A 144,179-nucleotide genomic window follows, 5' to 3' on the forward strand; every position below is an offset into this window, starting at 1 on the left:
AGGGTTAGAAGGCCTATGTCTTATGTCGATGTAGATTTTGTTACTCTGGCAGTGGAAAATTAGAGAAAGGAAAACGATTGTGGATAAAAAAGTATTCAAATATAATTAAGGTCCCTGAGACAAATAACGCCATGTATATCTTTAACGCCACCCTATTAATTCTTGTTAACGCCACAAGATTTTGTTAGTGTACTACTGTAGCCTGCGTTCGCTTGCCATGTAGTGATGAAATGAGTTACTAGCTGTCCGCTGACATTTACGAGTGACATGATATTCCACCATTTTTCTTTTGTGTGTCGATAGTGAAAGGCTGTTCTTATATCAAGATAAGAGACAATATTTTATATTGTGTGTTGAGTAAATAATAACTATATTACACTATATATTTTCGTTATCCTTAAGCATTCTTTTATGCAGAGAAAGTATTTGCTATCTATAACATTTGAAAATATTAGAGAAACAGGCGTGTAATGTACGCCATGTGGCGTTAAAGGTCTACAGATAAAATTTTAGGTTATGTTAGTACGGTACTCATTTGTTTAACGTTAGTCCTCTGTTTTAATAATATTTTAATTGCTGTTATATTCATATTGTGTGAGGTATTTACGTGATTAGTGTGGAAACCTCAGGAAAACACTAATCTTTCAACTTACAAGTGACAAAAATGTGCACAGTGATGATATTGGTTCATTAGCTTACCAAATTCTTAATTTTTTGCTTTACTTTTGGGAAAACATTGATATTTAACTAAGGCTAATGCTTTTGTGTTTATAAATTTCTACTGTGTCTCGTTTCTTTTTTCAAAGTAAGAAGTTACCGGAAAACATATTTTCCTAATCCATCTGGTGTTTCAGCTTGAGATCAAGAATATTTCAATAGCATTGAGTGATTTTATACCTTTTATTAACAGAAACTCAAATTTAGTTGCTTAGTTCAATTTGTGTTGCTTAGGAAAAATAATTTCTTAATAATTATAAGTGTATAGGTTACTAGAAATAGGTGGCGTTAATTGGACATGCTGTTCCTAATAACGCCAGTATACAAAGTTTTCTTATTGGAGTTGTAATTCTTCTCCAGTATCTAACATCGGCATTTTCATTGTGCAATTTTCTAAAGATAAAATTAAAGTTTCTTTATCATCATTTTTGTGTTTGTACATAACTTACTTCCAGAGCAACAGTGATTTAAGTATTAAGGTGGCGTTATTTGGTACGTGTACCTTATATAGTTTTTTTAATGTTCAAGGAGGCTTCAAACTCGCTAACTCCCTCTTGCGTACGCCCCTGCTGTCAGATTTGTTCGTAGCAAGGTGTACGAAATGGCAACATCGCAAGGCTTACATTCTTTTCATTAAAATTAACATTAAAATGTATAGAAGTGGCGAATAAAATGCAAGTGGGAGATTTGAATGAAATATGCCATCAGATTTCCTTGAATTTATCCTTACGTGCAGTAGCCACGTATGAAGGGCTACGCAGTTATTGTGAACAGAGAAAAAGAGGCGGAACATTCTAAAGATGGGTTTGCAGCATCCTTGGATTTCCCAAATATGAAGTTGGAGGTCGAATCACACGTTTGCATTTTGCGTTAAAACATCATAAACCTGCATACACCAAAACTCTGTGTTCAGACAATCACGCCTTTGGCATTTGTAATATAATCGGACCGTGACGAGAAGATTATCCTTTGCGGTATTTGACACAGCCATGGTCAACCACCGTGGCACTCTGAACGACAGCCCAGGGGCCTGACTGTGAGATATTACAGCGAAAATACCTGCCATCTAATCGCCCGGAGCATTCCCACTGCGTTGTTTATAATATCTCCAAGCGTAAATTAGGTATTATTTCTTCTTCCACTTTTCGGACAAGGACAGTAATGTTCATTGGTATAAGATTTATTATCTTTATCTTGTCAGGCTCTGTGAAAATTCAGGTTTATGGTTTTTTATGGTCAGCACTGTGAACTCGAACTGTCTCTTTGCTACGAAAATAACGATAAAGTAACTGAAATAGTAGGAATGCTTGTGTCAGGTTTGTCTGTTACTTTCCAATGAAGTTTATGACTTGGCGTAACTTTATTACTGTACTAGAAAAATGAATTAACGTAAAGTCATGCAGTCCTCTGTGCTCAAGTGGATTATGACGCTCGCCTGTTCAAACCCCGCGCACAGCCATGGATTTGTAAATGACGAAAAAAAATCTTTAATAAACAAAAACCATGCATCTCGTGTCATGGGCTTAGACATGTAGAAAAAATCTGTCCCTAAACGAGAGGGCTCCTTGCAAAATCCACCGGCCGGCTCTCACCGTAAAAGTTTTCTTTTTCAGAGGACAGATTTCTCTAAAAATAAAATCTTATGTAAGTCTCTCGTATTGCAGATTCTTGACATCGCATCCTGAGTGCATTAGTGTATCAACACAAAATTGCTAGTTTGGAGAAAAGTGACTTCTAATTTTCAAATGATGAATTAAATACATTTCAGGTTACTTGCTACCTCCTATGTATTTAATATACAGGGCATATCAAAAGTCCGGTAACACTTTCAATATTTTATTACACAAAAAATACTAATGATAGCACTTTCAAACACACGTCAGTTTAAAGTCAAACTCTCAAAGTTCTGTTTACACCTTACAGAGATTCAATGTGTGAACCACGAGTGACTCGGCAAATGTCCAAACGGTAATCAAACTCTTCCTATACCCTTTTCAACATATCCTCTGTGACCGTGGCGGCAGCTTCTCGAATTCTGGTTTTTAGTTCCTCTAAATCACGTGGCAAAGGCGGTACAAACACACGGTCCTTTAGTTACCCCCATAGAAAAACGTCACATGCAGTCATATCAGGTGACCTTGGTGGCCATGTCATGAACCATCTGTCCCTTACTCCACGCCACGGTCACAGAGGATATGTTGAAAAGGGTATGGGAAGAGTTTGATTATCGTTTGGACATCTGCCGAGTCACTCGTGGTTCACACATTGAATCTCTGTAAGATGTAAAACGAACTTTGAGAGTTTGACTTCAAACTAACGTGTGTTTGAAAGTCCTATCATTAGTAGTTTTTGGTGTAATACAATATTGAAAGTGTTACCGGACTTTTGATATGCCCTGTATAAGAGGTAGTAGGTAACCTGAAATGTATTTTATGTATTTTATTTAATGCATTTCAGATTACATGCTACCCTCTATGTATTTAATATATAAGAGGTAGCAGGTAACCTGAAATGTATTTAATTTAATAAATTTAAGCTTACCTGCTACCTTCTATGTATTTAATATATAAGAAGTACCAGGTAACCTGAAATACATTTAATTCATCATTTGAAATTTAGAAATCACTTTTCTCCAAACTAGCAATTTTGTATGGACTTACTAGCACTGATGGAGCGATATAAAGAAGAATTCTTCCCTGAGCAAGAGGATTTTTAGCAAAATTCACCATTCCTTTCAAACACAATAAGCTTTTCTCTCCGGGGGCAGATGTCTAAGTAGGTCGACATTCTGTGAATCTGTGAAAATAAAACAGGAAACGTAAACCCCCTACCTCTCGTCCTCTAACAGCGAATCTCGTGTAGGCAGATGCACCCATAGTCATACATCGAATCCAAATGTTTTTTGCCTGATAGAATAAGAATTTTCATAATAGTTTGGGGAGTGGGGAGATCTAGAGAATAAACCGATATCTTTCCTGCACTGTATGGAGAAGATGTTTTTACAATATGGAATATTTATAGATGTAAACAATAAGGCAGATAAATTTCAATAATATTTTGAAGTAAAAAAAGAATACGTAAATCGCAGTAGTCTGAAGATCGCGGGTTCGATTCTAAGTGGGGTCATGGATTATCTTCATTGATCTAACCCTTTCAATTGCACTCTGGCTCTCAGCCTCTAACAGAAATGACTACCAGAGGCATTTCCTTGGGGGTAAAGGCAATGGGTACGTAGAGCTGACTTCCCTACTTCTGGTAAAGCCTAATGTCTGTAAATGTAGGAGCCTAGTCCAGCCGCCGTCATGGTCCATTATTTTGTCCTGTAATGGGCTTGACTTGACTTTTTGAAAACAACGTTCTCAAAATGAAGACCAGTGAAAAATAATAAAGTAGGTCTATACTTATTATATGTTAGTGACATATGGATATAGAAAAAACCAATATAATAGAAGTAATTCAGTCTTAAAGAAAAACTCCTAGTAACAGGTCGAACAGAAAATTATACTTAGAACAGAAGTTTCATCGGATAAATTTCCAGGAACAATGAAAACATGCACGAGAAAAGATAAAACTTGAACAGAATTCAGAAAAAAGTTCAGTACAGCAGAAAGAGGAAGTGAATAATAAGAAATATAAATTAACACGGAATTGACATATATGAAAATAATGCCAAACGCTCGAATTCCTTGCAAAACATTACGAGACTATCAGAAAGAAGTAATGTTGACAGATCGGAGAAGTGATAGATTATGAAACTATAACAAACAGCTAGCCTAATGTGCAATGAATGACGAAGAAGGTGAAAATAATAAGGACATTAGTTACAACCCGTAAACCTCATGTGCTAGCTGTTAGATTTCGTCCATTTTCGTCTTTCACCTTCAAAATTCTCTAATGATTTTTTTATATTAAACGACTAAAATAGGAATGAGACAAGTGGCCAAGAGGCTTGGAGCTCACATGAATACTTCTTCTCAGCCCCATTCCCCTTGTAAGGATGCTTTTTTTGCGTTCCTTTCAAATGTTTCTCGTCCCATTTGCCCCATTCATTTATTTATTCTGCAAATCTCGGCTTGAAAAGAAGTCATTTTCAGCACTTGACCACGGAGGACAACTGTGTTTTCAATTTCTTCTGAACAGACTTTACGAACAGGCAAATACACAGATGAGTGACACAGTACTGTAGCGTGAAAATGTCATTTACATTGTTAGTGAAATATGGTAGTGAACTTAATGAAATCGTGATATTTTTGCTAACCTAGTTATTGTGGTTTCAAAGCAGCATAATAAAAAGAGGATGAAAATATTCTTTTTTGTTACTGAGAAGACAGATTTCCAAACAGGAATCTGCCTTTGTTTAGATTTACGGCTGTCTTTCAAAGTGCTAGATGGTGAAGCTACTCAGAAATAGAGACGAACGTATTCAAGTGGTCTGGCTGACAAACTGTTTATCCTTCATCTGTTTTGAAACTGAAGTTCACACCGACATCTGGTCTCATCTTTGGTGTTATGTTCACAATCATCTTAAAGTTTGAAAAAAGTAAGAAATATAAAAACGTTAGGCATGTTTAATAAGTCATTTCTTTGTCATATAGTCCAAATCAAAACAGCTTTTAATAAAAATGACTGAAAATGGCTACTGGCTACGTGTATACGCCACGTAATTTTCGCTGAAATTCCATAAGGCAAAGACTTGTAACTGCTTTGCTATTTATGTCTTCCCTTACTGAAAATACGTAGTTCAGGCTTTTTGTTATAATTTTCTTTTTTTGGCTGGTAGTCTCGTCTCTTAGAAATTAGTTCCATAATTGAAGACAAGGCGGGAAAAACGCTTCATGTCTACTTTTCGTGCAAAAGGAGCTGATGTTGCCATCTGGTGGCTTAGCAGAATTTGAGGAAATCTCCATTATTGCTTGCAACGTTTATACACGAATTAGGATAATGACATAAGAGTAAATCAATACAATAATAATTAAAAGTATCCAATAAATGGAATGAAATAAGCTATGGATAACAGTCAATCTCCAATAATAATAATAATAATAATAATAATAATAATAATAATAATAATAATAATAATAATAATAATAATAATAATAATAATGTATTAAGCAGAACGTGGGCTACGGAGGATAAGTAAAGAACTGATTTTGAGCCACAGACAATGAAAAATTAACTGGTATACTGTATTTAAACACACGAGAATATCCTGTAAATATTATTATTGCTATTTATCGATCTGTATGTGAGTATTGCCAAGGTTGTATTAACTTTCTGTACTTAGGCCTACGTATGCATTGTGCACGCGTCGGTTTCGTGTCCATGTCAAAGAACAACTGAATAACATTATTTTATAAAATAAATATATTGCAACTTCCCCATAAATGCTTCAAAGTTGGTTATCTATAAGGATGAACTCGTTCACTTTTTTGAGTTTATCGTATATGACATTAAGCATTTTTATATCTCTCTTTGGTTATAAAAAGATAATTGAAAGAATTAATGAAATAAGTGGAAACGAATGAGTAAATATTAGATTTAAAAATGCTTACTACTGTACTTTGGTACTATTTAGAAATATATTAAAATGCAAATAGTCTCAAGATTTAATAAGAAATAATTACATAAATTTATTTTATACGCTTGTTTTGTGTTATAGATTTAATGAAGAAAGAATCAATTGTTGCAGTATGGAGAAATTGGAGGCAAGCCAGGATCTCTTTATAATGAACAGGTATACAGAAACCCCGGATAAAATAGCTGAAATAAAAAGTAAAAGAAAGGAGTTATTAAATGATAATAAAGTCACAGAGTTAACAAGCAAATTCAAATTTGGCAGATATGCATTTTCACGACTTGCTGATAATAACATTTTTGACTTGGTTAGAAACTACTTAGCTATCCTTTTTATTTCGAAATTTAATATTTTTGAAGGAATGTCAAAGGAATACTATGAAATTAAATTAAGAAATGAAGGCTTGCCAAATAGAGAGAGCTTGTATGAACTGTATTTCTGTTGCGAATGAAGAATGGAGGATAGTGTAATAGTTAATGATTTGTATATACTGGCTGCATAAGGTAGAGTCAAACTAGAATTACAACTTAGGCAATCAAATAAATAATAAGAGCTGCAACATACTAAGGTGGTTGAGTGTTGCACTGAAACTAGACGTAAGTGCAAGACAAGACATAATTAGTTATATGATTTTAGAAATTGTGTTAAAAATTGTAGCCTATATTTAATGTGTAAAATTATAAATTGCATATATGTTAGCTTTAATTTTTATGTATATGCACGTTTCTGTGAATTTTTATTTAATAAATTCACAGCCTATGACATTAAGCATTCTATGACCACCAAAGTCGAATAACGTCAGTGTAATCTCCGTTCCACAAAATAGTTTCAATTTCTTCTATTAATAAGTCGAATATAGATGTCGCACATCAAGTCCGGTATGGACTTAGATCAAAAGACTTTGTTTACTGCGGAGTGATTGTGGTGTTGATTTTAATTGTAGTAGTGATGGTAATGGTAGTTATTGAATACTGTTGACTACCTAAGGTTCCTGGTATGTTTAACAAAGATATATAAGGGACAATCAATATGTTTCCGGACTGCTCTGAATGTAGGCAACACACAAGACATAGAAAACTGAGATGTTATTTAGAACCAGGGAAACGCCTGGAATCTATACCATATGCATCACTTGAAAGTCAGAGAAGAAGACTAGCCCTAAGGCTATATGGAAAGATTCCAGGAAATATCGCATTAGGTCCTTGACTTGTTTGCACAAAATCACGTGCAGAAGCTCAGTTCTTAAAGACAATCTGTCGCTGTTTGATAGACTAACTCAACAGGCATGGAAGCAATGATCTTCAGTCACACGCTCATGTACGTTTAACGGAACATTAAGTACAAGTGCAGTTCGGAAATAAATTGATTGCATATTATATCTCCTACAGATTTGAATTCGACTTGTGAGATAGGAGCATATTTAACATGGCAATTATTTTCCACGATAAAGTGTTAGATGAAGATACAGAATGGTTATATTTTTGACATGGACGAAAAATGCCTGACTAATTTTGCCTGAGCACTCTGGGTCAAGGAGAGGCGTTGTCGGTGTATTGAAATGGGCATAATTTATAAGGTATCAGTCGTGATAGCCTTCACCCCATAAATGCGGGGTGTGGTTTATTGAAAGGACAAATAAATTTGCGGAATTTAATAATGTAATTATGACGCAAAGTAAATCGAACGGCTAGAGCGTCAACTTTCATCGCAAATAACCCGGATTTCAACCGCGGTGGGTGCAAGAAGAATTTGTGGTAGAAAAAGACTCTGTTTGATATTGAACTATTGCTCCATCAATCCTCATAATGTGTCTTATGTATCTAGTTCGACTCTCTTAGTGGATCGAAGACAACGCTTACGGCGGCGGAAAAAGGAACTCATCTTTGGATCGTCGCTCATAAATGGGAGTAGTTGGATAAAGGACACAAATTCGAATAGGCCTACTCGCCACCTGATAAAAAGTAATTTAACTGTATTCTATAAATGAACCTGTCTTATGTTATAGGACTTACATTACGCTGCAATTTTGGGGAATATAATCATTATTCTGTAAGGGTTGTAACTTTGTCTTCATTTCGTTTTAATGTTATGTATTTATTTGAAACGATTTTGAATTATGAAACATTTTTAAAATTATTTTTTCTTTACTCACTAAAATTTCCCTTCAAATTGGTTATGATTTAAACCCAGGTTTCCGGTCAAAAGAGTATTTAAAAATATATAAACTTTATATTCGTTTATATTCTAAGATGGAAGAACAGTTGGAAGAAGAGGAGTTTAACTTCAGAAAGGGAAAAGGTACGACAGATGCAATTCAACTGCTAAGAACAATCGGCGAAAGACACCTAGAGAAGAATAAAGAAGTGTATGTAGTATTTGTGGACCTAGAAAAGGCTTTTGACAAAGTGGACTGGAATAAACTGATGGGGATCCTAAAGAAAATAGATGTGAATTGGAAAGAGAGAAGACTGTTCAGTAATCTTTATATGAAACAACGAGTCAAAGTCAAGATAAGAGAAGAAATGTCAGAAGGAAGTGAAATAGGGAGAGGAATACGTCAAGGATGCCCTTTATCACATACACTGTTCAATATCTACTGGGAGGATTTAGTGAGGAACTGTTTTCAGAACATGTGAGGAGTGATAGTAGAAGGAAGAAGAATAAAGTGCATAAGATTTGCTGATGATGTAGCTTTGTTAGCAGAAGAGGAGGTGATACTAAGGGATATTCTACAGGAGCTAAATGACAGCTGTGAACAGTATGGGATGAAGATAAATGCAAACAAGACGAAGACTATGGTCACAGGAAGAAAAACAAATAAGGTAAACATGCAAATTCTAAATGAGGCAGTAGAGCAAGTAGACATCTTCAAATACTTGGAGTGGACTATAAGCAGTAACATGAGCTGCTGCCAGGAAGTCAAAAGGAGGATATTAATGGCCAAGGAAGCTTTTAATAGAAAAAGGAACATCTTGTGCGGACCTCTGGAGAAGGAGCTAAGAAAGAGACTAGTGAAGTGCTTTGTGTCGAGTGTGGCATTGTTTGGAGGCAGAAACATGGATATTGCGACGAAGTGAAGAGAAGCAAATAGAAGCATTTGAAATGTGGGTATGGAGAAGGGTGGAGCGCGTGAATTGGACAGACAGAATAAGAAACGAAGCTGTATTGGAAAGAGTGGATGAAGAAGGAATGATGCTGAAACTGATCAGAAAGAGGAAAAGGAATTGGCTTGGTTATTGGTTGAGAAGAAACTGCCTTCTGAAGGATTCACTGGAGGGAATGGTGAACGAGAGAAGAGTTCGGGGCAGAAGAAGATATCAGATGACAGACGACATTAAGATATATGGATCATATGAGGCGACAAAGAGGAAGGCAAGACATATGAAAGACTGGAGAATGCTGGGTTTGCAGTAAAAAACCTGTCCTTGGGCAGAACACTGTGAATGAATGAATGCAGGATCAAGAAACGTATAGGCTTACTCGCTGAGTGAATTACGTGCTGTGTTACGAAGGTGAAATAAGATAATTTCTCTGCACATTAAAGTGATAATGAACGACTGTTTATGGATGTTTACAAACACCGATATGGACTTTATATGGAGGCATTGCTCATGACTGATTTACCTCAGAATAAACACTTTGTTAACATTTAGGATGTTGCTGGCAGCTGTCCATAATTTTGCAACGCAGAGATTGAAGCATGCAGTGAAAGTGATGGAACACTCGCGCCCCACGACGCTGCAGCTTATCGAATAGTTTATTACTACGACACACAGCGTGCAGCTCGCACGGCCTTCAGACGTACTAATGTCGGTGTAAATCACTCCGTTTTAATATTGGTAAAGACAGTCTGTGAAATTTCTTAGTCGTTAATGTACTGTGCCATTCTTATCTCTCCACAGGTTTAGGCCTATGGTGTCACGGTTAGATGGTAGTAGCTGTTTAGAAGTTCAGAGGTTCAGAGTTTAGGGTATATTTCAAGGAAAAAAAAACTGTTGGGAGTGCCTATTTTCGTAAGCCAAAACAATACACTGAGAAAGATATAAAGGACAATTGAAGGGCTCCCCAGCGAATAGGGATTATAAAGAATGGACACTGAGCTAATTTTCCTGTGTTTTGTTTCTCTGTGCGCCAGCGTTTAGTTCCACTTTCAAGCGCTAGAGGTTAGTGTAATCGTGCATACGCTAAGATAATAATTGAGTATAGAGTTGAGACACAGGATCCAAACATCGCCTACCTTATTGCATAATCCAGTAACGCTTTGCTTCAAATAAATTCAAGTTAACAGCTTTTCCTTATTTCTCAGTGACAAATTAGTTGTAATATTAATATTTTATATTTCAGATATAATAAATTATATTATAAAATAATATAATACATTATAAAGTTAAGTATAGAATTCGTTTAATATTTGTATATAATATAATATAGGTATATGGTTTTACTTCTCATAAGAGTTTTGTTTTTCCATTTTCAGCGCTATCAAATCATTACATATTTTAATTGTTGTTGGGGTCAACGTCTCAACTCTCGTTATAAAGGAACTCTACAGTAGAGTCTAGACATTACATTTAATGACGGATTTATTATTTTATGGATCCAATTTATTTTATTTGAGTACATAATGTACCTAGATGTATTAATTATATGTGTTATATTTCCGCTGTGTCGACTGCTAGCTGGTGTGATGTCAGCGCCAACTCTAGGGAGAAAGCAGAATATGACGCTTTAGCTGGCTTGAAGGTCATTGAAATCAGTCCGGCTACAGCAAAGGTACCGACGCGAAGTGTCCATTCTTTATAATCCCTATTCGCTGGGCTCCCTGTAAAAACAAAATAGCTTCATTTTTACAAAGTTTTGGAAAACAACAAAAATCATTATAGAAATTCAAATTTTAACCGAACTTCTTTCCTTTTCGGAGTACGCCTTAGGTACCTAGGAGTTCCATTTCATCACTAACTCATTTCATAAATATGAACAAATAATGGAGCTACCCCTTTTTGCAATAGAATTGGATATAATTAGCCACATTTTGCACTGAATACACATTTACTGTGCGAATATCATGAACTACAATACGAGATATAGCTTATATACATGTTTCGAGAAAAAAATGGTTTTAAATGAAATATTTAATAGTGTGTTTTGAGGAAACCATTGATTTAACTCGAAATATGGTCAGTCAATTTAAGAGAACCGTGTATTATGGTAATAAATGATTGAACGAATTTTAGTTTTGTACAAATTTATTATTTCTTAAACTTAAGCTCCTAGTTCACATTTAAATTTGGCTCATCTATCTTACTGTAATCATTAGTATTCTTACATGTGTGTTATTCTGTGTTTTTGGCAACCCAGGATGCCTGGGCAGACTATTTCTTGAAATAAATTATATATATGTCCAGAAATTTGATCCGAACATATGTAACATTTCAATTCCTTTGCGAAACGAAAAGTTACATTTGTTCTGATGAAATTTATGCACATTTGAAAGACAAAACTAAACTTTTTTCAATCACGTATTGTCATAATACACTGCTCTCTTAAATTGACTGAGCATATCGGGAATTAAATCAATGACTTTGCCAAAACACACTATGAAATATTTAACATAAAACGATTTTTATCTCAAAAAGGAAGCACAAAGGAGCAAAATTATATTAAACTTTTATGTTTGAACTATCTCAAAGAATAACTCCCTGAAATTAATGCTATTACTTTCGGTTCATCTGTATATAGCTCCAGGAGCTGCCTGCTTTTTGCAACGAAACGATTGGGAGCTCAGCTACAATGCCACTGTAACTTAATACCAAATGCTCGGAATAACACCGTTCTTGCACTAAAAGATCACGCATAACATTAATTTGACCAAAACGTGGAGCCATTTTTTTTTTGTAGGGAGCCCTTCAATTCCTACAGTACATTGGAGACGACATTTTAAACTGAAAGAAAACGGGATAAAAACGACAGATGCATAGCTTTACATAAAACAACATGTGGGTGAGATCATTTATTAACAGATGTATAGCTTTACTGTGCTGCATATCTTTACGTAGAAATAAAATGTTGGTTCGGTCACTTGTCGACAGGTGCGTAGCTTTATTATGTCACATATTTTTACGTAGAACTGCTTGTAAGTGGTATGAGAAAAGAAACACGGAGAAAAGGAGGATTACAAAGAGAACGAAGAGAACAAAAGTAGAACAGGACAGCAGGGGAAATAAAAGGAGAATAAGATGAATAACAAGGGAAATGTGAGAGGAATAAGAGCAAGGAAAATAGAACACGGGTGATATAAGGATAACAAGGGAAAAAGAGAAGAACGTGGGGAGTACAAAATGTACAAGGGGAATGCAAGGAGAACAAGTGAAATTGGTTACAAAGAGAATGGCGAGAAGGAAAGGAGAACATGTGAAATATGTTAATAACAAGGGGAATACAAGGAGAACAATCGGAAGAGAAGGAGAACAAGGGGAAGAGAAAGGGAACAATAGGAAGATTAAGAGATGGGGAGAAATATAAGGAGAATAAGGGAAAGAGGGGGAGAATAAGAGGAAGACAAGCAAACGTGAGGAATATACCGTAAACAGAAAATTGGGAAAGAGGGGTTTGCATTTTTCATAACGATCAATTGTGAATAATTTCAAGAGAAAAATTGTTCCTGGGCCGGGTATCGATCCCGGGACTCTTCGCTTAGCGCACGAATGCTCTACCGACTGAGCTACCCCAGGAACTATACACGACACAGTCACAATTCTTCCCTTTATATCCACAAATTCAAATGGGCTAACAAGACGCCAGAAACCCAACTTTGAGTGCACACTTTTCTGTGTGACTTAAATTGTGGCTTTCTGTTAACGTACCTCCAGTAACGAACAATTTTTCACTTGAAATTATTCAAGCCTGCTTCACAGGGAGCTTTTACTGAAAGCTAGATTTGCATGATCAATTGTGAAGTTGCCCCCTAACCAAGTAAGAAGAAAGACTTAGGTCTACGTGAAAAGAAGAATGAAAAGAGAACAAAAGAAAGACAGTGATAAGAAATGGAAAACAAGGAGAACAAGAGCGAGGGGAGATTGTGTTTTTGTGTGGTGTTCAATTCCCTAGTTACTTCCCATACCAAGTGAAGTGAAAGGCGCAGTTCTATGCTAAATAAAAAAGAAATCAGCCGATATCAAGTTGTACAGAGTGGAATGAGACCGCATTCAAGTCAGAAGGTTCACATTTTGAAACCGCCATTGTGACTCAGTGCTAGTGCCCTGGGCTTGTAAGCTAGGGAGTCCGGGTTCAAATTCCGATTGGTCCTGAATTTATAACTTATGTTGGACAAGTCCGTCGTCCAGGCAACACAGAGGTTTTATCCGGATACTCCGGTTTCCCTGCGTCATCCCAATAATTCTCCACTATCACCACCACTCGTTAACGAGTGTAATGTAGATTCACCGCCCGCGCTGCACTCTGGATAGTCTCTGACGAACTAAGTGGTGTATGCTTCTCAACACTAGCGACATCTATGAACCACGCTCGTAGAGTCGGGGCGAATAACGACAAGTTGAAGGCCTGTCATTGAACAAAAAAATAGGTTCACATTTTGAGTGAAGTTTTCAACAGTAATCTCACTAGAGGTTTGGATTTATCTACAGAAAATCAAAACTCGAGTGGAATTTAATTGACTATCACACGATTACAAGAAAGTATATAAAGATTAGAAGAAATAAAGTACTCTAATACAATAAAATATTAATTGACTTACTAAAATTCTATTCACTAATGTTAACGTCACCAAAAGGTTCGAACGGAGCCGCCATTTTGAGTTTAATGTCTATGCGGCAAACAAATGACGATCGAAAAGTATGTTTTATAGTACCGTAAAGAATTTGCAGTTTGAAACGTTAGCAAACAAAGAAACAAATGGTAGGGAGGTGATAAAAACAGAAGTACAAAAATATTAGAAGAAATAGATTACTCTAATACAATAAAATAGGTGTTAATTGACTTACTAAAGTTCTATTTCACTAATGTTAGATTCACCAAAACGTTTGAACGGAGCCGTAATTATCAGTTGACTATCTATGCGGGAAGCAAATGACTATCGTAAAGTATGTTTTATAGTACCGTGAATTTGCAATTTGAAATGTTGGCGAATAAAGAAAAACTGCAAGGGAAGTGATAAAAATAAACAAATGCTAAGGAAGTGATAAAACTGTAGCGAGAAATAGCCATGATTGGTTGATACACATCCTTTCGTATCGTTTTATTGGTCAAATGTAGTATGACTTAGTAAAAGTGTAATACAGTAGTCAATTAAATTTCATTTATGTACGATATTAAGATATACATCTTTAAGCATTTTAGGTGCGTACCTTATACTCAGGATTTGACAATGAAGTCTTAATATCTCTAATTTTTAGAATATATAATTATTTAATATTAAGAATGTTAATCATTGGACAGATAGAGAGAGACTGATAGGTAGAGATAGGTGGGTGGTGGAAGTACTGTCTTAAACAGTTAGTTTTTTTCTCTACTCTTCCACAAAATTACTTCCCCAAAGACTTCATTTCCACAGCTTTCCGGGATTTTCTATTTTGGAGAGGTTTTAACTATTTGATGTAGCTGTATATACAATATATAAACGTTTCGGAGCCACCGACGTAGCTCAGTCGGCTAAGACGGTTGCCTGCCGATCCAGAGTTACACTCGGGCGCGGGTTCGATTCCTTCTTGAGCTGATTACCTGGTTGGGTTTTTTCCGAGGTTTTCCTCAACCGTAAGGCGAATGCCAGGTAATCTATGGCGAATATTCGGCCTCATGTCGCCAAATACCATCTCGCTATCACCAATCCTATCGACGCTAAATAACCGAATAGTTGATACGATGTCGCAAATAAAAAATAATAAATAAACGTTTCGGATATGCGTACTTCGCATTTCATTTGTTTTCCTTGTCCACTTACCGGCAATTTATCCACAAAAACCTATAAACTTTAATGAATTACGTGCTATATTTAATAACGTTTTTAATTATTGTAATTTGGTCGTAGATTAATTCCAAACTAAAGTGAAACCAATTACACAATATATATATATATATATATATACACTGTCAGTCAAAAGTTCCCGGGCACTAAGCAACAATATATTAATCAGTATATAACTTCTTGTCAATTTACTTTACCACACATGTTTATGACTATTTCATGTTCTATAACAATACACTTTCATTTTGTGTCCAAAAAATCCATTTGGTTTGCTGAAAAAAATATAATGAAGGTGTTTCGTAATACGTAACATTTTTCAGTGTTTTTAGAATTATTTTTAGTTTGAAATATGATTAGCTCCCACTTATGGATAAACGTGCGGTATCCTATAACCCTCTATATATAATCTCTCTCTCAATACTTGTAATGATTGGTCGTACTTACTTCCAGCACTTTTTATTGAACTATTGCTTCTTAAAGACAAAACATATTACATATGTAAAATTCAATTGCACACTCAAAAAGCCAAAATATGTAACTTTTTATAGAAAGTCGAGGGAATAATGTGTAATTTGAGTCAAATATGTTAAGTCTGTATCAGACAGAATTTTAATATAAGGAAAATAGTGACCAAATTTGTTTCGTAGATTTGTGGATGAATGTAAATAGTACAATAAGAAAGTTCGGTCTCTATTCATATATATCAGTATTGTTAGATAGTATGAAATGTTCATGATAGGATAGCTCAAAAATGTGTTCATGATTATCGCGAATCTTCCCTTTCCAAGCATTTTAAGATAAAATGTACGTTACTTAAAAAGTGCGTTCTCTGAAAAGTCTCAGGATTGGTTGGATTCTACTCCTAGTAACGAATTACGTAAAGCCGATAAGTAGGTAATGACATCTGTAAAGGCCCAAGGTAATTATCTTGACGCCTGTGTTATGTTGACTAGGCTATATGTAATACACATGTGTCGAAGAAGTTGCCGCATGGCTGTAGGCGTAATTTGAATTTCACACTATCAATTTTTGCACAATATTAATCTCGTTGGTAGATATCGATATAAACAAATCCACGTCATGGTAATTCCACCATATAGTTATCTATTTCAGGGTCGAGAAAAGCCCATATTTAGTAAGCTGCCATGGAATTCTAGTTTACTTACAAATGGCTTTTAGAAAATCCAGAGGTTCATTGCTGCCCTCACATAAGCCCGCCATTGGTTCCTATGCTGTGTAAGATTAATCCAGTCTCTACCATCATATGGAAACTCCTTCAAATCCATTTTAATATTATCCTTCCATCTATGCCTCGGTCTTCCCAAAGGTCTTTTTACCTCCTGTATCCCAACTAATATTCTATAAGAATTTCTGGATTCACCCGTAAATGCTACACGCCCTGCCCATCTCAAACGTCTGGATTTAATGTTCCTAATTATGTCAGGTGAAGAATACAATGTGTTCTTTCTCCATTCTCCTGTAACTTCATCCGCCTTAGCCCCAAATATTCTCCTAAACACCTTGAACGCTCGTTAAATTTATTAAAATAGTTATAATAATCATAATTCATAATGCACATATCAAATTACCTGATCGGGCTCTCCTTGACAACGGAGTCTACGACACTCGACATCTCTTGCATTGGTCGACATGTCTTCGTAAGGAATTTGGACAGTTTGCAATGTAACTGCCACATACTCTATTGTAAGTTACATCTTACTGTATATCATCGCCCTATTCTCGTCATGTATGATTCCATAAAATCAGTAGAGAGCTGTGATTTGTCGTTCAGCAAATGATGATTACATATACAATCTCGTTTCATTTCTAGCACCATCCATACAAGATATGCAGAAAATTAAAGATGTGCACCTGTCGATAGGTGATCGCATCCATACATAAATGTATGCAGCAAATTAAAACTATGCACTTGTCAAGAGGTGATCGCACACAAACGTAGTTCTACGTAAATATTTGCACCATACTAAAAGTTTGAATCAGTCGACAGGTGATCGCACCCACACGTAGTTCTACGTAAATATTTGCACCATACTAAAAGTTTGAACCAGTCGACAGGTGATCGCACCCACACGTAGTTCTACGTAAATATTTGCACCATAGTAAAAGTTTGAACCAGTCGACAGGTGATCGCACCCACACGTAGTTCTACGTAAATATTTGCACCATAGTAAAAGTATGAACCAGTCGACAGGTGATCGCACCCACACGTAGTTCTACGTAAATATTTGCACCATACTAAAAGTTTGAACCAGTCGACAGGTGATCGCACCCACACGTAGTTGTACGTAAATGTTTGCACCATAGTACAAATTTGAACCAGTCGACAGGTGATTGTATCCACACGTAGTTCTACGTAATATTTGCACCATAGTAGAAGTTTGAACCAGTCGACAGGTGATCGCACTCACACGTAGTTCTACGTAAATATTTGCACCATAGTACAAATTTGAACCAGTCGACAGGTGATAGTACCCACACGTAGTTGTACGTAAATGTTTGCGCCATAGTAATGGTATGTACGCATAGATTTCTTCAAACGAATTCCTCGTGTTTTACAGTTCGTAATGGCAAATATTTCTGCTTATTGTGTTTATACTTAGGCAAATATTGAAGGGGGATAAGGACGTGATCGGTGCAAGTTCTCTTGGAAGGGAAATTATAAATCTGAAGCAAGCGAAGTTTTTCTAGTTGTTTCCCCCTGGAACCTCCCCAATATATTCAGTGGCAAACTTTAGGATATTGAATGCTGTTTTGAACTTAACCTCTTCAATATTTCGGGACTGTGTACAGGTTTCATCTCCTGCGCAGAGTAGGTTCCCTTCAACTAGTATCAATTTTCTCTGTATGAAGTTCTTAAACATTAGATTTAGTACATGATGATATACCCAAAAATCTGCTTCTGTATATAATCAATGTGAAACTTCGTCTTATATCTCCCCAACATATTGTAGCTCTGATGACGTGACCAACCCAGTTGAAGTGTTTTAGTCTTAATTTAGGCAAGAATACCATAGTTTTTAATCTTTCGAGGTTTCTCAAACTACTGTCAATATTAGTTTCTAGCGCACATCGTTCTGCATTCAGATTCCAATACAGCAACATAGGACAACATCAGGACCGGATGTTTATGGAGATGGCGAAAATTACGACATAATAGATATACAATAGATTTTTACTATTCTTTACGAATTAAGTGAATCTGATTAATAATATGCGGATAAAACAATTGCGACAAATCGCGAAATAGAGTTCCAATATCGAAATTATTACTATACTGTCGTTTTTAGCGAATTTCATATTCTGGGGTTTTTCGGTGTTTTTTTATCACTTGAATTTATTATATGTCCAAATAGGCTACATTACATGGTATTCCAGGTGTTCTGATTACATTAGTGAACTCAAAAGACGGAGAATTCAGCATTTCACTAATATTTTGAAAGTGTTAATTTGAGGGCTGCAAGTTTTTTTCGTTTTTAATGAATGTGTATTAAATACACATTCATAAACTGTATTAAATACAGTCTCAGCCCAACAAATATTGTCTATTGGCCATATCGCACCTTTACCAGAATCCAACGAACCTTTAATATTAATTATTTGGAAAGTAATATTTCATACTGAGTTAATACTACAATTCCAAAATTATTGTATTTTCCAAAATTTCCATTAATCTCCGCCAAGAGTACAAATCAATCTCCAACAATCCCCGCGGTACCAATATTAAAAAACACAAATGATAAAATTAATCTTTATAAATACCTGCCCCAGGACATCATAGGATTAGCAACTGATAAACTATCAAGCCCTTCATGGGATTCGAATTCAGATCTGCGAAAACATCTCTTACAATATTAGACTTACAGTATATATTATCCAAGAGTTTTTGTTTTACATGTTGAGCCAAAATAAAATATTAATTTACACAAAATTTTCAGTGATAAACATTTTAAAGTAATTATGAAGATTTTAGGTTGCATATTTTGCTTTTGTACTGTGCTCGTCATCAATAATTCCGTAAGAAACAAAGGGAGATTAATAAAATATAAAATAAATGATAAATCGTCATGTTAGTTTTCGTTCTCATTTCTTTAGTTTCCTCAACATTGTCTGTCAAATATTCTATTTGATTTCCATTCATTCTTCCTGGTCGTTGTTCATGTTTTGCATTCTTAAATTACATTAAAACAATGACGTAGTAGACGAGACCAGATGCCGGTGTGTCTTACCTTCCTGATGAATTGCTACTTTTAAATACAAGAACAATACATATTGTAGCAAGTCTCTACACTTGCTTGTAATTAACAAATTATACAGTGAGTTACAAAATTCAGCACACGAATTAAAACAATTATGTAAACATTAAAGACAAGAGAGACTAGTATAAGATAACAGAGATCATTACAGCCAGAAATATGAGACATTTTAATAATAGTGAATAGTTCCTGGTACTTATAGAAAGTGGTGTTGTCTTATATATTATCATTTACATTATATAGACTTTTTAATATAACTTTATGAAGCACAATATCTTTAACCCTGTTTCTCCAAGTACATAAAACAACGTAATACGTAAGATTACTTTCAAATTACATAACACAATTTAATACGCAAGATTTATTTTCTCTCTCTGCACATAATGATCAATATTAGTGCAGTTTCTGTGTGTGCATTGCACTTTTCCGATATCTGTACACCCAAGTTTTCATGCATTCTAACTCCACTGTGTTCGACCAGCATGTGTGTTTTAGTCTTTATTAGCTACATGATAGCTTTTAGCCCATGTTTTAGCTGCGCGGTCACGTAGCAACTGCAGTGATTCTGCACATATTAAATTGTTGCCAAGGAGCTGAAATTTATTTTTGAAACGCTATTGGAAGCACTTTTGAAGTACCATGCAGCCCTCAACTAATGTTCTGAATTTTTTTGTGCTCAGCATTAGCAAATTCGTTCAGATAAAGGACGAAACTTTAGTGATAATATATGATTCATTTCTAGTACACTGAATGTTCTGGAGCTTCGATTTTCCGTGCTGCAGATCCAAGTTTTAATCATGTCTTATCAAATCAACCTTTACATCATTTTCATGCTTTTCCATCAGTAAAACTGTAAGATTCAGCTAATAAAACGTTGGAGTTGTTCACACAAAGCGGTAAATGAAGTAATTAAGTTGTGTTGATCATGTTTGAGCCACAAAACAGCACCACTCGGAAGCGCTGTAAATGACTGTGTGAAACTATGCTTAACGCTTGTAGAAAATATAAAAGAGTGCCGATAGATTTCGACGTTTTGAGACAATGTAAGTGAAGTCCATTAAACTTGAATTTGAGAAAAGAGATTTACGTTTCTGTATTGTAGTGAAATCCTTTAGTGTTCTTGAGTGATAATATGTCCAGAAATATTGAAAACAGGCATTTGGATTTTTATTACATTGAATGGTATTACACTTGTATGTATTGGAATACTTTTATTAAACGTGTGTTGTGGCTACTTTAACTCTAAACTCTCCAAGTTTTGAGTATCATTGCTACCAGTTTATGGCATAATAGATTAGAATTCGAAGTAATTCTCATTAATACATTTTAAATGTCTACCGATCGACTCACAAATGTAACTGTTCTGCATAAAATGAGAAACTTAAGTTGTGTCCACCAAAGATGAAAAAAAAAAAAAAAAAAAACATAGGCGAAAGATACTTATGATGCAATAAAGATTGTACCAGACTACAGTAGACCATATAAAATCAGGATATTACAGGCGAATTAAAAGTTAATACAAGTTAGTTATACTTTACTACAAAGATAGGTGACTACAAAACAAGTTAGTTGATGCACGTCTAGATAATGCAAAGTAATAGAAATGTTAAAATGTTATGTTTTATTTAACGACGCTCGTAACTGCGGAGGTTATAAGCGTCCCCGGATGTGCCGGAATTTTGTCCCGCAGGAATTCTTTTACATGCCAGTAAATCTACTGACATGAGCCTGTCGCATTTAAGCACACTTAAATGCCATCGACCTGGCCCGGGATCGAACCCGCAACCTTGGGCATAGAAGGCGAGCGCAAAAGTAATAGATTAACTGAGTAAATTTTATATTGCAAATCTAGAGGAAGGAGAAGTAAGGGTCAACCTTGAAAAAATGAACGAATGAGACTAGATTGAATTTTTTTAGTACCGAATTTTATAAAGTGAAAAAGAAAGATAAACGAAAACGAGAACATTTGACCGCTAAAAGAAGAAAGGTAGATTATTTTAGAATATAGAAATAACAATCAGTTTTTCAATCGGTCCAGACAGCAGCCATTACTTCGGTAGTTAATAGCGCGCGTTATTCAAACTATCTACTACCCGTTCGTTATAAGTTGACCGGTGTTGATTTCACGAACTACAGAGTGAGTCATGCCCCTCCACGAATGCTTTGAATCCCTCAGTGCCACGCGCCCAGTAATCGTCTACGATGTCTTGTATACGACAGTGGCGACATCAGCGCTCAGCGGTCATGTAACAATGAACGCGTAGTACAGAATAAGTTGTTATATAGATATTATAGTGAGTGTCATTAATGAAGAGTTACTGGATAAACGATGAAACACATGCAGGAACTTGTCTCATTTTCGTCAAATATATTTTTGTATTGCATTACATAGAGATTGATTGGCATATGCACTATATCTTCTTAGTAGTTCGATAGTTGATTCAAGGCCTTGAAAGAATGGATCTTAAACACAAAAAAGGTATAAGAATATGAGGCATCTCTATTGATAGTCCTCGCTTTCTGTCTCACACTGAATAAACAAAAATATTATTGACTTCAATTTATTGAGAGAAAGACTGAAAGAAATGTAGTCAAATGTCATGATTACGCAACGTAAAATAGTAGGCACGCTTGAGAATGGTAAAAAAATGATTCATACCGCGACAAACCTGGAAGAGTTTAAAGAAGTGATCACGAACATCCATTAGCTGAAAAGCAGCAGAAGAAGATCATTCTGTCATTGTCAAACAGCAACAGACTTCACGATCAACAACAGGCGCAGCAATTACCAACGAAAATACCCATAGATCTGATCTATAGCACTTCAATTATACTGGGTGTTCATTTCAAAGTGTGTCATGACGTCACTGTTGTTGGGTCACCGATTTGAAGCGAGTTTCAGTTTATATGTTAGAGAAGTTGCCTATTATTTAAGGCGTTCTTCAATCTGAACTTGAGAACGTGTACGGTATAACTTGAAAGTCGTAGCAACAGATGGCGGTCTGTACGGTCTGTGTGCTACCATAACCTCTTTCGAACTGTGTTTTGCGCCGGCAAGTCGTACGCAGGATATTTGTTATCATCGGTTGCGTACGGTAACATTCCACAACACAAATCAAATGCTCCGTGTCCATGTTGACCGTCGAAGTTAATGTCAACAAATACGTAAGTAATCGTCTTAACCCTCTCCCCATATCCCGACAGTATGTATTTCCAAACAGTTCACATTCCTGCCACTACCGGCGTTACCGTACGTATCGGCACGTACTCTTCAGAATGAACGCCGTACTTGCTAGCCAACTTCTCTGCCTCTTAGATTATACACCTGAGCTGCGGAAGTGTAGGAAGATTGAATTCTCTAGGCTCATCAGCTAGCCACATGACGGCATACAGCGAGCTAAGACACATTTTGAACTGAACACCCAGTATATACAGAGTAAAAAGAAATGTATCTAATTATTATCAGCTCCAGATTTTCAGCGTGCCAAAAATATATTTAAAATCAGTTATATTAGAGCAGGAAAAGATTGTTAAGAAGAGAGCAGAGATAAACTTGATGTGAAGTTCATGGCTCGATCAAACACAGTTGAGTTATAGTCCCACATTGCCTCTGTGCAATTATAAATTGGCATTAAACAAATTGTATTATCATGCAACCTTTAAGTACACTGCAGGTGCTGGGAAGCACCAGTTATTCTAATTGCACTAAATATAACTTTCTCTTACATTTTTATAAAAAAATCTTGTCTTCCTGTCTACTGCAATTCTATAGCAGTCCTAAAACTCTCAATTAGGCCATGTTGTAATGTTTTTTTGATAAAAGAAGTGCGACATCAGCTGCTTTTTGAGTTGGTTGTCAAAGAAAATATGTTTCTTATATGCTTGATTGTAATATGATGCAGAAGAAATAAGGTTTCATTTTTTGATAAAATATAACTATCTGTTATTAATTCAGGTAAAATGAGAAGACATTAAAATGTCGAGAAACGCCAAATGTTTTAATTTGATCTTATACCACCGAAGTTAACAGAAATAAATTTCATTAAGAATATTTGCGAAATTGTATTCAATGCTTCTGTTTTAAAATTACCAATACTTTTAGATTATTGATAAGCATTGTTACACTGAGAAATTCACGAAGCTTTACAAAGCGACACTAACAGAGCTTATTCCTGGAGTTATTTCGTGTTAAAAAAATTTCTAAACATGTGTCCAGAGCTCAATAATTTTGGTATTATATTATGAAATAAACACATATTAAAAGGAACTATAACCAATATTTATAACTCAATAATGTGAAATTTAATGTTATTGTACAGAAAATAAGTCAACAGAAATGTAGTATATTTCTTTAAGAACGCACCTCGATACTCTAAATTAGGTAGAATTATAAATTGTACGTTTCTAGATAAATTATTAACTTTAAAAAAATATTATATTATAGGCTACAATTTGTGGAATCTAAACAATTACAATGGTTTGGACTTGTGAAAAAAAGATGGCTGCGAATAGGTTGGCAAAGAGGGTCACAACTGAAAGGAAAAGAAGCGTAAGATCTAAGAAAAAATGTCCGGAGATTGTTATTGGGATTACGGAAACGAGAAGGTTACTGGTTAGTGGCTGGAAAGATAGAAATGGATAATGGACACAGGAAGAAGTATTTGCATTTTGTTATCTATCCAAGCCAAGTACCATACTAATGTATCACTACGCCGTGTAAAAAAGGAAATATAAAATACCGGTACACATTAATGTATAGGTAGGACTACATTAGGGTTCTTTTAATTTAGAATAACGATTTGAATTGACATAATATATGTAAAATTGTTACTTATAATAAAATATTTATAGGACTATATTTTATAGTGTATATTGGTTTTGGTTTTCAACCAATCTCAGATCAGTCGTGACATCATATTTTTTTCTTTTTGGTTTTAGTACTGTTCTTGACTGGATAGGCTTAAAACCTGTATCATAATGGATATGTTAATCTTTACCTCAGATCATATATAAAAGATTGCTCAGCCTTATAGCCTTTGACGGCAACAACTTTTATCAATTTCACTATGCTGCCATTTAGCCACTGCATAAGAAGTCACTTTATAACTCTCATTTGAATTGCATGAGGCAACTTCCATCTAGCGGTTGTTCTCAATCGACGGTGGCGATCCTGGTGGTTGTTCTCTTCCACATGTTACCGATTTTAACATGGGGATGGTCAATCTGTTATACGATCGTATATGTGATCAGGGTCTTTACTTAACAGTGATAAAAATAGAAGACAAACTAAAACAAATATGCATTTGTTGGGAATGGTATAAGTGGACTAAGAAAGGATTAGACGTAGCTTGTTTTAGAACTGAACAGTGACGTCAAACGGAAAGAGGTGCTATGAGGTACAGTACACAGCAAGGTATTTTACGCATATAGCATTGATAATATTAGTTGTTGTAGAGCACATAGCATAATAATAATAATAATAATAATAATAATAATAATAATAATAATAATAATAATAATAATAATAATAATAAAGGATTCTCCCTAACTGAGTAGGGAGCTGTTACCCAGCAGGAATCTGCTGATCTTTTCATATTTCATATCATTCAAAATGGAACTCAGGTTCATATAAATTTTTTAATCGAAGTAACTCCAATTAAAAGCTCCGAAAGTGTTGGTAGAGCTTCATGATAGACTCTATACAGGGTGTTTCAGAAATACTTTGACAAACCTTGGGGCATGTTCCTCACACCAAACAAGGAAAAGAAGTTCATATAAACATATGTCCGAAAATCCTTAGTTTTTTAGTTATTAATGAAAGAACATAATTAAACATCTGTTAGATATTGTCAGGTTGGTAGCAAGTGTTGCAACTTTAATCAATTCAAAAAGTGATAACAAATGTTCAAAATGTTCTCCTCTTGCTTCCACTTTCATTGTTACGAGTTTCTGAATTGAATAAAGTTGCAACACTTGCTACCAAGCTGACAATATCTAACAGATGTTTCATTATGTTCTTTCATTAATGACTAAAAAACTAAGGATTTTCAGACATAGCCTATGTTTATATTAACTTTTTTCTTGTTTTGTTGTGAAGAAAATGTCCCCAAGGCTTGTCAAAGTATTTCTGAAACACTCTGTATATATTTTGTTGCTTTCTATGTAGTTTTTATAGCCTGCGATCAATTTTAAAGCTATAGAACTAATGTTCACTTTATCGTACCGATCAGGATTCTTCGTGGCACTTTCTTGGGTGTAACTGTAATTCTAACAGTTTAAATGCTTGACCAACTTCAAGAAAAAAATTGCAGAATAACAGATATTTGCTCGAGTAGAATTTATATGTATAAGATGTCTAAATTCTTACACAAGAGATCATACTTTCGGAAATAATAACCATTATCTCACTGATATATATTAATTTATGTCTCCATGTTCAACACATTTTTTTTCCATATTACAACAGTTTGAAAACTGTTCAAGTCATTAACGGAGAAAATATCTGCATAGAAATTTTACACGGCCGAAGTCGCACTTCCGAACAAACAAACTGAAGAGTTTGAACATGATCCTAAGATTTGCTTACAAAAGGCAATGTTCTAATTTGATTATTTATTAAATAATTCAAACTTTATATTTTATGTTACTACAGCAGATTAATAATGGCTGAGCTGTTACGTGAAAACACAAATATTTGTTTTATGTAGTAACCTTGCAAGTAGCATAATATAAAAATAAATTCAAACAATTTTTTGCGAGAGCAAAAGTGGTCAGAGAATGAAAATAAATTTAATGGTATCAACTGACATATTATTTCATCAAATTCTACAATAAACAGCAATTGAGTTCTATTTCAGTTTTCAGTTATGGCTTATTTATTGCGTTATTTTTATTTTTAGTAATATTTTTGATAAAGGAAATAGATTGATCTCTTTGCTATGGCGATCTGCTCACTTAAGTTGGGTCTTGCAACTAGTGCTAAATAGACGACTGTGATCACTTGATAGCAAATGGATACCGTACTAGGAAATTTTATGTTTTTTTTTTCTGGATTTAATGATCTTTTGTTTAGTCGTCTACAATTATTTATAATTGTGTTATTCCTTTTTCTTTTCCTTCTCCATTGTTTTTTTCATTATAATTGTGTACGTACCATTTAATAAAAAAAACAACAACAATTTTTTGGTAAGCTTTGTCTTCTAGGCAGCCTTCACTTGGAGGAAGCTGAAAAAAACAATTCAGAATAAAAAATAACATTTCTTTGCTCAATATTTTAGAGTTTAGATTATGAAAATTATACATAAAAATGTTATTACATGTTCTCCAATGGAAATATAATAGGAATATTTTGGTTTAGGCAAAGCATTTATGTTTACGATTTGTTAAATCTGTATTAATATTTCAAATGTTATCCTGGTAAACATTTTTAAATTCTATTAACATTAATTCGTTTTTGACAGTAATGATATTGACTTATCATTTAAATTATTTTGGAAGAAAATAAACATATTTGACTTAATATGTAGAATATGTGATGTAATAAATGCAATTGAAGCGGTGAGATCAATAACCATTCAAGTCCACTTCTGGCCATTCATTTTTTGTAAATTTGAAATTAAATTTAGGATATTTCCACAAGTGTTACGACTTTAAAAGTTGGTATACTACTTTGTCATGATCTCTAAAACAACCAGAAATATTGTGTACAAAAATATAATAATTAGGTAAGAAATAAAAAAATATATTTTGCATTTTTCTCGAAACTTGTGTAAATGGACTTGAATGGTTATTGATCTCACTGATTCATTTACTTTTGTGAATAAAGCGAAACGCTATATAGCATGTTAAAATAAAATTGCTTAGTAAATAAATACAAACATTCTCTGAAAGTTAAAATTTTCATCAATTTTTGGTCAGTTATATTAATATAGAATTCAGTATAGTGTTAGACTTGTATGGATTTCAACATAATGAGAGGTTATTGAATTTCCGCACTGTATTATAGAAATAGAAAAATACAAAGTTTATGAACTGCTTATGGACTGTTATCGCCATGAAATGCAAATAGAGTGGAATTTATTTGATGGTTTTATTATGTAGACCTAGTGATGCACTCAAAAGATAAATGTTTTCCTTGATGGTTGCAAAGCATGACTTCGATTTTTTATATTTTTTATATTAATGACAAAGTGCAAACATCCATTATTCTCATACAAAAATATAGACTTGAATGAAAAGGTTTTGTTATTTGCGTGATTGGATTTAGAGTTTCACATGAAATTCCTGAACAGTTGTAAGGAAAATCTAATGGATTATGAAATATAAACAAAAGTCCCACTGAAATGTGATTTGTTTCAGGAAGAATTAATTTCATTTAGTTGAAATAAATTTTGTATTATTGTACTTAAATGTCTCATGTGTGATATTTTAATTTATTAAAATTAATTTAATACTTTCACATTGCAGATGACATTGAATGAATATTAAGAACAGTATTTACTATTGTCTTGTTTTTACTAATGAACTATAAATTCATTTTCCTTCAAATGTGAGAAGAATTAAGAAAATGTTATTGTCTGAAGACTAGAACACACGCCACTATACAAAGAAAATAATAGTAACATACTTTTATTATAACAGCTCTGCCATGTGGGTTTCTGCAGTAGTAAAGCAATATTTCACTTCCTTTAGGCACAAAATGCGGTAGCTAAGAGAAACTAGTTCACAAATTCAATATAAATAACTATGCTAATGAAAATTGTGTCGCAACTAATAAGTGAGAATTTATTTCAGTGAGTAAATGTTTCTCTCAGCTTCCTTCTTATTTGTGACCTATTACAACATAAATGATAATTCTGTAGGATACGTCCTCACTAAGTAGTATTAATAGTGTTTGCGAAATATTTAATAATTATTTCTTTACGTATTAAAATTTAATTTCTTGACGGAAACGTTATTCACTATTCTATTCCTTACATAATGTTTGCTGAGATAGAAGTGTTTAACCAGTAATATTTGAAATAAAATAATTACTGTACAAATTAAAATGTGCATGCATATGCTATTGAAGCATACAACATCGTATCGCAGTACTGCCAAGTTTTCTGGACCTCTGAAAGAAAGGAAGTCAGGAGATCGCTACGGCCGCTCATGAGTCCCCGAAGTCGTTTTGAATGTTTAGGCAATATAAATAATTCTACACCTTTATGGATATTTTAACCCGACTCTTTCATTCTGTAAAGTCAGTCCTTTTACATTTAATACGAGATTAGTTCATGATATATGTTACTGTACATGAAAAAATAATTCTGTGGACAATGATAGTGAAATTCAATGTAGCCTTGAGAATAAGAGAAGTTTGGAAGAAGAAAAATATAAAATATGATCTCTCATCTTTGAAAATGTGTTCTCGGACTGCTTGGAGTATGTGTGAGCTCAAAACTTGATGGTCATTAATCTCACTCCAAGGTTCGCAAACCACTGCAAGGAGTCATATATTTGTGTACAATAAAATATCTCCATTTTTCGGAGTAGATTCATTTGTATTATACGTGAACAACGGATTTAAACATTTTCGTGTCTGCAGTTCCTTTGTTGTATACTTTATTTGTCTCGTGGTAAAGGTTTTATGAATAGAATAATATAGCTCTTAAATCACGATATGGCTATATTCTTTTCGATTTACAAAATAAAACCAAAAACATTTTATGAACATACATTTTATTTGAATTTAGAATATAAACGTAAACAAAGTTGAATATAAATGTAAAAAAAATGGTATTATTATATATAAAGTAAAAATATTTTTAAATGCAATAAAAATGCCTGCACTTCAGAAAGTAGCTTCTCAAATTTGGACTGTGTATTCGATAAGTAGGCTACACAGTGATATTTTCAAAGTCAAGAAGATTTCTCGTATTTCCTTCTATGACAATCAAAGACGATAAACTTATTTTTAGTACATGCTCTCTAAAATAGTTGCTTTTCGGATTGTTATCACTCCGAGAAATTGAACTTTAGTAGGGTTTTAATATGACAACATTGACGGCAGTGAGAATATGACAATTGACTAACTAGGACTTTTATACTTCTTTAATTTATTTTACTTCTATTTTATTTGATTTCTTATAATTTAGAGAGCTTTCACTAAAAACTATTGTATGCACCACGTACGACAAAACCTTTAGCGGACTCATCCCGTATTTTGGACTCGGCTTATGCCTCGTCCAAAAACACTGAATTCGTCCGTGCGTACTTGATATATAAATAGCTATTGTATAAATACAAGTTTACATATATCAAACATTTACGAGCTTCTTTTGCAAGATTGACTTATTCTTACATTATTTTGATCTAAATCCGGTCTACATTGTGCGAAAAAATTCTAGTTTCGACATTCCATTTCAATGAGTTCCTTCGTCATTATTTTTTTTTTATTTCAGCTAGTTGAACGGAACTGTCTAAAAACGGATTTAGTATCCATCTATGACTATCGTAATTGTTTTTGAGTTTCTTCCAGAAATATTCAAAAGCTGTTTCAAATTGTGCAAACTTGATTGCATGTCCGCAAATTGAACTCAGGTTTTGTCGTAGTAATACGTAACTAAATTTTCCACGATTTATTTAATACACTAGAATGAATCAAATTTATTTTTATCAAGTGATGTTAATCAGAGATCAAGTTTCTTTATGAATTCGTTTTTCGAAATACCGTAAATATATTGCTTTGGCGTTTGGTAGTATAATGCAATGGTATCTATAATAAACTGCTTTTTATTTGTTACTATGACAACAGATAATTTCTGACACTCCTTTTGTGGCACTTCATCTTAAAGAGGGTTTCCTCGATGTACAGAAAGTTAGATCGAGATTACGAGATCTCGAATTCAAGAAATGGTGTAAACTACCCCACAAAGGAAAGGGCGTTGAACTCTTCGCGGAACATCCCCCTGCTAATCGCTGAATAACTCATCATAAAGGCCTAACATGCAGCGAATGGCGAGACACTTTTAAGATGGCTGGTAACGTAGCAGCAGTTCGTGCCATACCTGGAAGAACCATGGACAACAACGCTGCCGTCATTGCGGCAGCGAGGTAGAAACTCTCCCACACGTCCTCGGTTCTTGCCCGCATGGCGAGGCTTTGCGCAATACCAGACACCACAAAGTAAGAAACACCATTGTTTAAGCACTATGTAATGTGGGGTTTACTGTTTTCGAAGAGGTTCATGGTCTATCAACCACCGGCAGTACTCGTAGGATAGATATGATCGCTTTCCAGGACCATCGGGGAGGTTTTATAATTGACCCTACAGTTCGTTTCGAGACTTGCAAGAGCCAACCGCAAGATGTCCATAAGGAGAAGCAATTCATCTATGAACCAACAATCCCGTATTATTAAGAGAAATATCAATTACAACAGATAGAAGTAATAGGCTTGAAGGTCGGAGCAAGAGGATCCATCCCGAAACAGTTTGTTGATTTTTGCAAGGCTTTTCATTTGCCATCATCTTTAATTATCAATGTTTGTTTACTTGCGTTGAAAGATTCGATTGCATTGTTAAGAAATCACCTTAGATAAGACATTTCACTGTAATTTATTTCTTTCTTTTTCTTGCATTGGTTTTTATATTCATAACAAATTATCCATGTAATATGTACTATTCAAAATTTTATTTTGTAAATGGCATACTTTGTCTTCTAGGCAATCCCTGTTTAGGGAAAGTGTTTGATAATAATAACAATTATTAAAATACTATACATTTAACATACTTGAGTGTGGACGTATCCTTGGTTTCACAATGTAAAGAAAAGCAATGAGTTTCAATGTTCTTGATGAGCACCTACTTTTGCCATATCTTCCTTACTTTATCTTTAATGACTGTACAAAATATCTCTCTACGTGAAAATGCTGCAACATGAACTATTCTTTGGTACAAATTTTAAATATATTAATTACACTTCTCTGTTTTTTTCTTTCATATAATATCTTTAATCAATGTTTACGTAAATCCTAAAACATGGGAAATCAATTCGATTGGTGTTGATCTACTGTTTTAGTTTATAAAACACGATATTTTTTCTCAGTTATCGCTGAGTTCGTGGTGTATAATTGAGGCCCTCAATTTTCTTCATGCACCAACAATTAACACTAAACACCTCTACACCACACTCTGACACTCTTTCATTAATATCTGTACACAATATATGAATTCCTTTTTTTTTGTGACCATTTTATAGGTTGACATCGTTAGTTGTTTTTTTTTTAAGATTATAACTTTTGCCTGTTAGTTAATCAGGAACAGCCATCCGAAAATAAAGAACAATTGTTTTAAATATCCATGGGCTCTGAAATTAGTAATTTTCGCGCAAATGAGTTCTTTAAACATTTAAGAAAGGATGCATACGTACAGGCGCAATTACAATTAATAACTTATTCAACTGTAAGTTTTTCATTTGAATACAATCCCCTTGGCATACATAACATTTCGAGACAACTATTTTGAAGTAAACTAAACAAACAAAACATATTAAATTTCTCTGTGTTTTTCGTATAGGCCTATCTATTAGACCATAAGATTTTACTGATTGTTTAATAACGAAATTTTACGCCAAGGTATGTGAAAACTGATTGAAATTTGCAGTTTATTTGGTCAAATTGTATTGAAGAGATTTATTTTCGATATTAATTTGGAATGACATTGTAGAATACCATTGATATATACTACTTTTTGATAGCTGTTCCATGCAAATACATTTGAAATAACAGATTTGTGAATTACTTTAATGAAAATTTATTGTAAAATGTAATCCGTAAATCTTCTAAAATAATGCATAATTAAAATGAGAAACTATCGTTTAGGAATGTTACTCTATACGCAAATTCAATTCGAAATCCACGTAAAAACAAAATTAAATTTCTTTACGTGTGAAAATAATTTTTTTACTACGACAGATTATGTAATCAAATAATAAAATTAAAAATAATATTTTATTGAGTAAAATTCTATGGCCGGGAGGAAAAAGGTCTTACGTAAAAATTTCATACTTTTCAGGAGAGCAGTAGAAAGATTGGAATTGGTGTCAATTATAGAGTTTTTTAATTAAGAAGTTTTTCCTAGAGATTATTTGTTTATATTTCTTCTAAAATAGGTAATATTGCTCATTTAACAATTTTCTTGATTATTTCCAAAAATAGCAGTACTTAAGCTCTTTTAAGACTAGAACCCAAACTGAGTAGAAGGTACTATTTAAACATAAGACCTTTTTCATTTCAAAATAAATGAGAAATGTAAATTATTAGGAATGCAAAATGGGTCTAAAACAATTATACGACTGTTTACCCCGGTGCTTAAAGTTTTAAAAGGAAAGGGCATCAGTATGTGATAAAATAGTTAAAATACAAGTTAAACCTTTTTAATAGGGAAGCATGGAAAGTAAACATGTGATGGTTTGTAAGGAATAAAGTATTAAATATTCTTAAGTTCTTTATTCTGTGTGTGCTCGATTCAAAAAGTACTGTACTTAGGACATTTGGTAACGCTCTATAAATCCAGTCAGGAGTCTTATTTGACTTTAACCATTTTGCCAGATTGTAGAGAATTGTTTCCGCTTTCAAAATATATAAAAATCTCATTTTCACAAAAAACTGACTTAAGACATTTTTCCTCCCGGCCACAGAATTAATGGTAGACATGCATGATGCTGAAATTATGGTGAACTATCGGAGAAAATAGTAGTGAATGTATTTTTATAAATAAAGAATTAAAAACATGGCGAAAATCCAGAACAACAATTTCAAATATATGTGAAGTTAAATGCTGAAATAAATAACCTTCAAATGCGAGTTCGTCTTAATTATTTTGTGTTTGCATAATTTACTTCATATATTTACACAAATCATTGCACTCCAATTTGTTTCCTGCATTTGTACAGATGTCGACAGTGAAATGTGCTAGCAGCTACATTTCTTTCAATAATAGTGGAATAACTTTCTTATAGTACTGAAAACACACTGACCTCGAAAATGTTAATGCGAGAAGTGTTATAGCAATGTGATTACTTCATTTTAAGTTATTCGCAGGAGCTTTTGCCGATGTTACTGTGAGAAGCCGTGCCGAGGCTTTCTAAAGCATATTTAACCAAAATATTTGCCCATAAAATGGCCTCGGAATGGGTATTAATATTCCACATTACATAATACTTGAAGTGTAACGTTCTCAATAAATTCCGGTGGTAACTAATTACGACGAAAAAGTGTCACCATTGCTACCTTATTTTATTTCAAGGAGTGCAGTTCGGTAGCTCATTTGAACACCCACTTAAAGATTTATGACTTCCTACACAAACAACTCTGACAATTCCATCCTGTCCCCTCGTCCCAACATTGCACAGTTGTCATAATCCTGGTGACCCTCGAAATTATGCAGTGAAACTGACGGGATTCTTGGAATTCGGAAAAGATGCGACAACTCTGCCTTCACGTGGATTTGACGGGAGCCTGTCAATTCTTCTGAACGAGGGTTGTGATTGGTTACTGACAGGAGAAGACAAGATTTTCGTCACAGTAAGGAAGACATTTATTTATGACAACCAATTAGTAGTGGGCAGTAGAAGGTCTATCGGCAAAGTCTTTTCTATGAAACTGCACTCCATGAAATAAAATAAGGTAGGCCTATACTTTCTCCGAAGTGTTCCCAATGCTCTGCTGAATGTTCTATGTACCAATTCCGAGACTTTGTAGCGACAAATTACATCTCCAGCTGTGGTGAATATAAAGATATTCTGATAAAATTTGAGTGTAATCATCTGATGTAAAGAAGATAGAAATTTTATGGTCACATGGTTTCCGCACGCTTGTCTGTGAGTGTGAGGTGATTTGTTGTGCCGACCAGCAGATGGCAGCAGGCAGCAGCAAAATTGTGGACCCTTGGTTGGCAGTGATTGGTGTATTGGTGCACGCAGAGTTAGCCGGGAGGAGCCTTCGCAGTGAAGCTTTAAATGTAGCGTCCGAGAGCTGTGTAGAACTCTTGCAGACATGCCAGCAGCTGTACGAACGTTGGTCTCTCCTCAGGCACTCCCAACCAGCAACACGCCATCAGAGCGAACCTAGAGATCGTACAACATGCGTTAGTTGTGAAGTCTTTGGTATTACAAGTTCTTATAAAGACACAAGTATGTTTTATTGTGTTCTCCAATTTACATAGATTAGTCCTGACAGCTCAGCGACGACAAAGAAGGGAAATAATAGGAGTATTGGGGAGAGCTCCGGAGTAGAGATAAGGGCGAGCGGTCGGTAAAGGAATGCAGTACAGCTTAATTGTACCATAAACATATCGCTCTATAGCACGCAAGACATCCGATCGCTCCGAAGGCAAGTGAGTAACTAACCCAAACACCCCTTGGCGTAGCTAAATGGACTCGCCTGACCCAGGCGCACATCTCCGGCGACTGTCAGGACTAAATAATCATACTGTATGCTTCGTTTAATTATAATTGAGAGGCGATACGATGATGTACTATTCAGATGTTTAACTTCAAATTTGTCCATTACTTGTAAATGTAGAGGTGTTTCATATGAAGCCTTAGAAAAGGTACGAAGATGAGACAAATGACTTAGGGTGCCATTCATAGACATTTCGCTAGCCCGGGCTACGAGCGTGCTAAACAGGATTCATATCATATTATATCGCTGACACTGGTTTATGAATACGAAAAACGTTAGTTCGCTGATCATCCACCGAAAGCCCGCGCAGAGGAATGTCTATGAATACGACCCTTATTGATTAAACTTGTTGATTATTTAAATTGATACAGTAGCTTACTGATCGGTTTTTGATACACCTCAGTTAACTCTTAGTTACTTAACTGCTCCTATAAATTTAACTACACTGATAGCTTTCAGTCGGCGTGGCTAGTCGGTTAAGGCGCTTGCCTGCCGGTCTGTAGTTGCGATCGGGCGCGGGGTCGATCCCCGCTTGGGCTGATTACCCGGTTGGATTTTTTCCGAGGTTTTCTCCTACCGTAAGGTGAATGCCAGGTAATCTATGACGAATCCTCGGGCTCATCTCGCCAAATATCATCTCGCTATCACCAATCTCATCGACGCTAAATAACCTAGTAGTTGATACAGCGTCGTTAAATAACCAACTAAAAAAAGATAACTTTCATGAGTTTCCGGAAAGTTAAATTCAGATTTTATCAGCGCTTGTAACTAACAGTTGAGGTAACTTCATATTTAGTATTTCTTGTCGTCCATAGATGTTTCCACTAGTATTTTATTAGTGATATTTTTTTAGTTATTTATAGTTATTTTTGTTTGCAGAATTTTTCATACGGCTGATGGGTAGGCCTACACGATGAGCTTTATACTAGTAGGTGCAAGGTTTTTTTTTTAACTTAAGAACCGTGTGATAAATGATAGTGCACATGTAAACCTATACTTCCATCTCAATGATAATAACGAGAAACTAATATTAGGAGCTAGATGAACTCCCGCTACAAAACTGCAACCGTAGTCAACTGTGGCGGCTCTAGCAGCCATATTGATAGGCATGTAAAAATACTTTATATTCGTACATATGAATGCTTTAATTTAAGTGTTTAAATGGACTTTTCGGAGCCCGAAATACCATTGGCATTGGTAGAGCACACAAGGATAGAATATTCCTTGACTGACGACATAGAATCTGAAGTAGATGAGGAAAATTAAGCTTTAGATATCCGAAATTGTCTTTACAAACACACACTTGTCCTAAAATGTCACATTTACCGTAGGCCTAAGTTACGTAAATAAAACGCCATTTTTTCAACTATACCGATAATATAGTAAATCAATTTATTGTGGTCTATATTATTATTTAATATCAGTTGTTATAGTTTACAAAACAATAGTGCAGTAGCGCCGCCTGTCGGTATTTGTTCGAATCAGTACTAACAGCCAGGTAACTACAGGCCGAGGCACAGTTGCCAGTTGAAGCAAGGTAACTGTAAAGATGACGATAACTGTTGTTTCGGAAACTCATTTCAAATATATCAGCACGTTAAATCGTAAATAATTCTGTATGTCTTTCCAGAAACCTGGCATACATATAGCTCTTCAGAGATCGTCTATGTGTGTTTTTTGTGAGAGCAGCGCTATTCACAATGGAGCGACCAATTCTTCTCTTGTGTTAATTTTTGTGTTGCTTCGTTTTTCATCCATCTCAAAGACAGTAATGCAAAAAGACTAAGGTCTGGGGACCTTGGTGGCCAATGAAAGTTACCACTACGGCCGATTCGTTCGGAGAATATTCGATTTAGATAATGTTCCATCTGAGGCCTTTAAGTACATGTAAGATTTTCAATCAATCTATAAATGCAATCAATTTCATTGACTACTCATACTTCTTCTAAGATTCGTTATTCGTAACATTCAAGCAGCTGTATCTCCACGTACATTGAACATTATGAGTCTTTTATTTTTCATAAAATAACGTAGCATTTCAGGAAAAATAGTAAATATATTAGGAGATGGTATGGATTATTCCGAAGAAAACAGTTTATAAGGCTAAACACGAATCTTCTGATTCCTGAGGGACGACAGTATTATCTACATGGATTATTATGATAACGACATTAAATTTATCTCCATTGGCAAGTTTTGGTTGCGTTAAATGCATGTGTTTGTACTTACAGCTCGTCGGGGCAGTTGATTGGCTGGGCCAAGCGGTAGCCATCCCGCAGATAGGCGGCCATCTCGAAGGGGTCCACCTCCACGTACGGCTGCTGAGCCAGCGTCGTCAGCTCCCAGAGCAGCACGCCGAACGACCACTGCCACGAGGTAGGAACAACGGTAAACAGAAAGTGGGAATTGCACGCATTTTATGCAGTCATTATATTTCCTCTCCTTATGTTATAAGAATAAACTAAAAGCGTGGTTCACCCTGAAGACATTCTTTATATGGTATTCTAGACCGTCCAACAAAACGTCGACCACATCATCTTTATCATAAAAAGTTGCTAGAAGAGTGTAGATTTTTATATGTTGATATCATTGTTTCTAAATTTCATTTTTAAAGGGTAAATTACCCTACAAAGGGAATTATATGCTTGGGTGGCAGTCTCACCGAGCTTTGAATTCATTCAGGGGAAACTGTTGAGCTCAGTACCGAAAGACAAGTTCAATTTCATTCGTGTCTTGTCAAAATGATTCTGTGTAGAATTTGGTAGATATTGCCAGCTGTTCCGCATGCTTAACATAACCTCAAAAGAAATTGAATTTTCTCCAGAACTAAAGCACTAATAATTAACATAATCAAAATTATGATTAACATTATGGTAACAAATAAAAACAATAATTAGGTCTTTATGTCAAAATATCTTATACCTTCAATGTAAAACTGCTAATAAACAATCTGTATAAAACATTTTTATTACACTATGACAAATAATAATAGTTTCTCTGAAAATTATCCCAGAAAAGAAATAAAAAATTTTCACTTTAGTGCTTAATTATTGTCAATTAAAAAAAATAATCCCAGTTACTTATTGTAGGTATAAATAACAATAAACTCATCATCATCATCATCATCATCATCATCATCATCGTCGTCGTCGTCGTCGATCTGGTTGGCGAGTTGGCATAGCGCTGGCCTTCTATGCCCAAGGTTGCGGGTTCGATCCCGGGCCAGGTCGATGGCATTTAAGTGTGCTTAAATGGGACAGGCTTATGTCAGTAGATTTACTGGCATGTAAAAAAACCCCTGCGGGACAAAATTCCGGCACATCCGGCGACGCTGATAGCCTATAACCTCTACAGTTGCGAGCGTCGTTAAATAAAACATAACATTAAACATTATCATCATCATCATCATCCATGGTTCCAAGAATTCTTAAAAGGTAGAACCCAGAGAGTTAGAGAAGGTTATGAAATATCGGAAATTGGAAATATAAGTTCAGGGGTGCCACAGGGCAGCGTTCTGGGTCCATTACTCTTTATAATATATGTAAATGACCTATGCCAGAATATTACATCAAATGTGAGGCTATTTGCAGACGACTGCATTATCTATAGAAAGATTAGAAATAATTCAGATGTAGATGCTATTCAAACAGGCTTGAATAAAATTTATAACTGGGCGTTAATGCATAGGATGAAAATAAATGGTTCTAAAAGTAAATCTATAACATTTTGTAAAACCCGAGAGGAAACTAGTCTTAATTACGAATTCAGTGGTGTTGTAATTCCGCAAGAACAATGTTGTAAATACCTAGGAGTGTATTTAAACTCCAAACTTTCTTGGGGAGAACATGTTGATAATGTTACGGGTAAAGCATGGAGGGCACTTCACTTTATTATGAGAATCTTGAGAAAGGCTAGCCCCAAATCGAGGGAAATAGCATATCTAACGTTAGTGCGACCGTTAATGGAATACGGAACTACATGTTGGGATCCCTATAGAATATATCAGATAAATTCCTTAGAAAGAATCCAGTATAGGGCAGCTAAATTTGTTAAAGGTAAAAGAGAAGATGGAAACGATACGATAAAAGAACTTAAATGGGAAACTTTGGAAAACAGACGTAGGAAAACTAGAATAACATCATTGTATAGAGCACATCTAGGTCAGAAAGCATGGGTAGACATAACGGCTCGGTTAGAAAAGCCAACGTACTATGGTAGGAACGATCATGATTTTGAAATCAAATGTAGGAAACAGAAAACGGATGTCGGTAAATTCTCATTTTTAAATAGAACTATAAATGATTGGAATGACCTACCTGCAGCGGTGTTTGAGGGCTGTCCTTCCTTAAGGAGATTCAAGAATAACTTAAAAAGTTGTGTATAAAGTGCAAATTAAAATTAAGGTGACATTTAACATTTAATTTTTTAAGGTGACATGTATTTATTTAGCCTGACGAGTTACTTCCTTGGTTTGAATTGTAAATTATTTAAAAATAGCGTGTAAGAGGGCCTTAGACTAGAAATGTTTAGTTTAAATGTAGTTCTGTTTATAAGTATGCATAAGGGTGTAATTATTTGACTTATTTGAACTGTTGTATCAGTGAAGCGAGGTGAGTCAGTGAAGTTATGGTTTTACAGTGCAGTGAACAGTTCCGATCAGTGATAATTTATAGCGTCAATGAAATGTGTTCTATAGTGTCAGTGAAATGTGTTACAGTGTGTCAGTGAAATGTGAGCTAAAGTGTCAGTGAAATGCGTCATAGTGCCACTACAGGGAGTGAGATGAGAGTAAAGTGAAAGACTATTGAAACTTATGTAGGGCCTATACATAATTATGTAGGTTGTATTGTAAAATTAGGTATTTTATTTATGTTTTATTATTATTGTGTTAAATTGTATTGTGTATTCTTATTGTATTGTGTATAAAATTGTATATGTATTGTAAAATTGTATTGTGTACTGTAAATTTTATTGTGTATTGCTTATCATTTTATTGTGTGTTGTTTATATTGTGTATATCACTGCCACCGGGTGCTTGCCCACTTGCAGTGTGAATAAATAAATACATACATCATCAATGGCTCGACAGCCCAGTGTGGGCCCTGGCCTTCCCCAGAAGCTTCGTCCATGCCTCCCTATTAAGAGCCTTCCCTCCCAGTTCCTTCCTCCAATCATTTAACGTCTTGGCACATACTGTCCCTTCATCTCAGTTTAGACCTCCCATCTCCTCTCTTGCCCTCAGGTTTTGTTTTAAAAATTCTTCTTGTAATTCTGCCATTTTGCGGATAAGGAGACGGCGTCCAGATATGGAGGGTAGCTGCGAATATATTGAATAAGCAGTCGTGGACAGCCGATAAGAGGTGGTCCTCCAGCTTGAGGGTTGGGCGAAGGGCTAAGAACCCATCACCATAAAAACAGCTTGTTACAAATCCATACAATAAGCCTCGGAATGGAACTGATTCTCTGGCACGACCACAGCAATCCAGACGTTTGAGATGGGCAGGGCATGTAGCACGTATGGGCGAATCCAGAAATGCATATAGTATGTTAGTTGGGAGACCGGAGGGAAAAAGATCTTTGGGGAGGCCGAGACGTAGAAGGGAGGATAATATTAAAATGGATTTGAGGGAGGTGGGATATGATGATAGAGTGTGGATTAATCTTGCACAGGATAGGGACCGATGGCGGGCTTATGTTAGGGCGGCAATGAACCTTCGGGTGCCTTAAAAGCCATTTGTAAGTAAGTAAGTAAGTAAGTAAGTTGTAAGTACATAATTCAGCTAGAACCTCAATCAGAGGAAGTCTGTTTCATGATTGGAGAAATTTTCGTTTGTTTATCTGCTACAGTTCTGGAGGGAATTCAATTTCTATTGAGGTAAGGTAAAGCGTACGGAACAGCAGGTGAATTCTAACAAGTATTCTCATAGTTTGTTCGACTCCACATCTGCCAACTCCTATTTGTAACAAAATTGTTCGTGCACAGTGCCTGTTTATTTAGTGTGTACAAGGGTACAGACCACGTCCGAGCCCCCCGTGAACTGCTTGTGCAGCAGGCTCTCGATGGCCAGCCACTTGATGGGTCTGTTCTCGTTGTCGCCCAGGCAGTAGTAGTCCGTGGGGAACAAGTCGCGAGACAGAGCGTTGTCCGTCACTCGCACCCGAAGCTTCTCGTCCACCCTGCAACAAACAACGCAGAACGGTTCTATTTTTAAAAAGCATGGAGTGTTTTAACCACTCATGGCTGCTTATCGCTACAATTTTATCATTTCCCTAGCATTTATTTATTTTTATCACTTCCCTAGTATTGTTTTTATCACTTTCCTAGCATTTGTTTCTTTGTTTGCCAACATTTCAAACTTCAAATTCTTTACGGTACTATAAAACACGCTTTGTGATCGTCATTTGTTTACCGCACAGGTAGTCAACTGAAAATGGCAGTTCCGTTCAAACGTTAGTGAAATAGAATTTTAGTAAGTCAATTAATGTTTTATTGTATTAGAATACTTTATTTCTTCTAATCGTGTAATAGTCAATTAAATCCCACTCGAGTTTTGATTTTCTGTAGTGAGATTACTGTTGAGTAACCATTTTTTTTATTTTAAAGCTTAATACGAGTATGAATACGTATCACTAAAAAATGAAAGATCTCTGATAAATAGTATTATATTTATGATTACTTGAAGACAGGCTATTTTTTACCATTATTTTGCATGCGATAAGGAGCAACTTCCCTTAGGCACTTTATTCTTCTTCCTCCTATTATCACCCCACCCGTGTTCTGTAAATAGTTCTTCACTAAATTTTCAAAGTAGGCTAGTTAGTTCAACAGGTATGGTGATAAAGGGTATCCTTGTTGTACTCCTCTTCCTATTCCACTTCTCTCTGTCATGTCTCCTCCTAGTCTATATAATAATAATAATAATAATAATAATAATAATAATAATAATAATAATAATAATAATAATAAAAATAGACGTAATATTTATTTATTTATTTATTTATCTATCTATTTATTTATCTATCTATTTTCTATTTATTTATTTATTTATTTATTTATTTATTTATTATATTAACGTGCTAAACAACAGCACTAAGGCCAATTACAGTTTTGCACAAGATACAGTAAACAAAACAAAACATATGATGACGAGAATGAATGACAGAAAATGGCAGTGAGAAAATGGTATATTAAATAACAAGTAAGGATATAGTATGCATAAGTAAAATCTAATCAAATCGTGCAAATTAGCACTTTTGATACACCTGGCTACTGGAGAAAGGGATTTATATAATTTACTGAAGAAAATTCTTTGACCACGAAAACCTTTCACTGGAATTCTAAGATAGGTGTTACGTATGAAAGAGTAAAAATAATAATAATAATAATAATAATAATAATAATAATAATAATAATAATAATTTTTATTATTTTTTTATTTACTAATATTTATTGTGCTGTACAACAGCCTGGGGCCAATAACAGTTCAGCACAAGATAAAAGTTAATAATAATAATGATAATAATAATAGTAATAATTTATGTGAGGGTGGCAATGAACCTCCGGGTTCCTTAAAAGCCAGTAAGTAAGTAAGTAAGTAAATAATAATAATAATAATTGTTATTATTTTTTTTATTTACTAACATTTATTGTGCTCTACAATAGCCTGGGGCCAATAACAGTTCAGAACAACACAAAAGTTAATAATAATAATGATAATAATAATAGTAATAATAATAATAATAATTTTATTATTTTTTTATTTACTAATATTTATTGTGCTGTACAACAGCCTGGGGCCAATAACAGTTCAGCACAAGATAAAAGTTAGTAATAATAATTATAATGATAATAATAATAATAATAATAATAATAATAATAATAATAATAATAATAATAATAATAAATTGTATTAATATTTTTTATTTACTAATATTTATTGTGCTGTACAACAGCCTGGGGCCAATAACAGTTCAGCACAAGATAAAAGTTAGTAATAATAATTATAATGATAATAATAATAATAATAATAATAATAATAATAATAAATTGTATTAATATTTTTTATTTACTAATATTTATTGTGCTGTACAACAGCCTGGGGCCAATAACAGTTCATATCAAGATAAAAGTTAATAATAATAATAATAATAATAATGATGATGATGATGATAATAATAATAATAATAATTTTTATTGTTTTTTTATTTACTAATATTTATTGTGCTGTACAACAGCCTGGGGCCAATAACAGTTCAGCACAACATAAAAGTTAATAATAATAATGATAACAATGATAATAATAAGAGTAATAATAATAATAATAATTTTTATTATTTTTTTATTTACTAATATTTATTGTGCTGTACATCAGCCTGGGGCCAATTACAGTTCAGCACAAGATAAAAGTTAATAATAATAATGATAATAATAATAATAGTAATAATTTATGTGAGGGTGGCAATGAACCTCCGGGTTCCTTAAAAGCCAGTAAGTAAGTAAGTAAGTAAGTAAGTAAGTAAGTAAGTAAGTAAGTAAGTAAGTAAGTAAGTAAGTAAGTAAGTAAGTAAATAATAATAATAATAATAATAATAATAATAATAATAATAATAATAATAATAATAATAATGAATTTAAGTCGTATACTACATTGGATTTATAATGAATGTTGAGGTACGAGAACATTAATGTTGCCTGACACATATGTTCGTAGCATTGCCAATACAAACTGTATCTAAAATTATTAGACATAGCCGTTAGTAATGGAATTATTGATTTTAGAAGTAGAGACGGTAATGTCTGATAGCTGACAGACTTCACAACACTGCTCATACACATCGTCTCCCTTCATTCTTGTTTCTGTGTGGAAACTATGCAGCCCTGTGAAAGCGCGGAGGGTGGTCGTCAGCTAAAAGTGATGTTGTTTTGTTATTTACATCCTATAAAAAGCCCTACCCCATGTAGAGTAATGCGTTTTCAAAGCGCGATGCAAGAGGTTTCCATGGATTACAACTCCACGCTTTCTCCCCAAACACATCTACATTCCTCCCCTAACTCACCCCTGAACGAAGATTCTATATATTTATTGATGTTGGAACGGAAATCCGTTATCCAAAATAACACCAGAGAACTCTTAGTATGAGAAGATTTTCGTTCGCCGAACATTCGATACATTAACAGATTCAGTCTTCATTTTTTTCTGTTAAAATACAAAACCGCTCGTTAAATAATTATGAATTTTTTTTCCCAGAAGTGCACACCTATTCTTATTCCACTTTTACATTAAAGCGATGACTTAAATTCTGTGATTTTATTTATTTTTTGTCTATTTTACAAGTCGCAAGCACAGCTAACAGGATCAGTCCGAGAATAAGTGAGCAGACTTTCGTAGAGGATCTATTATTCATCCATAAAATCTGCGTTTATTTACATTATCTAGTTAAAAACTTCACTTCTTCTGATCTACAGTACTGTTTTGCAGTATGTTCCCTTGACCTTGCTTGCACGAACTATGATTCACGAAATTATGATTCGACTTCAAGAATAGCAAGAGTTCTTCTTCACTTATCTCGTCTTGTGTGATTTTTAAATTGAAACAATATCTATAATATTTTAGTTTATCCTATCTGGGATCTCCATAAGTCGTAAAGACAAAATGTCATAGTCTTCTCTAGAACATATGATCGTTTACTTTACGTGATCTCATTTTTTTTCGTTCACAAAAGCATTATTCGTTTCTGGTTGTGGTTCACTTGATCTGGGTTGCAGGAACTGTGGGTTTGCAAGAATTACATTTCCGATCGTATATTTATAAATTTAACAAGTGCACATCGAATTTTTTGCCATATTTATATTGAAAAACGCTGATGTAATATAACATATATGTAGGCCTATATACAGGGTGTTAAAAAGAGTCTAATATTTTATGGGGTTGGTAGAACTCATCAAAATAAGTAAAAAAAGTCTAATCGACATGTGTGCTAAAATTAATATCTTCCGAGATGCTCGATATAACTTCCTTTCATTATAATACATCCTTCTGCTCGACGTCTTAGGGAACCACGCAACCTTTCAAACACGCCTGGTTGGTCTCTGATGTGCTGACAGGGGTTGAAAACATGCTCATGTAGCTTCAATGTGTGCTGCATACACCAAAGCCTTAAGTGTCCCTGTAACCAAACGTCCAAGGTATTAAGATCTGGGGAATGAGCAGGCCGTGGTACAGGACCTCCCTGGCCAATCCATCGAAGATTAAATACCCATGTTAGATATCGTCTGACTCTGTTACGGAAATGGACTGATGCTCCGTCATGCATAAATTAGACTTTTTGTAGTCTTTGATGGTATTGCACTTCCTCTAGAAAGACGGGCAATTGGTTTGCTAAGAAACACCGATACTAAGAACCAGTTAATCTACGGCCCTCTTAATCTGTCGTCAAGACACAAATTTTAAAGTACGCTTTTCGTAAAAACTGTTAATTTTAGGACGCATGTTTATTGGACTTCTTTTTTGTTGTGATGAGAGCTACCACTCTTCAAAATACTAGGCCCTTTTAACACCTTGTATATATAGAGTGTTAACTAATATATGTGAAATCTGTGAGGAATGGATAGCGGGTCTGAAACAACCAAAAATGTTCATGTGAATTGTGTAGTTAATTTCGCTTTGTATTTAATTGCTGGTACTTTTTATTTCACATGGTTTAGCTCTTAAAATAATGGTTCGTGTTTATTAAACCAGTAGAGATTTTAAAGAAATAAGATTCAATTCATTATTACCATCTGGCAACTGAAAAAAAAAACAAGGGATAGTAGAAATTTTGAGATCTCCCCCGTACACTGCTGAAGATATCTGACCTAGAATTTTCTGATAGTGTAAGCGAACTTTCTAACTACGGGATAAGTCAGAACCAAAGATATAACAAACTGACAACTTCAAAACAATTCCGCTAGTTCTCAATAGGCGACACTATTATTGGGACGGATGAAAAGTGTTTAGGAAAATAATAATGTAGATTAAGTATAAATTATTCTCATAATTGACAGTATCAGCGGTTTCCCGATAAACCTATTGGTTTTTAAAATTAGAAAAGGGAGAAGATATTTTGAATTTTGTAATGCGGGTATATTTATGTACAATTAGCGATACTGTTACGTTGGCCATCTATTCATAGAAGTAATAACTAGAGAAGCCACACTTACACGAACAGATTATCGATTAGTAGGGGTGAGGTATCTTCGAACGCCAATGTAATGTAGAAGACATGTACCAATGCCTCTTTGAAATCAGATGTTAATAAAATAGAATTATACGCCAATTTCTACAGATATTTGTGATTTAAAATAAAACCATTACTTCATATTATAAATGTAATAATTCTCTCCATTGTAGATGTAACTACTTTTTAGGAAAATGTGTGTCTTGTAAGTGAGATATAAGTAGAATGTAGTGTGCCTAAGTTGTGTGTGAAGTTAATCATTGGCGACGATTGTTTCTTGCTGACAGACGGGCCGGACAGAATTGTGCCATAACAGCTTTACTAAAAGTGAAAGTTGATAGCGCCGCTCCGCGGTCAAGGCAACGTACTGGCGGAATATGGCTTGTGTGCTTTATAACCTGCTGATTAGAACATTCTCGTGGATGAAATGGAACCTTGGGGAATCATTTTCAATCGGCGTGGTTTAAAAGTCACTGAATGCAGTTAGTTGGCTACACCTCTCCTCTCGCCGGTTGTTTTACAAACACGTGAACTCTTTTATTTGTAAAAAAAAAAACTCATGCAATAATTTTAGGGAGACGAAAGTATGGAATATGTATCGTCTTAGAAACAAAAAATGACCGGCAGCTGTAGAAAAAGTCCCCTCGGAAGATTTTGTTTGATTTCGTGAGAGCTTAGGTTTACACGTGAACAAATTTTTTTTATGAAAGATGCTTTAGCAAAGAAGGGCAGCACTGCTACTTACAGATCTGTTACTAAATCTACCTATTACGCTGTGAAAAGATTGATTAAATCTACATACTTAGACTTCAACAAACAAAATTTGATAATATAATCACAAGGGAAAAAATGGAAAACTCTGCACCATAATCCACAGTTGACTCTCGATTTACCACGAAAATCGTCTGTACCTGCATTTAGATTGGCAACAGGCCATGATTATTTGACCAGACACCTGCATAGAATTGGAATATATCAGTCCCCTAACTGCCCATTGTGCAACTCAAACCAAGAAATGGATTCGGAACACCTCAAAATCTGTGCTTCAGTGGCTGACCATGATAATACCTTTGAAAAATATTGGAGTGCAAGAGGTCAAATGACTTTATTGTCAAACGCCTGGCATTAGAAAACAACAACAATAACAACAACATGAACGATTCCGCTCTGTTTTTCCGATGTTCTGTTTGTTTGTTTGTTTTTCTGTCTGTTTATAGATCAAATGTTATAAATAATCTATAACAGAGATATATACAAAGGATAAATTAGATGCAAAATAAACATCCTTTCTCTAGTTGTGTGAACCGAATCTGGACTTCGACAAATTCACATTACAGGAGATCAGTCATCTTTTATGTCTCGAGGCTATACAGTGTGCACTTAGAAGGAGCGTTCTGAATATGAAATAAAAATAAATATCCTTTTAGCAGTCCTCAGCGGTCTAGTGATATCACTGAATGCAAAGTTTGTTGGATCATACGCGATGGATTTTTATGGGTGGTAAATTTTCTTGATTTTCTTTGAAAGGGAAATAAATTGAATGCTCCATGTAATTGATTTACGGTATATATGAAGTTCTGTTCTTAGTTGATAGGGCGTCAGACAAAATTAGCTGTCAACAGTTCATCACCCCATCAAGTTTCCGGTTAGGCGAGTTACTTTCTGTATTGAGACTACAGAAGTCTCAGCCAAATTAAGCAGAGAAAAACATGTTGCTCAAGCCAGTTTCGTAAATTGAATGAGCATGTAGACGGCCTTCATATGTTGTAAGAATACATCTAAATCTTTTCTAAAAACAGAAGCAATAGTGGTTGTGTTGATGGTAGTGGTAGTAGTAGCAGTAGTTACAGTGGAGGTACGTATTGGTAGTAGTAGTAGTAGTAGTAGTAGCGATAGTATTAGCTTGTTGTGTTAATGGTAGTGGTAGTAGTAGCAGTAGTTACAGTGGAGGTACGTATTGGTGGTAGTAGTAGTAGTAGTAGTAGTAGTAGTAGTAGTAGTAGCGATAGTATTAGCTTTATTTTTAGTGGCAGAGTTAAGGCCAGAAAGCTTTCTCTTCCATTCAATCAGGTTTGAAACATACAGTAGCAGTAGTTGTAGTGGAGGTACAGTACGATTTTTTAGTCCTGTCGTCGGCAATCTGCGCCTGAGTCAGGCGAGTCCACTAAGTTACGCCAAGGGATGTTCAGGTTAGTCTGTTGCCTGCAGTCGGAGCGATCACGCATGCGGTATAGCGTTAAACTGTACTGCATTCCTTTACCGACCACTCTCGCTTATTTATACTCCGAAACTCTCCCCATTACTCCTATTACTTCCCCTCTTTCGCGTCGCTGAGCTGTCAGGACTAAATAATCGGTCTGTACGTAGTAGTAGTAGTAGTAGTAGTAGTAGTAGTAGTAGTAGTAGTAGTACTAGCTTTATTTTTAATGGCAAAGTTAAGAAAGCCTTCTCTTCCATTCACCCAGGTTTGAAACGTACAGAGTAGTTCACGACTAATGGCCCGCGCTTTAGGAATGATTTCTATGGTCTATTATGAGCTTAAGATGTCATTTGAGCATGGGTCTCATTATCGATCGTTAAGGAATTACAGCTGATTGGGTCCTACGAAAGTAACAATGGTTTTGGGCACAACTAAGAAGTATTCACTTAAAATGCACAGAAATGGTGTATAAATATTTGAGTTTGCAGTGCTTTTAGTTAACATTCCTGCTGGATCAATATTTTTAATATGTGTAATAGTGTGCCGGCTGCCTTCCCCTCCAAAGTTACAGATAGCGCGACAGGTATTCATTTACTAAAGAGTACGTACGTCTATCACTTTGTAAAATTGAAATTATGGCCTTCACGTATTTTATTGAATATTCTCGTTTGTAAGTTAGTTCTGTATATTGATTAATATCGATAAAATTTAGCATTAATGTATTTTAGTGGAATTTTTAAATAACTCATAACCGAGGCGTTTTCAGATTTTCCCAAATTGCTTATGACCCTCTCTAATAACTCCAGACGTTTGTAATATGGTAACTGAAACATTCAGTACAGATTGGAAATATAGGAAAGTACTACACAGAGTATTTCATAATAATTGTAAAGAATTTCACGGAGTGATAGGACAGGACATTTGGAGGCATTTTAGATAAAGAATGTGTGTTTACCAATCTTCGAAAGACTTGTCTACCTGCAGGGGTAACATCTTTACAATGGCGTAACTCTGAAAAGAGGCTTCACTGGTGATGCATTTCCTATCTAACGGTTCCAAATGTTCTGACCTACCACCCCGTTAAATTTTTACAATAGTTTTAAACACCCTGTATATAATCCTGAAATAACGATTAAGATTTTTTTGAGGAGCGACGAATATATGGAGAAAAGAAGAAATGAAGAAGAGTTGCACAAGATAACTCATAAGTTGGGCTACGATTTTGATGAAATTGCATCTTGTTTCTAGTAAGCCAGAAACCTAGCCGCTTTAGTATTTATATGTTATGTGATAAACTGAGTGTTGTAAGACATATTTGTTAGGGCATTTTTTTTGCATTTTTTGCCTGTTTCAACTCATAAGAGCATCTTTTGTGTTATTCGGATATTTTTGAGGCATTTTCATTTAATTTTGGCCACAAATCCCCATTATTAATATAAATAATGTTTATTTCCTTTGATATTTTGTCTACATATTTTGTCCATTAATACCCTTTATTTTTTACTTGGTTATTTAACGATGCTGTATCAAATACGAGGTTATTTAGCGTCGATGGAGTTGGTGATAGTGATATGATATTTGGCGAGATGAGGCCGAGGATTCGCCATAGATTACCTGACATTTGCCTTACGGTTGGGGAAAAACCTCGGAAAAAACCCAAACCAGATAATTAGCCCAAGCGGGAATCGAACTCGCGCTCGAGCGCAACTCCGGACCGACAGGAAAACATCTTAACCGACCGAGCTACGCCGGTGGCTAATACCCATTATTTTGTATAATATTTTAATCGTTTTTCTAACAAATATTGCCCTTTTAACATAGTACAACCCATGTAATGGATCAGTCCACTCATCCCTTCAATATAGACTCCTCTATACTTGCTAATTCAGTATAAGAGTGGCCTTGTGATGGGCTACATGGAAACTATATCACTTACTTACTGGCTTTTAAGGAACCCGGAGGTTCATTGCCGCCCTCACATAAGCCCGCCATTGGTCCCTATCCTGAGCAAGATTAATCCATTCTCTATCATCATATCCCACCTTCCTCAAATCCATTTTAATATTATCTTCCCATCTATGTCTCGGCCTCCCTAAAGGTCTTTTTCCCTCCGGCCTCCCAACTAACACTCTATATGCATTTCTGAATTCGCCCATACGTGCTACATGCCCTGCCCATCTCAAACGTCTGGATTTAATGTTCCTAATTATGTCAGGTGAAGAATACAATGCGTGCAGTTCTGTGTTGTGTAACTTTCTCCATTCTCCTGTAACTTCACCCCTCTTAGTCCCAAATATTTTCCTAAGCACCTTATTCTCAAACACCCTTAACCTATGTTCCTCTCTCAAAGTAATATAACTGTTTTATAAATTCTAACTTTCAGATTTTTTGACAGCAGACTGGATGATAAAAACTGCTCAACCGAATGATAACAGGCATTTCCCATATTTATTCTATGTTTAATTTCCTCCCGAGTGTCATTTATATTTGTTGCTCCAAGATATTTGAACTTCTCGACCTCTTCAAAAGATAAATTTCCAATTTTTATATTTCCTTTTCGTACAATATTCTCGTCACGAGACATAATCATATACTTTTTCTTTTCGGGATTTACTTCCAAACCTATCTCTTTACTTGCTTCCAGTAAAATTCCCGTGTTTTCCCTAATCGTTTGTGGATTTCTCCTAACATATTCACGTCATCCGCATAGACAAGCAACTGATGTAACCCGTTCAATTCCAAACCCTCTCCGTTATCCTGGATTTTCCTAATGGCATGCTCTAGAGCAAAGTTAAAAAGTAAAGGTGATAGTGCATCTCCTTGCTTTAGCCCACAGTGAATTGGAAACGCATCTGAAGAAACTATATCAGGTAAAACAATTAATTAAAGTGTACCACGTAGAAAAAATTATGTAAAATTAAATAAACCTAAATGTTGGCACTAGAATTTAATTTAATTACTAGTCTAAATATTAAGTAGCACAAAACTCCTTTTCCTAGTAAGCCAATTTTAGAATGTAAGATCAATTTTTAGGGCTTTTTAAGGGAATTTTTGAAAGATTTTTAAGTCATAAATGCATTGATTTTAGGACTTTTTTATGATTTATAGGTCATCAAAATCCTATCCCTACTCGTAAGACATAGATCTATTGTATAAGTATTCGGAAAGCAGTATTACACATCGAAGTAAGTAAGATTTTCTTCTGTATCAAACGCTTCACAAAATGCTATATTGATGAAATGTTACTAAGAGTTGGGAACGGAGCGGGCCTGTACATTTATTTTTGTCTTTATTTTCCTACCCGTAGCTTAATGATAAAAGGGATTTATTGCATACCGGTATCATAAATGTATAAGGTGGGACGCACTTAGGATCTTCTCCGCCAAAATATATCATTTGGGATCTCCTTAAGTGGGGAGCAGCGACGTTGCTATGGTGTCCTCAACCTCCCCAGAGAGGAGGAGGATCTTCATTAGAAGAGCCCCTAAACTTCCGTCTTTAATAATTTAACCCTCTTGCGGACTCTCCCTTTTTACTAACACTACCGAACGCGTTGTACACTTGCTATCTTAACTGCGTTTAATAAACATTTCTAGTGTAATAATCATCAATTACAAGTAGAAATGATATAAATAATTCGGATTAAATGAACTAGAACAGACACATTGAGCTTATACAGAGATATAATTTTATTTTTACTTCAATTTTTATTGTACCTGAGTTTTTGAATGTACTTCACTCCCACCCCCTCTACTAGTAAACTTACAACCGTCCTCCACAGAGAACCAAGACCGCGTATGCAGTACTGAGTTAGTGAGTATAGTATGTTCCAGAAATATGTTCGCGTTTTCCAGTGACGAAAGAGCTTTCAATATTGAATCATATTTTCGCACAGTACTGTCGTCCGTTTGCCTACGTCGCATCCTGGTTTCCCCCACCCGCTTCTGTTCGCCCCTCTGTAAAGTCTAGTAGCTGGCCTGTCTTAGCTCTTTTCTGAAAACATTAATTTTTGTTAGGAATTGGACGTCTACGTAATATTATACAACTGTTTAAAATAACTTAAATAAAAGGCCCTCGTTAAGTAATTAACTGTCACGTGATTCCCCCCCCCCTTTTACGACCCTGCGACAAAACCACTTGAACGGACAGTAGATAGAATTTCTGAGTAATTTTATCTTTTCGGATCGGGCAGAAGTGAAGATTAAATTTACAGTACGTAAGGTACTCTTTTATAGAGTAGGTACAGAATTATTTCAACATGAGTTCCTCGTACGAAGGACGAAACTGGTAATTGGAATTAGGTACAATAGTCTATTGTGCGATAATATGCACAAAATAACTGAAACCTATATCGAAATGAACGGCCACCATTTTCAAAAATGTGTTTAAATATCCATATTATAATTATTTTTCAATTTAACTTCATTCTCTATATAGTACGCTAATGTGCTGTAACAGTACAATATACACTGCATAATTAATACGTTCGAATGGATAGTTCAATTCGTGAGTAAAAACATTAAGTGTTAATACAGTACTGTATTTTGATTAAATAAAAACCTAATGAAAATGATCAAACTCAAAATTACGATATTTCCTAGTTTACGTAAATGGATGTACTGCTTTTCTTCCCTCCTATACCTAGTAAAATGATTTGTATTTTACGGCAGTATCATCGAACTCCAGTCTTGGAAGGGGGAGCAAGCGGTGTTTCCGGTTCTAGATTTTTAATCCAAAGATATAGATAAGTTAATATTAAAAATGTTAGTAAAAATAAAATGATGTCCCTGTATTTAACTGGGTTTTTCGGAATACATTTTATGAAGAGCAACTCCGTAAGAAATTCTCGTATTTTTTTTATCCATTGCAACAAACTCATATATGATACGAATTTTCTTACAGTTTGCCGCAAACTGACGAAGAATAGTTCGAATGATAGCTAATTTGTCGTGAATCCTTCTTGTATGGATCCCTTTGCCATCGACGAGGACATAACACAAATCTTTCGAAGTACATAACTGTCACCTCTAGCTCAATGTCGAAGTCTGGACGACTTATAGTTTAGTGACATCTTGATCCCTACCATTAGTATCATTCTCTCTCGCTTCATATGGTTTCTATTGCGTCCTTTTCTCTAGAATATTGAACTCTATCCACTTTTTTGTGTTGGATGTAGATAATTACTGTATCGTGTACATAGTTTTTCGAAATTACGAGTATTTTCATAAGTACATCGATTTCACTTGTTACTCTTTTCGAAATTTATAATATATATTTTTACTTATTACTTTCCGAAGAATATCTTTTAGAGTGACACTTATTCTCCCTTCGATTAAAACTTCTAGGATAGAAGAAAATAGCTCGATATCTTCATTCGAATCAGTATCATATTCTTGCTCTGATTCAAATTCGTAATCCTTTCTTGTATCATTTTCCTTTGAAGAAGCTGCGAACGTTCATGAACCGATGGCGACTGTTATTTGAAACTTGAATTTAATAATAATATTAGTATTAATAAATAAATCAGTAATAATTAATACATAAACAGCATATATTCGGTTTTCGAAGTTCTTAATAATAATTTCACGTGATCAAACAAAATACATTTTTAGGTTAGGTCTGGTGAATCGTAAACTGTTTAGTCAAACCAATGAATTTCATGTTGCCAGACAAAATACATTTTAATATTAAATCAATTAATCAATAAAAATAATAAATGATAATAATTAACAGTATTGTTTCAGTGCATAGCACTGTGATTTCACCTGATTTGGTGATATCTGGCAACAGTTGGCAACACTGAAAAGATGGCCATGTTAGTTTCTTAGGAAATAAAATAATATTAATGAACTTTACTATATTCTCGGGAAAAACCCGGTATTCAATTTGACAAGAAGCTGAATGAACTTCGGAGCCTTTCTGAAAGTTTGGCAACGAAAAAATCCCGTCATCACCTGGAATCAAATCCCGGACCTTCGAGTCCGTAACCAGTTTGTCTACCAATTGAGCTAACCAGCCGAAAAGTAATAATGAAGGAACATTTATTAAGATAATCTCGTTATTTCCAATTGCAATAGAAAATGTAAAGATGCTAACTTTCTTTCAAGTTGGCGCACTTTATACATAGGCGCGTCCAGTCAAGAATTAATTGTAGACCTACATTTTTTTTAAATCATCGCTCTTTCTTTTATTCTAAAACTAGTAACTTAAATTTGTGTACTTGTTGAGTTATGGAACATAAGATACCTGCTCCCCTACTTTATATCTTCCGGTTGAATTTTCCGATACACCATCAGTCCATGGACAGGGCTAAGCTTCGTAACCACTGTATCATTGAGTTATGACGCCATTGAAGCAAGTAAGAATGTTTTAGATGTTGGAAGCTTGATTAATTTCTCCCTGAGGGCAGGATGTAAAGGTGGGCTATTGTGAGAACGAGGATGAGGCTTTCTGGTTGACAGATAGGTACTTGAAAGACTCAAACGTTAGAGCATAATAGGTGGCTGGACCAGTTTGGACTCCCCATTGAAAGCTGTAGGATACTCACACGCAGTTCCGAGTGGCGAGGTCTTTGTGGCAGATGCGCTGGCTGTGCAGGAACAGCATGGCCAGCACCACCTGGATGGCCATGTCCACGATGTCCTGTGTGAGCAGCGTGTACTGCTCCTCCCCGCGTTGGTGGCAGTTCTGCAGGAACCTGCGGCACCGACGAGCAACCATTCTCACAGAAATTAGAAAGCGATAATATGTATGTATGTATGTATGTATGTATGTATGTATGTATGTATGTATGTATGTATGTATGTATGTATGTATGTATGTATGTATGTATGTGTGTATGTATGTAGGGGAAACTGTTGTACCTTTAGCATAGTGTACCTTCGAACATTTTTTGTTTTTTAATTTTTGCTGCTACCTAGAGGACTCAAACTGAAGTAGACTGTAGAGAAAACCGCTAAGTAGCTCTGATCGTAGTTTCAGTTTGATTTATTGCAAAGTGTGAGTTCTGTGGACAGAAGTTCTTCTTTTAGTACCAAAAGTAAACATTTCGTTCATTGATGTATGTTTTCTAACACAAAAACCAGATTGTATTTGTTACTATCTATCAAGTACAATTTGTCCCCTATCATCTGATGAGTAATAACATACTTTAATTTCCATGACTTATTCGAATCTCTAGTTTTGGTAGCCATATTTGTTTAAAAGTGCACCCTCTTGTACCTTTGAACACAAAACATCTTGTACCATGGAACATGTTCCAAAGTACATGATACTATCGGTTTTTGTTTTTCTTTTATTTTAAGATCATGCCACGAAGTAAGTATGGAGTTAAAAGGCCCCCAATTGATCCAGATGCCTTGAAGAAAGCTGTTGAAGCAGTTATTGCACCTCCAGGAAATAAAATCTCAATCACAGAAGCCTGCTCTGGTTTATGATGGCAAATACATTTTAAATATGATTGTCAGTTTTTACAGCTATATTCCCACCTATATTCCATGTGTTCCATCTTACAAGAGGGTATGTTCCAAGGTACACGAACCTGTTATACCTTTGAACACATTACATATCCCTTCATTTTATTTTTTCCATCCTTAATACATCTGTAAAACAGAAAAATACACACAGGAATTAGTAAAGGAATCTTCAATAATTATTTCAAGCATTTTTTTATTTAAAAATTTCATTTCCAAAAAAAAAAAAAAATGAAACATGAAAAGTGTTTAAAGGTACAACAGTCTCCTCTATGTATGTATGTATGTATGTATGTATGTATGTATGTATGTATGTATGTATGTATGTATGTATGTATGTATGTATGTATGTATGTATGTATGTATGTATCAAGGTCACGCAAGACAAGTTTGTGACATGTTTTTACTTATGAAAGTTTACGAAGCAAGAAAGAAAATGCAACATGCTTCGGGAATCATTTGAAACAGTTAAGAGGGAATTTAAGACTAATTTCAACAAGAAAAAATATATTTGAGAGAGCCTTTCAGTATGTTTTTCGAGAAAAGTACTACGAAATTTTTCAGAATAATGTTTAGGGAGTTACGGAATCCATTTTGAGACAAATAAGAAACGATCAGAAATATACTTTTGGGTATTCCACTCTGTGGAACTACATGATGATCCGATGTTGTACATACGATAGGATATCGGCGATAAGAAATTAATAAATTTGTGTTATGCACTACGCTGTCTTCTGACTACCTATTCTGTTTACCATGACGTAATTACAAACATAGCTTCGGTTGGGTTCGAAAGCAGTCTGCTACAGAATCCTACTGAAACCTGTGTTTAAAAAAGACTTAATGTCGAGTTGCAGTCAACTTGCGGTAAGTGTCTAAGAAGTCCTCAGTCTACCTATCACCAACACTGTCTTTGTCCACCAAAAATTCCACTTGGACCCACCGGGATCCGAACCCGGGGTACCAGGTTAGAAGTCAACTCTAGCCGTTTGCTAACGGTAGGCCTATACAAGGACATAAATGTGTGTAAAATTCTTCTTCTTCAGAATAATGGTGTTCTTGGACTGATTTCGAAACAACTGAAGTATGTTGGAGTTGTGTCAGGTTTTTACTCTCTCCCTGTCCCTTAGGATGAAATCTGTTCCACATATGCAAGCATACTTTTTAAGGTTCCCCTTATTGGCATAAGGATAGACGAGCAGAGGCTGTTTCAAGTTGTCCAGGCTTGCAGCGAGGATAGGCAAGACGTTTTTGTGCGAGAGCCCGTGCAGCATGGTTCCCTCTGCTAACATCAGCGTCACCTGGAGCTTGGAGGCTTGGTCTGCAACAGAGCAACAACGGCACATGTAACAGTCCCTCGAGTGCTACCGGTATTTCAAGCATTCCTCGTTTATGCGACAGGTATAAATCACGTACACTGCTTGAAACTTACATATAAAGGAATATGCATGTCGTAAAGTACAGGGACATCATTTTATTTTTACTAACATTTTTAATATTAACTTGCCTATACCTATGGATCAACGCCGTTTGCTACCCCCTTCCACGACTGGAGTTCGATGATACTGGCGTAATATACAAACATATCACTTTACTAGGTATAGGAGGGAAGAAAAGTAGTTCATCCATTTACGTAAACTAGGAATTATCGCAATTTCGAGTTTGATCATTTTCATTAAGTTTTTGTTTAATCAAGATACAGTACTGTATTAACAATAAGTGTTTTTACTCACGAACTGAGCTATTCATTCGGACGTATTCATTATGCAGTGTATATTATACTGTCTACAGCACATTAGCGTACAATATAGAGAATGAAGTTACATTGAAAAATAATCATAATATGGATATTTAAACACATTTTTGAAAATGGTGGCCGTTCATTTCGATACAGGCTTCAGTTCTAATGTGCATATTATCGCACTATAGACTATTGTACCTAATCCTAATTACCAGTTTCGTCCTTCGTACGAGTAACTCATGTTGAAATAATTCTGTACCTACTCTATAAAAGAGTACCTTAGGTACTGTAAATTCAGTCTTCACTTCTGCCCGATCCGAAAAGATAAAATTACTCAGACATACTATCTACTGTCCGTCCAAGTGGTTATGTCGTAGGGTCGTAGAAAGGGAGGAAATCACGTGACAGTTAATTACTTAAAGAGGTTCTTTTATTTAAGTTATTTTAAACAGTTGTATAATATTACGTAGACTTCCAATTCCTAACAGAAATTAATGTTCTGAGAAAGGAGCTAAGACAGCCCAGCCACTAGCTGGGTGGGGGAAACTGGGATACAACGTAGACAAATGGACGACAGTGAAGCAGTAATTAGGAGAGGGAGAGACCGATTTATTAGCGAAGTGATATCTCCATATTTTTATTACATGTATTCGCGGGGATGTTCTGGCGACTTCGTTAGAATTAGCTCCTCACACAGGTGTTTCGTCACTTGTCAGCATCGGACAGATTTAGGGCCACCTTGAGCGGGGTTTCGTATAGAGACTCGATGAAGCATAAAACCCTAAAGTTAGACTGGACCCGTGGGAAAGATACTGCCAAGCTTGGGTTTTCCAAAGAACGGGTATTCTTGTGAGATATACAAACTAATTTGAGGTTATGGGAAATCCAAAGTCTAAATTTAGAGATGACATATTTCGCGCCCAATAAGAAGAGATCTTGGTCCAGCTTATGAGGTCACTTTGGACCAATAGGGAATAGATTTTAGGCCAGTTAGTGACGTAGTTTTTAACCAATAGAATAGTTAGTTTTAGCGTAGGATAGGTTTTTATAAATAAGGGTGACGGGGAGCTGAGATGACGACTACTATTCCGCTTCGGAGCGGAGATCAGCAAAAACAACTTTACATCGTGTCGGCGGCCCTACATACAGGGCACAAGCACAAGATCACATCGTGTCGGCGGCCCTACATACAGGGCACAATAACTACTTCGTTTGGTGTCGACAGGACTACTATTTCGCTTCGTGTCGTAGTGTACGGGACAGAGTATTGAATTTATAGTATCGGATAGAGCTTATTCAGAGCTGCAACTGAGTCGATACAGAATTGCGACCAACGATTGAAGTATAAATCAGCCGGAAATACATACTCTAGGGTTTACCAAGTGAATACGACAATAAACTTATAGTTTTGGAATTTACACTGCCTTTTATATAAGTAGCCGGCTTGGGATTATTCCCGACATCAACCTACACCACAACCGTACCTCGGCTACCCTGAGTGAATCTCACGCAACATCGAGACGCACCCACCCTCAAATGGCGCCCAACGTGTGGTCACAATAACCACTCACCCTCAAAGGGCGTCCAACGTGGGGCTTCAATAACGACATTCCACCCACAAATCCCTTCATACTTGCCACCGCCTCTCCGAGTTGCCTTCTCTGGTGGTCTCCGTGTTGCCTTCCCTGGTGGTCTCCGTGATGTCGCGATGACTTGGTTCTATTCCCGCCTTCCAGCGTCGTTCCTCGGCTATGCAGGGCTGAACTGCTCCGTCCGGTCCTCCTCGTTGTTTGGTGCTGTGTTCGCACCCGGGGCCGGTCACTGGAACAGCTGTCTTCCTTCGAGCCCCACGTTGGAAAGCGCCATTTGTGGGTGGGTGCGTCTCGATGTTGCGTGAGATTCACTCAGGGTAGCCGAGGTACGGTTGTGGTGTAGGTTGATGTCGGGAATAATCCCAAGCCGGCTACTTATATAAAAGGCAGTGTAAATTCCAAAACTATAAGTTTATTGTCGTATTCACTTGGTAAACCCTAGAGTATGTATTTCCGGCTGATTTATACTTCAATCGTTGGTCGCAATTCTGTATCGACTCAGTTGCAGCTCTGAATAAGCTCTATCCGATACTATAAATTCAATACTCTGTCCCGTACACTACGACACGAAGCGAAATAGTAGTCCTGTCGACACCAAACGAAGTAGTTATTGTGCCCTGTATGTAGGGCCGCCGACACGATGTGATCTTGTGCTTGTGCCCTGTATGTAGGGCCGCCGACACGATGTAAAGTTGTTTTTGCTGATCTCCGCTCCGAAGCGGAATAGTAGTCGTCATCTCAGCTCCCCGTCACCCTTATTTATAAAAACCTATCCTACGCTAAAACTAACTATTCTATTGGTTAAAAACTACGTCACTAACTGGCCTAAAATCTATTCCCTATTGGTCCAAAGTGACCTCATAAGCTGGACCAAGATCTCTTCTTATTGGGCGCGAAATATGTCATCTCTAAATTTAGACTTTGGATTTCCCATAACCTCAAATTAGTTTGTATATCTCACAAGAATACCCGTTCTTTGGAAAACCCAAGCTTGGCAGTATCTTTCCCACGGGTCCAGTCTAACTTTAGGGTTTTATGCTTCATCGAGTCTCTATACGAAACCCCGCTCAAGGTGGCCCTAAATCTGTCCGATGCTGACAAGTGACGAAACACCTGTGTGAGGAGCTAATTCTAACGAAGTCGCCAGAACATCCCCGCGAATACATGTAATAAAAATATGGAGATATCACTTCGCTAATAAATCGGTCTCTCCCTCTCCTAATTACTGCTTCAACAGTACCTGTGCGAAAATGATTCAATATTGAAAGCTCTTTCGTCACTGGAAAACGCGAACATATTTTTGGAACGTACTGTTTACTATGACTGTATGTCTGTATGTAAGTCACTTAGTCCTAAGCCCAGGGATATTCCTCATGGAGTACCAATTTTTATTGTTACGTTTGCGTCATTTATCAGATACGAGGTCATATCACAGTGATTATTACACTTTTACTACGTCATACTACTTTTGACCAATAAAACGGTACGAAAGGACGTCTTTCAACCAATCATGGCTGCTTATCGCACAATTTTACCGCTTCCCTAGCATTTGTTTAATTTTATCGCTTTCCTAGCATTTGTTTCTTTGTTTGCCAACATTCCAAACTTCAAATTCTTTACGGTACTATAAAACATGCTTTGTGATCGTAATTTGTTTCACGCAGAATTAATCGACTGAGAATGGCGGCTCCGTTCAAACATTTTGGTGAAAGTAACATTAATAAAGTAGAATTTTAGTAAGTCAGTATCTATTTTATTTTATTTGAGTAGGCCTACTTTATTTCTTCTAATCTTTATATACTTTCTCCTATTTTTATCACCTTCCTATCATTTGTTTCTTGCCAACATTTCAAACTGCAAATTCTTTACGGTATTATAAACCAGGGGTCGTCAGCACAGAGCACGCTGGGGCTAGAGTCTCTTACCCGCGGAAAACGCAGTGCACTACGGTGCACTCCGTAGCTGCTAACGGGTATGCTCTCTATGTCTCCCTGTTGCACGACAGTGCACACGGGACAGCACCGCGTACCCTTTGCACATTTCAGCGAGTGCTGACGACCACTGCTATAAAACATGCTTTGCGATCGTCATTTGTTTACAGCATAGACAGTCAACTGAAAATGGCGGCTCCGTTGAAACGTTTTGGTGAAGCTAACATTAGTGAAATAGAATTTCAGTAAGTCAATTAATATTTTATTGTATTAGAGTTCTTTATTTCTTCTAATCTTTATATACTTCCTTCTAATCTTGTAATAGTCAATTAAATCCCACTCGAGTTTCGATTTTCTCTAATAAATCAAAACCTCTAGTGAGACTACTGTTGATAAAATGTATTTTTTTTTTTTTTGTAATTTCAATATATCAGTGAAGACAAAAGCCACGACCAGTGCCTGGATCATTGTGGTGATTTCACGGATTCAAGTTACATGCGCAGGAATCAAAATATTACGTCTTCAATACCAGTATCGCCGGCTGTGTACAGATGTTGTATAAAGAATCATACCGTAGCAATACCCCAGACGTCACAGGCTACGCTCGTGTACACCTCCTGACAAAACAGAAAATAATAGTAGCCTACAACGTTCACCCTTATAGTAGGTGGTTTTCTTTCCCAGTAGTATCAGTGCAGTACAAAGAAGCAGTTGTATAAAGTTTCGTTTTGTCTTTGTCATAATGCAAAGAATAAAAACGTAAACATTGAAAAATGAAACATATTGTAAGTAAGTTCGGGGGCGATACTTTCAGTTCACGCGGAGAAAGGATTTTATATAAATTATGCAATTCAGCGGTACAAGCTGAGTGTAAATGGCACTTAGAACGGCACTGCAGTTCTGAAAAACATGAAAGATATGGTCCACACCTGTGGAGTAACGGTCAGCGCGTCTGGCCGCTAAACCAGGTGGCCCGGGTTCGAATCCCGGTCGGGACAAGTTACCTGGTTGAGGTTTTTCCGGGGTTTTCTCTCAACCCAATACGAGCAAATGCTGGGTAACTTTCGGTGCTGGACCCCGGACTCATTTCACCGGCATTATCACCTTCATATCATTTAGATGCTAAATAACCTAGATGTTGATACAGCGTCGTAAGAAACCCAATAAAAAAATGAAAGATATGCTCGCAATGAAGATATTCCTCGTATTTACGAAGATGCACGAATGTGAGTTTCTGCAGGGATATGTTTGATATGATGGTGCGTGCAAATATTCCTTTTAATAGTTTAGAGAATGTACATTTTCGGGAATTTTAGCTCCAGTAGCATATCCCTTATTGTCGTCTCTCTTCTGTTAACAACGCCATATAATCAGTAAATCTGATGCACTTTATTCTTCTTCCTCCTACAATCATCTCTCCCATGTTCTGAAAACAGTTCTTCACTAAATACTCCAAGTATATGTTGAACAGGATAGGTGATGAAGGACATCCTTGTGTAATCCTCACCCTATTTCACTTCCCTCTGACATGTCTTCTCCTATCCTAACTTCGACTCGTTTCATATGAAGATTACTGAAGAGCCAACTTTTATTTATCCAAATTCCATTACTCCAATTTCTGATAGACGTTAAAAGCAATCCTGCCACCGGCGTGGCTCAGTCGGTTAAGGCACTTGCCTGCCGGTCTGAAGTTGCGTTCGGGCGCGGGTTCGATCCCCGCTTGGGCTGACTACCTGCTTGGGTTTTTTTCCGAGGTTTTCCCCAACCGTAAGGTGAATGTCAGGTAATCTATGGCGAATCCTCGGCCTCATCTCGCCAAATACCATCTCGCTGTCACCAATCTCATCGACGCTAAATAACCTAGTAGTTGATACAACTTAAAATAAAATAATAAAAGCAATCCTGAAGATTCACTCAAATTACCTGTCATTTTTATGTTTATACATCTGTTCTTAAGATATGTGTGTACAATTTGAGAGGAGGTTTCGACATGAGCTCATCAACTGTTCCTCTGTCAGAAGAGTTATGATATATCTTTCAGCTGATTATATTGACTCAGATTTCCGTATGCATCGTTCGCATTCCAGAGCTTAAATATCGAGGCTGGTATGTGTTGCTTAATGTAGGCTTTTCCATGCTGTAAACATTTGTTTTTTTATTGTGGAATTTGTAGTGCCGTGAAGTTTGGTGAGTGACGCTAATACAGAGAGGTGTTGACCGAGCAATCATATTGCGAGTGGATTTATGGTGCAGAGAAATGTTGACCTTACAATAACGCTATCTGGAACCGAGGCAGTAAAACGTGGGCTTTATGTTCATTGCTAGACGTAAAGAATATTTCCAGTTTGCTGACTCTGTAGGGCACTGGCTGCGATATGAAAAGGTGTCACTTCGAAACCTATGATTCCGTAGGGAATTTTTTTTTGTTTTAATCGTGCTTTTACTATTCAAACTTCAGCTAGTCAGGTAGACAGGAAAATAGGCAGGCATGCGGCATAACCGAAGTCACTTTTACGATATCAGTGATGTTCAAAACGTGCAATTCCGTTAAGAATCTGGATATAGATTTGTCATAGCACTACAATAGAGAGATAGGCATGCAATATCTGTGCTCTAAATTATCAACATAACTCTTTGGTGCATAATTATTATATTATATTATATTATTAAGGAACAGATTTCTAGGTGCTAAAGAGAGAGATTCAGGACTTTATGAAGTGCAATTTAGAACTTTTAAGAGTTTATATAAAATTAACAATTGATAATTAAAATTTTTGTAAATATTCCATTTTAGGAGGAATTTATATAATAAGAACTGGTGCTGCTAAACTAAAGGCTCAAATTCTATCTGTGATAGATACTGACGGCTGATTGATCAGTTTCATTTCGCATAATGGGATGAATTGACGCGAAAATGAATTTGAATAACCTACCACCCCTTTTATTCTAGGATGAACTTTTCCAAAAGAACTTCCGTTCCAGGAAATTAGCTAAAATCTTCTTGTCCCTCCCTCTGAGACCAATACGGAACACATTTGTCAAGCCATGTTTATCTGTAAGACATATATATATATATATTTATATATACACATATATACACATATATATGTATTTTTTAAACTTTAAATAGCATCTCTGTAGTTTTTTTTGGGCATTTTGGATTTTCTGTACCAGTATTTTTATTTTAAATATACGAAAAATACAAAAAAAGGCGCTTTTCAGCCACAAACATAGCATTTAGGCATTTATAGGAGTTTATGGTTCATTTAGGCGTTTTAGGTCCTATAAAATTTTGATAGGAATACCCTGCGCACCTGAACTGTAGAGATATCTGAATAACATAGGTATACGTCTAGGATATAGAAGAAAAAATAGGTATGGAACTAAAAATCTATTCCATATAGCCTGTATAATATAAGAATATAATATAATATAATATAATATAATATAATATAATATAATATAATATAATATAATATAATATAATATAATATAATATAATATAATATAATATAATATAATATAATATATTTGGCTATATTATATTATTCATTCAATCATTCATTGTGTTCTGCCAAAGAGCAGGTCTTTCACTGCGAACCCATTATTCTCCAGTCTTTCCTATTTTCTGCCTTCCTCTTGGTGCCGCATATGATCCATATGTGGTAATATCGTCTATCATCTGATATCTTCTTCTGACCCGAACTCTTCTCCCATTCACCATTCCTTTCAATGCATCCTTCAGTAGTTAGCTTCTTCTCAGCCAGTGACCCAACCAATTAATTTTTCTCTTCCTGATCAGTTTGAAAATCATTCTTTTTTCACCCACTCTTTCCAACACAGCTTTGTTTCTTATTCTGTCTGTCTATTTTATATGTTCCATTCTTCTGCATATCCACATTTCAAATGCTTCTATTCGCTTCTCTTCACTTCGTTGTAATGTTCATATACAGGGTAATTCATGAGAATTTACCGCTACATACGCACCTTATTTCCGAAGACATTCTGAGCAAAAAATGTCATATGTCATATAAGCATGTGTCCTAATCTCAATATTTTAATGCTAGGAACTTGACATTTTTTACGCATGTTCTGTATCCTCTGGTCAACGAAACAAAATATAATTTTTTGTTAAACTAAATATTTTCGATATTAAAAAATAAAACACAATATTTAGTAGATACTAAAATTTAAATTTCGAAGTTGCAATAATTTTTAAAAAAATTTTTCCCTTTTTTACCTTGTACGGAGGAGGGACCCGAAAGTTTACACTGCAGCCTGAGGCTTATTGTGCTTGGCACTCCTATTCTGTGAAGGATTGGGTAGCCGAACGGCCGCGCTCTTGTACAAGTACAGCACGCCGCACAGGGAAGTGAACTCGGGCTGTGGTATTGATGCATTAATGATGGCGAAATGAGTCCGAGGTCCAACACCGGAAGTTAGCAATTCTGCTTCAGTTGGTTGAGGAAAAACCACGGAAAAACCCCAACCAGATAATATGTCCCAACCAGGATTTGAAAATGGGCCGCTCGATCACGGTCAGACGTGCTAACCACTACTCCACAGCGGTGGACTTCTCCCCATTAGATGTAATTTAAAATCCTGGAAACTTAGTTCTTTTCTGATAATATCAGAGATGCTGTAAACAAAGTCATTCATGAAACGTAAATAATGTAAGAGGAGTTAGGCCTATATATATATATATATATATATATATATATATATATATATACACGGTATATTTTAAATTTGAGTAACTAAAACACAATCATTTGATCATAATGAAACTTGTATTCGAGAATACTTATAATAATAATAATAATAATAATAATAATAATAATAATAATAATAATAATAATAATAATAATAATAATAATAATCCGTGGCGCTACAGCCCGTGAAGGACCTAGACCGACCAGCCGGCTGCTGGCCTCACGCCCACATGCCGAAGCAGAGGTGGACGATCATCCAACTAGAATGGAGGTATCGTGTGGTTAGCACGATAATGCCCCCAGCCGTTATAGCTGGCATTCGCAACCGGATTTCGCTACCTATCGTAGCTTCCCAAGTACATTACGATGCTGGGTGGGCACCGGTCCCATACACTGGCCGAAATTTCATGAGAAAATTTCTTTCCCCATGAGGACTCGAACCAGCGCGCATTCCGTAACGCGAGTCCTAGGCAGGATGCCTTAGACCGCGACGCCACGGCGCGGGACTAGAATGAAGTGTACAACATAATAATTATGAAGTCTCTGCATTAGAAATTGTAGAAAATAGAAATTTTACCCTTCACCTTCTTAACTCTTAAGCAGTCATGCTTAACTTTGTAACATTAAAAGTCGCGCGAGGTGTTGCTGACATCCCAAATATAATGGATTCTTATGGGCTATTTTTAATGAACAATTAAAACGTCGCTCTTTTTTATTTATGCACGACCATGCCGAAATGTAGTAATTATACAGCTGGTAGCAGTCCTTTAATGCATGTCATTAAAGTACACCTACTCATTAAAGTACAGGTGTTTTCAGCCAATGACAACTCAGCTTACAGATGTTCAACCAATAACAAGTCAGCTTTGTACCGTTATAAAACCGCAAGTATCGATTATTCTCGGATATGCAATCGAAAGAGAACTAGCGAAAAGTCACGGAGGCTGGAAATCCAATACTGTCGCAGAAGGTTATTTCTGTTACTATAATAATTGGCGTTAATTGTAAATAATATTCAAATAAATTCAATTTGTCATCTCGTTTTTCAATGACGAATTCAATAATCAAGGTTATACCAAGTTTAACGGGATTACACAAGGTCAATGGCATTATTGTTCCTCGGAAGAAATCAATACTTTCGCGTCTGCGCACATCTCACAATTCACGACCTAGAACAAGGTCACTTCCGATTTTGTCAGATACAAATAAAATGTATGTTAGAAATATGGTCGAGCATAAAAAGCCGTATGAAACTCGCCTATAATGGTAATTAAGAAGCTCGTATGAAAATTATGAAACTCGCTTGCGCTCGTTTCATAAACATCCATACTCGCTTCTTAATTACTATCATTATAGGCTTGTTGCATAATGTACTATTATACAACAGTATTAAATACTTTAATACCTATCACAATGTTATAATTAATGTGCAGTAATGATAATATGGCAATATTGAATATTCGAACGTCTATTCACTTCTAGTTACAATTTACTTTTTATCTTCCTTTCCAGACCACTTTCTTGATTTTTCTATGCGCACAATCACTACTCATCCTGGATTGTTATTATTTATTACCAGGGAACGGATTTATATGGACTAAAAATATATGAAATATGTAAATATATATGTAGTTATTTTTACCAAAATATGGAATTAAATATGGATTTTTACCAAAATATGGAATTAAATATGGACTTAAAATTATAAAAAAAATGACTATGTACGTTAAATATTGGTACATTTTAATCAAACTAAACAAAAAATATAATGGACGTACCTTATCTTCCAATGTAGTTTCAACAAAACACAATTTTTATTGTCTGTTACCATAACAATAGGTTACAAACATTTCTTTCAAGTGCTGAAAAGTGAATCTTCTTCTATTGTCTCTGAGGATAGATTTATACTGACTAAAAGAGCGTTCGACGTCACAAGAAGTAACTGGTACATAATTCAATTTCACAATGTCTGCTGGGGATAAGTCCAAGTTAATCTTCACTGTTGATTCACCACTCATCACAGCAACAACCTTTTGTAGTTCTTCATATCCAGGGTTTTTTGAAAGTACAGTGTCCACCTTAGCTCTTACTGCATCTGCAACTTTACCTCTACCACGATTCAGTTGTTCCACAGTACTATTTATAATTTCAAAACTTTCAGATAGTGAAAGGTGCCTATTTTGGAGACTTTTGAGCGTTTTTATGATGCATGAAAATGTATGCTGAATGTGAGCTAAGTCATTCTTCACACTTATGTCACAGGTAACTGTTTTCGCAGTATCAATTGAGACTGCATCTTCAGAGTCCAATGCAAGGAGAACATTGTTAATAGAGTCTATATGTTCGGCATAATATTCAACTGCTTCTAGCCATGTACCCCGTCTAGTTAAAATTGGCTTTGGTGGCAATGGAATTTCAGGGTACATTTCTTTCAACACGTTAACTCTACTGGGAGCTTTGAGAAATACTTTTTTCACTGATGAAATCAACAAATCTACTTTAGGGAAATTGTCTCTGACCACTTCTGCCACACGATGAAATGCATGCGCCACACAAGTAAAATGAGTCAATTTAGGATATACAACAGATAATGCTTGTCCAGCTTTGACCATATAAGGGGCAGCATCGCTAATAAAGAATAACACATTATCGTACATAATACCCTTTGGCCACAGGATACCCATAGCTTCGTTGAACAGTTTAACTATAGTTTTGTTATTGCACTTTTCTAGAACATCACAATGTAAAAGAATTCGTTCAGAATATTGTTCACTTAACAAACCGATAACTACATTACCAACAAGTCTACCTTCTTTGTCGGGAGTCTCATCAATGGAAACCCAAATTGAACTATCTTTAATTTCATCTCTTATCTTCTGTATTGTCTCATCGTAGATGGATGGAGCATACGTCTTCCTAAGTGTTGACTCATCCGGGATTGTATGTTGAGTATATTTTTCAAGGAATTCCCTGAAGACCTTATTCTTTAGTTTGTAGAGAGGAATATCAGCAGAGATGAGAGAACGGCACAGGTCGATGTTAAACTCAGATCTTACATTCGATGTTGTTGGTTGTGTTAAAAACAATTGTCTCTGCTTGGAATTTAGTTGTTTGTTGGCCTGATGTTTATTAGTTGTAATGTGTTGTTGCACCAGGAACTTTTGTGTAGATGATACTGCACACTGACACAAATTACAAAATAATATTTTATTGTCAGTTGATAAACCATCTTCTTTAAATTCTGAAATGTAACTTGTTAGTTTTGATTTTAAATTGACTGAATGACGTACTTTTGGCATATTTACCGTCTTTATAGTATGATTTACAAAACTGAACCTATGTGTACTCTGACTGGCATTTAACTGTTGAGCTGCACAACTGAAGTCTGTTAAAAATTTTAAATTAAATTAATACAGTTTTGTAACTTACTTTCCCATTGTTGATAGGACTGCTAATTTTCAAATAACTCTGATGTTAAAGGGATTACTGAACATGTGTTTAAATCTCTATTGTTGAAATGTATTTTTAAAAGTTAATGGAATTTTGTTTTGTTTTATTGTTAAACCTAATATAATATGGACTGTTTTATATGAAATATGGAAAATATATGGAAATTAACGAAAATATGTACTAAACTCTAAAATATGGAAAAATATGGAAAATAAAAGTAGGATTTTTCAACCCTACACATTGTGAAACATAAAGATAATGCAAAATATAAATTATATTAGCTTTATAAGTAAATATGTATTTACATATAAATCCTTTCCCTGTTTATTACACTAGTATGGTCAGTTTAGTCACTATCACTATTCACATTAGCAGCATTGTTGTAGGGTAATTCCGGGGGAGATAGCCATGCGGGTGAGACGACCAACCGCTCTTATTTTTATTCTAATCATCTGTTTCGAATGAAAATCGGTTTGCCGCCAGATGTTAATTAAACGAAGTGATTGTTGCACCTGCGAAAACGGAAGGTTATTATTTCCGCGTTTTGTAGCCGTTTGTGAGTCTGTGAGCAAGCAATAATTTTTCACCTTCTGAAATAACAATAGAGAAATACTGCATTTTGTGAGGAAATTTGCTGGAAACATTATTAAGGAGGTAAGGCATCTTTAAACATTCTATCTTAACTGTATTTGTTCTCTTCACTGCTGCCAGTTTTTATTACGCGGTATGGCCATCTCTCCCGCAAAAAAAGGAGAGATGGCCAGCATTTTTCCGGGATAGATGGCCTACAATTGAGGAATATTATTATGTTAAAAGTATCGTTATTTCTAGATTCCGTTAAAATATAAAGCAAAGCCCGGCAGCAAACGTGTCTTTGGAATGAAGATGACTTATACTGTGCTTTTGAAGCCATTAAATATGGCACTTCTGTACGTCAAGCCTTCATTACATTTCATATTCCAAGAAAAGCCCTGGAAAGTAGAGTTAAAACAGACAATTCTACAAAGGGTGCAATGGGACCAATTGACACATAGGCAATGACAATGGATGTAGGTTTGTTCGCCATATTAAATATGCAGGAACATGGATTTTCCCTTACAGGGACCGATGTCTATAGTCTCGCTTACATTTTTTATGGGCCATCTATCCCTATATCCTATGGCCATCTCACCCACATATGTTGGGTGAGATGGCCAGTGGCCTATTATATTTCAAACGTATTTTTTTATTACATCAGTGAATTCTATGTGCCCTGAGGCACTATAGTGGAGAAATATAACGTAGAAGGAACGTATTTGATTTGTTTCGTATTTCTTTACCAATCGGTTACCCTGTTCTAAGTGATTAAAAAAACTATGGCCATCTAACCCGGAATTACCCTAACACTTCGTCATCCCACACCACTTAAACCGTTATTCTCTCCAGTATGCGAATTCCGATTTCAAACCTGTTTACGGTTATTGTTCCTTACCAATTCTGAGAAAGGTACCGAAAGTTTCAGAAGTACAGGCTTTCTCAATATGTAGTTAACAGCTCCGTGTATGTGATTGGGGTGTTCACAACACACCACGCGACTAATAAAGGATGCTACGAGTTTCGTTTTGCATTTATATAAAGTACGTTCTTTTTATAAATTTTCCAAAATATTAAATGTAAAGTTATAGATTCCAAAAAAATTCGAGAATTAACCACAATTCGTTTTGGTAAAAACTAGTTATTAGTTTTCTATTAAACTTCTTTAATATATCAATTGTTCATTAAACTAATACTTCCATATTAAAACTTTGTATAATAACACAAAAGTCTGTACAATATGCCGCAAAAATTGAAGTTATAAATATGAATAAAGGACTACAGTAAGCTTCTGGCGTGCCCCTGATGCTTTTAAACTTCCACGGAAATAAAATAATGAAAGAATAGCATTCAGTAACAACAAATTAAATCGAATGGACTGAAAACAAAGTTATTAAAACAAGTCTGAATGAGTTTTATTACATAAAACAACGCACAGACTAAATGAAATAGCCCGAACACATGTTGCGAAAACATGTATCTCAAAACAAGAGTAAGAGCATCGAAAAGATCCATTGAGAATCAGAATTAAATGAAGTATATAATAGGATCAATAGGCCTACCTATTTTGTCATACATACTGTTTTCGGAATACATGTCTGATATCAGTGCCAAACTACAAAGATACAGGGGTGAACATAAAGTCTTTCTCTGATTATAAACATTTATTCCTGAAAAACTACGCTAGATTCAGGGATGCGGTTTTCAGAAAATGATACTTCAACCTCAAAGTTTTCATGGCTACACCTCAACATGTGCTCCGTTTGTTGCCCGAAGAACGTCAGAGTTAAACCCGGTTTCATGTCATGTTTTCGCCAAATCTCAATTTTCCGACCCCCAAATCCGAACAATGCGTCCGTTGACTTCTCCGGAGGTATGAAAGATTGCCACATTATAAAAACCAACTTACTTAAGGCAGTCATTGTGTCGTTAAATTCCTTCCAGGATATTCGCAATAAATGCAGCACTTCGAGGATAGTTTTCTGGAAACAAAACTTACATGATTTGCACTAAGTACGCGTCGATCTGTAGCTATTTGTGCAAAATTTTTCTCACCTCCGGAAGAGTCAACACATACAATGTTCAGTTTTAGGGAGTTGGAAAAACGAGATATTGGAGGGAAACATGGCATGAAATTGGGTATCGATTAGACATTCTCCGGACAACAAACGGAGTGCATGTTGAAGTATATGCATGAAAACTTCGCAAGCTGAGGTATTTTGGTCAAAACACGTAAGTGTTCTGTCCATGGACAGGTCTTTTACTGCAAACCCAGCATTCTTCAGTCTTCCCTATTTTCTTCTTTCCTCTTAGTCACCACATATGATCCACATATTTTAATGTCGTATGTCATCTGATTTCTTCTGCCTCGAACTCTTCTCTCGTGTTTAGTAACAAATGTTTATACTCAGGGAACGACTTTATATTTACTCCTACTTACTTAAAAGTGGATTTTAAGGAATTCGCAGGTTCATTGCCGTCCTCACATAAGCCCGTCATCGGTCCCTATCCTGTGCAAGATTAATCTAGTCTCTATCATCATATCCCACCTCCCTCAAATCCATTTTAATATTATCCTTCCATCTACGTCTCGGCCACCCCAAAGGTCTTTTTCCCTCCGGCCTCCCAACTAACACTCTATATTCATTTCTGGATTCACCAATATATAGACAAAATACGAGTAATTTTGACAGAGTATCTAACGTATGGTGGTTTGTGTGTCCAACAGTTTTTCATCCATTGTTTGTATAGCCAGTACCAATGTTTATGGCGTGTGAAGTAAGTAATGGGAACGTTGAGAGCGAGTATCTTATCTTTGCCACAAAATGTGGGCGAGAAAGCTGACAACTGTGATTGGCAGATTGCTGACGTGACATCTGTTTAGGAGGTGGTACCACTCTCAGCCGAAGTAGCAACAGATGCCACACACCTCAGAAACGCTAAGTGCAAGTGTCTTGCCTTTAACGCAGTGGGCAGATTGCTGCCGTGACGTATTGGGTGGTACCGTTCTCAGCTGCACTGGCAACAAGTGCTCACTGACTGGCTTTTTACTCAAGGACACGCGCCAAAAACGCTGGAGCTGGCTATATGCACGTATGTACAGGGCGGGCTACAAATCACCGTACCCTTAGATATATACAATGTAATGCACTGTAGAATTACTAAACCTGCTGACAAAAGGGTGTGGCGACAATGAAATGCAGTTGATAACAATTACCAAAACATTTGGTAGCAGTGACAATAACAGTCGAATAACGATAGTGGAATTATGAGCAAGATGGTAAATACGAGTAATTATTCTCTAGAAGAGCGGTTGGTTGGGAGTGTTTGGATCCACGAAAGGCAGCACACGAACCAGACAATGCAACAAATTATGACACAGTTTGAAAGGAGATTTGGAAGGCCACCCCAGGAAAAGCAACATTGTTAGCTTGGGAAAAGGGAGCGTTCATTACTGGCAGCGTCAGAGACAGTCCCCGAAGTGGTCGACCAGTCGTCGGACTTGAACATTTACTGCAATTGCTGGATCCATTGAACAGATTACCAGTACCATTACCATGGCCTCCATGAAGTCCCGACTTGACAACACCGGGAAAGAGCCTGTGGGGGTACATAAAAGAAAATTGGCTTCTAGAAGGCATCAAACAAACAGTGAACTGAAAGACGCTGTGACAGCTGCCTTTGCAGGCATAACACCACAGCAGTTACGTAAAATGTTTCAAAGGACTTGAAGAAGTATCCAACTCTGCATAGACAATGATGGAACTCACACAGATCCATTAGATTAAGTAAGTATGATGACTTATGGCCCGCTCTGTACTTGTACATTCACTTGCTATATTATGCATGAGTTGGTAAGAATGCTTCATCTTTGAAGTCGAACCCAAATGAAAGTCATTGATCTTGTTTTTATTTTCTTTATTGGTTGCTAACGTATAATATTCCTTGTTTTTTATTGCGTTATTTTACGACGCTGTATCAACATCTCAGGTTATTTAACGTCTGAATAAAATGAAGGTGATAATGCCGGTGAAATGAGTCCGTGGTCCAGCACCGAAAGTTACCCAGCATTTGGTCGTATTGGGTTGAGGGAAAACCCCGGAAAAACCTCTACCAGGTAACTTACCCCGACCGGGATTCGAACCCGAGCCACCTGGTTTCGCGGGCAGGGCATAGTTGCGCCACACGGTCAGATAAAATGCAGCATATAAAAAAGGGTCCCTGTTTTGTGGGCATAGTTGCGCCCCGTTCCCATCAGGTAGAGAAAAAGGCATGGCATAGTTGCACCCCGTTCCCTTCAGGTAGAGAAAAGGTCATGGCATAGTTGCACCCCGTTCCCTTCAGGTAGAGAAAAGGTCATGGCATAGTTGCGCCCCGATGAAATAGGTAGAGAAAAAGACACTACGGAAACTCGAGCCTCGTAATCAACCAACCTTATTGATTTCTTATTCGATTTATATTCATTATCTATACGTTAAAATGAACACTATGAAGTTGGCAGTATTTTATTAACTGTTTTTCTACTGTTTATGCAGTGATTATCGATAGCCTACCGTTAAAATGAACACCATGAAGTTGGCAGCACTGCTTTTCTACTGTTTATGCAGTGATTATCAATAGCCTACCGTTAAAATGAACACCATGAAGTTGGCAGTACTTTATTAACTGACATATTCAAATGAGTGAGCCGTTGGAATATGGGGCCTTAGCAGTCTTGACATTTTATTAGTGATTTTCACACCGTCTGTGGCGTATAGTGAAAAGGGTGAAGAGTTAATAATTGATAATGGTTCTAAGTTTCAATTTTCGAAACCCTGTACCGTAGGGTTAAGATATCGATGTAGAAACAAAAAATGCAGTTCATTTATTGTGTGTGATCAATAAAAAAGTGTTATTTTAAATAGAAAAATTGATCATACGCTAGGCCTACCTGATTTCAATGCAGCTATCACTGTAATATTTTTAAGTAATTTATTTATTTTATGACAATCACTTTCCTGTGTACTATGCTCATCGGGGCGCAACTATGCCATGTCTATCCTGCTACCTGATTTCTTCGGGGCGCAATTATGCCATGCCTAGGCCTCCCAATTGACCACGGGGCGCAACTATGCCGGGTTTCGCGGCCATACGCGATGACCGTTACTCTACAGGTGTGGACTATTCCTTATTATGTTTCGTAATTCATATATTGACATTAATTGCCGACCATTCATTTGTGCTATAGTAACTACCAAACACTATTGCTAATCGAATGCTGTGCTCACCTGACACGGTTTTGATGAGCACTTCTGAGTGGTTCCCCGTCTCCTCGTCCTGGTATTCCCCTCTGTAGACTCTTCCAAACGTTCCTTCGTGCAGCAGAGTTTGCGGCGTGATGTTTCTGCGCGCCGTCGCCAGATCGCGCAGCCGGCTCGCAGGGTCCTGAAGACGTGGGTCGTGCAGCGTAACCTGGCGTGAAACACACCAACTATGAGAACCAGCAGTGCTTTATTAACGATAAATTATTCTGTCCTGCAGACAACTTGATGTTTAATTTCGCACGTGTGCGCTGTATCTCGTCATGAGGCGTGTCTGCCCTGCATACAGAGTGAGTTCGTGTCTGCCAGTCCACTACCAAGGGGCAGGATGACACTGTTCTGTAAAAGTTTGTCCGAGGAAGGATGTAACATCATGAGACGAAATAATTTGTTTCCATGAACTTTTTTTTTCAGAATTAACGGCTGTCTAAACTGTTGATTCGCGCTACAAAACCAGTGAGTACACGAAAGAGGAAAGGGAATGCAAATTTGTCTCTCTTCTAGGAGTAATAGTAGGGCCTAGTATTTCATTTTACGACACTTTTAACTACAGAGATCGTTCAAGTTCGAAATTTAACCTAGACGAGAAGTGCCTTCCCACCTATCAGGGACAGAGTTATGTGCCGTAAATCTGGTACACAGATCTCCTACCAGTATGCATTCCGACGCAAAGTGGTACATTTCCAGATTTCCTGACCAAAACACGAAAAAAGTGAAAAATATATGTAGGGTAAAGTTGCCTAATTCCGTGATATGTTTTTTTTTTCACTGAATATCACGGGATTGGGTATCTTGCTTGGAAGTTCACCGATGTCTCAAAAGTAGTAGTATTTATTCTGCCGGAGTTAAGGCCATTAGACGTCTATTCCATAGTACGAGTAAATCCCGAAAAGACAAAGTATATGATTATGTCTCGTGACGAGAATATTCTACAAAATGTATGTATGTATTTATTTACACTGCAAGTGGGCAAGCACCAGGTGGCAGTGGTATACATAATATAAACAATACACAATAAAATTACAATACACAATACAATTATACAATACACAATACAATAATAATAATAATACACAATACAATTTAACACAATAATTACAATTAATAATAATGCATAAAATAACCTAATCAACATAAAATAACCTAATATATAAAATAACCTATATATAATACGGAAATATAAAACTTGGAAATTTATCCTTCGAAGAAGTGGAAAAATTCAAATATTTTGGAGCAGCAGTAACAAACATAAATGACACTCGGGAGGAAATTAAACGCAGAAGAAATATGGGAAATGCGTGTTATTATTCGGTTGAGAAGCTTTTGTCATCTAGTCTTCTGTCAAAAAATCTGAAAGTTAGAATTTATAAAACAGTTATATTACCGGTTGTTCTGTATGGTTGTGAAACTTGGACTCTCACTTTGAGAGAGGAACAGAGGTTAAGGGTGTTTGAGAATAAGGTTCTTAGGAAAATATTTGGGGCTAAGAGGGATGAAGTTACAGGAGAATGGAGAAAGTTACACAACGCAGAGCTGCACGCATTGTATTCTTCACCTGACATAATTAGGAACATAAAATCCAGACGTTTGAGATGGGAAGGACATGTAGCACGTATGGGCGAATCCAGAAATGTATATAGAGTGTTAGTTGGGAGGCCGGAGGGAAAAAGACCTTTGGGGAGGCCGAGACGTAGGTGGAAAGATAATATTAAAATGGATCTGAGGGAGGTGAGATATGACGGTAGAGACTGGATTAATCTTGCTCAGGATAGGGACCAATGGCGGGCTTATGTGAGGGCGGCAATGAACCTCCGGGTTCCTTAAAAGCCAATAAGTAAGTAAGTATAATGCGGAAATATAAAAATTGGAAATTTATCCTTCGAAGAAGTGGAAAAATTCAAATATCTTGTAGCAACTGTAACAAAATATATAAATGACACTTGGGAGGAAATTAAACGCAGAATAAGTATGGGAAATGCCTGTTATTATTCGGTTGAGATGCTTTTGTCATCTAGTCTGCTGTCTAAAAATTTGAAAGTTAGCATTTATAAAACAGTTATATTACCGGTTGTTCTGTATGGTTGTGAAACTTGGACTCTCACTCTGAGAGAGGAACAGAGGTTAAGGATGTTCGAGAATAAGGTGCTTAGAAAAATATTTAGGGGGAAGAGGGATGAAGTTACAGGAGAATGGAGAAAGTTACACAACACAGGACTGCACGCATTGTATTCTTCACCTGACGTAATAATTATAAACAATAAGGAGTCAACATGTTACACTAACTAGAAATGAATTATTTCCGAAAATGCAATAAAAGTAAGTGAATTTTGATAAAAATATATTACTTTTTAAAGAAATGTATATTAAATATGACTAAGTCGGAATCAACAAAGTCTAAAGAGTTAAGAAGTGTTTTAAGTTAATAAATGGTTTCAAAACAAAATGGCAATGAGCAAATAGAAACACACAAAAACTTATTCCGAATCTCAGTAGCTAGAAAAGGCAACAAAAATTTTCCTGTTAGTTCCTCTGAAACTGAACAAAGAGGCGGTAGTTCAGAGTTGGGATTTGAGGAAAAATCGACACTTTCAAACATTTGGAGCCTCACGGAGAGAGTGTGAAATTGCGCTGTTGGTAAGATCTGCACGTCAGGCGTAATCCACAGTTGTGTAATTTCATTTTCTAAATTAGTATATTTTGTTATTTTGATTGGGTACGCAAACTGTAAATTTGATGTATTCGGGCTTGTTACGTCTATCAGAAACACATCCTTGTTAATAATGTTGAAAACTCTAAGCTAATATGTGGTTTGTTACTCCCAGCTGTTCTATCTGTCAGTATGCTTCTATCCCAGTACAGTTTGGCTGAATCATTTTACAATATTTTGCGTAGGCTAGAATGTTAATAATATAGTTCACTGTTAACAGTAAATGTGGGCTATTCCATCTCAAATCGACCGAAATATAGAGAAAATTGACCTTGCAATTTTTAAATACAATGAAACTTTTTCTGCCCGTAGACAACTGTGATATAATGCTTTGTGCAAAGTTTGAGGCATCAGAACTTAATAGTGTTTAAATTAATAATATTTAAATTTATCGTATTTTCATAAAATTTGCAAATTTGAACTGTTGTGGCTCCGAAACCCTTTCACCCAATGATCAAAATCATGGCTTATTTTGATGCTGAGAAGTTAAAGTTTTTCTTACTTTTTATGGAAATGGAGAAATTTAGATTTTTCTTCATTAAGACGCCTTTGGCCAAGAAAAAATATTTTTAAAATATATGGTTAGATTCCGCATTGAAAGTACAAATAAACACATATTTTTTACTGGTGGTACGTTGATAAGAAAGTATTGAAAATATCAAATAAAGAAAATAAATAGTACGCGCGTGAAATAACAGCTGACTGTGAGACGGGAGGTAGTCGAGACAAGCAAGGCCAGGAGACAAACACGTGATGTGTCGTCTAGCAGTCATGGCTGGGCTAGCTTTATCACAAGTTTTCATAAACACAGGAGTAAAATGACGCCCAATGCTCGCTTATCTTGAGCTCTCGGCCAGTGCGTGCGGTCTTGGTGCGGTACTGCGCCGTTCAAGTCTAGGCGTGTGAAAATAATTTATTTAATACCCTCGAAACTTATTGCCGAGCCACTAAGCAAACAATGCCGAATCTCTCTTAATAATGCAAGGTTTTTTCTCAATATTTTTTTACATTTTTACAAATGGCCAAAAAGCCTAAAAGCAAGTAAAATCAGATTATCTGTCTCTCTGTGTACAATAAAAAATAAGGATTACTTCTTAACATAACCTACCAAATGTCAGCTTCAAAATAAGCTCTCGTTCAATGTTCTGCAGTAAATGGTTCCAGAGTTCTGAGCGCTGAAAGAGTCTTGTTTTTATAAAATACGCTAAATTTGTCGCTCAATAATACGAAAACCGTTTGACTTTCGACAGTATATTTTTGAAAATGCACTCCTCTCAGCACCTTCTATAAGTAGGGAAAAAATTAGAGTATAAGAAAAATGCGAGGTTTTTTACTGATCGATTTCATATGGAATAGCCCGTACGTATTTATTGGATACTTTTTGCAAAATTGTTGCTGCACTATCATCGCCTGAAAAATATTCTACCCTTTCAATTAAAAAGAATTCTCATAAAACATTAGTGCTGCCACATTTTGACTATTGCGACATTCTACTAACAGATTTAAGCCCAAAGATTGCAGCGCGTTCATAAGGCCTGCATACGTTTCATTTGCAACATCCGCAAATACGACCACATTACACCTTCCCTTGAAACGCTGCAATGGGTAAGATTACAGGACCGAAGATATATCCATTCAGTAATTTTCCTGTATCGCATCATCAATACTTCTTCGCCTAACTATCTCTCCGTGCGTTTTAATTTCTTCTCCTCTTATCACAGCCTGCGTTCTCGTTCTAAAAATGATCCTTTATCTATGCCTTGCCATGAAACAGCTCACTATTCTTCCTCTTTCACAGTATCAGCAATTCGTCTCTGGAACTCCCTACCCAGCTCCCTCAGGGAGTGTTGTATATTTATAATTCAGTTTGAATTTGTTATTCTTGTAATTATTTGTAACATTGGTTCACTTACCGCTTGAATATCCATTGAATGTAACTTCGAGCCTTATATTATTTTGTAATCATTATTTAGTATATTTCCATTAATTTACCTAATTTATGCTTGTATGATTGTATAAATTTTTATTAGTGTTCTTTAAATATTAGTAAAATTGTATTATTATTATTATTATTATTATTATTATTATTATTATTATTATGCCTCGTTTTATAATCAATCTACGTGTTATTGTGAAGATCCTGAATAGTTTTAATTAAAGTTTTATATTTCCTGCATAAATAACTCTCAACTCCATCCTTAGTAGGAGAAAATACACTATAGTCTCTATTCATTATAATTAAAGAGGTTATATTATGTTACTTAATTAGAGGGAAATGTGTATGTTTGTTGAACTATTTCTCTGTTGCAGAAAATAACATAATTTAATTGTTCTTTTTTGAGGCGTCTGAAACGGATGTAATGTTATAGCAATATAACACAAATCTAGTTCAGTGGTTCTCAACCTTTGAGGTACCGCGGCCCGGTAAATCCTTTTTCTATTACATGAGGGCCCTGTCCCAACAAATTTACTATTTAAAAGAGTAAAATGAAAAATCTCAGGATGCCAGGGCCTGTACTGGGCCGCGGCCCAGTGGTTGAGAAACATTGATCTAGTTGGTTCAGCTGATGATTGATTTTTGATTATATTTTTAGCTGCATGGCGGATGTTTGCTTTTATTATACCGCCGAATTAGCTCTGTGGTAGCGTGTCTGCCTCCAGAGTAGCCGATCCGGGTTCGATTCCCGTTGGGGTCAGAGTTTTTCGTGTAAAATTTCTACCTCGGGACTAGGAGAGGTGGCAGTGCACAACTTCTAGTCACTAGAATGTGCATCAATATGCCTGGGTTAAATATCAAATCTCTCCGCAATACATATGAAGAGAAGGCATATGCCACTGTTGATAGTGATTCGTACAATATTCCGGTCACGAGACATAATCATATACTTTGTCTTTTCGGGATTTACTATGGAATAGGCCCCTAATGGCCTTAACTCCGCCGGAATGAATAAATATATAAACACATAAATATATAAACAAATAAATATATAAATTAACAAATGAATAAGTAAATAAATAAGTAGGTAAGCAAGTAGGGGAGTAGTGGGTACAGTGAGACACAAAATATTAAGACATATGTATGCAAGTGAAATTTCAAGTATTTTTAAAATCAAGTGCAATAGAAATATACATTAAAACATGGAGTACAATAATACATAAACAGAAATGTTAATAGATAAAGGACATAATATACAATGCGTGTTTGTAAAAAAAATGCAAATGTCTCACTGTTCCAATTCAGGAGGGTACAGTGAGACACCACAATGTCTATTAACGGACATTGAAATGATTTACATTTATTTCAAAAGAAAAGGAAGCTTGCTGTCTCCTTATCTTGCCATGTTCTGTAGACTTATTTAGAATCATTTTGATGTCTGACTTCGAAACCATTGAAACATCTGGAACATTTGGAAAAGTGAATTTTCCATGACTTTTCGAACTTTTGCGAAAAAATAAAATGAATTTTTGGTGACAACAAAGCTTATAATTACAAGAATTTAATTTAATTATTTATTATTTTTTAATATTTTCTTAAATTTTGTGAACAATTTTTTATTTAAAAAAACCATTAAAAAGTAATGCATCCATTATTTTAAGCTATAGTTCCTAAATTGGTTACTAGTATGTTCGTTTTTAATGTTAGTTACCGGTAAATGTAATATAGTTACAGTTTATTTTTGCAAATCATTGGTACATGGGAACAGCGAGACGTCTCAGTGTACCCTTCAGTGGCATGTCTCACTGTTTCCTTTACGCATAGTTCGTTTAAAAATGGCGCCGTCACTTCAAAATCAAAACAAGAAAGACGAAACTTTGCCAAACATAACGTCAAATACCATAGTCTTAGGTAACAAAACATTCATATTTCTATTTCATTTGTACATCCAATAAAACCTTCATTAAACACAAGCCAAAATTTTACTTCTAGAGTGAAAAATTTCGAACTATTTTTTCATCACTCACCTTTATAACTAGAATCAAATCGAGTATGAAAATACTGTTACTTTACTCATGCAACATACAACTCCACTGTTACAAACATTTCAACATCAAAATTTACCATCTAATAAAAAATGTCTCTCTGTTCTCCCTGTCTTACTGTACCCCACTTCTCCCCTAAGCAGGTAAATAAGTAAATGAATGCATGGATGAATGAATGAATGAATGATATATGTAGGCTACATATGTTTCGCTTTTTTGTGTTTTGGGAAAGTATTTACTAGTAACTTCCTAAAGCGGCAAATCTATTTTAACTTTCTACCTGATAATTTTTATTACTTTCCTCGTCCTTTAATTTTAGGATATTGAATCTACTAATATTAACCTGTTGCTCTATTATTATTATTATTATTATTATTATTATTATTATTATTATTATTATTATTATTAATAGAATGAAAGAGTTTGAGCAATTAGAAAGCCTACATGTGATAAGCCACGAAATTTTATGTGAAGGTATAGAGGAAATCGTTGGCGTCCCGATATTAGTGACAGCCAAAGTGACGGCCTGTTGTCTATACATGTGAATTTTAAATTTTTTCCATTGTATTCATTTCGCAGCGGATTGCGTGTCTGTGTGTACTAACCTGTTATCTGCTGGGCTGGAAGTTATGTGGTAGACCGCAAAAACCTGACACTGGTATGAGAAGGCCGTGATTTATGGGGGAACGTAATCTATGGGCGGAGAGTCGCGGAAGGCACGTCCGGCGACCCGTGTGCACGCTCTTGGAACCGAGTAACCGTAGACTATTTGAACAGCTGCTATTTACTTGAACTTTAATACAGTATATCGTTAAAACTGCTTGCCTATCCTTTTTTGTACAAAATTTCATTTCAGTGATAAATAAACAAAATACTAATTGACTCGCTGACTGATTTATTCATACACTCGCTTGCTTGCACCTCTTAAAATACAGGGACATTTATATCCATAATTACACTAAGCATAGGCTCGCTTTTCCTCTAATTTGTTCACATACTTACTCAGCTATTGACGTAAAACTTTTCAACTCGCCCATTAATAGGTACAATATTTTATTATTTAACTTCAGCGCATTCAGAATAGGGGAAGGTTGCCTATATTGGACCAGTTTTTTTGTTTTTTAATCCCATGTCTTTAATAATGATTAAATTACATCAAAATATGTTCCAGTACATTCTACATTCTATTTACTTTCATCCTATAATGTTATATTTTAAATTACACAATTCCTAATAAGTATAAAAAAGTAAAACCAAAATTATGGAAATGGTCCAAATTGGGAAACCGGCTGCCTAATTTGGACTCATAGTGTGCCAATTTGGACCTCACAAAAATACATTAGTAATAGTAAGCAAATAAGTAGAAGAAGGATATTTATTATAAATATCTTTAATTCACCAAATTTTACGTTAAAAATGTATCAGATATTAACATTTGCTGAAAGAAATTACACAATTCTCTGAACTTTGATGAAAAATTAAAGAAAAACAAGATAAATTAGTTACAGAAACACTGTTGCCTCTTTTGCGCCGTTGTAAACACAGATGCGTCAACTTTTAACATAATATTTGCTGTGATACCATTCTCATTGACAGCAGGTCGGAAAACTGATTAACACACTCCCTATTGAACACCTTAGCTTGGGCCATTGATGTCCCTTCTGGGTGACGAAGAGAAAGTTTTGAGTTTCGCTTCATAGCAGCACAGAACCACTTCTTTCCGACCATTTTTCTGCGACATCAAAAGCAAGCTTATGCACATCTTCGATTGTCACCCATAAAATATTTCCTCAAACAAGAGAATGTGGTCTGCAATAATTTTTTCCATATCTCAATTGACGGTTGCTTGCCTTCCGAAGGACTTCATTGGAAAGCGTTTTTACAATCAACATGTGTCTTTGCTGTAGTCTATGGCACTCCATATACGCGAGCACACTCGTTGAGTCCATAGTCACCATTTCTTTATGCTGCTACCGCCATCTTCAAAGCATCACTTCATTTCCGATAGGTTCCCTTTTTGACATCTTTTAAACATAAAGACACGGAATCCCCCAATATATTACTTTTTCTTAATGTTTCCCATAATGTAATGATTTATATTCATGTTGGAAAAAAAAATACTAACAGTTTCCTAAATTGGACCAGTCCAATCCAGGCAACACGCAGAGGTCCAACCTAGGGAACTTGTTCACATATGCAGACAGATGACACTAAACAAACACATGAAATTAAAAAGTAGTTTTGAAACACGCAAATAGTAGCCAATGAAAAGTACTTGGAATGTATAGTATAGAAATTGTTATTACTTACAGCCACTGTATACAGAAGCTTAAGATCCGTAGCGTAAAAATTGTATGAGAAAACACCAAAACACATTAACGGCAATCCTATTCGCTAAGATGGCTGCAGCTCACTGAACTTCAATATGAGTACCTTAGGCAGCGTTAGCAAGCAGTGGTGTCAACTGAAATGTTTGAAATACTTCTATATATGGAAATACAACTGCGGTCCAATTTAGGCAACGGTCCAATTTCGGCAACTCTCCCCTATATTATCTCAAAAATCATTCTCATATTTAAAAAAAAGTGGACAGGTGCAGGACTTTATTACTCAGAAGAGATTGTTGACGAACAGCAAACGGGATGTGTCGTCAGCCGTGAGAAGACAAGGAGATCATGGGGAATGCAAGGAGAACGAGGGTAATACAAGGAGAACAAGGGGAATGTAAGTAGTGCAAGGGGATACAAGAACAAGGGAATTGCAAGGAGAAGAATGGAAATAAAAGGAGAACGAGGGTAAAACAAGGAGAAGACAAGAACAAGAGGAAGACAAGGAGAACATGTGGAATACAAAGAGAACAATGGAAATATAATGAGAACAAGGGAAAGACAAGGAGAATGAGGGGCATAAAGGAGAACAAATGAATATAAGGAGAACAAGGGGAATATTAGAAGAACAAGGGAGTACAAGAACACCAGGATTGCAAGAAGAACAATGTGAATAGAAGGAGAACGAGCGTAAAACAAGGAGAAGACAAGAGGAACAAGGGGATTACAAGGAGAGTAATGGGAATACAAAGCGAACAAGGGAAATACAAGTAGAACAAGGAGAAGAAAGGGAATGCAAGAAGAACAGGGGATATAGGGAAATACAAGAAAATAAGGAAAATACATTAAAAACAAGTGAATAAAAGGAAAAAAGAGGAATATAAGGGGAACATGGAAAATACAAGGCGAATGAGAGGAATTAACTACAAGGAGGAAAAGAGAATGCAAGGAGAATAATAAGAATAAAAGAAGAACGATGGAATACAAGTGGAGAAAATGACTACAAAGGGAATAAGAGGAGTATGAATACAAGGAAAGTAATAGTACACGGGGAGTACGAGAGGAATACAATGAATACGACGGGAATACAAGGAGTACAAGGAGAATAAAATGGAAGCAAGGAGAATACAAGGAGTACGAGGGGAATACAAAGGAAACAATAACAGGAGGACTACAAGGAGAGTAATACATGTATTTATTCCCAAAATTGCACTCTCCCTCACCAGGCACTCACGTGATTTACCGCTGCCCACAACTCACCCACTCAGTTGCCAATTTCGCACTAATGCACTATCCAACGATTTTCTTATTTGTTGAATTATTTACACATTCACTCTTCACTTTCTGGCTGTTAGATATCGATTAACAGAGTGCTGTGATGAGTTGTTTATTGACTAATTGTCACTAGTGCACATGCATCTGAGGCAGCAGAATTTGGGCGTGCTTTCGAATGGAAGTTAATGATGTATAACAAAGTATTAACAATAATAATAATGATAATAATAATAATAATAATAATAATAATACGTAGCGCGACAGTTTATGGAAGTCCAGGGCCGAACAACCGATTGCTGACTTAAGATCCAATCATCTCACTTATAGATCTCACCAAATCATCTAACTTTACCTCAACTCATCTCAATTGAGTTAATATGACCTCAAGTGATCTCACCTAACCTCACCTCATCTGAACACATCTCACGTCGCCTTACCTCGCTTCAGTTAACCTCACCTCATTTGATCTCTCACATCGTGTCATTTGACGTCACATCACTTCAAGTAATCTCACGTGACATCACTTCGAGTAATCTCACGTGACATAATCTCAAGTAATCTCACGTGACATCACTTTAAATAATTTCACCTTACATCACTTAGAGTAATATCACATCACTTCAAGTAATCTCACATGATATTACTTGAAGTAATCTCAGATCACAACAGTTTAAGTAATATCACGTCACATCACTTCAAGTAATCTCACGTGACATAATTTCAAGTAATCTCACGTGACATCACTTTAAATAATTTCACCTTACATCACTTAGAGTAATATAACATCACTTCAAGTAATCTCACGTGATATTACTTGAAGTAATCTCATATCACATCAATTTAAGTAATATCACGTCACATCAATTCAAGTAATCTCACGTCACATCACTTCAAGTAATCTCACGTGACATAATTTCAAGTAATCTTACGTCACATCACTTCAAATAATTTCACCTTACATCACTTAGAGTAATATCACATCACTTCAAGTAATCTCACGTCATATCACTTTGAGTAATATCACATCACTTCAAGTAATCTCACGTCATGTCACTTCAAGTAATCTCACGTCATATCACTTCAAGTAATCTCACGTGATATTACTTCAAGTAATCTCACATCACATCAGTTTAAGTAATATCACGTCACATCAATTCAAATAATCTCACGTCACATCACTTCAAGTAAGTTCACGTCATATCACTTCGAGTAATCTCACGTCACATCAATTCAAGTAATCTCACGTCACATCACTTCAAGTAATCTCACGTCACGTTAAAACGCAGCTCACTGTAGTTGATCTCAGCTCACGTGACCTCACACGTCATCTCTGGTCACCTCATCTTACTTAACTTCATATTATTTCACTTACTTCACCATATATCATGTCAGCTCACTTAATTTGATTTCACCTCACATCTCACTTCACTCGGCGTTGCAATATCGCATCTCACATTCACCTCATGTGTCACCTTATATCAATTCAGTTAATCTCACCTACTTGACTTCATATTATCGCAAATTACGTCACATCACCTCACCTAAAGCTAGCTCACCTCATTTCAGTTGATCTCTCCTCACCCAGTGACCCGAGTATTAAATTACGTAACGAATCGCCGAACTTGCTAAGTAAATACTAGAAGCAATTAGTAGTAAATTTTGTGCATTATCGGAGCGCAGTGTACGTGCTGCGATTAGGGCTTCAGTGGCGGGGTGATATAATGCAGCCAATCCGCACGCACCAATAAGTTAGCAAACAAATGTGTTGCGTCTATCGGATTGGATTACAAATTCGTGAAATTGATACAACCGACTGAGTCAAACATTTGCACATTATAATACAATCAGCAGGAAATACCATTCTCCCCAGTTGATGCCTGTTAAACTTTCAGGTTCACACAATGCATGTGTGTGCGTTGCATAATTTCCATTCCACGTTGCCATGGTGAATTTCGAAAATCCACCGCGCTACTTCTGCTGCAAGATGCGAGTAATATTTATCTGTAAGACAGAAACGTATAGGAAATGTATGGAATACCGTAAATATTCGGGAAATGCTGACAGAGTAGATTATTATAGAACACGGAGCAACTCCTGTATGAACAGAAGTTATTGACATACCTTCTTGCCCGTTCATAATTTCAGACATTTGTCGAATTCATTGGAAGCATTCTTTAACACACTGTCGGATAATTTCTCCGTTCTTGAAGAGTGGCGAATAAACATTGCATTTTAAATGTTTTAACAAGTAGACCTAAGAATTGAGAGCGATGTTGCCATATGATTGATCCTGGAGTAAGGACACAGTTTCCATGCGATGACTGAGTGGTGTAGCCTATCACGCAGGCTGCCGGGTTGGAGTTCGGTCAAGTCTGGGATTTTTCATTGAAAAACCCATAGTAACGCTTATGGTGCACAAAGTTGTAGTTGAGTTTTTTTTCTCGACGTTCTCTTATTTTCCCTAGATTTCTCTTAGGTGGATTTTTTTATTTTACTTGGTTAATTAACTACGCAACCTCTCCAGCGACGCGGATGTCTTGGAAAGGACAACAAAGCTAAAATGGAAGTGGGGAGGACACGTGGCTAGGCTAAATCCAAAAATATGGGCGTACGCAGCTACAATGTGGGATCCACACACGGGGAAGAGGACACAAGGACGATCAAGGCGATTATGGGCAGACATACTCGCAGCGAGGGCCGGAAAACAGTGGTCAAGAATAGCAAGAGACAGGAAAAAGTGGAAGGAACTAGAGTAACACTTAAGTGAAGTGAACATTGTACAATCTATAGTGTAAATAGCTTGTAAGAGGAAAGTTAATGTCAGTGATATATATCAGAGTGCCACAAGTCTTACTTGGAATGGCTCACTAAGAAGTTACATCGAGACACTCCTTTCGTAGGAGGCCTTTGACCTACACGGGACATTACCAGGCTATTCATTCATTCATTCATTCATTCATTCATTCATTCATTCATTCATTGAACGACGCTGTATCTAGTACGAGGTTATTTAGCGTCGATGGAATTGATGATAGCGAGATGATATTTGGCGAGATGAGGCCGAAGATTCGCCATAGATTACCTGACATTTGCCTTATAGTTGGGAAAACCTCGAAAAAACCTAACCAGGTAATCAGCCCAAACGGGAATCGAACCCGCGCCCGAGCGCAACTCCGGATCGGCAGGCAAGCGTCTTAGGTGGACGTAGCTCTTGAGTGCGCTCTTTTCGTTCTGGGTAATAAAAGGACAAATTATATAGAAAATTATCGCTAAAAATAACACAGATGTGAAGGGTGAAACGTAAATAATGGCCTTAATTTAAGGGCGGGTTATTATTTAGATATTTCAAACAAAAAGATTTAATACAACTTTGTTCATTTTTGCTTCCTTTCCGAGATAAAAATTATTTCATATGAAACATTTCATAGCGTGTTTTGGGAAAGCCATTGATTTAATTCCCAATATGCTCACTCAATTTAAGATAGCAGAGTATTGTGATATTCTTAAACACCCTTAACCTATGTTCCTCTCTCAAAGTGAGAGTCCAAGTTTCACAACCATAAAGAACAACCGGTAATATAACTGTTTTATATATTCTCACTTTCAGATTTTTTGACAGCAGACTGGATGATAAAAGCTTCTCAACCGAATAATAACAAGCATTTCCCATATTTATTCTGTGTTTAATTTACTCCCGAGAATCATTCATATTTCTTACTGTTACTCCCAGGTATTTGAATTTTTCTACCTCGTCAAAAGACAAATTTCCAATTTTTATATTTACATTTCGTACAATATTCTCGTCACGAGACATAATCATATATTTTGTGTTTTCGGGATTTACTTCCAAAGGCTTCTTTGAAAGTTTCGTAACAAGTTATTTTTCTACGGTGATGGGTTGTTCGCCCAACCCCTAAGCTGGAGGACCACCCCACATCGGCTGTCAGCGACTGCTTATTCAATATATTCACAGATATCCTCCATATTTGGAAAATATTTGGGGCTAAGAGGGATGAAGTTACAGGAAAATGGAGAACGTTACACAACACAGAACTGCACGCATTGTATTCTTCATCTGACATAATTAGGAACATTAAATCCAGACGTTTGAGATGGGCAGGGCATGTAGCACGTATGGGCTAATCCAGGAATGCAAATAGAGTGTTAGTTGGGAGGCCGGAGGGAAAAGTACCTTTGGGGAGGCCGAGACGTAGATGGGAAGGTAATATTAAAATGGATTTGAGGGAGGTGGAATATGTTGTTAGAGACTGGATTAATCTTGCTCAGGATAGGGACCAATGGCGGGCTTATGTGAGGGCGGCAATGAACCTCCGATTTCCTTAAAAGCCAGGAAGTAAGTAAGTGTATTGTGATAATAAATGATTGAAAGAATTTTAGTTTTGTTCTTTAAATGTGCAGAAACTTGATCCGCATAAATGTAACATTTCAAAATTCATTTTCTGAACGAAAAGTTACATTTGTTCAGATCAGATTTCTGCATATTTAAAGAATAAAACTAATTTTTTTCAATCATTTATTATCATAATGCACTGCTCTCTTAAACTGGCTAAGCAAGTTGGGAATTAATTCAATGACTTTCCCAAAACACACTATGAAATGTTTAATATAAAACAGTTTTTATCTCGAAAAGGAGGCAAAAACTAGCAAATTTGTACTAAATTTTTTTGTCTGAAATATCTGAAAGAAAAACCCCCTTAAATTAATAACATTACTCAGGAGAGACTGTTGTACCTTTAGCATAGTGTACCATTGTACCTTTTTTATTTTTAATTTTTGCTGCTACCTAGAGGACTCAACCTGAAGTAGATTGTAGAGAAAGCTGCTAAGTAGCTCTGGACATAGTTTCGGTTTGATTTATTACAAAGTGTGAGTTCTGTGGACAAAACAATTTTTTTAATACCAAAAGTAAATGAGTATTTCATTCATTGTTATATGTTTTCTAACACCTTACCAAATTGTATTTATGATTATCAATCGAGTACGGTGTGTTCCCTACCATCTGGTGAAAAATGACATGCTAATTTCCATGATTTATTCGAACCTCTAGGTTTGCCTGCCATATTTGTTTAAACGTGTTTGAAAACATCAGCAAGGAAGGGTACTAGAAATTATGTTCATGTAATATTTCGTGTTATTGTGACACTATATTCTTCTATTTTGGTCCTTCTTTGGGTGGTATGCACCAATTTCGAGTAAAATATTCGTTGCTTTCAATTTTAGAGGGATTTATATTTTTCGAACGGTGTTAAGTACCCTACTAGTTCGGTAGTTGAGATCACATACAAAGTCGTCGTCATCATCATCATCATCATCATCATCATCATCATCATCATCATCATCATCATCATCATCATCATCATCATCATCATCATCACCATCATCATCATCAACAACAACAACAATACGATTTAGGCCCATTGGCCTGTTTCGTCTCCATAGCAATGTTAAAATTGGTCTTTCCAGCGTTTTCTAGGGCGTCCGATTCGTCTTCTCCCTTGCGGTTTATAATGGTGTAGTCGGTATGGAATGCGGGTTGGTTCCACCCTACATATATGTTCATGCCATTTATTCCTATATTCTGTGATCGTTTCTATAATATTTGGCATATTTAGTTCCTGTCGTATGTCTTCATTTCGCTTGTGGTCCAATAAGCTATATCCTGCTATTGGCGTTAGCAGTCTCATTTCAGCTGCTTCTACTATCTTCATTTGTTGAGTTGTCATACACCATGTTTCGGATCCATAGGTTAATGTTGGAATTGCCATTGTTTTGTAAAATTTTAAAATTGTGTCGGCCCTAACTGTCTTCTTTAGTGTTCTTTTTATCGTGCCAATGAACTGCTGGAATTTAGAGAGCTTCCTATCTATGTCGTTAATTTGTTCATATGATATCATGCAACCTAGGTAATTAAAACAGTTTCTTGCTCTATGATTTCATTATTAATAATTATTTTTGTTCTTAATGGCGTTGTTCCCTTGAAACTCATCACTTTAGTCTTTTTAGTAGATATTTGAAGATCATATTCTTTTGCGATGCAATTCAATTTAAACAAAGCTCGTTGAAGGTCATCTTCTGTGGTTGTAAATATAGCCTGGTTATCGGCAAACAATATTGTATTTAGAGGTGTATTGGTTCGGTTAAAAATTGTTTCCATATGTAATAGCCACCTTCTGGTGACGTCGTCAATGTATAAATTAAATAAAACAGGTGATAAAGAGCATCCTTGTCGAACACCTCGTGTTATTTCTTTGCTTTCTTTGCTTATTCCATCCTTTAGTTTAATTCTAATTTTAGTGTTGCTATATAAGCCTTGTATTACCCTTATTAGATGATCTGGTATTCCTCTAGATCTCATTACTTCCCATTATGATCACATAAAGTGGGTCGCACCTTCGAAAAGTTTGGGGACTACTGTTTTTAAGTATAACACACATTAGTGTCTTTGCGTCTGTCAGTTCCTATTTTAATATTTTTTCTTATAAACTCCTCTAAGATAAAGTTAACACCATTACAGGTGAAATAGGCTCAGAGTTTGGCGGGAAGTTAAGAATTCCACCGTTGTTTCTTCGTTATTCATTTTATGCACAATATTCTCTAAAATGATAACATTAAGCTTTACATTTCCACGATTTATAGTTCTTCGTCCAAAGCTGGTTAAGTAGGCACTTTAATTACAACCAGCTTGTAGCTTATGTTCATCGAATGTACGTTGGGTTTATTTGAGTTTTAGATCCGCACACTAACTTGAGGCCAGACTTAATAGGCCAGAACTGGGGAGTTGACCTAGTGAATCACAGTGGCTGCCCCTTGAATGCAGCTGAACCCGCTGCGCACCTGAGCGTCGCTAACGCAGCACTCCATTAACGGGATGGGGCATGAAGGTTCTAAGACAAGGCGTAACAATGGAACGTGTACTTCGCAGAGATTGCACCGCGGGGAGAGCTGCCTTGCAGGCGTCGCTAACACGTTTCTTCTGTCTCCGATCTCGTATCGTTGTCGGGCCCTCTCAGGAAGGTTGGCTCGTAAAGAGGAAGTAGGTCTACATCGAAGTGGGGACATAGGGACTGCAGAGGAAATACTGACAGGGGATTTAAGAGGGAATTGCAGGGAAAAACATTTCTACATTTTTTTTTAAGATAAACACTCATTTTTGGTACTCACACTTGTAGCAGATTGATAGAGTCATCAAAATTTAACTTTCGTAATAGGCTACATTTACTTTTTCAGTTCAATTAAAAAAAATGGGAGCAAATTTCAAAACTCTAATGCTGATACAAATTTTATTCCATCAGTCTGAATTTTTTTTATACATCACCACTGCTATGTTTTTAATGGTTATTTTACGACGCTTTATCAACTGCTATGGTTATCTAGCGTCCCAATGAAATGAAGAAGATAATGCCAGCAAAATGAGGCCAGAGTCAAGCGCCGAAAGTTACCCAGAATTTGTTCTAAATGGATTGAGGGAAAACCCCGGAAGAACCTCAACCAGGTAACTTGTCCCAACCAGGATTTCAATCCGGGCCCGCTCCTTTCACGGTCAGGAAGCTAACCGTTACTACCACTGCTATGTTAGGAAGAGGTCTATGCGTTAAATTTTTTTACAACCATACATAACAACTGGTAATATAACTGTTTTACGAAATCTAACTAACAGTTTTTTGAGAGCAGACTGGATAATAAAAGCTTCTCAACCGAATAATAACAGGGATTTTCCATATTTATTTATATATTTAATTTCCTCCAAGCGCCATTTATATTTGTTACTGTTGCTCCAGAATACTTGAATTTTTTCACATTTTCAAAGGATAAATTTCCGATTTTTATATTTGCATTTCGTACTAGGTTCTGGCCACGAGACATAATCATATACTTTATCTTTTTGATATTTACTTTCAATCCTATCTCCTTACTTGCTTCAAGTAAAATTTCCGTGTTTTCCCTAATCGTTTGTGGATATTCTCCTAACATATTCGCGATATCTGCATAGATAAGCAGCTGATGTAACCCGTTCAATTCCAAACCCTCTCTGTTTTCCTGGTCTTTCCTAATGGCATACTCTAGAGCAAAGTTAAAAGGTAAAGGTGATAGTGCATCTCCTTGCTTTATCCCACAGTGAAATAATGGATAATCGTCGGACAGAAACTGACCTATACGGACTCTACTGTAAGTTTCACTGAGACACATTTTTAATTAATCGAACTACTTGTAATTTCTAGGGAATACCAAATTCAATAAGAATATTACCGTATTTGCTCGCGTAATTTGCGCCCCCGCGTATTTTGCGCACCCTACTTTTTAAGGGATTATTTTGAACTTTATTTTTGCTCCGTGTGTTTTGCGCACACATTTTACGTACATATTTTTTTCAGTGTAGTAGGGATTACGTACATATTTTTTTCAGTGTAGTAGGGATTTTCCTTCCCTACAGTCCATCTTAGGTCATTCACCAGCAACTGAAGTACCTGCTTCAGAAAGAAACCCCAAAGTCCCGCTACTTTAACAATGCTTGTCCTTGGTAGAGACAAGTTACCGGTATAGAAAATTAGCCCTACCGTAAATACTTACCTATACATATTGTGAATTTTATTAGTAACAACAATGTAATTTATTCGTCACAACAATAATTCCTTTCTACAATTCACCTTAAACGCTCTCGTCAACAATTGGATCTTCACTCAACACAGTATGCGTTATAGCACTCCACCGACGACAATGACAATTTACTTGGACTATTACGCACAACAATGAACTGTTAATCTTAACTAATATTTACAAAGCACTATTTACAAATCAGAACTACCAGTTCTCAGTTCACAGTTCTTCTATCTCAGTCACTCGAGTTCACGGTATCTCGAACCACAGACCTTCAAAGACAGTTCACTGTACTCGAACTCGGGTCCCTCCAACTGCGGTCCACTGCACTCGAACTCAGGCCTTCGGATGCTGACGCAGATGCGGACGCACACTCGAGTCGAACTCCGGCTGGCTTGCTTGCTCTGGCTTACTCACTGACTGAATAACTGAAAACTGGAAACTGCTGTCGTTCCTTCGCGACCGTAATTTATAACCACAGCGACGTAGCCTCGAAAATTCGCGAGTCTTCCACTTCGACGGATTTCTGGAATAGTCGGGAAGGTCGTTCCACATTCACTGCGTTAAGTAGCAGCTGCGCGCGCAGCCTCCCCTCGCGTATAGGCCCCTTTCCCCTTTCCCTGTGAAGCCCGCGCGCCATCCCAAAGTGCTCCGCGCGATCTTCTCTCTTGCGGGACGCTGGTCGTGAGTTCAAATCTCACGTCGCTGTCACAATATACTAATTGAGATAAACTCAGAACAGGACCTCTTATTTGAAAAATCCGCATATTTTACGCACTCCAATTTTTCAGTGGCCAAAGTTAATTAAAAAGTGCGCAAATTACGCTAGCAAATACGGTATATAAAACTTCTTTCTTAACCTAGTCATATGCCTTTTGAAATCTATGAATAACCGATATACTATGCCCTTATAGGGTCATTTTTTCTCTCCAATATGTCGAATACAAAAATATGATGAATAGTCGATCTATTACGCCTAAAACTATATTTGATAATCCCCAATAATTTCACCTACATAAGAAGTATCTTCTCAAAAGAATATTGGACAACATTTTGTATGACGTCATTGTTTCATTGTGTATTTCACTTCTGGTAGTGTGGAAGAAAAAGCTTCATGGCCTTAACTCTACCAGAATAAACAAATAAACTGCAATAGAGTGATATTCCTCGAAACTTAATAATAATAATAATGATAATAATAATAATAATAATAATAATAATAGTAGTAGTAGTAGTAGTAATAATAATAATAATAACCTAATGAAATTCTTTTTTACGGAAGCTTAAACTACAAATGAGCAACAGTTTTATTCGTATACTGCATGTCCTTAGTTGTAATAAGCTTTCTCGAAGTCTGTAATATGCAACACATGCTCCGATTTGCAGACTTGACTTTTATTTTCGACATAAAAGGAACTGCAGCGTTCTGCGAAGTATTTGCTTGGAAGTTGTCCATATAATCACTGGTGACTGGGCTGTCTGTCTGCCGCATACGTAATGTTCTTGTGTCGCCATAAAGGCGATGTTTGCCGTTCGCCCCCAATCAGTTTCTCCCCGCGCTTAAAGATGACTTTTATGACACAAAGCAATATACTTGTAGACCCCAGAGCTACTTCGGGCATGTATTTTTACGATGCCTTCCCTCGAGAGGGCGGGCAGACGGACGGAAGGACGTCGGTCTATAAACACATACACTCCCCAACTCCCCCCCCCCCGTCATTCTTTGATTATTCTCTTTGTTCTATGCTTTACGATGCTAGTATATTCAAGTTTTTTATGATGCTGGTTTTCAAAACCAAAAACTAAGTCAGACGTCTTTTCTTTTATTCAGTAATACTCTTTGTTCAGATGTTCTTTCTCTCTTTCGTTCGTTCATTATATTTATCTTTCTTCTTCTTTCCCTTTTACTTCCATTGATTCCTTGTTTCTTCGTTTCCATCCCAAAATATGTTTTAATTTCAAACTCTTTTCTCATTCCTGTTCCTCATCTATATTCTTTTCTCGTTGTTATTTGTTTTCACTTCATTTTCCTTCATTTTGTTCCTTCCTTTGAGCTCATTTTATTATTTTTCCCCTTATTTTTTTTGCTCTTCGTTTTTCTTTTTTTTCGTCCAGCTGTAGTTTCATTTCTTGTTTCTTTTTTTCCTCTTTCTTTATCTTTTGTTTCATTTCTTGTTGTCATTAGGTCTAATATTCTGTACTTTCCATCTCCATTCATTAATTCATTTCTTTCATTATGTTTTCCATTTTTATTATTTTTCATTTTTTTTCGAGTATTTTCTTATATTTTTCGTAGGTTCTTTTTTACAATCTCGTACTTCGTTTTTTATACTTTTATCCTTTTTTCTGTCATACATTTCTATTTTCTTTTTCATTCTTTCCCGAAGTTTTCTCATCAAACTTATTTTCTCTTTTCATCTCATATATATATATATATATATATTTATTTATTGAGTTATTATTGCTAGTAAGTTTAAAATGAAACACATTAATAAATACAATGAAAGATAAACTAGCCCACTCCTGAATGAGTAAGACTCGTGCTCAGGAGGGGATTCCAATACAGAAAAAAATAAATTTAAAATTGAGAGTGAATTCAGAATAAATAGTGTTTAATATGCTTAAACCCAAACTATAAATCCAATACATTTTTTTTAAATTTTTTTTACTAATTTGGAGAGGATTCGTGCTTGAAATATTATTGGAATAAAATTTGTTTAATAATCTGGGACCTTGACTCATGCTATCATAAAAAGCTTTATTTTTATTTGCTACACGTTCTTCTTCCCTCTTCACTTAATTCTTTGTCGTCTTCTTTTGACTTCACTTTTCCATTTGAATTTGTTTTTATCTTCGTTGTTTTTTCATTCCTTTATTATTTCTTCTTTTGCTTCCATAATTTCTTCTCCTCTTCTTTTCTGTATATTTCGTTATATTTATTTTTCGTTTTATTCTTTTTTTACAGTTCCATACTTTTTTTTCCTTTACTTTCGACTTTTATCCTTTTCCTTTCCGTATTTCATATATCGCCATTTTCTTCTTCATGCTTCCCTGAATTTTTATTATCATCCTTGTTTTCTGTGAGTTCTTTCTTGTAATCTGTTTTCATCTTCTATATTTCTTAATTATTTCTCTTTCCTCTGTTCACATTTTACTTGTATCATTTTTTCCTTTATTTAATATTTTTATCGTCATGTTTTTATCTATTTATTTTTTTATTTGTTAGGATTGGCCACTGGTTAAGGATGAATTTTAAAATGGTTCCCTAAGAGGATAGTAATGCGAAGAAAGTAAACTGTTTGAGAAAAACAAACGTAAAAATGTGCAATTTAGTTACCTTGTTCACTTTTTGAATAACGTGGGTTAAATATCACCAATCACAATTTAAACGCTAAATATCACCAATCACAATTTAAACGCTTGTGTAACCTACAGTATCTCACAGTCAATGTTTCTTATTTCTTCTTGTATGTAAAGATTTATCGCTTTCTAATTAGGTCAAGAAATGTGTTGATCTACGTCTTGTCTTAAGCGTTCACCTTGCTCCATGCTAACCACATAAGCCTTAACTGTATTTTAATATTTATAACCCTAAAAAAATAAGCATATCCAACACCAAGCATCCTGAAAGGGTCTCGAAACTCTTCTGTAGTACGCGGACGATTCTGGAAGACTTCGGACTTCAAATAGCCCCATGCACTCAGATCCGAAGATCTTGCTGGCCAAGCGATGTCCCCAAATCTCGAAATCAGTCACCAGGAAACATTGGTCTGAAGATAGTCAAGATTGCTCATGCCGTATGCGTCGTTGCAGCGTCTTGTTGAAAGAGAGAATTATTTATCCCAAGTCTGCTCAGTCCTTCTGAGAGTCGTTCTCGGAATATTCAACGCCAGAGACTATCTTACTGCTGAGCGGGTCGAACTTCTTGCCACGGCCACGGCAGTTCGCACTCGTTCAATGTTCTCAGGAGTTCGAACTGAACGTGCAATACTGCAAAGAAATGAAGAATTAACACTGCCATGAACGTGAAAATTGGTAACCCATTTTAAATGGGTATTTCTCCATGTCTTGGATCTCCAAAGTGACTTATAAAATTTCTTTGTACTGTACAATACTCCCTGCTCAAAAAACAAAAGTCTGCACAGAAAATGTCCGCTGCTTTACTGAAAAATATGTCAAGGTCATCAAGTTGCATAACACAGGAAATGAATTCGCATTAGACAGCCTTTTGAAATCCACCCGTATCCAGCGGCCAACCCTGTACTTTGGTGCTTCTTTGTTTTCTTCTTCTTTCTTTCCCCATAATTTATACTCTCCGCCATTCTTTTCCTTGAGTTCTTTCTTTGAATCTATTTTTTATCTTCTTTATATATTCTACTTTCTTTTTTAAATTTTTTCTTTTCCAGTATATTTATCAGGCATATTTCTTGACTTATTTTCTTAATTCTTATAGTTTGGTACTTTCTTCTTTTCCCTTTTTCCTTTTCTCAAAATTCCTACCTATTCTTTCTTCTTTTCTTATTTTTATTATCGTCTTTCTCTTTTCAGTTTTCTAATTTGGGGCAAATCGCAATATAGCGAACGTAGAAGCTCCGCCCACGACCCCTTCCACTTTTCCCCTACTAGCTTACCAGACACTCTACGTGATAGGCGAGTGTTGTGTCGAATGCACATTTTATGTGGGTGGGGATAACTTCCCCTACTGGCGTTCGCTATATTTCGATTTATCCCTAATTTGTTTTAATCTTGTTTCTTTATTTCGGAATTTCATTCCTATACTTTTCATATTCTTTTCCCTTCTTTAGTATTTTTCATTATGTTTCCCTTTGGTTACTTATTTTCTTCATTTTCATTTTCTGTTTGATTTCGCACTTTCTGTGCTTCTTTATTATTGTAATTTTTTTTTGGTTTCACATGCTTTCTTTAATCTCAAATAATCATTTTTCGTTTTACTCTTGTCTTCTTTTTTCGCTGATTCAGTGTTTATTTTATATTTTCTCCGTTTTTCTGTATTTATTTCTAGTTACGTTTCTGCTTTTACGCTATCCTTGCATTTTCGTCCTTTACTTGTTTCAGTCTATCCTCCTATCTATCTTCAGTTATTTCAGTCTTTCCATACTTCTCTATTTCTTTCATTTCTCTCTTCGTTTTCATAGCATCTCTTCTTAAATTACTTTTTATTTTTGAGAAACTCAATAAATAAATTAAGTATCGATAATATCAGAACTTACTCCACAATTTATGTCCTAAACAGAGGAGGATTTCTTTAAAGTATACGTAATTCATTTCCCATATTTTAATAAATTTATGAAATATAGTTTTCTCCAACTACTTTCCATTTTTATTTGTAGCAGCAGCATAAAACATTTTAACAGAATATAGATTAATTATTATTTCTGAATATGTCATAATGCTGGCTCGTGAGTTCAACAGCACAGAATGTTCAAAGCTGTAATATTCACCAGACATGTCTCCTCAATTCCATTATAAAACAAATACAAAATAGAATAACGAGAAAAGCGTGGTGCATTTTACAACAGTTTTATGCTGCTTTTTATGCTTCTGTATCTCGATGTACAGATGTTTTTAAGACAAGAGAATCTCTGAGTGAATGCACAGACGAATAAAATTCTTGTTTTACTGCCGGCTACTCGACAGTAGTAACTATTACCGAAGGAAATGGGTAAACTATGAAACTAACTTAAGAACTACTAATTTCAGAGCGCCGTTTAAGCTCGTTAACCCTGTTTTGTCGTCTTACATTTGAACCCCGGCACTACTTACGTTATAACAGAAATGTGAATTGTTACTGAATCTAGATCGCAAAGAAAACTCCGTGCTTGTTATCCCCCGCAGTAAATATTTACGTACAATTTGCTTCTTAGTACTGCTGTAAAGAGAGAAATGGTAATGGTCATGGGTCGGTCCCAAGTTAAGGCTACTTAGGTCTGACTACAGCAGGAATGATAATGATATATTACGGAGAAAATCTTTCAGTGATTACATATCTGATATTGTCGGTGTGCAAGAAGAAATAATAAAGTAAAAAACAAGAAAGAGACGTAAGAAAGATGAAGGAAAGGAGAAATAAAGAGAAGGTAAAAGGTAAAGGTACCCCTATATGCGCAATTAAGGCGCTTGGGGGCGTGGAGGTAGAGTCTCATGCTTTCTTGGGTTCGACTCTAGAATGAGGTGGTGTGATCGGCACCACGTTCCGACCGTCTTTTACTCCCAAGAAAAACTCGGTACTCAATTTGATAAGAGGTTGAATAATTATTAATTAAAGGAAACATTCAATAATACAGTAAAATGTTTAATTGATATGATGAAAATTAAGAAATTCACAAGAAAGAAACAAAGAAAGGAAGGAAGGAATAATAAGGAAGGAAGAAAGGAAGGAATATAAACGGATGAAAGAGAAAATTTAAGATATAAAGCATACCTCCATAAACAGCGCTCAACGAGCGCGCGCGCTCCTTCGGAGTGGGAGAGCGGAGAGGAAGATACGTCAGAGTGACATAGACTTGCTACAGGTAGAGGAGAAGGAAACGACCACTCAGTTATCTAGTGGAGTGCAGTGTGTAGGCCTATTCTCAGTAACTGTTTCACGTTGCTTACCTACTGCTACAATATAGTGTGGAGGAATCTAAAGGACGGAACCTAACATTTAACATTTAACGATTTACAGCTCGAACTTATTGATATTCAATGTGACCTAAGGGCTAAAGTTCGTTTGAATAATACTACTAGCCTGGTTGAGTTTTACAAGACTAAACATTAGCAATAATATCCAGTTACCCACGACTACACAGGCTGGCTGTGAAAATGATTGCTATGTTTGGCTGAACATTTATATTTGTGAGCAACTGTTTTCTATAATCAACTTTAATAAAGGTAGACATCGAACATCTGTAACTGATGTTTCATTACGATCAGTAGGCTGCTGTTCCTTTCAGCTGCCAACAGCATAAAACCTCGTTTTGATGTACTGATAAATGAAAATGTAACAAAATGATATTGTACGTTTAAGTAGCTATAGAATTTCTATTATTTCTGTAAAATAAATATTTCTTTATTAATTAATAATAGTCCAAGATAGTTTTTCAAACACTGAACGGGAATTCATTTCGTAAACACTCGTAATAGTACTTCCTTTTGTGTACATTTTGTACGAGATCACCCCTTCTTCCAGTCCACCCTTATACAGAGCGCAGCTAATATCTGCATTCCGCTCATGAGCTGTGAGCCGGCTCGGAGAGCGCAAATCTTGTGCTGGCCTGATAAAGGTTACTGAACGGTCTTCCCTCTTTCCAATCCACGCCAATTTTCTTTATTTCATTGATATTCCCTAATATATTTCTGTTATATCAAATTTTCCGTCAAATTACGTGTGCTTTCCACGGTACGCATATAGACTAATAACATAAGACATTGGCCACCGTCTTAACTCAGTCTACTGAGCGCTTGTCTTCCGATACGGAATTGCGCTCGGGAATGGGTTCAATTCCCGCTTGGACTGACTACCTGATTGGGTTTTTTTCAGAGGTTTTCCCCAACCGAAGGCGAATGAGGTAATCTATGGCTAATCCTCGGCCTCATCTCGCCAAATACCATCTCGCTATTACCATTCTCATCGACGCTAAATAACTCAGTACACAGCGTAGTTAAATAACGAACTAAAATAAAATAAAAATAAACATGAGAAACTGAACTGTCTTATAATGAACAAAATGTATGCTGGAAAAGCATCTCTTTCGTGACATTTAATTTTAATTATGTATGGAATTATAGGATGGGGTAGCTCATTTAAATTCAATTTTAATCCACTTTATTTATTACAGAAGAAAGTAATTAACATATGTCTTCGTAAACCTATTCATTTTCCATCTCAAAAATTGTTTTTAGACTTTAATCTACTTAACATAAGATAAATTTATTATATTGTATTAATAAAATTCATACATAAAAATCGAAATAATTTTGAATTGTATTCTCATAGTTATGAAACAAAAGGTATGCATTCTTTAAACTTGTTTGACCAAAATGCAACACTGCTACAGTATTTAATCATAATAGTAATTTAGGCCCAAGAATATATAACAAATTTATATTCAAATATCCTAATCTTCTCAATTCTAATAGCTCTAGTATTAAATTTAAAAAGCTATGCACGGATTTTATAAAAATTGAAAAATTGTAAATTTAAATTTATACATTATAATTGCATAGTAGACATAAGACAAATTGTATTGTATACTTATTAATTTCAATCCAGGAATCCGCCCTTGAGCACGAGTTCTACTCTTTCAGGGACGAGCTAAAGTTTTTCTGTATATATTATATTTTATGTTACAATTATTAGCAAAATAATATATAAATAAATAGATAAATAAATAAATAAATAGATAGGCAGGCAGGCAGGCAGGCAGATAGATAGGTAGGTAGGTAGGTAGATAGGTAGATAGATAGATAGATAGATAGATAGATAGATAGATAGATAGATAGATAGATAGATAGATAGATAGATAGATAGATAGATAGATAGATAGATAGATAGATAGATAGATAGATAGATAGGTAGGTAGGTAGGTAGGTAGGTAGGTAGGTAGGTAGGTAGGTAGGTAGGTAGGTAGGTAGGTAGGTAGGTAGGTAGGTAGGTAGGTAGGTAGGTAGGTAGGTAGGTAGGTAGGTAGGTAGGTAGGTAGGTAGGTAGGTAGGTAGGTAGGTAGGTAGGTAGGTAGGTAGGTAGGTAGGTAGGTAGGTAGGTAGGTAGGTAGGTAGGTAGGTAGGTAGGTAGGTAGGTAGGTAGGTAGGTAGGTAGGTAGGTAGGTAGGTAGGTAGGTAGGTAGGTAGGTAGGTAGGTAGGTAGGTAGGTAGGTAGGTAGGTAGGTAGGTAGGTAGGTAGGTAGGTAGGTAGGTAGGTAGGTAGGTAGGTAGGTAGGTAGGTAGGTAGGTAGGTAGGTAGGTAGGTAGGTAGGTAGGTAGGTAGGTAGGTAGGTAGGTAGGTAGGTAGGTAGGTAGGTAGGTAGGTAGGTAGGTAGGTAGGTAGGTAGGTAGGTAGGTAGGTAGGTAGGTAGGTAGGTAGGTAGGTAGGTAGGTAGGTAGGTAGGTAGGTAGGTAGGTAGGTAGGTAGGTAGGTAGGTAGGTAGGTAGGTAGGTAGGTAGGTAGATAGATAGATAGATAGATAGATAGATAGATAGATAGATAGATAGATAGATAGATAGATAGATAGATAGATAGATAGATAGATAGATAGATAGATAGATAGATAGATAGATAGATAGATAGATAGATAGATAGATAGATAGATAAATTGAAACCAGAGGGGTTTTTAGTAAACTGATTATATTTTATTTACACTTTTTTCCGAATGATTTATCTTATTCTGAACAAATGTAATGCAAGACATTATTCACAGTCAGACAGATAGGTGGACAGAAAGAAATTTTTATATCAAGCATAAACAAACATGCATATACGTGAAAGTCTCGAAACTGTTTCTTCAGCATCACAGTACTTTCCCTTTAGTCCTCGTGTAATGAAAAAGTATACCACTGGGAAGTGAAGCCCGCTTGTGATGGGAGTGGTCATCGGTTGGCTACTGGAAGGAGTCGGGGCCAGGACTCTGTGGAGCTAATCCGCACGCCCCGTGAGTGTAACATGTTTATCCTGCTCTGTCAATGTTAACAGAGCCAGCGCGCCTCTCTCTCGACTCACTGTTGGTCCTGAACTCAATAATTGCCTCTTGTTTACTCTCAACTTCAGGTATGGTAGGAAGACCTGGCTCGGTGAGGTGAAGGGTAAAGTTTGGAGTCCTCCAGTGTTTATGCTGTCCCGACATCAACTGTGCATACTATCCGGATTCTGTTTCACACACATGATATGTAGAGGCAATAATTTCATGAATGGGCGTCCTCCCGACGCTTCTATGCATATAGGTAACCCCAGACTTGTAATTGCAATTTTTTCTTTTCCATTTCAAATGTACAACAGACTTAGATCTTGCCTTTATGATAGGGTGACCAGATTCCCAAAATAAAAAAAACGGGACACTTATAAGTTGATATGAATCAACATTTTATCTGAACATTCATCATTACTTGTGTTTATGTATGTCAGTGAGCAGTAAGATCCAGTTTTATTTATTTTAAAGTAATAAATACTACACTGTTTATAGTAAATAGTCCACACCTGTGGAGTAACCGTTAGCGCGCCTGGCCGCGAAACCAGGTGGCCCGGGTTCGAATCCCGGTCGGGACAAGTTACCTGGTTGAGATTTTTTCCGAAGTTTTCCCTCAACCCAATTTGAGAAAATGCTGGGTAACTTTCGGTGCTGGACCTCGGACTCATTTCACCGGCATTATCACCTTCACCTCATTCAGACGCTAATTAACCTGAGATATTGATACAGCGTCGTAAAATAACCTACTTAAATAAAAAAAATAAATACAGTAACTAAGCTGTAGGCCTAATAATTATGCAAGTACATAATAGAGTAGTATGGATACTTCTTAAGTCATTAACCATTTTTTTTATATTGCAACTAGTGTGGATTAATAAGACCGGTTGTTCTGTATGGTTGTGAAACTTGGACTCTCACTTTGAGAGAGGAACAGAGGTTAAGAGTGTTTGAGAATAAGGTTCTTAGGAAAATATTTGGGGCTAAGAGGGATGAAGTTACAGGAGAATGGAGAAAGTTACACAACGCAGAGCTGCACGCATTGTATTCTTCACCTGACATAATTAGGAACATTAAATCCAGACGACTGAGATGGGCAGGACATGTAGCGCGTATGGGCGAATCCAGAAATGCATATAGAGTGCTAGTTGGGAGACCGGAGGGAAAAGACCTTTGGGGAGGCCGAGACGTAGGTGGGAAGATAATATTAAAATGGATCTGAGGGAGATAGGATGTGATGGTAGAGACTGGATTAATCTTGCTCAGGATAGGGATCAATGGCGGGCATATGTGAGGGCGGCAATGAACCTCCGGGTTCCTTAAAAGCCAGTAAGTAAGTGGATTAATAAGGTTAACTTATCTTTTAAAAATACTTCATATTAATTGGACCTTACATTATATCCATGCCACTGTATTCTGAACTTTTTTCCTAACAAAAGTTTTACATCATATTATCTTGTAACTATTTTAACATTCTCCTTCATATTTCTATGTTGACTGAATTTGATCTAGAAGTGTTGGCCTTTCCTTCAGGAAACTATAGAAGTTCATGCAAGACACATTTTTGAAATGACATTTGTGATTAACATGGCCTTTATGGAATTCATTACGGTGACATCTGATGGAAGCAATATAGAATTAATCAATGTTTTACGTGATTATTAAATAAAATAAAATAAAAATAAATATTTCAACAATAATTTAGGGAAACGGGACGTCTTTAAAAAAAGGGGACATTTGGCGTCCCGAGCATACTTTTCTCGGGACAGGGGACAAGAGGTTGAAAAAAGGGACAATCCCGTTAAAAACGGGACGTCTGGTTACCCTACTTTACAACGACTCGACGCGAGATAAGGCCGTAAAAAAATGTTTACCAAGAATGACTCGCTTAGACCGTAACAGGTCATAGGCCTTACATTTGTTTGGATGAAGTTGAAATAGTGGATTAAGTAATAGTAAAAAATGCACATTTCTGTCCAGCTTCTAAAAAAGTATTGCGCAGTATACTTTGGAAAGGAATTTAAATAAAATGATTGCCTAAATTATATGTTTAAATTTCTCTTGAATTATACTTCCCAGCACCATGCTCACAAACAAAACGTTTCCCTGTTTAATTCGACACATTCCTTCCGTTATATTTCAAGAGGCATGGGGGCCATGAGCAAAGTCTGGAATAAAGTGAGGTAGGTAAGTCTTGAAGGGACAAGCAAATGCGGAATACAACATGTAAAACGACGTTTGCGTTCACTTGAATCATTTTTAACTCAATTCAAAGTTCGTGTTCCAGTTAATTTGTGTATATGTCATCGTATAGTTTGTTTATTTTTTTTATTTTAGTAGGTTATTTTACGACGCCTTATCAACAACTTAGGTTATTTAGGTGGAGTGAGATGAAGGTGATAATGCCGGTGAAATGAGTCCGGGTCCAGCACCGAAAGTTACCCAGCATTTGCTCATATTGGGTTGAGGGAAAACCCCGGAATAAATTTCAACCAGGTAACTTGTCCAAACCGGGAATCGAATCCGGGCCACCTGGTTTGCGGCCAGACGCGCAAACCGCTACTCTACAGGTGTGGACACTAGTTTGTTTAACTCTGAAGAGAAATTCCATGGGTGTAATTTAATATGTTGTAACATTTTTACTTACTGCATAGCTCTGATAAATATATGCAAACAGTTAAACTAAATTGCTTCAATAGAATTTATAAAACAGCCTTTTACTTGGAGTTGTAAAATGTAGCGAAATGAGGGTGAAAATCCCGACCGTTGGAAGAGGGATGTTTACAAAGCTACCGGCTCAATTAGGCTTTTCGGCTCCCAGTTTACATATTTTGTTCTTCCATTCTCGCTTAAAATATTAAAAGGCAGATTTAATGTACATCTATAATCGAATTTTGTCCAGCTATGTCGACATCGTTCATCGTGAAACGGCTTGATAAAGATATTTCCATCTAGTTGCTGGCTAGCTGGCTTTTTGGGCGCCGAACCCAGAATATATCCATACATTTACACTCATTTGGCCCACTGTGCATCCTATATGCGATAATTATTTCAGTCTGACAGGTGGATCGTGTCAATCCAATTTTGACAGTCTCGCTATGCTGCTTTATCTTTAATGTATTTATTTTATTATTAAGTCATAAGCAAAGTAGTTGTACTTGCTATAGATATCGTCAAATATATAAATATGCAATACGCAGGCATAATAAAATTAAGTAGAGGAAGATAAAACTGATAAAATTTAAAACTGACAAAATTAAGGAGACATAATATTAGCAACGAAAAGTTTCTTCAAATCATAAAAAGATTATTGACTATCAAATTATATAAAACATTTCTAAATGTAGATATATCCGCAGTTTGGGTATCAACATAAAGTTTGTTGGACATATCCAGAATTATGGAGTTATACCACTTTCTTAGTTTCAGCAAATTTGGCTTTATTTGAACATAAAATAATTGAAGCTTGTTAATTATCATGCATATCAGAACGTAAACTTACAAATGGCTTTCAAAGAACCCGGAGGTTCATTGCCGCCCTCACATAAGCCCGCCATCGATTCATATTCTGAGCAAGATTAATTCAGTCCCTATCATCATATCCAACCTCCCTCAAATTCATTTTAATATTATCCTACCATCTACGCCCCGGCATCCTCAGGTTTCCCAACTAACACTCTATGTGCATATCTGGATTCACCAATACGTGCTACATGCCCTGCCCATCTCAAACGTCTGGATTTAATGTTCCTAATGATGTTAGGTGAAGAATACAATGCGTGCAGTTCTGTGTTGTGTAACTTTCTCCATTCTCCTATAACTTGATCTCTCTTAGCCAAGATTCATAATGTATACTTATTTACTTACTTACTGGCTTTTAAGGAACCCGGAGATTTATTGCCGCCCTCACATAACCCCGCCATTGGTCCTTATCCTGAGCAAAATTAATCCATTCTCTATCATCATATCCCACCTCCCTCAAATCCATTTTAATATTATCTTCCCATCTACGTCTCGGCCTCCCTAAAGGTCTTTTTCCCTCCGGCCTCCCAACTAACACTCTATATGCATTTCTGGATTCGCCCATACGTGCTACACGCCCTGCCCATCTCAAACGTCTGGATTTAATGTTCCTAATTATGTCAGGTGAAGAATACAATGCGTGCAGTTCTGTGTTGTGTAACTTTCTCCATTCTCCTGTAACTTCATCCCTCTTAGCACCAAATATTTTCCTAAGAATCTTATTCTCAAACAGAGAATCAGTCCCATTCCGAGGCTTATTTGAAGGGTTCGTAACAAGCTGTTTTTTACGGTGGAGGGTTGTTAGCCCTTCGCCCAACCTCCAAACTGGAGGACCACCCCTCATCGGCTGTCCGCGACTGCTTATTCAATATATTCACAGCTACCCTCCATATCTGGAGGCCGTCTCCTCGATCCGCAACCTGAGGACGCGCCATGCCGTGGTGATAGGGACCCACAATACATAAAGTATACAATACTTATTTAAATTGTACTTCATGCTCAACAAACATTTAAGTGTGTATAGATCTGTAACTGTCAATATTTTTTCTTGAACGAACGAAGGCCTGCAATGGACACTAAAATCACAGCCAGTTAAGATAAGAAAAGTCTTCTTGTGTAAGAAAATAACGTTATCAATATAGGAGCCAATACCCCGGCTGTGAATACTATTAAAAAACAAACTATGAATTTATAAGGTAGTCTTGAGATAAGAAGTTTTTAAGTTTTCTCAATAAATAAATTATTTCTTAATAGGTGAATAAATATAGAATGAATGTGTTCACCCCAAGTCAATTTCTCATCAAGAATAATTCCAAGAAGCTTAACAAATGGCAAAGTATAGTCTATTGAAGTATTTGGTTGATGAAAATAACATCTATTGCGTTTTAGTTAGTGTTACGTTTGAGTCCGTTAGCCCAAAACTAATGGAAGGTATCTTTAAAGAACTGAATATAATGTAATACAATTTAAGACCGTGTTCATAATCTCACAACATTGGAATGAGTATAAGTGTGCACGGGATATACATTAGGTACATCACGTGTCCTTCAGTAGACACGCAGCTCACAAACACAAGTGATGCGTACTACAGGGTCACAGATTTCTTACTCCTAAACAAGTACAGTATACTTCAGTTTAGCAATATTTATGAACTATTATTAGAGGAGAGAAATTTGCTCCGGCGCCGGGGATCGAATCCGGGTCCTTGGTTCTACGTACCAAGTGCTCTAATCACTGAACTACGCCGAAGTTCAATCCACAGCACCGGATCGAATCCTTCTCCTCTAGTGTTTTTTCCTTTGTGTCTTGACTCCAAGTTCGACATATATGTTGACATAGCTATTATGTTGAGTCAACTGCTATTGTACAAGGAGCGCACTCAATTGAGTGACTTTGTGGTCGGGATTCCATAGTTATATGCACTGTTGGGTGAAGAATCTATGTAAAGATTAATTTTTGGGCCTAATATTACCAATATTATAATTTATATCATGATACCACGGAGTTTTACAGGATTAATGATTGTAGAAATTAAAATATTTCTACTTGAGAATACAACCTCAACCATATTGAATATAGCTTGTTAATAGGTACTCGAGGAGCTATTTCAAAAGAGAGGGTATTGTTTAAGCGTTATAAAAAATCATGTAAAATTTTAACTAAACATTGTATCAATTAACTCCTGTTCCATGAAATGTTTCTGTTAATGTTTTACAGACGTTGTTGTTGCATTTATATACAAAAATTAATTTTATTGTGAGTATACTGAGCTTCAAGGCTACCTCCAGTGGAAGGCAATTGAAATATTTCTCAATACAAAAAAGGCGTACCGTAAACTGGGGTTACTTTGAACACAGAGGGAACTTCGAACATTTTTTCAGAAAATCATATTTAGGTTTCTATATGCTGTACTTGTTATAGATTGAGTTATATTTGGTATGAGAATGATTTTATGATAATTTACCTCCATCTATAACAAGTGCAGTATGTAGAAACCTAAATATGATTTTCTCAAAAAATGTTCAAAGTTTCCTCTGTGTTCAAAGTAACCCCAGTTTACGGTAACGTTGAACGGACTGAATTTATAATATTGTTTGTAAAGCTAAAGCCATAAAGAAATAAATTATGTGTTATTATTTTACACGTTTAGCAAGATACAATTTCAAACGAACTAAATTTTTACAGAATTAGTAAATATCCGAAATAAAAATGAGGGAGATTTTAGTTAGTAAATTCTTAAGCTTTAATGTTCGCAAGCAAGATTAAAAATATATACTCGGATATCATTGTAAACGAAATAAATGTTAACGGTATTGAACGTTTTCCAAGATTAAAACTCTACTGCTTGGAACAAAGTAAATTTCTTACTACTGTATACGAGAGGGAGAACTGCTCATGTTTTACCCCACTGTTACAGGCAACTTGACAAAACAGCGGGTTTCATTTACATCAACAGATCGGACAATGGTAGCGTCGCTACCGGAATGCGTAAGTAAAATGATTTCAAGTAAAACTTTTGAATTAAACCCCAGCGAACTCGAAGCGAAGACATAGTGTGTATGTCGTTACAAAACATTACGATCTGACAAGTCTTTGTGGAGCCGATGTTGGCAGCAGTGTAATCAGAACAGAACGGTATGGGCTGCTAATGTTTCCACAGCAACTCGCTGTAGACAGAGAGGAACAGAGTTCTCTGGTAAATTGAATGTGTAGCGGAGCGTGGATAAGTAGGTTTAATCCCAAGTGAGTATCTATATCTTCTGTTTGTTCCTCTCTCTACGCCAGAGCAGCACTGGCTGCCCTGCTCATCTTATTATATGCACTGCAAATATCGGGTGTGCCAAAGATTCAAGTGCTTTATATACAGCATGTCCCAAATACGCAAACAATTCGGGACTTTGAGATTATTCGCAAATTCTGAGCTTCATTTTTTAAAAATAATTCTTGTACATACAGTAATGTTATTAATTTCGAAGGGTTATTCTTTGAGATATTTCAATAAAAAAAATTAATACAATTTTGCTTGTTTTTGCTTCTTTTCCGAGTTAAAAATTGTTTTGTAGGAAACATTTCATAGCGTGGTTTGAGAAAGCCATTGATTTAATTCCCAATATTCTCAGTCAGTTTAAGAGAGCAGTGTATTATGATCAGGCTTCGAGACTTCGGACCCAATACAGCAGTTCAGTGGGAAATCCGCATAACGGCGTACTGAGTATATTGGTAAAGCATACAGTGGGTGGGGGTACTGTGGAATGAATGCCAACAAATACGCAAAGGAAAACGCTTTGGATTTTAAGGTTCTGACGAATAATTTGGTTTTTATACAAACTCATTTTTAAACTGGTCTGAAACTATAACACGGTCAGAGCAAGAGATGCTGGAAGCCTTCAAATTAGTTGAGGAAATGACACAGATAATTAATGAGACATCAAGTACATCGGTTACTAAACGTGCAAAACAGAAGCGGAAATCAATTTTATGTAAAAATAACGGATGAGGAACATTGTGTAATATAAACAGCAAATTAGTGGACATAGAATCACCCGAGAATGAAGGACTGTCTCTTAGAGACTGCAATGATGTTAGGTTTTTCGTTTTACTCCTATCACGTCATGCGACGTAGAGCGCAGCTTTTCACAGTACAAACTGTGTTTGGCAGATAACCGAAAAAGATTTACGTTTGAGACACTGAAAATGTATCTCGTAGTACATTGCAATTCGATACTGTAACTGCACTTTCTAAAGACGACCAATAGAATAAATAAAGAAATTAAAATTGCTACATGTTTATTTCCACCATTAACACTGTGTATAATTAAGGGGAAACTCAACTTAAAAATTGGAGAAAAAGTGTCATAGAAATGAAAAATTAAATTTATACACTAATTTACGTGACAGAACTAAATAAATACGCAGAATTCTTCCACTATTCATTGAGAAGTCACAGTCAAATGCACAAAGCCAAAAAATAAAAAATGATAATTAAAAGTGATATTTCAATTAATGATTGATTAAAAATTGAAATATTTTTTTATTTTGAAAAGTATTGGATCTAATGAGCTGAGATTTTGCATGTTACTTTCCATGTGTATATTAAACTTTTTCTCCAAATTTGAAAAAGATTGGTCAAATAGGAAAAAAGTTCCAAAATATAGTTGAGTGTCCCCTTAAACACAAATGCTTATAAAAGACAGGAGAATAAATGCTTTTCACGTTCTTTTGACATTGTCATTGTGTAATGTATATTTACTTCCAGAAATTACATATGTGTGTGTTCTCCCATACTACCGTACTCTATTCTAAATGGCAACGTTGTTACCTCAACGCATCTCTTATCTTTCACTACCTGCAGTGAGTCAACAACCTATAGTACATGCATAGTAAACTTATTGTATCGGGTCCCAAGTCTCGAAGCCTGATCATGATAATGTGAAAAAATTTCCATTAATATAATGGCAATGAAATCACCGCATATAATTTATTTTCCGAGGTTTCACCAATTCCAAGACGGATGTGATTTCAAGGCGAATGTTAGGTAATGCAAAGTCGAATCTTAGACTTAATTTGACCAAAATCATTTCGTTATAATCATTGCAGCTAATACAGCGCCATTATATAACTAACTGAAATTAATCTTGCACTTCGAAATATTTTCTTCAAAGTCAATATTCATCCGAACAAATGTAACTTTTCGTTCTGAAAATAATTTAACGGTGTTACATTATCGAATCAAATTTGAAGCTGTATCAACTACTCGGTTATGTAGCGTCGATGGGATTGATCATAGCGAGATGAGGCCTAGGATTCGCCATAAAATACCTGACATTTGCTTTATAGTTTGGGAAAACCTCAGGAAAAATCCAACCAAGTAATCAGCCCAAGCGGGAATCGAACCCACGCCCGAGCGCATATTTCGGAGGCATTAGTTATGGTATGGGACATTATTTCTACTTTTCATTGCAATTTTTTTCGAAATTTAAAAAAGTTCCATGCATCACTAGATAGTCACTATCTTTATTAAAGAGTAGGCCTACGTCATTAACATTACTTTAGTCACAAACACATTTATTACGCCTGAGTGAACATCTGGAGCAAGATGTAGTTATATTTTAACATATATACTCGTAATTATTGAATAGGCAGGAAAGATTATTTTGTGCGAGATCGTGCGTATTTGCTTGTTTTCCGCACAGAACCAATACGCTGTAAGTGTGAAATACCACATTCAGTATTCCCAACGTAACACACATAACAATTTCCCTCTTCTTACCGCTTAAGTGGCATATTGATTTTACTGCTTTAGGCTTTTAACATATTATTTTTAGAGACGTTCAATATAGTAATAATTATAAATTGGAAACTTACCACTGCAATTTCACCTAAATTGCACTGTTAATTATTGTTTTTAAATATTTGCAAAAATTAAGTAAACTCTACAACTCCACTAAAGTTACTGCATTCGTGATACAAGTAACATTAAGGAAGCCGTGAAAAAAAAAATCAACAAGATTCCAGATGCCGATGTTATTACTGCAATATGTTATGTAAATTATATTGTTAAAATATTAAAATGAAAAATAAATCATTACATAACCTTACCGTTTGTTTTAAGTTCGCATTTATAGACTGGGGGAAAAAAAAGACAGACGTATATCACGGCCTGCTGGAGTATAGTAAACACAGAAAACATTTTATAGCAACAATGTTGAAGAAAGATATTTTGGTTTTCCGGTTGCCTTCATTAAACAGAAACCAACATGGAGATTTCATTGCAACTAATTAGAAATTCGTCTTTCAGATATGTAATAAACGATCTTCGCACAAAATAATGTACGATACACGAGCGGTATGTTTGTTTTCATGTTCTCGGAAATTAAAAAAGCTCAACTACGTTTCGCTTTTTCAATCTTTTCCTCGACCATGAAAACGCCAACATACCGCTCTTGTAACGTATATTACTATTATTTCGTAATAACTTCTACTTTAATTTTTTTGCCTATTGTTGCTATGGAAAATTGAATAAATAAACAGCAACTCAGGCTATTCTTCAGTGACTTAACGTGTTTTTATTTTGAAAATTCATATTAGAAAATAACAGTTCTGCCTCTGAGAGGATGAAACGAAAGGAGGGAGTACTCCAAGGCAAATATGCTTGAAATCGGTGCGACGGATATGACGTCAAACTACACCTTTTACGCCCCATAATTCACCGCGAAATACCGCCAATTGCTAAATATTAAATTGCTACTGTCGATTTTTGTCATACGTAAACGGATTAGAATAGATGTGGAGGTAAAAGGACTACTAGCAGATTATTATATCAATGCATATTTCACTGTATATTTATTAAAAGTGTTATGGTTGGGATATGAACGGAAAACTTCATTTCCACATTCTTTCTTTTATCAAGAAGGATGTTGGCATTCCTTCATATGTTAAAGCATAGGGCGACATATCAACGGACATATTCTACAGTTTAGCCGAACAGAATATTAGCTTATTTATAAAAAGTAACACCTGCTGAAGTTGACTACACTTTTGAAATATTCACAACACGAAACAATTTGTAATCGTAATAATGTGAACAAAACAGCTGATAAACACACCGGAAAAAGAGATGAACTATGGGTAATTTGACGGCCATACTAGTACACCTTTTTGGTTCCACCGTTTCAAGCTTATGGCCCAGGGTTGTTCTGTCTCTGCAAATGCAAATGGACTTTATTCAGTGGTGCTAAGATCGTAGAAGAAGAATCTGGCTAGATGGTCTGGTGCGCTCCATTCTTTGCATAAGCTGAAGACAGTCTTGTCTGTATTGTTGTAAATATCGTACAGTAGGTGTTATTTCTAATTCGTCCACAATGTCAGTGTTTCTCTTGTGGTCCAGAAAACTATAGTCAGCAGTTCTTTGTAAAAATCTAATTTCCGCAGCTGTCAATCTTCGGTAATCTTGGAATCGAATAGCCCAGGCTTCGCTGCCATAGCTGAGAACTGATTGTGCCAAAATTGTATATACCGGTAATTTAAATCTTATATGTTTTGGACTTTTTTGACTGGAAAGACTTGGTTGATAATTTTCAAAGTTTTATTATAATTTTGGATTTTATTAGAAAATGTATGAATGTAGTTAAAAATCTAAGGGTAGTAGCCTACAGTTCTATTATTTCTAATGCATTAACCAAAATTGCCTATTAAAATTATATAATGCAAAGTTCGTAAGCTTTAAATAATTTATTTCTTTAAAATAAAAAATACACCGTGGACCACTGTTAAACCTTAAGGGTCATTTGGACATAAATCTACAACTCTTCCCAAAATCATGCCGAAGTAACTCCTTTTCTTTAAAATGTCCATTCTTTTCTCTTCGACGCATCGCTGTAGCCACTGCCACAATCCCTGAAACTTGGCTATCTTTTTACGGGTTGTCGTTCATGGTCTGATACTTCCTATAAATTCTAGGAATAAATCCATAGGGCAGACATTTCCGAAGAAAAAAAACTGTTAAACGCAAATGGTTTTTGTATTTTAAGTCGCTGGTCCATAGTAGTCTTCTGATGTACAAAGGCCACTTATCCTTTTCGCCTATTAGATCTTGACGTATTTCTATATACATTTTGTGCCATGACATTTTCCTACTGCTCATTTTGAACAATTAGTCACCGAGATATATCGATTCACTTAATCGAAACCTTGGTGCAGTTTATTCACAATGCGGAAGGAAGAAAATAGTTCCGTCAATTTTGTGACAAGTAAACATATGGGCCTAATTTAAGTAAAACATATTTCTTATTTTCACTTTTAATTAAACTAGGCTGTTTTTGTCAGCTCTTCAATGAAAGAAGGTTGCATCGTAGAACAGACAAGCAGTCGGTAGAATTATACACAAGACCTACGACGCATTCCAGTGCATTGAGAAAAATTGCAATTTTATTTCTTTATAAATATTTTTGTTACTGGATAAACCGCAAATTTTTTTGTTGATTTATTATCAGAAGTACTAGTCTTAATTTCAAAACAAGGTTTAGTGTAAAATAATGATAACTAGACAGTGGATGCGGGCTGACTTAAGGAAAAGTGAAGTTGTTTCGTATCAGAGTATATGGCACGTGCCACGCCGCCCGTCTTTTGTGTGCCTGGCGAGTACAGCAGCGTACAAAACGAATGAACCCCGAAATGCTCATAGTAACATTGCAACGCAATGTGTGCAGTTGTGTTATCCTGCTCAAGTATTTAGTACGTGTTGAATATGTTGTGCTGATCCATTCATAATGGCAAAACGTTAAATGCGCTCACAGATACGAAGTGCAATTAAGAAGTATGAGAGTGACATTTTATGTATTAACGAAGACAATATCGTGTGTACTGTAATGTATGTAAAATTGAAATAAAAACCAGAACAACTCAGGCCATAGAGAAACATTGAAGTAGTACATCGCACAGGGAATGCGTTGAAATGAAATCTGAGGAATCATCATCATCATCATCATTTAGTTGTGCGGGTCTAACGACAGGTGCAACATGATGCTCAGTGCAAATATTCATCTAAAGAAATTGAGTGATCCCCATTTTAGAGTTTTTTTTTCAGAAATTCTCTCGATACAAGAACTGTTTAAGCGATAGGCGAAGACGATTCAGCTTCGACAACTTACGAGAATATATCGTCGTTTATGCAACGCTGGTAATTGCATCAATGATGAGAAGGACTGAACCTTGCAAGGTATGTACTACAGTACGTTAGTTTTCTTTTCCTTCTGACTTTACGGAGATACAGTAGCATGTTGACGTCATCTGTTTACGTTTAAAACCTGTTCAGCCAATGGTCTGAATGAAAAAAAATGTAACATATAGTAAATGTGCACCTACATTCAACGATAAGTCATCCGCATCCACTGTCTAGTGATAACCAATTTCTACGCCCGGCCAAAATCTAACTCTTAGAATTAGAAATAGCTTCTTCTTGGTGCAGTCCAGGAAAAATGCCTATCTTAATTCGATATGAAGTACGTATATTAAATGATTCAATTTAATTCCAAGATTATAAATATTATGAACAGCAAAATTATTCAGAACATAACAAAGAAACTGTATTTTTGTGAAACGTCTTAAACGAACACTGATCAAGTACGTGTTAATTTCACGAGACTCAATTTCAGTTTCGAAATTTTTTTCGAAACACTGAAACTCGTGACTGATATGCGTTATAGTCCTGGAAATTCTGGATGTGTATTAGGTGTATCAAAGAAGCCAGTACCCCAGTGCGGGAATTAAATAGCATCAATTTAAAAGCTGCTGCAAGCGCAGATTTCAAGGGTAATGCCCGAGTCTTTTTGCTATCTCAGCCTATACCCCATGGGAGAAAACGAAGAGAAGAGAGAGAGAAGAGGAGAGGAGAGGATGTCGCAAAAACACTAAATTCCGTGTCCAGCCCGTCTCTTGAACGTAGTATTCGGTGACTTTGTGGCTGGAGTTACAAGAAAAACCCCACGTAAGTTAGTACTCGTGATCGATGCGGTCTGGTCCCTGTTGCATTCATGCAGCTCGCTTTGTTTCTCGAGCCGGACTTCAAAGTAAATTCTCGACTCTTCTGATAGTGTTTGGTTTTATACAATCTCACGTCACTTTCTACTGGAGCCAGTATTCCGTTTACCATGATTAGAAAGAACGGCAATGAGTATCTTTAGTTTAATGGTTGTTTCCTTCTTAGTCTGTTATTTAACGATGCTGTACCAACCATTAGCTTCGATGGAATTGGTGATAGCGAGATGGCATTTGGTGAGATGAAGCCAAGGATTCGCCATGGGATTCCTCACATTGGAAAACCTCAGAAAAAAAAACTCAATCAGGTAATCAGCCCAAGAGGGGATGGAACCCACGCCCGAGTGGAATCTGTAAGTAATTTCGAGATTTTGAAAAATTTTGAGCCCAAAAGAGTGATATTGTCTTATTTAATGCAGTTTTTCAAATTTTCTGACTGTGGAGAAGAAGGAGAAAAAGCAGCGGGAAAATTTTGGTAGGAGGACACTGAAAGTCTCGGAGAAAATGAACCCCATATAAGTGCTTCTTTATTCTTAAACATCAAAAATTTTCTTAATCTATTAATGAAGTTTCTTCTAGTTTCGAGCAATGTTCAAACATGAGAGCGGATATCAAGATGCTACAAATTTCGCCCTACTCCTTAGGCATCCAACAATACTTAGAAGGAAGCACGTGAAATAAAATAACAGAGTCCGTTGAAAACCGGTAAGAGATCTTATGTTTGGTTAATGATTGCCGAGTCTCTGTGGAATCGAAGCTGTCGTTTGTTCATTATTGCCCCTTTCTTACATATGTTCGGCGCCTTTATGCTTTGGCTGCATATGGACGTGAGGCACATATCTTGGAGAATTACTCACAGTAATGAGTATATGTAATTTTTGTTGTTTCGATATGCCAAAGCATTAATAAAAATTACGTATAAATAAATTAAACAAAATAGACTTGTATTAAAAAAAGTATATGATCATAGTATCGACTAGGATGTCCAATGTTCAAATATGAGAGGGGAAATCAAGATATTACAAACTTCGCCTTATTCCATATGAAAAACTAAAGAAATATCTATGCTAAAATCCTTAAGCGGTTAAAACATGAAGGGGTGGGAGTGGAGAGCAGCGAATATTTTTACAACAAAGTGGAACAAACATGACAGGCCTTCTTTTGCGGAGCGAACATCAGCGAATGTCGAATTTCATCATACTCGATAAACTTGAACCGAACATAGCCCTGTAATGCACGACGCTAATACTTTCATCATCCGTATAGTCACACAAATATTGTTACCGAGCAACTGTGATTTTTTTTTTTCAATTTTATGTGAGGAATTAATTAAGCTGTTTTCTGTCTGTAATTAGTATAGTAAAAACTGTCATGCGTTTTTTAAACATAATGTGATTTACTTCTATGTACGTATATTTCTGTGGAAATGTTAAATGTTATGCTTTATTTAACGACGCTTGCAACTGCAGAGGTTATATCAGCGTCGCCGGATGTGCCGGAATTTTGTCCCGCAGGAGTTCTTTTACAAGCCAGTAAATCTACTGACATGAGCCTATCGCATTTAAGCACACTTAAATGCCATCGACCTGGCTCGGGATCGAACCCGCAACCTTGGGCATAGAAGGCCAGCGCTATACTAACTCGTCAACCTTTTTCTGTGGATGTTTAGTCATAGTTTTGTAATAAAAATTACCTGTCCTTACATCTAAATAAAACTTAACATTATATGTTCTAAAATCCTTAGACGGCTAAAAGCCTGAAGGGATGGGAGGGGAGGGAAGGAGAAGCCAGCGAACTTCAAGGGGCAAGTTCGAGCGAACTGTACAGATCCGATTCTTCAAATAGACTTCGGTTCTTGTCACGCTCGATAAACTTGAACCGAACACAGCACTTGAAATGCACAACACTAGTGCTCGCCACATTCATGATAACATTGCACCGGACCTTCTTCTTTGAAGGTTAGAACGTCTTCTCAAACTTGGTGTATCTTATGAACAAGACAAATGGCTGATAAACTTCTGTTGATTTTTAAAAGTTTATTTATCGCATTCCAACAATGGAATCATTTTTTTTTTGCACGCAATAACTTACTAAATCTCTTTTTTCACATATTTCATAGAGCGCATAGGACAGATGTGGACAAATTATTAGAATAAAACGTTCTTCTTGAAACATAATATAATTCGTCATATCAACTATCAGTAGAATTTACAGAGTTTCTATTGTTGTAAATATGATTGTTTACATATTCTAGTATATTTTTCCAATGGTTAAGTGTATTTTGTCTGGCTGTATTGGTACTACTGGTGTTTTAATTATATACTACAGAAGATATTCTCCCATGGCCTGCAAGAAGACCGGACATGAACGAAATTGAAAATCTGTGATCTATACTGAAGAAGAAAGTGAACAAAAAGAGGCCTACAACAAAACATGGACTCATTTAAGCACTGTCTGATATCTGGCTAAATGATGTTGATATTCAAAGAAAGTGTCAAACTTTGGTTTCCAGCATCCCTGACAAAATCAAGGTGTTAATAAAGAATAAGGGAATATTCACAAAATATTAGTAACCTCCAGACTCAATTTTCTGTTCATTATATCTATGCAAAATACATTTTTGTTCATTATTTCTACCGATAAATACAGCTTTGTTGCACATATAATTAATTTAGTCTAATAATTTTATTTGTCCACATCTGTATATCTTATATATAATCTAGTTTGTAAATAGTTACTTAATCCCCTGCGTCATTTTGTGACAAACTTCAACAATAACATAATTATAAATGTGAGAAGCCCGAGATGCGGCGATCAAAGTTGTTGCCTTCAACTTGAGGTTTTGCTGAAGCTCAGTTGGTGAGGACGAGAAGAATTCTCCTCGCATAAGTTTAGCATTGCGTGAAGCCGGATATTGGAGCTGCGATGCCGGTTACTTTGATACAAAGGTTTCCTGGCCGCTCGCTTGACTGGACCGGCATTATAATGGAACACTTTGAATTCAAGTATTATCAAAGACGAGGGAAATGAGTGAAGACAAAGCGAAGAAAACTGGCAGCGAGGACGAGATTGATGGCAAAGAATGAGACAGGGGGAGAAGAAACGTCACAGGGGCGGACTGGTATTGTGCAGTCAACTCGTTGATGATGTGTCTGCAACGAACAGGGCAGAACCTATTGCTGAAGTTCAGTTTTACTTAAGAAATGTTATATATGAGATTATTCAAAAGAAAGTTCCCATTTTGAAACAGCTGTATCTTCTGTACATATCAGCAGTTTGGTGTCATATAAGTACCATTACTGTTTAGAAGGTTTGGGTTTTTTTATCGATGCTTGTTTCGTTGCCATGGTAACTGTGTCACGCTTGTATAAACAATAATTGTTGTTCAGAATACAGACGGCTGTAGGAGCAAGGAGAATAATTCTGTGGCCGGGAGGAAAAAGGTCTTAAGTAAAAATTTTATACTTTGCAGGAGAGCAGTAGGAAGATTGAAATTGGTGTCAATTATAGTTTTTTTTAAGTAAGAGGTTTTTCTGGATATTATTTGTTTATATTTCCTCTAAAATAGATAATGTTGCTCATTTAACAGTTTTCTTGATTATTTCCAAAAATAGCCGCACTTAAGCCCTTTTAAGACTAGAACCCAAACTGAGTAGAAAGAACTATTTAAACGTAAGACCTTTTTCGTGTCAAAATAAATGAGAAATATAAATTATTAGGAATACAAAATGGGTCTTAAACAAATATAAGACTGTTTACCCTGGTGCTTAAAATTTTAAAAGGAAAGGACATCAGTATGTGATAAAATGGCTAAAACACAAGTTCGACCTTTTTAATAGGGAAGCATGGAAAGTAAACATGTGATATTTGTAAGGAATAAAGTATTAAATATTCTTAAATCCTTTATTCTGTGTGTGGTCGATTCAAAAAGTACTTAGGACATTTGGTAACGCTCTATAAATCCGGTCAGGAGTATTATTTCACTTTAGCGTTTTACCAGATTGTAGAGAATTGTTTCCGTTTTCAAAATATATAAAAATCTCATTTTCACAAAAAAATGACTTAAGACCTTTTTCCTTCCGGCCACAGAATTTTACTAATTTTTACAATGCTTTTACACACATATACACAAACGTACATATACATACATACATACATACATACATACATACATACATACATACCCCATACATACATACATACATACATACATACATACATACATACATACATACATACATACATACAGTAGTGGCAAAAAAACCGGACCAACTATTGTAACTGATTTCAGAGCCTTGTTCACTCCAGAGCACGATAGACTGGTAACTAAGACTTTCGTGGTTCGAATCGTGCCTGGGAAGGAAACTTTTTTTGTTGCTTATTCAAATTTATTCCCAATACTTTTCGATTGCAGCGATATTTTACTATTTAATTAACTTATTTTTCCCAGAACATGAATTTTACCAACAATCGAAAAGTATTGGGAATAAATTTGAATAAGGAACAAAAAAAAATTTCCTTCCCAGGCAGGATTCGAACCACGAAAGTCTTAGTTACGGTACCAGTCTATCGTGCTCTGGAGTGAACAAGACTCTGAAATCAGCTACGAGGGTCGGTCCGGTTTTTTTGCTACTACTCTATACATACATACATACATACATACATTGAGGGTGAAGTGGTCGTTATTGTGGCCCCACGTTGGAGACCATTTGGGTGGGTGCGTCTCGGTGTTGCGTGAGATTCACTCAGGGTAGCCGAGGTACTGTTGTGGTATAGGATGATGTCGGGAATAATACCAAGCCGGCTACTTATATAAAAGGCAGTGTAAACTCCAATCTATAAGTTTATTGTCGTATTCACTTGGTAAACCCTAGAGTATGCATTTCCGGCTGACTTATAATACAATCGTTGGTCGCACTTCTGTATCGACTCTATGGCAGCTCTGAATAAGCTCTATCCGATACTATAAATTCAATACTCTGCCCAGTACACTATGATCGAAGCTCCTAAACGTTGACGAGTAGTCTCACCGATGACAACGTTCTATCTATCGAGTCTTCGCCGGAAGAAAGACTATTAGGTTGGGCCGCCGACACCAAAAAAAAACTCAGTGTGTCGTGCCGTCTACACGAAGAAAAGTAGTTATCCTGTCGACACGAAACGAAGTAGTTATTCTGCCCTGTATGTAGGGCCGTCGACACGAAAAGGAGTAGTGATTGTGCCCTGTATGTAGGGCCGCCGACACGATGAGATGTTGTCCTTCTCTCCGCTCCCCGTCACCCTTATTTATAAAAACCTATCCTATGCTAAAACTAACTATCCTATTGGTTAAAAACTACGTCACTCAACCGGCCTAAAATCTATTCTCTATTGGTCCAAAGTGACCTCATAAGCTAAACCAAGATCTCTCCTTATTGGGCGCGAAATACGTCATCTCTAAATTTAGACTTTGGATTTCCCATAACATCTAATTAGTTTGTCGATTTTGGAGAACCCCGTTCTTTGGAAAACCCAAGCTTGCAATTGCTTTCCCACGGGTCCAGTCTAACTCCGGCTTTTACGCATCGCCGAGTGTCTATATACAATCACGCACAAGGTCGCCCTAAATCTGTCCGATGCTGACAAGTGACGAAACACCTGTGTGGGAAGCTAATTCTAACGAAGTCGCCAGAACATCCCCGCGAATACATGTAATAAAAATATGGAGATATCATTTCGCTAATAAATCGGTCTCTCCCTCTCCTAATTCCTGCTTCAACATACATATTGTTAATGTTGTTTTATTTAACGACGCTCGCAACTGCCGAGGTTCTATCAGCGTCGCCGGTGTGCCGGAATTTTGAACACTTAAATGCCATGGATCTGGCCCGGGATCGAACCCGCAACCTCGGGCATGGAAGGCCAGCGCTATACCAACTGCGTCTACCAATCCGACCATACATACATACATACATACATACATACATACATACATACATACATACATACATACATACTATTATTGTATTTGTATTCCTGGTGTTGTGGAAGAGAAGGGCTGATGGCCTTAACTACACCAGAATAAATAAATAAATAAATAAATAAATAAATAAATAAATAAATAAATAAATAAATAAATAAATAAATAAATAAATAAATAAATAAATAAATAACATTATTAAATACTTTTGTGTTTATAGCCAACAATTTGTTTTTGTGAAGCTTACTTGGTTTGCTATTACACCCTCAAGTATAGGACTTTGTAGTTATAAAATCATAAACTCTTTGTGGTAACGAAATTATTCTGCTCCTGATAGAATATCAGTAAGTAGTTCCACTCTTATAACAGAAAATTTAATAACTGTGTATGCTGTTTGTTATTTCCCTTAGTACACTAATTAGCACAGACAATGTGGAAGTGGTGTGCGATTGGACAGGGCAGTAGAACACTGCAGGGTGGGCAGCTATGAGGGAGAGGGATAGAGATGGTGTCGGTAATAAAAATCCATTTGCCGGGTCGTCGGCGGCACAAGAGGCACGGGATTTAGAAACAGAAGAGCGCCCAACACTCCCCCCCCCTCTCCAGTTGCCGGGGTTTACCCTTTATCTTACTCCCGTACCCCTCACATAACCCCAAGAGGATTCACGCATTGTTTTGTACCAAATTGAAATGTTTCGAATCTGTGTGTAGGAATTTGTATTGCATTAGAGATAAAAAGATAAAAAAAACAAGGACTCGAGTTGTAGCGCCTGTGGATATAAAGCTCTCGAATGAATAGATTTTCCTCGATTCTAAAAGCACTTCGCATTGCACAGGTTTTCAAATTACGTTGAAACACACAAACACACCGTGAATTTCAAGGTGTTGCTATCAAAAGCAATTTGTTACGTCTGTACGCCGACAATTTAATTAGCGCTCGTAAAGGAATTTTGAAACTATGTTTCTCTTCTTACGGATTCTGTGTTCAGAAACAAATTGTCGTTGTTAAGGAAGAGGAAGGAATTTTTTCAGAAGAAGAAATAATATTTTGCTGTAATTTATTACTACATATGGATTTCAGAATTAGTTTCAAAATATTTTGTGTTCAACAGTTTGAAATAAAAGGAGTTGGCTCTCTCGAAAAAGCGACGTGCTGAACAATAATGTCTTTTAGCATATCATGAAGTAAACAAACCCTCACTATACTACGAGCGTAAGCAATCAATTTGGGAAGTATTACCGCAGTCAGAAAGTAAATCCTCATGCTTTTTTTTTATCTAATTTATTTTGCAAGGAAAAAAAGATGTAAAATTTACATTGCTGCTTTAAGCTGACTGAAAACGTAGGACCACCCAATAATATACGTACAAGAGGTACATCGCGCCAAGCTCAAATTTTGGAAATTTTAATCTCACGGCCATGTCATCTGTTCATAGAACACTATACTGTTGCTATGTATTGTCTGAAAGGGCAGGGCATAGTTGCGCCCCACGGCCAGATAAAATGCAGCAGATAAAAAAGGGTCCCTGTTTTGTGGGCATAGTTGCGCCCCGTTCTCAACAGGTAGAGAAGAGGGCATGGCATAGTTGCGCCCTGATGAAATAGGTAGAGAAAAAGACACTACGGAAACTCGAGCATCGTAATCAACCAACCTTATTGATTTCTTATTCGATTTAATATTCATTATCCATACCTTTAAAATGAACACCACGAAGTTGGTAGTATTTTATTAACTGTCTTTCTACTGTTTATGCAGTGATTATTTATCGATAGCCTACCGTTAAAATGAACACCATGAAGTTGGCATTATTTTATTAACTGTTTTTCTACTGTTTATGCAGTGATTATTTATCGATAGCCTACCGTTAAAATGAACACCATGAAGTTGGCATTATTTTATTAACTGTTTTTCTACTGTTTATGCAGTGATTATTTATCGATAGCCTACCGTTAAAATGAACACCATGAAGTTGGCAGTATTTTATTAACTGTTTTTCTACTGTTTATGCAGTGATTATTTATCGATAGCCTACCGTTAAAATGAACACCATGAAGTTGGCAGTATTTTATTAACTGTTTTTCTACTGTTTATGCAGTGATTATTTATCGATAGCCTACCGTTAAAATGAACACCATGAAGTTGGCAGTATTTTATTAACTGTTTTTCTACTGTTTATGCAGTGATTATGTATCGATAGCCTACCGTTAAAATGAACACCATGAAGTTGGCGGTATTTTATTAACTGTTTTTTACTGTTTATGCAGTGATTATTTATCGATAGCCTACCGTTAAAATGAACACCATGAAGTTGGCAGTATTTTATGAACTGTTTTTCTAATGTTTATGCAGTGATTGTTTATCGATAGCCTACCGTTAAAATGAACACCATGAAGTTGGCAGTATTTTATTAACTGTTTTTCTACTGTTTATGCAGTGATTATTTGTCGATAGCCTACCGTTAAAATGAACACCATGAAGTTGGCAGTATTTTATTAACTGTTTTTCTACTGTTTATGCAGTGATTATTTATCGATAGCCTACCGTTAAAATGAACACCATGAAGTTGGCAGTATTTTATTAACTGTTTTTCTACTGTTTATGCAGTGATTGTTTATCGATAGCCTACCGTTAAAATGAACACCATGAAGTTGGCAGTATTTTATTAACTGTTTTTCTACTGTTTATGCAGTGATTGTTTATCGATAGCCTACCGTTAAAATGAACACCATGAAGTTGGCAGTATTTTATTAACTGTTTTTCTACTGTTTATGCAGTGATTATTTATCGATAGCCTACCGTTAAAATGAACACCATGAAGTTGGCAGTATTTTATTAACTGTTTTTCTATTGTTTATGCAGTGATTATTAGACATCGGATTTTTAGGCACTAAAAATTTCAGTTTTAGGCGCCTAAAATAAGCTCAAAATTTGTAAAATTAGGCTCTATTTTAATGAAAATAGGCATTTTAGGCACATCAAGGTATCATACTTATTTCTTTCACTGAAATTTTTAGTTATACACTAAAATACGCACAAAAAGTATGTTTAAACATTAAAAAAGAATACTATATTATATTTATAAACAGAGCTGCACAAATTTAATATATTGAAACTAATGAAATAATGATTATTGATATCAAGATTACTCATTTTAAGTTATTGAAATTCAGTTCCATGCTCAGACTTTATTATAATTTTCTGCACAGTACACCACCAGAATTTTTTCTAAATTCTCCACAGTTAACCTTTGCCTTTTGTCACTGAGAATCATTTTGAAAGCAGAAAAACTTCTTTCAACCGAAACTGATGTGAGAGGCGCAAATTTTAAATTAGGTACAATAGAAACATCAATACTTACTGGAACATTTACACTTTCCCCCGATATCACTCTTGATACTTTTTCCAACAATGAAAATCCTACATTCTTATTTAATACGTTGTCCCACTTATTTTTAACTTTTTTCCCAGTTTCGCCCAAAGCAGAATGTATGTTCACTTGAGCTTCCTTTACTATTGCTATTTGGCTACAAAGAGATTGTTTTTCACGTTCTAATTGTTCAATGCTTGCAGGTATGAAAGAAAAGTTTGATGTTATGTAGGCAATATCGTTTTTCACTCGTGAGTCATTCAGATAATCTTTCACTGCTTTCACACATGCTGCACTATCAGTTTCAGGTAATTTATCAATAACTGTGACCACTTCTTTAAAATACTTAGAATAATACACCACTGACTGAATCCAGGTTCCCCATCGTGTAACAACCGGCTGAGGTGGGAGTGGGATATCTGGAAAGTTCTCTCTGAATATTGAAATCCTGGATGGGGCTTTACAAAAACAATTTTTTGTGTTAGAAATAAACGAATTGACAAGAGGAAATTCATTCCGGATTGTTTCAGAAACCCTGTGAAGACCATGTGCTAGACAGGTTACATGCGTGAGGTAAGAATAAAATGTTTTAAGAAGTGGAGCTGCAGCAACCATGTATGAGGCAGCATCAGTACAAAACAACAGAACTTTAGAATCGTCTATATTACCTGAGTATAAAGACTGTAGGCCTTTATTTACAAAATAAGCAATGGCTTGGCTATTCACTTTCGAAAGTTCCTTAACACATACGAGATATGGAATCGAAGGTCCATCAGGACTAAGTTTTCCTACTACCATATTTGCTATATACCTATTCATAGGATCTGAGGTTTCATCCACAGAGACCCATATGTAAGAATCACCTATATCCTCCCGAATGGAAGCTAAAGTTTCATTGTATATTCTGTCTAAGTAATTTTTCTTAGGGTCGACTCAGATGGGATATTTTGTTTGCAGTATTTTTGTAAAAACTGTCTTAAAACCGGATTTTCAATTGCATTCCAGGGAATGTTAGCAGCAACAAACGCTCTGGTTAAATCAGCATAGAAATTGCTGCTGAGATTGGATGAAGTAGGCTGTGTTAGTAAAGTTTGTTGCAGTTGATTTTTCTGCTGGGCTTTAGCCTTATGAGCCGCTCCTTGCACATGCTGCTTTAGGTGGCACTTCTTTTCTTGCGAAATCTAAAAATGTAAAGTAAACTGAATTAAAATAAAATCCTAATTGTTGTATTGCCGTATTTCTATCACAAAGTTAGTGGCTTCGAACAATCAAAATTTTAATGACCTGCAAATACTTTAACTATCGGAATTTAAAAGGCTAAAGTGTAGTGGTCTTAAAAAGAATTATGCCTCAGGATAGCTCAGTCAATGTATAAATATTATAGGCCTACTCATTAAAATTAATAGAATTTATATATTTCAACTATTGTTACATACCTGTTTGCTACAAATCTTGCAGAATATTATTTTTCCATCGTAAGTGAATTCTGAATATTCTGTTAGCCATTGCTGGATCAATGTAGATTTTGCAGTTATATTTTTCGGCATTATCGCGTTCAACTTCACAGGAAAACGTCCTACCGCTCAAAACTTCTCAACACAAATAAGGTGAGGGAAAGAGAAACTGTTAACGGGCATTAAAATGAACCGTTGTTATTGAGATTCAATTGGACAAAAATACAAAGTTCCTCTTATTGTTGCATTTCCTGGTAGTGTTAACACTAGGAGGGCCATTCTTTTAAATATTTTGTAACGGTTTACCCTACTAATTCGCAGTTTTACGACTTTTCATAAATATTTCAAAAACACTCTTTCTCCAAAAATTGTGATTTTATGACACTCTGAAGGGCAGTACAGCTAATCGGTTTCAGACCGAAAACAGTCATTTTTATAGTATAGTATATCTCTGAATCGGTAGCAGCACATGTTGTGATTGTTGCCTGCTTCAAAACTAAGGTTGGTTCTTTGTCGGCATTTATGCCTCCAAACCTGTTAAATTCGGTGAAATCTATTGCGAGTGTCGTGAGATTGAAAACATTTTGTTTCCTTTATCAATGGTTTCATGGCCGGTGTGAAGCAAACTTTCCACTTTTTAAATGCCTTAAATAATTTCGCAGTGAATGCATGTATAAATTATAAAAAGTAAGAGTAAAATGCGAAACTTTACAGTAAGTTAGGCATTTTTAGGCGAATATTAACAAATTAGGCTCTAATAACCGTTTTAGGGCACTATAAAACTCTTTGAATACCTTTCAATTTCCATGAAACACAAATATTAATAACTATTTTTACTTTTCTCCTAAAGAAACAAAATAGGCATTTGCCCTAGAATCCGATGTCTGGTGATTATTTATCGATAGCCTACCGTTAAAATGAACACCATGAAGTTGGCAGTATTTTATTAACTGTTTTTCTACTGTTTATGCAGTGATTATTTATCGATAGCCTACCGTTAAAATGAACACCATGAAGTTGGCAGTATTTTATTAACTGTTTTTCTACTGTTTATGCAGGGATTATTTATCGATAGCCTACCGTTAAAATGAACACCATGAAGTTGGCAGTATTTTATTAACTGTTTTTCTACTGTTTATGCAGTGATTATTTATCGATAGCCTACCGTTAAAATGAACACCATGAAGTTGGCAGTATTTTATTAACTGTTTTTCTACTGTTTATGCAGTGATTATTTGTCGATAGCCTACCGTTAAAATGAACACCATGAAGTTGGCAGTATTTTATTAACTGTTTTTCTACTGTTTATGCAGTGATTATTTATCGATAGCCTACCGTTAAAATGAACACCATGAAGTTGGCAGTATTTTATTAACTGTTTTTCTACTGTTTATGCAGTGATTATTTATCGATAGCCTACCGTTAAAATGAACACCATGAAGTTGGCAGTATTTTATTAACTGTTTTTCTACTGTTTATGCAGTGATTATTTGTCGATAGCCTACCGTTAAAATGAACACCATGAAGTTGGCAGTATTTTATTAACTGTTTTTCTACTGTTTATGCAGTGATTATTTATCGATAGCCTACCGTTAAAATGAACACCATGAAGTTGGCAGTATTTTATTAACTGTTTTTCTACTGTATATGCAGTGATTATCAATAGCCTACCGTTAAAATGAACAGCATGAAGTTTGCAATACTTTATTAACTGACATATTCAATTGAGTGAGCCGTTGGAATAGGGGCCTTAGCAGTCTTGACGTTTCATTAGTGATTTTCACACCGTCTGTGGCGTATAGTGAGGCTAATTTAAAATGAATGTTAAGTTTCTTGAAAAGGGTGAAGAGTTAATAATTCACAATGGTTCTAAGTTTCAATTTTCGGAACCCTGTACCGTAGGGTCAAGATATCGATGTAGAAACAAAAATTGCAGTTCATTTATTGTGTGTGATCAATAAAAAAGTGTTATTTTAAATAGCAAAATTGATCACACGCTAGGCCTAGCTGATTTCAATGCAGCTATCACTGTAATATTTTTAAGTGATTGATTTATTTTATGACAATCACTTTCGTGTGTACTATGCCCATCGGGGCGCAACTATGCCATGTCCATTCTGCTACCTGATTTATTCGGGGCGCAACTATGTCATGTCCCATCTGCTACCTGATTTCTTCGGGGCGCAATTATGCCATGCCTAGGCCTCCCAATTGACCACGGGGCTCAAATATGCCATACCGGTCTGAAAACGTAGGGACCACGGAACAAAGTATAAAAAGGTTTCAGGTGTAGCGCCAAGCTCCGATTTTGAAAATTTTAACTTCATGTCCACGTCAGCTATTTTATAAAACAGTATAGTGCTGCTGTCTATTGACTGAAAAAGTTGGGATCAGAGAAAAATGTAAAAGAAAATTTGAGGAGTCGCACAAATTTGAAATTTTGAAAATTTTAATATCACGTACATATCAGCTGTTCATAGAACAGTATAATGTTGCTATCTGTTGCCTAAAGAAGTAGGGAACACCGAAGGATGTACAAGAATGCTTAATAAATTCCGCCAAGCTCAGATTTTGAAAATTTCATCCTCGCGTTCATGTCAGCTGTTCATAGAACATTATAGTCTTGCTACCTTTTGACTGAAATAGTAGTGATCATCGAACAATGTACAAGAAGGTTTGAGAAATTGCGCCAAATTAAAAATTTGAAATTTTAACCTCACGTCTATGTCAGCTGTTCCTACAACGGCATAGTGTTGTTGTCTGTTGACTGAAAAGTAGGAACCACAGATCAATAAGAGGATTTTAGGAATCGCGCCAATTTGAAATTTTCAAAATTTTAATCTCACGTCATGTCAACTGTTCTTAGACAGTATAGTGTTGCTATCTGTTGACTGAAGAAGTAGTGAACACCGAAGAATGTACAAGAAGGTTTGAGGAATCGCGTCAAGTTAAAATTTTGAACATTTTAACCTCACGTTCATGTCATCTGTTCATAGAACAGTATAGTTTTGCTATATTTTGACTGAAATAGTAAGGATCAGCGAAAAAAGTACAAAAAGGTTTGAGGAATAGCGTTAATTTAAAATGTTAGGAATTTTAACCTCGCGTCCATGTCAGCTGTTCATAGAACAGCATAGTGTTGTTATCTGTTGACTGAAAAAGTAGGAACCAACAAAGGGTTTTAGGAATTATGACAATTTGAAATTTTGAAAACTTTAACCTCACGTCTATGTCAACTGTTCATAGAACAGTATAATGTTGGTATCTGTTGACTGAAAAAGTAGGGACCACCGAACAATTTACAAGAATGTTTGAGAAATCACGTCAATTTGGAATTTTAAAAATTTTGACCTCACGTCCATGTCAACTGTTCATATAACAGTATACTGGGTGTTCATTTCAAAGTGTGTCATGACGTCACTGTTGTGAGTGAGCGATTTGAAGCGAGTTTCAGTTTTTATGTCAGAGAAGTTGCCTATTAATCAAGGCTTTCAATCTGAACTTGAGAACGTGTACGGTATAACTTGAATGTCGTAGCAACAGATGGCGGTCTGTAAAGTCTGTGTGCTACCATAACCTCTTTCGAACTGTGTTTTGTACGGGCAAGTCATACGCAGGATATTTGTTATCATCGAGTGCGTACGGCAACATTCCACGACACAAATCAAATGCTCCGTGTCCATGTTGACCGTAGAAGTTAATGTCAACAAATACGTAAGTAATCGTCTTAACCCTCTCCCCATATCCCGACAGTAAGAAAAAAAAACCCACTTCAGTACGTGTTTCCAAACAGTTCACATTCTTGCCACTACTGGCGTTACCGTACGTATCGGTAAGTAATCTTCAGAATGAACGCCGTACTTGCTAGGCAAGTTCTCTCTTATTTAGGTAATACGCTTCTGCGGAAGTGTAGAAGATTGAATTCTCTAGGCTCATCGGCTAGCCACATGACGACATACAGCGAGCCATGACACATTTTGAACTGAACACCCAGTAGTGTTGTTATGTGTTGATTGAAAAAATAGGGATCATCGAACAATGTACAAGACACTTTGAGGAATAGCGCCAATTTCAAATTTTGAAAATTTTGACCTCACGTTTGAGGAAACGAGCAAAGTTAAGATTTTGCACATTGATAAATAAATTGAAGAAGGAAAATAGAAGACATTACTTTCTGACTGCCATTTTTAACAATGTTAGCACCTGTATTATATACAATACTTACAGTATATAGTAAAAAACAGACTTGGTAGGATACAGAACAATGTCGTTAGGAAACAATGAAACAAACAAGTAAAAGGTGACTTGATGATCGGAAGAAAAAGAGTGAAATGACCATTTATTGCAGATGATACTTTACAGAGTAGTTAAAATCATGAAAGACGAATTGCGTGGAAGCAAGAGAAACGCTGGTCGACCTAAGGAAAAATGGAGGGACTCTAAATTCTGTGCATAACAGGTTTTAAGTCTAAAGAACTTCAGAAGTTAAATGACATTCGTCAACTACTTGATAGAGATGCTACTATTGCTACTGCTGGTACTATTGATGCTGCTGATGATGTTGATGGTGATGTAGAATAGATAAGTTGTACGATGAACTCATATTTCCTAACTCTGTGGATTTCAATGGGTAATTTCATGAATCGCTTCCCTCTTTAGATAGAAATCAAATATATCTCCGCCGATTTCAACTGTTTTGTGATTACGTAGGCGTGCCTGAATGTAATTTAATACAATAATAGGAAACGAACCAATTATAAAATATAGCACTTGAATGCAAGCGTGTATTTCCTGATTTCTGTGTCAATGGTTTGGATTGTGATTGAAAATATCATAATTTGTTTGACGATGTTTTGTTGACACAGCGCCGCGCCCGCCGCCGTTTTGAAGCAGGGCGCGCGAATGGCCCTGCCAGATGTGTTGCATGGTCTATGATCACTGCATATAACATTCTGCACTGTGCAAATAGGCGATTGGCTTTCACAATTCCAGTAAATGCACACATCAAACAAAATCGTTTACATGTTGTTATCATCCTATTCTCTATGCTGTATGAGTATCAATTCAATTCAATATATTTAAATATGTACTTTCAATTTTAAGCTTTCAAGCAAAACATTTTATGAACAAATATTTTGAGTCTTTGCCTATTTATTTGTTGATTTACTGCGCATGAACTGTAAAGACATAACTACAATTTAATTTTTTTCTCTATAATTTTTAACTTTAGGCCTATATGCTATACTATACCAGTTTATTCTATTAAATTCCATTCCTTCATCATTCCCTAATCTAATACAAATGTAATCTGTTCCATTATAATAAAATCTGCAATCTAATGTAGCATTCCAATTCAATCGACTCTATATTAATTTAATATATTTTAACCTATTATCCACCCTATTCAGTTATAAACTAATATCTAAAAATTCTAATTTAGTAAACTCTATTCCATTCTGTTGTAATCTCTAGTGTAACCTAATACAAATTATTCATTTCTAAACTAATTTAATTGTTAACCTAATCTATTCTGTTACTCACAACCTATTCTATTTCAACCTATGCAAATATAATTTCATCTATTAAAATTTAACCCATAATCATCTATTTAACTCTCATCTAATCTATTCAACTGCAATCTAATCTATCAAAATCCAATCTAATCTATTCAACACTAATGTAATCTATTCAACTCCAATTTAATCTATTTAACTCTAATATAACCTATTCATCTCTGATCTAATCTACTCAACCTTAATCTGATCAATTCAATTCTAATCTAATCTATTAAATCCTAATCTAATCTAGCCAACTCTAATCTAATTTATTCAACTCTAACCGAATCGAGTTAATTCTAATATAATCTATTGAACTCTAATCTAATCTATTAAGACTTAGTCTAATCTATTCAACTGTCTAATCTAGTAAAATCTAGTGAACCCTAATATATTCTACTTAACTCTGATCTAATCCATTCAACTCTCATCTAATCTATTCAATTCTAATCTAATCTAGCCAACTCTAATCTAATTTATTCAACTCTAACTGAATCGAATTAACCCTAACATAATCTGTTAAATTCCAATCTGATCTATTACAACGTAACCTAATCGATTCAACTGTCAAACTTATTAAAATCCATTGAACCCTAATGTATTTTACTCAACCGTAATCTAATCCATTCAACTCACATCTAATTTATTCAACTGTCAAACCTATTAAAATCTATTGAACTCTACTCAACCCTAATCTAATCCATTCAACTCACACCTAATCTATCCAACTGTCAAACCTATTGACATCTATTGAATCTTAATGTTATTCTATTCAACCCTAATCTAATTCATTCAACTCACATCTAATCTATTCAACTGTCAAACATATTAAAATATATTGAACACTAATATGTCCTACTCAACCCTAATTTAATCCATTCAACTCTTATCTAATCTATTCAACCAAAATCTAATCTAACAAACTCTAATCTATTAAAATCTAATCTAATCTAATCTATTCAACTGTTAAATTTACCAAAATCTAATGTGTTCTACTCATTCCTAGTCTAATCCATTCAACTCTCATCTAATCTATTCAACTGTAATGTAATCTGTTCAATACCAAATCTAATCTATTGAACTCTAACTTATTTTACCTTTATATAATCTGTTCAACTCTGATCTAATCTATTAAACTCTAATTTAATCTATTCAACCACTATTATGAAAGTGTTTCACTGATGTTTTAATTGGTTATTTTACGACAATTTATCAACTGCTGTGATTATCTAGCGTCTGACAGAGATGGTGATAATCAGGGAAAGGATTTATATGTAAATACATATTTACTTATAAAGCTAATATAATTTATATTTTGCATTATCTTTATGTTTCACAATGTGTAGGGTTGAAAAATCCTACTTTTATTTTCCATATTTTTCCATATTTTAGAGTTTAGTACATATTTTCGTTAATTTACATATATTTTCCATATTTCATATAAAACAGTCCATATTATATTAGGTTTAACAATAAAACAAAACAAAATTCCATTAACTTTTAAAAATACATTTCAACAATAGAGATTTAAACACATGTTCAGTAATCCCTTTAACATCAGAGTTATTTGAAAATTAGCAGTCCTATCAACAATGGGAAAGTAAGTTACAAAACTGTATTAATTTAATTTAAAATTTTTAACAGACTTCAGTTGTGCAGCTCAACAGTTAAATGCCAGTCAGAGTACACATAGGTTCAGTTTTGTAAATCATACTATAAAGACGGTAAATATGCCAAAAGTACGTCATTCAGTCAATTTAAAATCAAAACTAACAAGTTACATTTCAGAATTTAAAGAAGATGGTTTATCAACTGACAATAAAATATTATTTTGTAATTTGTGTCAGTGTGCAGTATCATCTACACAAAAGTTCCTGGTGCAACAACACATTACAACTAGTAAACATCAGGCCAACAAACAACTAAATTCCAAGCAGAGACAATTGTTTTTAACACAACCAACAACATCGAATGTAAGATCTGAGTTTAACATCGACCTGTGCCGTTCTCTCATCTCTGCTGATATTCCTCTCTACAAACTAAAGAATAAGGTCTTCAGGGAATTCCTTGAAAAATATACTCAACATACAATCCCGGATGAGTCAACACTTAGGAAGACGTATGCTCCATCCATCTACGATGAGACAATACAGAAGATAAGAGATGAAATTAAAGATAGTTCAATTTGGGTTTCCATTGATGAGACTCCCGACAAAGAAGGTAGACTTGTTGGTAATGTAGTTATCGGTTTGTTAAGTGAACAATATTCTGAACGAATTCTTTTACATTGTGATGTTCTAGAAAAGTGCAATAACAAAACTATAGTTAAACTGTTCAACGAAGCTATGGGTATCCTGTGGCCAAAGGGTATTATGTACGATAATGTGTTATTCTTTATTAGCGATGCTGCCCCTTATATGGTCAAAGCTGGACAAGCATTATCTGTTGTATATCCTAAATTGACTCATTTTACTTGTGTGGCGCATGCATTTCATCGTGTGGCAGAAGTGGTCAGAGACAATTTCCCTAAAGTAGATTTGTTGATTTCATCAGTGAAAAAAGTATTTCTCAAAGCTCCCAGTAGAGTTAACGTGTTGAAAGAAATGTACCCTGAAATTCCATTGCCACCAAAGCCAATTTTAACTAGATGGGGTACATGGCTAGAAGCAGTTGAATATTATGCCGAACATATAGACTCTATTAACAATGTTCTCCTTGCATTGGACTCTGAAGATGCAGTCTCAATTGATACTGCGAAAACAGTTACCTGTGACATAAGTGTGAAGAATGACTTAGCTCACATTCAGCATACATTTTCATGCATCATAAAAACGCTCAAAAGTCTCCAAAATAGGCACCTTTCACTATCTGAAAGTTTTGAAAATATAAATAGTACTGTGGAACAACTGAATCGTGGTAGAGGTAAAGTTGCAGATGCAGTAAGAGCTAAGGTGGACACTGTACTTTCAAAAAACCCTGGATATGAAGAACTACAAAAGGTTGTTGCTGTGATGAGTGGTGAATCAACAGTGAAGATTAACTTGGACTTATCCCCAGCAGACATTGTGAAATTGAATTATGTACCAGTTACTTCTTGTGACGTCGAACGCTCTTTTAGTCAGTATAAATCTATCCTCAGAGACAATAGAAGAAGATTCACTTTTCAGCACTTGAAAGAAATGTTTGTAACCTATTGTTATGGTAACAGACAATAAAAATTGTGTTTTGTTGAAACTACATTGGAAGATAAGGTACGTCCATTATATTTTTTGTTTAGTTTGATTAAAATGTACCAATATTTAACGTACATAATCATTTTTTTATAATTTTAAGTCCATATTTAATTCCATATTTTGGTAAAAATCCATATTTAATTCCATATTTTGGTAAAAATAACTACATATATATTTACATATTTCATATATTTTTAGTCCATATAAATCCGTTCCCTGGTGATAATGCTAGCGAGAAATTCAGGGTCCAGCGCCGAAAGTTACTTCGCATTTTCTCTCATTGGATTGAAGGGAAACCTCGAAAAAAATCTCAAACAGGTAACTTGTCCCAACCAAGATTTGAACCCGGGCCGCTAGTTTCCTGCACGATTTATAAATATTCGTCTACTACGTAGGTATTCAGAATAGATCAATTTTCATCGCAACTTTTCAAATGCCTTTCGTGCTACAACAACAATCGAATTTCAATAACTGCTAAAGCGATCTCTTGAATCACTGGACTGCTTTGGAGCACTGAGCATGCGTAATGTGTTGAATCTGGAACTTGGAAAATTTAGGCGGATCATTTTTGTTTCTGGTACTGTACGTAGGCCTACAAGTCCTCTTAAAAGAACATATACAATAGGCATCCAACAAGGAAAACTCAGTGCGCAGAACTGTCTCGCGCAGATAACGTATGCTCCCGTTCCCAGCATGCTCTCAAGCCTACTGCAGGGGGGTAAGAGGAGTATAGCATGCGCGGCGCGAGGAGTTCGAGCTGAGTTTTGCTTGTAGGATACCTATAATACAGTGGTTGCCAAACATCACGGAATTGTGACGTAATAGAAATGCAACCCGCATACCACTGTCGCAGGGAGAGGAGTGGAGTGGGTATCTCCTCAGGTACTGCAGCGAATAAGAGTGCAGAGACGGACTGTGACCAAAAAACAAAAAGAATATAATATTCTTCCACTTATTAACTACACACACATTTTTCCGTGTTAACTTTTATCCTCCTATTCATTATTTTTGTATTATTAATAAAATAAAATATATTTTCTTATTTACCATAAAAAGAACGTGTACTTCACATTAGCATATATTTGAAATTAGAAATATGTACCAGGCTCGCCACGAAGTTGTAAATTACACTACACACTTAAAAAAAAGTCGAAGTATTTTATCCCGATGAAGACATAGAAGCCGATACTTTTTAATTGTTTGTTTATTAATGAAATATTCAAATTACACTACATACGCCGGAAAAGACGTCGAAGTATTTTATCCCGATTAAGACACAGAAGCAGGTACTTTTTAATTGTTTGTTTATTAATGAAGTATACAAATTATACTACATACGTCGGAAAAGACGTCGAAGTATTTTATCCCGATTAAGACATAGAAGCAGGTACTTTTTAATTGTTTGTTTATTAATGAAATATACAAATTATACTACATACGTCGGAAAAGACGTCGAAGTATTTTATCCCGATTAAGACATAGAAGCAGGTACTTTTTAATTGTTTGTTTATTAATGAAGTATACAAATTATACTACATACGTCGGAAAAGACGTCGAAGTATTTTATCCCGATTAAGACACAGAAGCAGGTACTTTTTAATTGTTTGTTTATTAATGAAGTATACAAATTATACTACATACGTCGGAAAAGACGTCGAAGTATTTTATCCCGATTAAGACATAGAAGCAGGTACTTTTTAATTGTTTGTTTATTAATGAAGTATACAAATTATACTACATACGTCGGAAAAGACGTCGAAGTATTTTATCCCGATTAAGACATAGAAGCAGGTACTTTTTAATTGTTTGTTTATTAATGAAATATACAAATTATACTACATACGTCGGAAAAGACGTCGAAGTATTTTATCCCGATTAAGACATAGAAGCAGGTACTTTTTAATTGTTTGTTTATTAATGAAATATACAAATTATACTACATACGTCGGAAAAGACGTCGAAGTATTTTATCCCGATTAAGACATAGAAGCAGATACTTTTTAATTGTTTGTTTATTAATGAAATATTCAAATTATACTACATACGTCGGAAAAGACGTCGAAGTATTTTATCCCGATTAAGACATAGAAGCCGATACTTTTTAATTGTTTGTTTATTAATGAAATATACAAATTATACTACATACGTCGGAAAAGACGTCGAAGTATTTTATCCCGATTAAGACACAGAAGCAGGTACTTTTTAATTGTTTGTTTATTAATGAAATATACAAATTATACTACATACGTCGGAAAAGACGTCGAAGTATTTTATCCCGATTAAAACATAGAAGCAGATACTTTTTAATTGTTTGTTTATTAATGAAATATACAAATTATACTATATACGTCGGAAAAGACGTCGAAGTATTTCATCCCGATTAAGACACAGAAGCCGATACTTTTTAATTGTTTGTTTATTAATGAAATATGCAAATTATACTACATACGTCGGAAAAGACGTCGAAGTATTTTATCCCGATTAAGACATAGAAGCAGATACTTTTTAATTGTTTGTTTATTAATGAAATATACAAATTATACTACATACGTCGGAAAAGACGTCGAAGTATTTTATCCCGATTAAGACATAGAAGCAGATACTTTTTAATTGTTTGTTTATTAATGAAATATTCAAATTACACTACATACGTCGGAAAAGACGTCGAAGTATTTTATCCCGATTAAGACATAGAAGCAGATACTTTTTAATTGTTTGTTTATTAATGAAATATTCAAATTACACTACATACGTCGGAAAAGACGTCGAAGTATTTTATCCCGATTAAGACATAGAAGCCGATACTTTTTAATTGTTTGTTTATTAATGAAATATTCAAATTACACTACATACGTCGGAAAAGACGTCGAAGTATTTTATCCCGATTAAGACATAGAAGCAGATACTTTTTAATTGTTTGTTTATTAATGAAATATTCAAATTACACTACATACGTCGGAAAAGACGTCGAAGTATTTTATCCCGATTAAGACATAGAAGCAGGTACTTTTTAATTGTTTGTTTATTAATGAAATATTCAAATTACACTACATACGTCGGAAAAGACGTCGAAGTATTTTATCCCGATTAAGACATAGAAGCAGATACTTTTTAATTGTTTGTTTATTAATGAAATATTCAAATTACACTACATACGTCGGAAAAGACGTCGAAGTATTTTATCCCGATTAAGACATAGAAGCAGATACTTTTTAATTGTTCGTTTATTAATGAAATATTCAAATTATACTACATACGTCGGAAAAGACGTCGAAGTATTTTATCCCGATTAAGACATAGAAGCAGGTACTTTTTAATTGTTTGTTTATTAATGAAATATTCAAATTATACTACATACGTCGGAAAAGACGTCGAAGTATTTTATCCCGATTAAGACATAGAAGCAGATACTTTTTAATTGTTTGTTTATTAATGAAATATTCAAATTACACTACATACGTCGGAAAAGACGTCGAAGTATTTTATCCCGATTAAGACATAGAAGCAGATACTTTTTAATTGTTTGTTTATTAATGAAATATTCAAATTACACTACATACGTCGGAAAAGACGTCGAAGTATTTTATCCCGATTAAGACATAGAAGCAGATACTTTTTAATTGTTTGTTTATTAATGATATATACAAATTATACTACATACGTCGGAAAAGACGTCGAAGTATTTTATCCCGATTAAGACATAGAAGCAGATACTTTTTATTTTTCGTTTATTAATAAAATATTCAAGTTACAGGTAAGGGTGTGGTAGTCTTTATTTCAAGAAGAATAATGACAATGTGCATTGTTCTTTTATACTTCATTTAAAATTTTACAACAAATTGTCTCATATTTTTTCCATCTGCACATTAGAAATACTTTTGCTCCCATGCTCCTTAAAATTAAGTTTTCATATTATCTGTTTTCGAAAAAAACATCGAAACATAATATTATCCTACACACTTGTAACATTACATGTGTACGTCCGCTGCTGATAAATGTCTTGTCCTATATCGAAGTGAAGGCTGTAAACAGAGGGTGGGGGTATGATGGCATGGTTACGCTTGAGTGGAGACAGGGGCATGTGTCGCGACACAGCTTTTGGCGAACACTACTATAATATGATAATGCTTACTTGAAAATGAAACGGAGAGAAACAAAAGGGAATACGCGTGGTATTAATAAATTATAATTTCGTACTTGAATTGGACGTGGTTCTAATAATTCTACATTATTCAGCTTTGTGTTTAAGTATTGCTTTTAATTCATTGCTTTTATGTACGTAGATTGAATAATTTAATATAATTCTACATTGACACGAGAAAGGCTATCACATACAGAAGGGAGTTTAATATCGCATTCCTCAACCTGAAACCCTTTAAAGCATATTGAAGCGAGCGGTCGGAATATTAAGGTCCACATAAACGTCGTCCTTCAAGTCTTTTGATGTGACACACAGACGGAGTGCTGGTAACCGCAAAGTAACACACGCGGTTTCATGTAATTACGAATAGTATGTGCAGAATCTAATATCTGTGTTTATATTTACGTTGCTGAAGAGACCCTAACCCATATTTCTGTCACGCCACATGGTGTTCCGCGGGTTGTACATTCCAGCGGGGAGTGGAAACAAACAGACCTGGCAGTAAAGCCTAGCTGCGTGTGTATCAGGAAAACAACTGCCATGCGTTTTAATCAAACTCCCACACGCCCGCTGATTTCAACAGGGATGTCATGGACCTTCTCCAAGCCATCCATCTGCCTGAATTTGCAATTTCAAAGTAAAACGTCGTCCCCCTAGTAATACTGGACGAGTCCACTACAATAACATTATAAGGGCAATGAAGTACATATTATATCGGAATTTGAACTAAATCTGTGGAATTCTTAGGGAGTTTTCCAATATCAACAAGGACTGTTGTTTAAAATAGTAATATGGAAGAAGGCTTCACATATTCAGTTTCAAGAATCCACGTCAATGTGGAGCGACTAGAAAAAATGAGGAAAGATAAACAAATAGAGTGCTATGCATAAACATTTCGCTAGCCCGCACTACGGGCGTGCTAAACTAGTCCCGGCTATCGAGTGATTACTTGTACAGGATTCATATCATATCATATCACATCATATATCATATCATATCATATCATATAGGCCTATCACATCTCATCGCATCGTATCGTATATCATATATCATATCATATCATATCATATCATATCATATCATATCATATTATATCATATCATATCATATCATATCATATCATATCATATCATATCATATCATATATCATATCATATCATATCATATCATATCATATCATATCATATCATATCATATCATATCATATCATATCATATCATATCATATCATATCATATCATATCATATCATATCATATCATATCACATCATATCATATCGTCCCTCCTCTGGCAAACTAGCGAAAGTGAAAAATAAGCGACCCTGCACTTAAGGTCTATATTGCACTATTAAATAGTGCAATATAGACCTTAAGTGCAGGGTCGCAAATTTGTCACTTTCGCTAGTTTGCCAGAGGAGGGACGATATCATATATCATATCATATCATATATCATATCATATCACATCACATCACATCACATCACATCACATCACATCACATCACATCGCATCGTATCATATATCGTATCATATCATATCATATCATATCATATCATATCATATCATATCATATCATATATCATATCATATATCATATCATATCATATATCATATCATATCATATCATATCATATCATATCATATCATATCATATCATATCATATCATATCATATCATATCATATCATGTCATATCATGTCATATCATGTCATATCATATCATATATCATATCATATCATATCATATCATATCATATCTTATCATATCATATCATATCGTATCATATACATATCATATCGTATCATATACATATCATATCATATCATATCATATCATATCATATCATATCATATCATATCATATCATATCATATCATATCATATCATATCATATATCATATCATATCATATCATATCATATCATAACATATCATATATCATATCATATCATATCATATCATATCATATCATATCATATCATATCATATCATATCATATCATATCATATCATATCATATCATATCATATCATATCATATCATATCATATCATATCATTCTATACCATATCATATCATATCACATCATATCATTCTATACCATATCATATCATATCATATCATATCATATCATATCATATCATATCATATCATATCATATCATATCATATCATATCATATCATATCATATCATATCATATCATATCGCTAACACTGGTTTATGAATACGAAAACCTTAGTTCGCTGATCATCTACCGGAAGCCCGCGCTAAGAATGTCTATGTATATGGCCCATAGGGTTTTACGAATTTAAGGCGATACTGTACTGAGTTTTTGTAATTGCTACAAATTTTCATTGTATCTTTTTGAAAATTTTACATCAGTAATAACCAGACTGCGGCCTAGGGTCACCGATGTCACTCGAAATGAATGACATTACTTATGGTTCAGCCTGTGTATTGCTAACATAGATGTGTACAATTTGTCTCAAACTTTTATGTTGAAAAATGTGGACAGAAAATTTTTTTTAAAAATAATTTCTCTTTTTTAGTGAACATTTAACTTGACCTCACATAAAGGTAATCAATTTCATAAAAGTTTAAATTTTTTCTGGTCAATATACTTCATAAATAATTTGAACATTTGAGTTTTTTCTTTTTTTAGCTTTACACCTTCACTTTCATATATAAACAATCAGAGCATTCTTAATAATTATTGTATACATATATTAAATGTAAGATTTAATACACAGACAAGGTGTGAATATGTGTGCAGAGATTCATTACTGCAGGTGTTGCGATTGAAGAGATCTCTTATTTCTAGCAAGTTGAAATGCAAAAACTCTGATTAACAGTAAGAACATTTTAAAGTTTATGACATTCATTTTGAATTCAGTAAACACTTATACTGGACAAATTGAACTTCTAAATTAGAATAAAGATATCGCGATCAAATCTTCACAACAGTATTCCCGAAGAAACCATAAATTTTTTGGCATCACATTTAAAAACTGAAGAAAATGACCAAAATTGACGAATGCCTCCTTAAAATTTGTAAGTATAACAACTTATAGTTATGGATTTTGGCCCACGAAAAAAAGGACCATACTCAAGAAGAAACATAAAAGTTATTATTTTGAGAATATTTGAAGAAA

At 35.6% G+C, this 144,179-nt stretch overlaps 1 protein-coding gene across 1 annotated transcript; it reads right to left on the reverse strand.

Annotated features, from left to right (window-relative positions):
• Positions 1-33,220: 33,220 nt before the first annotated feature.
• On the reverse strand, positions 33,221-90,907 carry LOC138695211 (tyrosine-protein kinase RYK-like). Its single transcript, XM_069819670.1, has 7 exons — positions 90,743-90,907; positions 75,146-75,329; positions 57,041-57,200; positions 54,955-55,104; positions 41,008-41,167; positions 37,220-37,356; positions 33,221-34,653 (listed from the first exon to the last, which is right to left on the reverse strand). The coding sequence occupies exons 1-7, from the start codon at positions 90,905-90,907 to the stop codon at positions 34,542-34,544; spliced, it is 1,068 nt and encodes a 355-aa protein (XP_069675771.1). The 3' UTR covers positions 33,221-34,541.
• Between the last annotated feature and the right edge of the window lie 53,272 nt (positions 90,908-144,179).

This window comes from Periplaneta americana, chromosome 2 (genome assembly GCF_040183065.1).
Source record: "Periplaneta americana isolate PAMFEO1 chromosome 2, P.americana_PAMFEO1_priV1, whole genome shotgun sequence".
In the NCBI taxonomy this organism is placed as follows: Eukaryota; Metazoa; Arthropoda; class Insecta; order Blattodea; family Blattidae; genus Periplaneta; species Periplaneta americana.

Excerpts from the sequence above, each read along its gene's own strand:
- LOC138695211 (XM_069819670.1), bottom strand. The coding sequence starts at position 90,907 with ATGGGCCTAAATCGTATTGTTGTTGTTGTTGATGATGATGATGGTGAT. Across the intron at positions 57,201-75,145 it reads GCTCATCAAAACCGTGTCAG|ACCAAGCCTCCAAGCTCCAG; the intron begins GTGAGCACAGCA and ends GCTCTGTTGCAG. Across the intron at positions 41,168-54,954 it reads CTCGCCACTCGGAACTGCGT|GGTGGACGAGAAGCTTCGGG; the intron begins GTGAGTATCCTA and ends TGTTTGTTGCAG.